We start from the raw sequence: 144,179 nt of genomic DNA, 5'->3' as shown, positions 1-144,179 counted from the left end.
AAATAATTTTAACTTAAAATACCTTTGGTTATTATTGGAAAGAAACGAAAATTAATTTTGATTTTGCTTATAAATTTGCTCTCATATATATCAACTGTTGTACTTGCTATATTTATGAATATTTATATGTATTTATACCATTCCTCAGTATGGACTAAGATCCAGTTGTGATTGGTATTTTTAAAGGGAGAACTGACTTCTCGGTCTCTCATAGTAATCATATTCATCAACATAGTTTCTACTTTGTTTAAGATTAATGAGGAATATAGGCTGTATGTACAAACCGGTTCAACTTGATATCAAGTACAGCGGACTTTCTGATTAAAGATATTGACAGTTCTACTTCAAGTTTGTAGCCCATTCCAACCCGGCCTTACCATGATTTAGATCATTTTTATCTTAAGTTACCCCTTGTTCTCTTAGGGTTTATTGAGGATAGAGACATATATTTGAACATACTATCCGCCAGTATCGAGAATGTCAAGAACCATATGATTGTCTGAAAGTGTCTCTTGCCATCCCTCAGTAATAGGCCACATGCATAGTGAGAATGTTTATAGACTTATCTTTAACACCTGAAAAAGGTGTTAAAGATTTTTCCGTTGTTGGATGTAGCTTAGGTTGACGGCCTTAATGACCCTGGCAGTTGATAGGCTTCAAGCCCAAACATCCAACATAACACGTATGTACATATATACCTAAAACAGCGCGCTACCCTTTAGATGCGCAGGGGCTGCTCTGTGCCAGTAATGGCACCCCGAGCACGCACACTCGACCTGTGTCAGTAATAAGTCTACAAACATTCTCACTATGCATGTGGCCTATTACTGAGGGATGGCAAGAGACACTTTCAAACAATCATATGGTTCTTGACATTCTCGATACTGGCGGATAGTATGTTCAAATATATGTCTCTATCCTCAATAAACCCTAAGAGAACAAGGGGTAACTTAAGATAAAAATGATCTAAATCATGGTAAGGCCGGGTTGGAATGGGCTACAAACTTGAAGTAGAACTGTCAATATCTTTAATCAGAAAGTCCGCTGCACTTGATATCAAGTTGATCCGGTTCGTACATACATCCTGTATTCCTCATTACTCTTAAATACAGTAAACATTAAGTTCATGAATATGATTACTATGGGAGACTGAGAAGAGTCAGTTCTCCCTCAAAATATACCAATCAAAAATATTCTTAGTCCATAATAGGAAAAAAAATGGTGACTGTACTTATAGATTCTCCTAAATATAGAACGTACAACATTTAACATATATTACAGCAAACTTTTATACAAGATCAAATTTCCTTTTCTTTTCTCTCAATAAATAACAAAATTTATTTTAAATTAAGGTTGTTAAACAAAAATATTTGCTTGTTCTTGTAATGGCAGTGTTATGTAAACCTAATCATATAACATTGTGTTGTCATTCTAAAATAGTTGGGCATGATTTCTTCCGTTTTCTCCCTGAGACCTAAGGTCAACTCCGGGTGATGGTAAACTAAAATATATAAAAAGATTGGCTACTAAGATTATATTGCCGATGGATAGATTTAAGAACTTCATGCTTAAATTTACCTTTTCAGAAGCGCTTTTGATGCTTAAATTTACCTGTTTAGAAGAGCATACGAGGTTAATGATCAAGATATGGCTAGACAAAAAAAAAAAAAAAAAATGATAGGTACGTTCACCTGGAAACACAGTCGCTCTATGTGGCGCTAATTTAAAGGCTTTTGAACGCTGTTAACAGCCTTCACAATGATAGAAGTGAAAACCAAAGACTGAGCGGCGTATTAAGGAAGGCCTGATGGGGATAACCCGAAGCCTGCCCCTTGCCCTACACTCCTCCAAACCCAATGCTTTTATATACATTAGCTTAGGTTGTGCTCGGTGTTACAAACCTAACCCAACTCAACCATGGAAATATGTTGCGAATCTTCAGATGAAATTTTTATTATTATTTTATTATTATTGTTTCTCTCAGTATTTCCAAAGCACAACAGTCTAGGGGTCTTGAAATCCAGTCGGTCCGATATTATTTACGTAATCCCTGAACCTGCTAGGTGGGTGGGGCCTTAAAACTGAGAAGATCAGATTTCCTAATCACTGATTTCATCATTTCCAATCCTAGCTGGCCACTGAGTCGCCATCAAGCCTAATTGATCATGATAAACTTCATAATGGTCTCATCTTTCCCTCAATTTCTGCCTTTGCTTTAATTTCTTCAGAAAGAACATATATATAATCAATACCGATTATACATGTTCAAAGACGTCCTGTCGATTATGATTTCATAGGACAAAATATCCCGTTTCTACAGAACTAGGTTTATCACAACCTCATACCGACTGTCTCCATATTACTTGCGTTTTCGATCCATGTTCGAAATCCCCTAATGAGTCCCCACAATGTAATGATTACGGGAAGTGATAAATGCTGGATGGGAGCCAGAGGAAGGAGACTGTAATTGAATTTCAAGAAAGGAAGTAACGGTGTTGCTGACTGGTTAGTCTGGATTTTCAACGTATGTCTGGCTCGTGGCAAAGTGCCTGAGTACTAGGAGGATGCTTGTATATTACCACTGTATAAAGGCAACAGAGACATAGATAAGTTCAAATTACGAAGGCACAAGTTTGTCGAGTGTAGCTGCCAAGTTGAATGGAAGAGCGGTGATTGAGAGGGTGGTGGCATATACAGATCTTGAAGATGGGGAGTAACACTGTGTCTTAAGGACTGGTAAAGGATGGGTGGATCAAGTGCCTGCTTTGAAAAATGCATGTGAGAAATACTTAGGAAAAAAAAAAGGACTTTATGTACTAGAAGCAGAAGAGTTATTCTCCAGAGGATAAAGCATGTGCAAGTACGAAGAGAGGAGAGCGACTGGTTCTGAGAGAGAGAGTAGGTCTGCTTCAAGGGAGTTTGACGTCACCATGGCTGTTTTGATACGTTTACGGATAGAGTGATGTAGGTGAATGCAAGGGTCTTGGAGAGAAAGGAACAGGTATACCTTCTCTTGGAGGTGGAGGGGGTCTGAGAGGCAAGTCAACTGCTGTTTGTTTATGGCGCTGTGCTGGTGGAAGATGCGAACGAGAAAGAGCAAAGGTTGGTTTCTTAGCTTGGGAGTGTGTTTGGAAAAACGAAAGTCGAGAGTAAAGAAGAATAAAAGCAACATCATCATGTTTAGCAGTGAAAATAGACAGGTTATTTGGAGTGCGAGTTTGATTGCAGAGAATTTTGACAATTTGAAGTGCTTTATATAACTGGGAGTGGGTATGGTAGCGAAGAGTATGTGAAGTGGTTGGTTGGAGGAAACCAAGGAAAGGTATGTGGTGTCTGGATGCCAGGGGGATTTGGGTTTCAACGCACAGTACAATGACGGGGTGGATGTGAGCGAAAGAGACCATTTCTTCATCTGTTCCCGGCGCTACATCGCTAACGCGGAAAATGGCAAACACGTATGACGTAATATATACATATATTATTCTTTCATAGTTACTCACTTCTAACACCTAACTAGCATGACAAATCCTAAACAACCCCCTTTTCCCAGGGCAACAGGTGCTGATGATCAAAACCAGATGTTGACTATACGACCTGCTAGCCCTGAGCAGGTCAACACCCCATCATATTCATGCATTCCCTCAGTACCTCGCAAAGTTTCTTCACCTGTTCACCGGGTCGACCCTATCCATTCACTGATCATCTTGATCGTGAAGGTTCTGTGTGTGTGTGTGTGTGTGTGTGTGTGTGTGTGTGTGTGTGTGTGTGTGTGTAAACATTTGCCAAGACTAAGTTTGACAAGGTACCTTGTCAACAACAGCCTCTTCTCGGGTGTGCCATTACTGACACAAGTCGAGTGTGCGCGCTCGGGGTGCCATTACTGGCACGGAGCAGCCCCTGCGCATCTAAAGGGTAGCGAGCTGTTTTAGGTGTATATGTACATACGTGTTATGTTGGATGTTTGGGCTTGAAGCCTATCAACTGCCAGGGTCATTAAGGCCGTCAACCTAAGCTACATCCAACAACGGAAAAATCTTTAACACCTTTTTCAGGTGTTAAAGATAAGTCTACAAACATTCTCACTATGCATGTGGCCTATTACTGAGGGATGGCAAGAGACACTTTCAAACAATCATATGGTTCTTGACATTCTCGATACTGGCGGATAGTATGTTCAAATATATGTCTCTATCCTCAATAAACCCTAAGAGAACAAGGGGTAACTTAAGATAAAAATGATCTAAATCAAGGTAAGGCCGGGTTGGAATGGGCTACAAACTTGAAGTAGAACCGTCAATATCTTTAATTAGAAAGTCCGATGCACTTAGATATCAAGTTGATCCGGTTCGTACATACATCCTGTATTCCTCATTACTCTTAAATACAGTAAACATTAAGTTCATGTATATGATTACTATGGGAGACCGAGTAAAGTCTGTTCTCCCTCAAAATATACCAATCAAAATTACTCTTAGTCCATAATAGAGGAATGATGATTGTAAATATATATACTCATAAATATCACAAATATAAGATATAACATATATGAGAGCAAATTTTTATCAAAATCAAATTTCCTTTTCTTTTCTTTGAATTAGTAAGCAAACGTATTTTAAATTAATTTTATTGTTAAATAAAGATATTTTTGCTTGTTCTTGTAACGGTAGTGTTATGTAAACTTAATCATATAACATTGTGCTGTCATTCTAAAATAGTTGGGCACGATCTCTACCGTTTTCTCCCTGAGACCTAAAGCCAACTCCGGGTGATGGTAAACTATAATATATAAAAAAAAAATTGGCTACTAAGATAATATTGCCGATGGATAGATTTAAGAACTTGATGCTCAAATTTACCCGTTTAGAAGTGCATGCATGGTTGATGATCAAGACATGGCTAGACAAAAAAAAAAAAAAAAAAATGATAGGTACGTTCACCTGGAAACACAGTCGCTCTATGTGGCGTTAATTTAAAGGCTTTTGAACGCTGTTAACAGCCTTCACAATGATAGAAGTGAAAACCAAAGACTGAGCGGCGTATCAAGGAAGGCATAATGAGGATAACCCGAAGCCTGCCCCTTGCCCTACACTCCTCCAAACACAATGCTTTTATATACATTAGCTTAGGTTGTGCTCGGTGTTACAAACCTAACCCAACTCAACCATGGAAATATGTTGCGAATCTTCAGATGACCCCCGATGATTTCGTGAGGACCTGAAATTTTTATTATTAGAGTTTCTCTCAGTATTTCCAAAGCACAACAGTCTAGGGGTCTTGAAATCCAGTCGATCCGATATTATTTACGTTATCCCTGAACCTGCTAGGTGGGTGGGGCCTTAAAACTGAGAAGATCAGATTTCCTAATCACTGATTTCATCATTTCCAATCCTAGCAGGCCACTGAGTTGCCATCAAGCCTAATTGATCATGATAAACTTTATAATGTTCTCATCTTTCCCTCAATTTCTCCATTCGCTTTAATTTCTTTAGAAAGAATATATATATATTATCAATACCGATTATACATGTTGAAAGACGTGCTGTCGATTATGATTCCATAGGACAAAATATCCCGTTTCTACAGAACTAGGTTTATCACAACCTCATACCGACTGTCTCCATATTACTTGCGTTTTCGATCCATGTTCGAAATCCTCTAATAAGTCCCCACAATGTAATGATTACGGGAAGTGATAAATGCTGGATGGGAGACTGAGGAAGGAGACTGTAATTGAATTTCAAGAAAGGGAGTCGCGGTGTTGTTGACTGGTTAGGTTGGATTTTCAATGTATATCTGGGTCATGGCAAAGTGCCTGAATACTAGTGGGATGCTTGTATAGTGCCACTGTATAAAGACAACAAAGATAAGTTCAAATTATAGAGGTACAAGTTTGTCAAGTGTAGCTGCCAAGTTGAAAGGAAGAGCGGTGATTGAGAGGGTGGTGGCATATACAGATCTTGAAGACTGGGAGTAACAATGTCTTCAGGACTGGTAAAGGATGTGTGGATCAAGTGCTGGCTTTGGAAAATGTATGTGAGAAATACTTAGGAAAAAAAAAAAGGACTTTATGTACTAGAAGCACTGAAGAGTTTTTACCCAGAGGATAAAGCATGTGCAAGTCAGTTTGCGTCAGGGGTGTTTGACATCACCATGGCTGTTTTGATACGTTTACGGGAAGAGTGATGTAGGTGAATGCAAGGGTCTTGGAGAGAAAGGAACAGGTATACCTTCTGTTGGAGGTGGAGGGGGTCTGAGAGGCAAGTCAACTGCTGTTTGTTTATGGCGCTGTGCTGGTGGTAGATTCGAACGAGAAAGAGCAAAGGTTGGTTTCTTAGCTTGGGAGTGTGTTTGGAAAAACGAAAGTCGAGAGTAAAAAAGAATAAAAGCAACATCATCATGTTTAGCAGTGAAAATAGACAGGTTATTTGGAGTGCGAGTTTGATTGCAGAGAATTTTGACAATTTGAAGTGCTTTATATAACTGGGAATGGGTATGGTAGCGAAGAGTATGTGAAGTGGTTGGTTGGAGGAAACCAAGGAAAGGTATGTGGTGACTGGATGTCAGGGGGACTTGGGTTTCAACGCACAGTACAATGACGGGGTGGATGTGAGCGAAAGAGACCATTTCTTCATCTGTTCCCGGCGCTACAAACGCCGTATGACGTAACACGTATGACGTAATATATACATATATTATTCTTTCATAGTTACTCACTTCTAACACCTAACTAGCATGACAAGTCCTAAACAATCCACTTTTCCCAGGGCAACAGGTGCTGATGATCAAAACCAGATGTTGACTATACGACCTGCTAGCCCTGAGGAGGTCAACACCCATCATACTCATGCATTCCCTCAGTACCTCGTAAAGTTTCTTCACCTGTTCACCGGGTCGAACCTATCCATTCACTGATCATCTTGATCGTGAAGGTACTGTGTGTGTGTGTGTGTCTGTGTGTGTGTCTGTGTGTGTGTAAACATTTGCCAAGACTAAGTTTGACATGGTACCTTGTCAACGACAGCCTCTTCTTGGGTGTGCCATTACTGACAAAGGTGCAGTGTGCGCGCTCGGGGTGCCATTACTGGCACAGAGCAGCCCCTGCGCATCTAAAGGGTAGCGAGCTGTTTTAGGTGTATATGTACATACGTGTTATGTTGGATGTTTGGGCTTGAAGCCTATCAACTGCCAGGGTCATTAAGGCCGTCAACCTAAGCTACATCCAACAACGGAGAAATCTTTAACACCTTTTTCAGGTGTTAAAGATAAGTCTACAAACATTCTCACTATGCATGTGGCCTATTACTGAGGGATGGCAAGAGAGACACTTTCAAACAATCATATGGTTCTTGACATTCTCGATACTGGCGGATAGTATGTTCAAATATATGTCTCTATCCTCAATAAACCCTGAGAGAACAAGGGGTAACTTAAGATAAAAATGCTCTAAATCAAGGTAAGTCTGGGTTGGAATGGGCAACAAACTTGAAGTAGAACCGTCAATATCTTTAATCAGAAAGTCTGCTGCACTTGATATGAATTGATCCGGTTCGTACACACATCCTGTATTCCTCATTACTCTTAAATACAGTAAACATTAGGTTCATGGATATGATTACTATGGGAGACCGAGAAAAGTCTGTTCTCCCTCCAAAATATACCAATAAGAATTGCTTATATTTCATAGCAGGTGGAAAGATGACTGTAGGTATAAATATTAAAAATTATAGCAAGTAAAATATGTAATATTAACGAGAGGAAATTTTAATACAAAATCAGATTTTCTTTTCTTTTTTTCTCAATAAATAAACAAATCTTTTTTAATCTAAAATTATTGTGACACAAAAAATTCTTTTGCTTGTTCTGCTAACGTCAGTGTAATGTAAACCTAATCATACAACATTGTCCTGTCATTCTAAAATAGTTGGGCATGATTTTTTTCCGTTTTCTCCCTGAGACGTAATGTAAACTTCGCATGATGGTAAACTATAATATATATAAAAAAATTTGTTACTAAAAAAATACTGCCGATGGATAGATTTAAGAACTTGATGCTTAAATTTACCTTTTTAGAAGAGCATGCAAGGTTAATGATCCATATATAGCTAGACAAAAAGAAATAATAGGTACGTTCACCTGGAAACACAGTCGATCCATGTGGCGTTAATTTAAAGGCTTTTGAACGCTGTTAACAGCCTTCCCAATGATAGAAGTGAAAACCAAAGACTGAGCGGCGTATCAAGGAAGGCCTGTTGAGGATAACCCGAAGCCTGCCCCTTGCCCTCCACTCCTCCAAACACAATGCTTTTATATAAATTAGCTTAGGTTGTGCTCACTGTTACAAACCTAACCCAACTCAACCATGGAAATATGTTGCGAATCTTCAGATGACCCCCGATGATTTCGTGGGGAACTGAAATTTTTATTATTAGAGTTTCTCTCAGTATTTCTAAAGCACAACAGTCTAGGGGTCTTGAAATCCAGTCGGTCCGATATTATTTACGTTATCCCTGAACCTGCTAGGTGGGCGGGGCCTTAAAACTGAGAAGATCAGATTTCCTAATCACTGATTTCATCATTTCCAATCCTAGCAGGCCACTGAGTTGCCATCAAGCCTAATTGATCATGATAAACTTCATAATGGTCTCATGTTTCCCTCAATTTCTCCCTTCGCTTTAATTTCTTTAGAAAGAATGTATATATAATCAATACCGATTATACATGTTCAAAGACGTGCTGTCGATTATGATTTCATAGGACAAAATATCCTATTCCTACAGAACTAGGTTTATCACAACCTCATACCGACTGTCTCCATATTACTTACGTTTTCGATCCATGTTCGAAATCCCCTAATAAGTCCCCACAATGCAATGATTACGGGAAATGATAAATGCTGGATGGGAGCCAGAGGAAGGAGACTGTATTTGAATTCCAAGAAATGGAGTAACGGTGTTGCTGACTGGTTAGTTTGGATTTTCAACGTATGTCTGGCTCATAGCAAAGTGCCTGATTACTAGAAGGATACTTGTATATTACCACTGTATAAAGGCAACAGAGACAAAGATAAGTTCAAATTACGAAGGCACAAGTTTGTCGAGTGTAGCTGCCAAGTTGAATTGAAGAGCGGTGATTGAGAGGGTAGTGGCATATACAGATCTTGAAGATGGGGAGTAACAATGTGTCTTCTGGACTGGTAAAGGATGGGTGGATCAAGTGCTTGTTTGGAAAATGTATGTGAGAAATACTTATGAAAAAAAAGGAATTTATGTTCTAGAAGCAGAAGAGTTATTCTCCAGAGGATAAAGCATGTGCAAGTACGAAGAGAGGAGAGCGACTGGTTCTGAGAGAGAGTCGGTCTGCTTCAAGGGAGTTTGACGTCACCATGGCTGTTTTGATACGTTTACGGATAGAGTGATGTAGGTGAATGCAAGGGTCTTGGAGAGAAAGGAACAGGTATACCTTCTGTTAGAGGTGGAGGGGGTCTGAGAGGCGAGTCAACTGCTGTTTGTTTCTGGCGCTGTGCTGGCGGTAGATGCGAACGAGAAAGAGCAAAGGTTGGTTTCTTAGCTTGGGAGTGTGTTGGAAAAACGAAAGTCGAGAGTAAAAAATAATAAAAGCAATATCATCATGTTTAGCAGTGAAAATAGACAGGTTATTTGGATTGCGAGTTTGATTGGAGAGAATTTTCACAATTTGAAGTACTTTATATAACTGGGAGTGGGTATGGTAGCGAAGAGTATATGAAGTGGTTGGTTGGAGGAAACCAAGGAAAGGTATGTGGTCTCTGGATGTCAGGGGGATTTGGGTTTCAACGCACAGTACAATGACGGGGTGGATGTGAGCGAATTAGACCATTTCTTCATCTGTTCCCGGCGCTACATCGCTAACGCGGAAAATGGCAAACACGTATGACGTAATATATGCATATATTATTCTTTCATAGTTACTCACTTTTAACACCTAACTAGCATGACAAGTCCTAAGGAACCCACTTTTCCCAGGGCAACAGGTGCTGATGATCAAAACCAGATGTCGACTATATGACCTGCTAGCCCTGAGGTCAACACCCATCATATTCATGCATTCCCTCAGTACCTCGTAAAGTTTCTTCACCTGTTCACCGGGTCGACCCAATCCATTCACTGATCATCTTGATCGTGAAGGTACTGTGTGTGTGTGTGTGTTTGTGTGTGTAAACATTTGCCAAGACTGAGTTTGACATGGTACCTTGTCAACGACAGCCTCTTCTCGGGTGTGCCATTACTGCCACAGGTCGAGTGTGCGCGCTCGGGGTGCCATTACTGGCACAGAGCAGCCCCTGCGCATCTAAAGGGTAGCGGGCTGTTTTAGGTGTATATGTACATACGTGTTATGTTGGATGTTTGGGCTTGAAGCCTATCAACTGCCAGGGTCATTAAGGCCGTCAACCTAAGCTACATCCAACAACGGAAAAATCTTTAACACCTTTTTCAGGTGTTAAAGATAAGTCTATAAACATTCTCACTATGCATGTGGCCTATTACTGAGGGATGGCAAGAGACACTTTCAAACAATCATATGGTTCTTGACATTCTCGCTACTGGCGGATAGTATGTTCAAATATATGTCTCTATCCTCAATAAACCCTATGAGAACAAGGGGTAACTTAAGATATAATGATCTAAATCACGGTAAGGCCGGGTTGGAATGGGCTGCAAACTTGAAGTAGAACTGTCATATATCTTTAATCAGAAAGTCCGCTGCACTTGATATCACGTTGATCCGGTTCGTACATACAGCCTATATTATTCATTAATCTTAGATACAGTTAACACTATGTTCATGAATATGATTACTATGGGAGACCGAGAAAAGTCAGTTCTATATTATTCATTCATCTTAAATACAGTAAATATTAAGTTAATGAATCTGATTACTATGGGAGACCGAGAAAAGTCTGTTCTCCCTCCAAAATATACCAATAAGAATTTCTTATATTTCATAGCAAGGGTAAAGATGACTGTAGGTATAAATATCAAAAATTATAGAAAGTAAAATATGTAATATTTACTAGAGCAAATTTTTATACAAAATTAAATTTCCTTTTCTTTTTTCTCATAAATAAACAAAGCTATTTTAATTTAAAATTATTGTCAAACAAAAAATATTTTTGTTTGTTCTTCTAACGGCAGTGTTATGTAAACCTAATCATATAACACTGGCCTGTCATTCTAAAATAGTTGGGCACGGTTTTTTCCGTTTTCTCCCTGAGACGTAAGGTAAACTCCGAGTGATGATAAACTATAATATATATAAAAAAATTTCTTACTAAAAGAAATACTGCCGATGGATAGATTTAAGAACTTGATGCTTAAATTTACCTGTTTAAAAGTGCATGCAAGGTTAATGATTAAGATATGGCTCGACGAAAAAAAAAAAATGATAGGTACGTTCACCTGGAAACACAGTCGCTCCATGTGGCGTTAATTTAAAGGCTTTTGAACGCTGTTAACAGCCATCACAATGATAGAGGTGAAAACCAAAGACTGAGCGGCGTTTCAAGGAAGGCCTGATGGGGATAACCCGAAGCCTGCCCCTTGCCCTACACTCCTCCAAACCCAATGCTTTTATATACATTAGCTTAGGTTGTGCTCACTGTTACAAACCTAACCCAACTCAACCATGGAAATATGTTGCGAATCTTCAGATGACCCCCGATGATTTCGTGGGGAACTGAAATTTTTATTATTAGAGTTTCTCTCAGTATTTCCAAAGCACAACAGTCTAGGGGTCTTGAAATCCAGTCGATCCGATATTATTTACGTTATCCCTGAACCTGCTAGGTGGGTGGGGCCTTAAAACTGAGAAGATCAGATTTCCTAATCACTGATTTCATCATTTCCAATCCTAGCAGGCCACTGAGTTGCCATCAAACCTAATTGATCATGATAAACTTCATAATGGTCTCATGTTTCCCTCAATTTCTCCCTTCGCTTTAATTTCTTTAGAAAGAATATATATATAATCAATACCGATTATACATGTTCAAAGACGTGCTGTCGATTATGATTTCATAGGACAAAATATCCTATTCCTACAGAACTAGGTTTATCACAACCTCATACCGACTGTCTCCATATTACTTGCGTTTTCGATCCATGTTCGAAATCCCCTAATAAGTCCCCACAATGCAATGATTACGGGAAGTGATAAATGCTGGATGGGAGCCAGAGGAAGGAGACTGTAATTGAATTTCAAGAAAGGGAGTAACGGTGTTGTTGACTGGTTAGTATGGATTTTCAACGTATGTCTGGCTCGTGGCAAAGTGCCTGAGTTCTAGAGGGATGCTTGTATATTACCACTGTATAAAGGCAACAGAGACAAAGATAAGTTCAAATTATAGAGGTACAAGTTTGTCGAGTGTAGCTGCCAAGTTGAAAGGAAGAGCGGTGATTGAGAGGGTGGTGGCATATACAGATCTTGAAGATGGGGAGTAACAATGTGTCTTCAGGACTGGTAAAGGATGGGTGGATCAAGTGTTTGCTTTGGAAAATGTATGTGAGAAATACTTAGGAAAAAAAAAAAGGACTCTGTGTACAAGAAGCAGAAAAGTTTTTACCCATAGGATAAGGCATGTGTGAGTAAGAAGAGAGGAGAGTGAGTGGTTCTGAGAGAGAGTTGGTTTGATTGGAGAGGATATTGACAATTTGGTGTGTTTTATATAACTGGGAGTGGGTATGGCAGTGAAGAGTATGTGAAGTGGTTGGTTGGAGGAAACCAAGGAAAGGTATGTGGTGACTGGATGTCAGGGGGACTTGGGTTTCAACGCACAGTAAAATTACGGGGTGGATGTGAGCGAATGAGACCATTTCTTCATCTGTTCCCGGCGCTACATCGCTAACGCGGAAAATGGCAAACACGTATTACGTAATATATACATATATTATTCTTTCATAGTTACTCACTTCTAACACCTAACTAGCATGACCAGTCCTAAACAACCCACTTTTCCCAGGGCAACAGGTGCTGATGATCAAAACCAGATGTTGACTATACGACCTGCTAGCCCTGAGGAGGTCAACACCCATCATATTCATGCATTACCTCAGTACCTCGTAAAGTTTCTTCACCTGTTCACCGGGTCGACCCTATCCATTCACTGATCATCTTGATCGTGAAGGTACTGTGTGTGTGTGTGTGTGTGTGTGTGTGTGTGTGTGTGTAAACATTTGCCAAGACTAAGTTTGACATGGTACCTTGTCAACGACAGCCTCTTCTCGGGTGTGCCATCATTGATACAGGTCGAGTGTGCGCGCTCGGGGTGCCATTACTGGCACAGAGCGGCCCCTGCGCATCTAAAGGGTAGCGCGCTGTTTTAGGTGTATATGTACATACATGTTATGTTGGATGTTTGGGCTTGAAGCCTATCAACTGCCAGGGTCATTAAGGCCGTCACCCTAAGCTACATCCAACAACGGAAAAATCTTTAACACCTTTTTCAGGTGTTAAAGATAAGTCTATAAACATTCTCACTATGTATGTGGCCTATTACTGAGGGATGGCAAGAGACACTTTCAAACAATCATATGGTTCTTGACATTCTCGATACTGGCGGATAGTATGTTCAAATATATGTCTCTATCCTCAATAAACCCTAAGAGAACAAGGGGTAACTTAAGATATAATGATCTAAATCACGGTAAGGCCGGGTTGGAATGGGCTGCAAACTTGAAGTAGAACTGTCATATATCTTTAATCAGAAAGTCCGCTGTACTTGATATCACGTTGATCCGGTTCGTAAATACAGCCTATATTATTCATTAATCTTAGATACAGTTAACACTATGTTCATGAATATGATTACTATGGGAGACCGAGAAAAGTCAGTTCTATATTATTCATTCATCTTAAATACAGTAAACATTAAGTTAATGAAATGTGATTACTATGGGAGACCGAGAAAAGTCTGTTCTCCCTCCAAAATATACCAATAAGAATTTCTTATATTTCATAGCAAGGGTAAAGATGACTGTAGGTATAAATATCAAAAATTATAGAAAGTAAAATATGTAATATTTACTAGAGCAAATTTTTATACAAAATTAAATTTCCATTTCTTTTTTCTCAATAAATAAACAAAGCTATTTTAATTTAAAATTATTGTCAAACAAAAAATATTTTTGTTCTTCTAACGGCAGTGTTATGTAAACCTAATCATATAACACTGGCCTGTCATTCTAAAATAGTTGGGCACGATTTTTTCCGTTTTCTCCCTGAGACGTAAGGTAAACTCCGAGTGATGATAAACTATAATATATATAAAAAAATTTCTTACTAAAAGAAATACTGCCGATGGATAGATTTAAGAACTTGATGCTTAAATTTACCTGTTTAAAAGTGCATGCAAGGTTAATGATTAAGATATGGCTCGACGAAAAAAAAAAAAATGATAGGTACGTTCACCTGGAAACACAGTCGCTCCATGTGGCGTTAATTTAAAGGCTTTTGAACGCAGTTAACAGCCTTCCCAATGATAGAAGTGAAAACCAAAGACTGAGCGGCGTATCAAGGAAGGCCTGATGGGGATAACCCGAAGCCTGCCCCTTGCCCTACACTCCTCCAAACCCAATGCTTTTATATACATTAGCTTAGGTTGTGCTCACTGTTACAAACCTAACCCAACTCAACCATGGAAATATGTTGCGAATCTTCAGATGACCCCGATGATTTCGTGGGGAACTGAAATTTTTATTATTAGAGTTTCTCTCAGTATTTCCAAAGCACAACAGTCTAGGGGTCTTGAAATCCAGTCGATCCGATATTATTTACGTTATCCCTGAACCTGCTAGGTGGGTGGGGCCTTAAAACTGAGATCAGATTTCCTAATCACTGATTTCATCATTTCCAATCCTAGCAGGCCACTGAGTTGCCATCAAACCTAATTGATCATGATAAACTTCATAATGGTCTCATGTTTCCCTCAATTTCTCCCTTCGCTTTAATTTCTTTAGAAAGAATATATATATAATCAATACCGATTATACATGTTCAAAGACGTGCTGTCGATTATGATTTCATAGGACAAAATATCCTATTCCTACAGAACTAGGTTTATCACAACCTCATACCGACTGTCTCCATATTACTTGCGTTTTCGATCCATGTTCGAAATCCCCTAATAAGTCCCCACAATGCAATGATTACGGGAAGTGATAAATGCTGGATGGGAGCCAGAGGAAGGAGACTGTAATTGAATTTCAAGAAAGGGAGTCACGGTGTTGTTGACTGGTTAGTATGGATTTTCAACGTATGTCTGGCTCGTGGCAAAGTGCCTGAGTTCTAGAGGGATGCTTGTATATTACCACTGTATAAAGGCAACAGAGACAAAGATAAGTTCAAATTATAGAGGTACAAGTTTGTCGAGTGTAGCTGCCAAGTTGAAAGGAAGAGCGGTGATTGAGAGGGTGGTGGCATATACAGATCTTGAAGATGGGGAGTAACAATGTGTCTTCAGGACTGGTAAAGGATGGGTGGATCAAGTGTTTGCTTTGGAAAATGTATGTGAGAAATACTTAGGAAAAAAAAAAAGGACTCTGTGTACAAGAAGCAGAAAAGTTTTTACCCATAGGATAAGGCATGTGTGAGTAAGAAGAGAGGAGAGTGAGTGGTTCTAAGAGAGAGTTGGTTTGATTGGAGAGGATATTGACAATTTGGTGTGTTTTATATAACTGGGAGTGGGTATGGCAGTGAAGAGTATGTGAAGTGGTTGGTTGGAGGAAACCAAGGAAAGGTATGTGGTGACTGGATGTCAGGGGGACTTGGGTTTCAACGCACAGTAAAATTACGGGGTGGATGTGAGCGAATGAGACCATTTCTTCATCTGTTCCCGGCGCTACATCGCTAACGCGGAAAATGGCAAACACGTATGACGTAATATATACATATATTATTCTTTCATAGTTACTCACTTCTAACACCTAACTAGCATGACCAGTCCTAAACAACCCACTTTTCCCAGGGCAACAGGTGCTGATGATCAAAACCAGATGTTGACTATACGACCTGCTAGCCCTGAGGAGGTCAACACCCATCATATTCATGCATTCCCTCAGTACCTCGTAAAGTTTCTTCACCTGTTCACCGGGTCGACCCTATCCATTCACTGATCATCTTGATCGTGAAGGTACTGTGTGTGTGTGTGTGTGTGTGTGTGTGTAAACATTTGCCAAGACTAAGTTTGACATGGTACCTTGTCAACGACAGCCTCTTTTCGGGTGTGCCATCATTGATACAGGTCGAGTGTGCGCGCTCGGGGTGCCATTACTGGCACAGAGCGGCCCCTGCGCATCTAAAGGGTAGCGCGCTGTTTTAGGTGTATATGTACATACATGTTATGTTGGATGTTTGGGCTTGAAGCCTATCAACTGCCAGGGTCATTAAGGCCGTCACCCTAAGCTACATCCAACAACGGAAAAATCTTTAACACCTTTTTCAGGTGTTAAAGATAAGTCTACAAACATTCTCACTATGCATGTGGCCTATTACTGAGGGATGGCAAGAGACACTTTCAAACAATCATATGGTTCTTGACATTCTCGATACTGGCGGATAGTATGTTCAAATATATGTCTCTATCCTCAATAAACCCTAAGAGATCAAGGGGTAACTTAGATAAAAATGATCTAAATCATGGTAAGGCCGGGTTGGAATGGGCAACAAACTTGAAGTAGAACTGTCAATATCTTTAATCAGAAAATCCGCTGCACTTGATATCAAGTTGATCCGGTTTGTACATACAGCCTATATTTTTCATTAATCTTAGATACAGTAAACACTATGTTCATGAATATGATTACTATGGGAGACCGAGAAAAGTCTGTTCTCCCTATAAAAATACCAATCACCACCGGATCTTAATCCATATTAAAGAAAGAAGACTGCACCGATAAATGTTCCTATACATAGCAAGCACAACATTTAATATATATGAGAGCAAATTTATATACAAAATGAAATGTGCTTTTCTGTTCTTTCCAATGATAACCAAACGTATTTTAAGATGAAATTATTGTTAAAGCAACAATACGTTTGCTTGTTCTTGTAACGCCAGTGTTATGTAAACCTAATCATATAACATTGTGCTGTCATTCTAAAATAGTTGGGCACGATTTTTTCCGTTTTCTCCCTGAGACCTAAGGCCAACTCCGGGTGATGGTAAACTATAATATATATAAAAAATTTCTTACTAAAAGAAATACTGCCGATGGATAGATTTAAGAACTTGATGCTTAAACTTACCCGTTTAAAGGTGCATGCAAGGTTAATGATTAAGATATGGCTCGACAAAAAAAAAAAAAAATGATAGGTACGTTCACCTGGAAACACAGTCGCTCCATGTGGCGTTAATTTAAAGGCTTTTGAAACGCTGTTAACAGCCTTCACAATGATAGAAGTGAAAACCAAAGACTGAGCGGCGTATCAAGGAAGGCCTGATGGGGATAACCCGAAGCCTGCCCCTTGCCCTACACTCCTCCAAACCCAATGCTTTTATATACATTAGCTTAGGTTGTGCTCGTGTTACAAACCTAACCCAACTCAACCATGGAAATATGTTGCGAATCTTCAGATGACCCCGATGTTCGTGGAATTTAAAAATTTTATTATTAGGTTTCTCTCGTTTTTCTAAGAACAAGCCCTAGGGGTTTAAAATCCAGTCGGTCCGATTTTTTATTTACGTTATCCTGAACCTGCTGGGTGGGGGGGGCCCTTAAAACTGAGAAGATAGTTTTCCTTTATCACTGATTTCATCATTTCCAACCCTTTAGCAGGCCACTGAGTTGCCTTAAGCCTAATTGATCATGTTTAACTTTTAATGGTCTCATTTTTCCTAAATTTTCCCCTTCGTTTAATTTCTTAAAAAAGAATGTATATATAATCAATACCGATTATACATGTTCAAAGACGGCTGTGATTATAAATTTCATAGGACAAAAAATCTATTCCTCAGAACTAGGTTTATCACAACCTCATACCGACTGCCTCCATTTTAAACTTCGTTTCGATCCATGTTCGAAATCCCCTAATAAGTCCCCACAAGCAATGATTCGGGAAATATAAATGCGGGAGGGGAGCCGGGGAAAGGGAGATGTATTTGATTCAAGAAATGGGTAAGGGTTTTGTTTGCGACTGGGTTTGTTTGGATTTTCAACGTGTCTGGGTCATAGCAAAGTGCCTGATTACTAGAAGGATACTTGTATATTTTTTACGTATAAAAAGGGAAAAAGGGGCAAAAAATAAGTTCAAATTACGAAGGCACAAGTTTGGCGAGTGTAGCTGCCAAGTTGAATTGAAAAGCGGTGATTGAGAGGGTAGGGAATACAGATTGAAGAGGGGGGGTAACAATGGGCTTCTGGACTGGTAAAAGGGTGGGTGGGTCAAGTGCTTGTTTGGAAATTTTATGTGAGAATTTTTTGAAAAAGGATTTTGTTCTAGAAGCGGGAAAAGTTATTCTCCAAGGTAAAGCATGTGCAAGGGACGAAGAGAGGAGAGCGACTGGTTTTGAGAGAGACGGTCGGGTTCAAGGGGTTTGACGTCACCTGCTGTTTTGTTTCGTTTACGGATAAGGATTAGGTGGAATGCAGGGTTTTGGGGGAGAAAGGAACAGGGATACCTTCTGTTAGATGGGGGAGGGGGTCTGAGAGGGGAGTCAAAAAAGGTGTTTGTTTTTGGCGCTGTTTCTGTGGTAGATGCGAAAAGGAAAGAGCAAAGGTTGGTTTCTTACTTGGGGGGGTGTTGAAAAAAGAAAGTCGAGAGTAAAAAATATTTTAAAAACAATATCATCATGTTTAGCAGGTGAAAAATAGGGCCCGGTTATTTGGTGCGAGTTTGAAATTTGGGGAGAATTTTCACCCAAATTTTAAGTACCCTTTTTATAAACGGGGGTGGGGATGGTAGCGAAGAGTATAGAATGGTTGGTTTGGAGGAACAAGGAAAGGAAGGGGGTGGCTGGATGTCAGGGGGATTTTTGGGGTTCAACGCACAGTACAATGAAGGGGTGGAGTGAGCGAATTAGCCATTTCTTCATTATTCCCCCGCTACATCGCTAACGCCCAAAATGGCAAACACGTATGAGTAATAATGCATTTATTTTTCTTTTTTAGTTACTACTTTTAACACTAACTAGCTGACAAGTCTAAGGAACCCCCTTTTCCCAGGGGGGAACAGGTGCTGATGAAACAAAACCCGATTTTTGACTAACGGGCTGCTAGCCTGAGGGCAACACCATCATATTCATTTATTCCCTCATACCCGTAAAGTTTCTTCACCTGTTCACCCGGGGCACCCAAACCTTCACTGATCATCTTGATCGTGAAGGGACTTTTTTTGTGTTTTTGTGTGTAAACATTTGCCAAGATAAGTTTTACTGGGACCTTGTCAAAGCAGCCTCTTTTCGGGTGTGCCCTTATGACAGGTCGAGTGTGCGCGCTCGGGGTGCCATTATGGGACCGCCCCTGCGATCTAAAAGGGTAGCGGGCTGTTTTTGGTGTAATGTACATACGTGTTATGTTGGGTGTTTGGGCTTGAAGCCCATCAACTGCCAGGGTCATTTAAAGGGCCCTCAACCTAACCCACAAACCAACAACGGGAAAAAACTTTAAACCCTTTTTTAGGGGTTAAAAATAAGTCTACAAACATTCTCCTATCCTGTGGCCTTTAGAGGGATGGCAAGAGGGCACTTTCAACAACATTGGTTCTTGACATTCCGATACTGGCGATAGTATGTTCAAATAAATTTTTCTCTATCCTCAATAAACCCTAGAGAACAAGGGGGGTAACTTAAGATAAATATCAAACCCCGGTAAGGCCGGGTTGGAATGGGCTCAAACTTGAATAAACTGTCAATATCTTTAATCAAAAGTCCGCAAAAATTGTATCATTGACCGGTTCGTAATCAGCCATATTTTTCATTAATCTTAGAACATTTAACACTATGTTCATGAATATGATTATATGGGAGCCGAGAAAAGTCGTTTTTTTTCCCTTTTTCCAAAATTATACAATAAAAGAAAATTTTTTAAAAATATTTTTCATAAAAGGGGAAAGATGACTGGGTAAAAATATCAAAAATTATAGAAGCACAACATTTAATATATATGAGAGCAAATTTATATACAAAATGAAATGTGCTTTTCTGTTCTTTCCAATGATAACCAAACGTATTTTAAGATGAAATTATTGTTAAAGCAACAATACGTTTGCTTGTTCTTGTAACGCCAGTGTTATGTAAACCTAATCATATAACATTGTGCTGTCATTCTAAAATAGTTGGGCACGATTTTTTGTTTTCTCCCTGAGACCTAAGGTCAACTCCGGGTGATGGTAAACTATAATATATAAACAAGACTGACTACTAAAATGATATTGCAGATGGATAGATTTAAGAACTTGATGTAGAAACTTACCCGTTTAGAGGTGCATGCAAGGTTAATGATCAAGATATAGCTAGACAAAAAAAAAAAAAAAATGATAGGTACCTTCACCTGGAAACAGAGTTGCTCCATGTGGCGTTAATTTAAAGGCTTTTAAACGCTGTTAACAGCCTTAACAATGATAGAAGTGAAAACCAAAGACTGAGCGGCGTATCAAGGAAGGCCTGATGGGGATAACCCGAAGCCTGCCCCTTGCCCTCCACTCCTCCAAACCCAATGCTTTTATATACATTAGCTTAAGTTGTGCTCGGTGTTACAAACCTAACCCAACTCAACCATGGAAATATGTTGCGAATCTTCAGATGACCCCGATGATTTTGTGGGGACCTTAAACTTTTATTATTAGAGTTTCTCTCAGTATTTCCAAAGCACAACAGTCTAGGGGTCTTGAAGTATAGTCGATCCGATACCATTTATGTTATCCCTGAGCCTGCTAGGTGGGTGGGGCCTTAAAACTGAGAAGATGAGATTTCCTAATCACTGATTTCATCATTTCCAATCCTAGCAGGCCACTGAGTTGCCATCAAGCCTAATTGATCATGATAAACTTTATAATGGTCTCATCTTTCCCTCAATTTCTCCCTTCGCTTTAATTTCTTTAGAAAGAATATATATATATAATCAATACCGATTATACATGTTCAAGGACGTGCTGTCGATTATGATTTCATAGGACAAAATATCCCATTTCTACAGAACTAGGTTTATCATAACCTCATACCGACTGTCTCCATATTACTTGCGTTTTCGATCCATGTTCGAAATCCCCTAATAAGTCCCCACAATGTAATGATTACGGGAAGTGATAAATGCTGGATGGGAGCCTGAGGAAGGAGACTGTAATTGAATTTCAAGAAAGCGAGTAACGGTGTTGTTGACTGGTTAGTTTGGATTTTCAGCGTATGTCTGGCTCGTGGCAAAGTGCCTGAGTTCTAGTGGGATGCTTGTATAGTGCCACTGTATAAAGGCAACAGAGACAAAGATAAGTTCAACTTACAGAGGTACAAGTTTGTCGAGTGTAGCTGCCAAGTTGAATGGAAGAGCGGTGATTGAGAAGGGTGGTGGCATATACAGATCTTGAAGATGGGGAGTAACACTGTGTCTTCAGGACTGGTAAAGGATGCGTGGATCAAGTGCTTGCTTTGGAAAATGTATGCGAGAAATACTTAGGAAAAAAAAGACTTTATGTACTAGAAGCACTGAAGAGTTATTACCCAGTTATATAAAACACACCAAATTGTCAATATTCTCTCCAATCAAACTCGAACTCCAAATAACCTGTCTATTTTCACTGCTAAACATGATGATGTTGCTTTTATTCTTTTTTACTTTCGACTTTCATTTTTCCAAACACACTCCCAAGGTAAGAAACCAGCCTTCGCTGTTTCTCGTTCGCATCTTCCACCAGCACAGCGCCATAAACAAACAGCAGTTGACTCGCCTCTCAGACCCCCTCCACCTCCAACAGAAGGTATACCTGTTCCTTTCTCTCCAAGACCCTTGCATTCACCTACATCACTCTACCCGTAAACGTATCAAAACAGCCATGGTGACGTCAAACACCCCTGACGCAGACCGACTCTCTCTTAAAACCACTCACTCTCCTCTCTTCTACTTGCAGACGCTGTATCCTCTAGGTAATAACTCTTCAGTGCTTCTAGTATATAAAGTCCTTTTTTTTTCCTAAGTATTTCTCACATACATTTTCCAAAGCAAGCACTTGATCCACCCATCCTTTACCAGTCCTGAAGACACGTTGTTACTCTCCATCTTCAAGATCTGTATATGCCACCACCCTCTCAATCACCGCTCTTCCATTCAACTTGGCAGCTACACTCGACAAACTTGTGCCTCCGTAATTTGAACTTATCTTCGTCTCTATTGCCTTTATACAGTGGCACAATACAAGCATCCCTCTAGAACTCAGGCACTTTGCCATGAACCAGACATACGTTGAAAATCCAAACTAACCAGTCAACAACACCGTTACTCCCTTTCTTGAAATTCAGGTACAGTCTTCTTCCTCTGGCTCCCATCCAGCATTTATCACTTCACGTAATCATTGCATTGTGGGGACTTATTAGGGGATTTCGAACATGGATCGAAAAGGCAAAAGTAATATGGAGACAGTCGGTATGAGGTTGTGATAAACCTAGTTCTGTAGAAACGGGATATTTTGTCCTATGAAATCATAATCGACAGGACGTCTTTGAACATGTATAATCGGTATTGATTATATATATATTCTTTCTAAAGAAATTAAAGCGAAGGGAGAAATTGAGGGAAAGATGAGACCATTATGAAGTTTATCATGATCAATTAGGCTTGATGGCAACTCAGTGGCCTGCTAGGATTGGAAATGATGAAATCAGTGATTAGGAAATCTGATCTTCTCAGTTTTAAGGCCCCACCCAAATAGCATGTTCAGGGATAACGTAAATAATATCGGATCGACTGGATTTGAAGACCACTATACTGTTGTGCTTTGAAATAATGAAACTCTAATAGTAAAAATTTCAGGTCCTCACGAAATCATCGGGGGTCATCTGAAGATTCGCAACATATTTCCATGGTTGAGTTGGGTTAGGTTTGTAACAGTGAGCACAACCTAAGCTAATTTATATAAAAGCATTGGGTTTGGAGGAGTGGAGGGCAAGGGGCAGGCTTCGGGTTATCCCCATCAGGCCTTCCTTGATACGCCGCTCAGTCTTTGGTTTTCACTTCTGTCATTGTGATGGCTGTTAACAGCGTTCAAAAGCCTTTAAATTAACGCCACATGGAGCGACTGTTTCCAGGTGAACGTACCTATCATTTTTTTTTTTTTTTTGTCTAGCCATATCTTGATCATTAACTTTGCAAGCACTTGTAAACGGGTAAGTTTCAGCATCAAGTTCTTAAATCTATCCATCGTCAATATTATTTTAGTAATTTTTTTTATATATTATAGTTTACCATCACCCGAAGTTGGCCTTAGGTCTCAGGGAGAAAACGGAAAAAATCATGCCCAACTATTTTAGAATGACAGCACATTGTTATATAATTAGGTTTACATAACACTGCCGTTAAAGGAAAAAGAAAAAATATTGTTGGTTTAACAATAATTTTAGTTTAAAATAACTATAGTTGTCTATAGAAAGAAAAGAAAAGCAAATTTGATTTATATATAAATTTGCTCTCATATTTATTAAATGTTGTACTTGCTATATTTAGAAATACTTATATGTTCAGTCGTTTTCATTCGAAATGATTTACTTGAAACTTTTATTGAAATTTTTATAGGGAGAACTGACTTTACTCGGTCTCCCATAGTAATCATATCCATGAACCTAATGTTTACTGTATTTAAGAGTAATGAGGAATACAGGATGTATGTGCGAACCGGATCAAGTGCAGCGGACTTTCTGATTAAAGATATTGACAGTTCTACTTAAAGTTTGTAGCCCATTCCAACCCGGCCTTACCATGATTTAGATCATTTTTATCTTAAGTTACCCCTTGTTCTCATAGGGTTTATTGAGGATAGAGACATATATTTGAACATACTATCCGCCAGTATCGAGAATATCAAGAACCATATGATTGTTTGAAAGTGTCTCTTGCCATCCCTCAGTAATAGGCCACATACATAGTGAGAATGTTTGTAGACTTATCTTTAACACCTGAAAAAGGTGTTAAAGATTTTTCCGTTGTTGGATGTAGGTTAGGTTGACGGCCTTAATGACCCTGGCAGTTGATAGACTTCAAGTCCAAACATCCAACATAACACGTATGTACATATACACCTAAAACAGCTCGCTACCCTTTAGATGCGCAGGGGCCTGCTCTGTGCCAGTAATGGCACCCCGAGCGCGCACACTCGACCTGTGGTAGTAATGGCACACCCGAGAAGAGGCTGTCGTTGACAAGGTACCATGTCAAACTTAGTCTGGGCAAATGTTTACACACAATTACACACACACACACACACGCACACACACACGCACACACACACACACACACACACACACACACACACACACACACACACACAGTACCTTCACGATCAAGATGATCAGTGAATGGATAGGGTCGACCCGGTGAACAGGTGAAGAAACTTTACGAGGTACTGAGGGAATGCATGAGTATGATGGGTGTTGACCTCCTCAGGGCTAGCAGGTCGTATAGTCAACATCTGGTTTTGATTATCAGCACCTGTTGCCCTGGGAAAAGTGGGTTGTTTAGGACTTGTCATGCTAGTTAGGTGTTAGAAGTGAATAACTATGAAAAAATGATATATATATATATATATATATATATATATATATATATATATATATATATATATATATATATATATATATATATATAAGTCCACGGGGAAAATGAAACACGGTAAGCTCCCAAGTTCACTTTCGTGTATTAATCACATCATCAGGGGAGACACAAGAGAGAAATATAAGTCAGTTGATATACATCGAAGAGACGAGGCTAGGACGCCGTTTGGTAAACATGCGATTGTCCGAGACATACAACGAGCGTTCATAAACTTATCATTTTACAAATTTTATCAACAGTAGTTATCTAATTTGTATAGACCATCACTAATATCAAGATTATGATTCTTTGAGTATTTAATTATAGAAGATTCAGTGATATTTCTCGTGGTTATAGAGTTAGAGTTAATAACTGAGATGGCATTACTCCAGTCAGTACAATGATCATAGCTTTTAACGTGATGAAACAAGGCATTTGATTCTTGTCCCGTTCTTATACTATATTTATGTTGCTTAAGTCTAACAGAAATACTCTTACCAGTCTGCCCAACATAAAATATATCACAATTTCCACATGGCACTTTATAGATGCATCCAAGAGGATTTTCTGTTGAATTCCTGATTAAGATATTCGTCACAGTATTATTGTTGCTGAAAGCAACATTTACATTAAAGGGTTTAAGCAACATGAAATATATATATATATATATATATATATATATATATATATATATATATATATATATATATATATATATACTGAAAAGGATCACAATTTTGAGCGGGATCAAGATATTCCTATAAGTTCACGGGGAAAATGAATCACGATAAGTCCCCAAGTGCACTCTTCGTGTAATAATCACATCATCAGGGGAGACACAAGAGCGAAATATTTGTCAGTTGATATACATCGAAGAGACGAAGTTAGCTTCTTTTTCCTTTTTGTTAACGCTCTTTACTTTACTTTACTTCTTTTTTTTTTTTTTTTTTCAAACTATTCGCCATTTCCCGCATTAGCGAGGTAGCGTTAAGAACAGAGGACTGGGCCTTGAGGGAATACCCTCACCAGGCCCAATTCTCTGTTCCTTCGATGTGGACTTTTGTCCATGATTAGAACTTGCAACGTAAAAAGAAGGAAAGAAATCCCAACCATTACAACAATTTTGTCACGTTTCATCTTAGGCCACGCCTTCACCACCACCTTTTCTTTTCACAAACTATTTTCCGTGACTCGCTCACTTCGCGTAACTCTACATCCAAAACCCTTAACCGTGTCATAGGATGGATTGGGTATGTAAAGCCTCTGAATTTCTGTACTCGGCAGAACTGGCATGTTGTATTAAATAAATGATGGAATCCTGTAGGATTCCTTGAAAAAATTACATAAAATCATAAAGTAATGCGGGTTTCTCTTGGAGTTACTGTGAAACAGTAATTTTGTTACAGTACTATAAGTATAATTTGCAAGAAACTATGGTAATACATATTTGAGTAATGTCAAAATGATATATTTTTCCATGATATATGTTACTATTTTAACTGGTGATAATTAGAATACAAGAAAAAATAAATCTTAATGTTGCTAGGAAATAAACCATATTGACTTACCTGTATGCGATATTTCACAGTGACTCCAAAATTGCAAGGCTGATAAAATATCCGTTTTCTTTGAGACAGAGTCCCAGTCATTAGAGAAATTATAATAACGAAATGTTATTTCGTGATAATTGACAATGTAAATCATAACTGGTTACCATGAGAACCTCTTTTTAATATATATATATATATATATATATATATATATATATATATATATATATTATTTTTTTTTTATTATACTTTGTCGCTGTCTCCCGATGACTAGTGTTAATGGTTAGCTGGCATTTTTGGATTATGTACTCATAGCGAGGTGAATGGGCGATATAAATTATAGTAATTAGATTCTTTGTGGTCACCAAATTATCCTTGATATCTAAAGGTTATCATTTTTCAGTTATTGTTTGATAGCCCTCCTACTGGTAGCTATGGAAAACCTCTTGGTCGTAAATGTGCTTGAGAAGGAAAGTTTGTCGCGGGTTTAGGGATGAAGGAAAGACATTGGTGGGAAGGTGTTGGGGAAAGTGGGAGAGCTTGGAAAAGAGGCTTGTGTTAGGAGATACCAAAAAGAAGAAAATGGACGAAGAATGGGAAGAGTGGAGAATAAACCGAACAACTTAGGGGAGCCTGCGAGCAATGGAAGGTGTTTTAGTTAAGCAGTGCTTTACATATGTGTGTGTGTGGGGGGGGGGGGGGGGGCGTAAGGCATGTAGAAGATGGGATTCAGGCATGTTACAAATGCTAACGAGTGCTGGGACAAGGAAATTAAGCCGTTTGTGACAGAGCAAAAAAAAAAAAAAATAAGTTTAGTGGCGCTTCTTACAGGGAAGGAGTGCAAATGACTTGAAGATATACAAGAGGAAGCAGCAGGGACTGAAAAAGAGGGCATAGTAGAGTTGGGGTGAGTGATTATCTGCAAACTTCAGGGAGAATAAGAAAATTTTTCAGAAGATGAGTAATGTGAGAACAAGAGGAAAATGGGAGCATTAGTGTTGGAAACAGAGGGGGTAATAGGCAAGGAAGAGACGAATAGGAGATGGAATGAGCATTGTGAAGGACTGTTGAATGTGTTCGATGAAAAGGTGGTTGAGGAGGGATAACTGGGACGTGGACTTCCGCCGAGCGAATTTTTTGTTGAGAGGAGCAGAGGTGGTGAACGTCATACGTATGATGAAATGTGGCAAGATAGCTGGAGTGGTTGAGATTACAGTTGAAATTTTCAAGAAAGGGGGGTGACAATGTTTTTGGCTGGCTAGTTTGGTGACGTGCCGGGGGCACTATAGCGAAATTCATGTACACTACAGTTGTATGAAGGCAAGGCGGACAGACATTATTATTGTACACCTTGTTAGTTGTATGGTAGAGTGGTGGCTGAGATGGTGGTGATCAGTAAAGAAGCAACACTGTAGTTCAGGAATGGTAAAGGATATGTAGATTAAGTGTTTGCTTTGAAGAATCTGTGTGAGACATACTTAGAGAGGAAGAAGGATTTGGATGTGGCACTTATGGATATGGAAAAAAGGATATGATAAGGTTGATAGAGATGCTTTGCGAAAGGTGTTACGAATATGCTATGTTGTGGGAGGAGGGCATATAGAACCAGTGAGGAATTCTAATGTGTGTGTGTGTGTGTGTGTGTGTGTGTGTGTGTGTGTGAGTGTGTGTGAGCAGGAAGAGAAGAAGATGAGGTGTTCCAGGTGGAGGTTAAGGCTATGTTAAGGGTGTGTAATGTCACCATTGCTCTTTATGGATGGGGTGGTGAGGAAGGTAAATGCTAGGGGGTTGTCTAGGAGAGAGGAGCCGGTTTGCAGTCACTTCGAGGTTGATGGTGGGGGCCTTGAAGGTGAGCCAGCTGCTGTCTGCATAGACACGGCCTCGGTGACAGACTTGGTTGAATATCTTCAGAAGTTGGTGTCTGAGTTTGGGAGATTGTGTAAGTGTTTTTTTTTTTATGTGTGTGTGTGAAAAAGTAAAGTTATGAGGTTTAGGAGGTGAGAGGGACATGGCTTGAATAGAGGGAATCTCGAGAAAGTGGAGCGTTTTGCATACCTGCCAATGGTCATATCGGCAAATGTAACTTTAGGAGCAGAAATGAACCATGGGTTGGGAGAGGACTGGTGGGTTAAATGTCACTATCTGTGAGGAAAAAGCTGACTAATGTTTGATGGTATAGTAGTCCCGACGCTGCTTTATGGATGCGAGGCATAGGCCCTAAGTGGAAAGTTAATAAAGGGAATAAATGTGTGGGGAATGAAATGCTTGAGGACATTATTTGGTACTGGGAAGGATGATAGGGTAAATAATGATAAGGTCGGAGAGAGGTGTGGCAGTAAGAATAGTCTGGTGAGATGGGCTAATTAGGATGTACTGTAATGGTTTGAACATATAAAGAATAGAGTTAAGTGGCTGATTAAGATGATAAACATGTCAGAAGTGGAGGGAACAAGGAGGAAAGGGGATGCAGATAACGCGATGGAAGAAAGTGGAAAAATATTTTTTTTTTTTGAGATAGTGGCCTGAACATGCAGGAGGATGCGAGGCGTGCGTGGGATCGAGTGAACAGGAGCGATGTGGTATACAGGGAGCGTCGTGACGTCGGTGGGCTGAACCAAGGCAAATGAAGCGGTCAGGGGGAACCGCGGAGGTGGTCTGTGTTACTGGCTGTGGACAGAGGACCATGGCTTCGATGCATTGTACATGGCAACTAGAGAGTGGGTGTAGGGAACCACGGCCGTACTTCGTCTGTTCGTGGCGCTACCTCGATAACGCGGGAAAAGACGTGGAATTATGATAAGAAAAATAATGATGATGTTGGCCCAGTTTAAGATAATGGTTGTGAGCTCAGCACTAGCAAATTTCGTAGGAAACTTTCGTACAATGGCGTAGAAAAAACGTAATTAGCTCGTGTGAGTTTAGGGAGATCAAATGCGTCTGGAGCTGAATCTCTTTGGGATGAAGCAATTCATCACGTTTTACGCCACACACACACACACACACACACACACACACACACACACACACACATGCATACACACACACACAGACACATACACACACACACACACACACACACACACACTACTTAAAGACTCCTGACTATACAGATGCACACGATCACGGTGATCACACCCGCCATCTGTACATATCTCATATTCCTCCCCGACTCGTTCCCTTGTCCCACACACACTCCTCTGTTCATCATCCACTCGGTTTCTCCTGCCACTGGCCTCGCTGTAACAAGCCTTGGTAAATCCCAAGGGCCGCACCACTTCTGGAGGGCTTCTGTGGTCTTCAAAGCTATCTCGTACGGCTGCAGGGTTCGCGTGGTGTCGATACGTGGTTCGAAACGATATGGTCGGCCTTGGTGGTTAGCGTTCCTGACCATGACGCATTCACGGGCCGACCCCAGTCGAGCGCCTAGGCTCGAATCCTGGTCTCGGCTGTCGGCCCAGAGTCAACCCAGCTTTTCATCCATTCATATATCAGTCAATCTCTCACCTGATCTACTTACCAAACCTTATATATATATATATATATATATATATATATATATATATATATATATATATATATATATATATATATTTTTTTTTTTTTTTTTTTTATACTTTGCCGCTGTCTCCCGCGTTTGCGAGGTAGCGCAAGGAAACAGACGAAAGAAATGGCCCAACCCCCCCCATACACATGTACATACACACGTCCACACACACAAATATACATACCTACACAGCTTTCCATGGTTTACCCCGGACGCTTCACATGCCTTGATTCAATCCACTGACAGCACGTCAACCCCTGTATACCACATCGCTCCAATTCACTCTATTCCTTGCCCTCCTTTCACCCTCCTGCATGTTCAGGCCCCGATCACACAAAATCTTTTTCACTCCATCTTTCCACCTCCAATTTGGTCTCCCTCTTCTCCTCGTTCCCTCCACCTCCGACACATATATCCTCTTGGTCAATCTTTCCTCACTCATTCTCTCCATGTGCCCAAACCATTTTAAAACACCCTCTTCTGCTCTCTCAACCACGCTCTTTTTATTTCCACACATCTCTCTTACCCTTACGTTACTTACTCGATCAAACCACCTCACACCACACATTATCCTCAAACATCTCATTTCCAGCACATCCATCCTCCTGCGCACAACTCTATCCATAGCCCACGCCTCGCAACCATACAACATTGTTGGAACTACTATTCCTTCAAACATACCCATTTTTGCTTTCCGGGATAATGTTCTCGACTTCCACACATTTTTCAAGGCTCCCAAAATTTTCGCCCCCTCCCCCACCCTATGATCCACTTCCGCTTCCATGGTTCCATCCGCTGACAGATCCACTCCCAGATATCTAAAACACTTCACTTCCTCCAGTTTTTCACCATTCAAACTCACCTCCCAATTGACTTGACCCTCAACCCTACTGTACCTAATAACCTTGCTCTTATTCACATTTACTCTTAACTTTCTTCTTCCACACACTTTACCAAACTCAGTCACCAGCTTCTGCAGTTTCTCACATGAATCCGCCACCAGCGCTGTATCATCAGCGAACAACAACTGACTCACTTCCCAAGCTCTCTCATCCCCAACAGACTTCATACTTGCCCCTCTTTCCAAGACTCTTGCATTTACCTCCCTAACAACCCCATCCATAAACAAATTAAACAACCATGGAGACATCACACACCCCTGCCGCAAACCTACATTCACTGAGAACCAATCACTTTCCTCTCTTCCTACACGTACACATGCCTTACATCCTCGATAAAAACTTTTCACTGCTTCTAACAACTTGCCTCCCACACCATATATTCTTAATACCTTCCACAGAGCATCTCTATCAACTCTATCATATGCCTTCTCCAGATCCATAAATGCTACATACAAATCCATTTGCTTTTCTAAGTATTTCTCACATACATTCTTCAAAGCAAACACCTGATCCACACATCCTCTACCACTTCTGAAACCACACTGCTCTTCCCCAATCTGATGCTCTGTACATGCCTTCACCCTCTCAATCAATACCCTCCCATATAATTTACCAGGAATACTCAACAAACTTATACCTCTGTAATTTGAGCACTCACTCTTATCCCCTTTGCCTTTGTACAATGGCACTATGCACGCATTCCGCCAATCCTCAGGCACCTCACCATGAGTCATACATACATTAAATAACCTTACCAACCAGTCAACAATACAGTCACCCCCTTTTTTAATAAATTCCACAGCAATACCATCCAAACCTGCTGCCTTGCCGGCTTTCATCTTCCGCAAAGCTTTTACTACCTCTTCTCTGTTTACCAAATCATTTTCCCTAACCCTCTCACTTTGCACACCACCTCGACCCAAACACCCTATATCTGCCACTCTGTCATCAGACACATTCAACAAACCTTCAAAATACTCATTCCATCTCCTTCTCACATCACCACTACTTGTTATCACCTCCCCATTTACGCCCTTCACTGAAGTTCCCATTTGCTCCCTTGTCTTACGCACCCTATTTACCTCCTTCCAGAACATCTTTTTATTCTCCCTAAAATTTAATGATAGTCTCTCACCCCAACTCTCATTTGCCCTTTTTTTCACCTCTTGCACCTTTCTCTTGACCTCCTGTCTCTTTCTTTTATACTTCTCCCACTCAATTGCATTTTTTCCCTGCAAAAATCGTCCAAATGCCTCTCTCTTCTCTTTCACTAATACTCTTACTTCTTCATCCCACCACTCACTACCCTTTCTAAACAGCCCACTTCCCACTCTTCTCATGCCACAAGCATCTTTTGCGCAATCCATCACTGATTCCCTAAATACATCCCATTCCTCCCCCACTCCCCTTACTTCCATTGTTCTCACCTTTTTCCATTCTGTACACAATCTCTCCTGATACTTCTTCACACAGGTCTCCTTCCCAAGCTCACTTACTCTCACCACCTTCTTCACCCCAACATTCACTCTTCTTTTCTGAAAACCCATACTAATCTTCACCTTAGCCTCCACAAGATAATGATCAGACATCCCTCCAGTTGCACCTCTCAGCACATTGACATCCAAAAGTCTCTCTTTCGCACGCCTGTCAATTAACACGTAATCCAATAATGCTCTCTGGCCATCTCTCCTACTTACATAAGTATACTTATGTATATCTCGCTTTTTAAACCAGGTATTCCCAATCATCAGTCCTTTTTCAGCACATAAATCTACAAGCTCTTCACCATTTCCATTTACAACACTGAACACCCCATGCATACCAATTATTCCCTCAACTGCCACATTACTCACCTTTGCATTCAAATCACCCATCACTATAACCCGGTCTCGTGCATCAAAACCGCTAACACACTCATTTAGCTGCTCCCAAAACACTTGCCTCTCATGATCTTTCTTCTCATGCCCAGGTGCATATGCACCAATAATCACCCACCTCTCTCCATCAACTTTCAATTTTACCCATATTAATCGAGAATTTACTTTCTTACATTCTATCACATACTCCCACAACTCCTGTTTCAGGAGTATTGCTACTCCTTCCCTTGCTCTTGTCCTCTCACTAACCCCTGACTTCACTCCCCAGACATTTCCAAACCACTCTTCCCCTTTACCCTTGAGCTTCGTTTCACTCAGAGCCAAAACATCCAGGTTCCTTTCCTCAAACATACTACCTATCTCTCCTTTTTTCACATCTTGGTTACATCCACACACATTTAGGCACCCCACTCTGAGCCTTCGAGGAGGATGAGCACTCCCCGCGTGACTCCTTCTTCTGTTTCCCATTTTAGAAAGTTAATACAAGGAGGGGAGGATTTCCGGCCCCCCGCTCCCGTCCCCTCTAGTCGCTTTCTACGACACGCGAGGAATACGTGGGAAGTATTCTTTCACCCCTATCCCCAGGGATAATATACATATATATATACACACACACACACACACACATACATATATATACATATGAAAAATGTAAGAAACAATTTAGAAAACAAACTTTTAGCTTGAAATGAATGAAAAAATGAACGTCACATAATGGTTCAACCTCTGGCTATGGAAAACTAGTATATACATATAGTATACAGTATATATATATATATAAATTAGTATATATATATATATATATATATATATATATATATATATATCATGTTTCATTTCCCCTTGGACTCTTAGGAATATACTTGATCACGCGCAAAATTATGATCCTTTCCAATATATATATATATATATATATATATATATATATATATATATATATATATATATATTATATATTTATATTTATTATACTTTGTCGCTGTCTCCCGCGTTTGCGAGGTAGCGCAAGGAAACAGACGAAAGAAATGGCCCAACCCCCCCCCCCCATACACATATATATATATACATACGTCCACACACGCAAATATACATACCTACACAGCTTTCCATGGTTTACCCCAGACGCTTCACATGCCTTGATTCAATCCACTGACAGCACGTCAACCTCGGTATACCACATCGCTCCAATTCACTCTATTCCTTGCCCTCCTTTCACCCTCCTGCATGTTCAGGCCCCGATCACACAAAATCTTTTTCACTCCATCTTTCCACCTCCAATTTGGTCTCCCTCTTCTCCTCGTTCCCTCCACCTCCGACACATATATCCTCTTGGTCAATCTTTCCTCACTCATTCTCTCCATGTGCCCAAACCACTTCAAAACACCCTCTTCTGCTCTCTCAACCACGCTCTTTTTATTTCCACACATCTCTCTTACCCTTACGTTACTCACTCGATCAAACCACCTCACACCACACATTGTCCTCAAACATCTCATTTCCAGCACATCCATCCTCCTGCGCACAACTCTATCCATAGCCCACGTCCTCGCAACCATACAACATTGTTGGAACCACTATTCCTTCAAACATACCCATTTTTGCTTTCCGAGATAATGTTCTCGACTTCCACACATTCTTCAAGGCTCCCAGAATTTTCGCCCCCTCCCCCACCCTATGATCCACTTCCGCTTCCATGGTTCCATCCGCTGCCAGATCCACTCCCAGACATCTAAAACACTTCACTTCCTCCAGTTTTTCTCCATTCAAACTCACCTCCCAATTGACTTGACCCTCAACCCTACTGTACCTAATAACCTTGCTCTTATTCACATTTACTCTTAACTTTCTTCTTCCACACACTTTACCAAACTCAGTCACCAGCTTCTGCAGTTTCTCACATGAATCAGCCACCAGCGCTGTATCATCAGCGAACAACAACTGACTCACTTCCCAAGCTCTCTCATCCCCAACAGACTTCATACTTGCCCCTCTTTCCAAAACTCTTGCATTTACCTCCCTAACAACCCCATCCATAAACAAATTAAACAACCATGGAGACATCACACACCCCTGCCGCAAAACTACATTCACTGAGAACCAATCACTTTCCTCTCTTCCTACACGTACACATGCCTTACATCCTCGATAAAAACTTTTCACTGCTTCTAATAACTTTCCTCCCACACCATATATTCTTAATACCTTCCACAGAGCATCTCTATCAACTCTATCATATGCCTTCTCCAGATCCATAAATGCTACATACAAATCCATTTGCTTTTCTAAGTATTTCTCACATACATTCTTCAAAGCAAACACCTGATCCACACATCCTCTACCACTTCTGAAACCACACTGCTCTTCCCCAATCTGATGCTCTGTACATGCCTTCACCCTCTCAATCAATACCCTCCCATATAATTTACCAGGAATACTCAACAAACTTATAACTCTGTAATTTGAGCACTCACTCTTATCCCCTTTGCCTTTGTACAATGGCACTATGCACGCATTCCACCAATCCTCAGGCACCTCACCATGAGTCATACATACATTAAATAACCTTACCAACCAGTCAACAATACAGTCACCCCCTTTTTTAATAAATTCCACTGCAATACCATCCAAACCTGCTGCCTTGCCGGCTTTCATCTTCCGCAAAGCTTTCACTACCTCTTCTCTGTTTACCAAATCATTTTCCCTAACCCTCTCACTTTGCACACCACCTCGACCAAAACACCCTATATCTGCCACTCTATCATCAAACACATTCAACAAACCTTCAAAATACTCACTCCATCTCCTTCTCACATCACCACTACTTGTTTTCACCTCCCCATTTGCGCCCTTCACTGTAGTTCCCATTTGCTCCCTTGTCTTACGCACTTTATTTACCTCCTTCCAGAACATCTTTTTATTCTCCCTAAAATTTAATGATACTCTCTCACCCTAACTCTCATTTGCCCTTTTTTTTCACCTCTTGCACCTTTCTCTTGACCTCTTGTCTCTTTTATACATCTCTCACTCAATTTAATTTTTTCCCTGCAAAAATCGTCCAAATGCCTCTCTCTTCTCTTTCACTAATACTCTTACTTCTTCATCCCACCACTCACTACCCTTTCTAATCAACCCACCTCCCACTCTTCTCATGCTCAAGCATCTTTTGCGCAATCCATCACTGATTCCCTAAATACATCCCATTCCTCCCCCACTCCCCTTACTTCCATTGTTCTCACCTTTTTCCATTCTGTACTCAGTCTCTCCTGGTACTTCCTCACACAAGTCTCCTTCCCAAGCTCACTTACTCTCACCACCCTCTTCACCCCAACATTCACTCTTCTTTTCTGAAAACCCATACAAATCTTCACCTTAGCCTCCACAATATAATGATCAGACATCCCTCCAGTTGCACCTCTCAGCACATTAACATCCAAAAGTCTCTCTTTCGCACGCCTGTCAATTAACACGTAATCCAATAACGCTCTCTGGCCATCTCTCCTACTTACATAAGTATACTTATGTATATCTCGCTTTTTAAACCATATATGTATGTATGACTCATGCTGAGGTGCCTGAGGACTGGCGGAATGCCTGCATAGTGCTATTGTACAAAGGCGAAGGGGATAAAAGTTAATGCTCAAATTACAGAGGTATAAGTTTGTTGAGTATTCCTGGTAAATCATATGGGAGGGTATTGATTGAGATGGTGAAGGCAAGTACAGAGCATCAGATTGGGGAAGAGCAGTGTGGTTTCAGAAGTGGTAGATGATGTGTCGATCAGGTGTTTGCTTTGAAGAATGTATGTGAGAAATACTTAGAAAAGCAAATGGATTTGTGTGTAGCATTTATGGATCTGGAGAAGGCATATGATAGAGTTGATAGAGATGCTATGTGGAAGGTATTAAGAATATATGGTGTGGAAGGCAAGTTGTTAGAAGCAGTGAAAAGTTTTTTATCGAGGATGTAAGGCATGTGTACGTGTAGGAAGAGAGGAAGGTGATTGGTTCTCGGTAAATGTTGGTTTGCGGCAGGGGTGTGTGATGTCTCCGTAGCTGTTTGATTTGTTTATGGATTGGGTTGTTAGGGAGGTGAATGCAAGAGTTTTGGAAAGAGGGGCAAGTATGCAGTCTGTTGTGGATAAGAGAGCTTGGGAAGTGAGTCAGTTGTTGTTCGCTGATGATACAGCGCTGGTGGCTGATTCGTGTGTGAAACTGCAGAAGCTGGTTACTGAGTTCGGTAAAGTATGTGAAAGAAGAAAGCTGAGAGTAAATGTGAATAAGAGCAAGGTTATTAGGTACAGTGGATTGAGGGACAAGTCAATTGGGAGGTAAGTTTGAATGGAGAAAAACTGGAGGAAGTGAAGTGTTTTAGATTTCTGGGCGTGGATTTGGCAGCGGGTGGAACCATAGAAGCGGAAGTGAATCATAGGGTGGGGGAGACGGCGAAAGTTCTGGGAGCATTGAAGAATGTGTGGAAGTCGAGAACATTATCTCGGAAAGCAAAAATGGGTATGTTTGAAGGCATAGTGGTTCCAACAATGTTATATGGTTGCGAGGTGTGGGCTATAGATAGAGTTGTGCGGAGGAGGGTGGATGTGCTGGAAATGAGATGTTTGAGGACGATATGTGGTGTGGGGCGGTTTGATGGAGTAAGTAATAATAGGATAAGAGAGATGTGTGGTAATAAAAAAGAGTGTGGTTGAGAGAGCAGAAGAGGGTGTTTTGAAATGGTTTGGTCACTTGGAGATGAATGTGGAAAGATTGACGGAGAGGATATATGTGTCAGAGGTGGAAGGAACGAGGAGAAATGGGAGACCAAATTGGAGGTGGAAAGATGGAGTGAAAAGGATTGTGAGTGATCGGGGCCTGAACATGCAGGAGGGTGAAAGGCGTACAAGGAATAGAGTGAATTGGAACGATGTGGTATACCGGGGTCGACGTGCTGTCAATGGATTGAACCAGGGCATGTGAAGCGTCTGGGGTAAACCATGGAAAGTTCTGTGGGGCCTGGATGTGGAAAGGGAGTTGTGGTTTCAGTGCATTATACATGACAGCTAGAGACTGAGTGTGAACCAATGTGGCCTTTGTTGTCTTTTCCTAGCGCTACCTCGCGCACATGCGGGGGGAGGGGGTTGTTACTTCATGTGTGGTGGGGTGGCGATGGGAATAAATAGAGGCAGACAGTATGAATTATGCACATGTGTATATATGTATATGTCTGTGTGTGTATATATATGTATGCGTTGAGATGTATAGGTATGTATATTTGCGTGTGTGGACGTGTATGTATATACATGTGTATGTGGGTGGGTTGGGCCATTCTTTCGTCTGTTTCCTTGCGCTACCTCGCTAACGCGGGAGACAGCGACAAAGATATATATATATATATATATATATATATATATATATATATATATATATATATATATATATATATATATGAACCACGTTGTATCTGCCCATTATTCTGATGAGTCTTTTTCGATTATCTCCCTATATAGACGGGGTATCACCGCACAAGTGGGCGAATGCACAGAAGAGCTCCCTATGCTTTCTGTACTCTTCTCCACTGAATGTGAATAGGTTCGAAACCAACACAACAGCGGGTTTGAGTACAGTGGATATATGTCGCCTTCTAAGACGACGATGCTTACAGAAGCCAGAGATGGATTCACACAGCGAACACCTGCCATGCCAAGTTGTCTTGGGGTTGGAATATGTGAAGGACGACGCTCAACAGATAATTGGCAAAAAGAAAAAAGAGAGGGAAAAACAGAAGAGTCAGTGATGTTCTTCAAGAAAAGAGCATTTAGGTTGCCACTTCTCCTTCTTAAGTCAGAGATGTTCTTCAAGAAAAGAACATTTAGGTTGCCACTTCTTCTTAAGTCAGTGATGTTCTTCAAGAAAAGAGCATTTAGGTTGCCACTTCTTCTTAAGTTAGTGATGTTATTCAAGAAAGGAGCATTTAGGTTGCCACTTCTTAAGTCAGTGATGTTATTTAAGAAAAGAGCGTTTAGGTTGCCACTTCTCCTTCTTACGTTAGTGATGTTATTCAAGAAAAGAGCATTTAGGTTGCCACTTCTCCTTCTTAAGTTAGTGATGTTATTCAAGAAAAGAGCATTTACTTTGCCACTTCTCCTTCTTAAGTCAGTGATGTTATTCAAGAAAAGAGCATTTAGGTTGCCACTTCTCCTTCTTAAGTCAGTGATGTTATTCAAGAATGGAGCATTTACGTTGCCACTTCTTCTTAAGTCAGTGATGTTATTCAAGAAAAGAGCATTTAGGTTGCCACTTCTCCTTCTTAAGTCAGTGATGTTATTCAAGAAAAGAGCATTTAGGTTGCCACTTCTTCTTAAGTCAGTGATGTTATTCAAGAATGGAGCATTTACGTTGCCACTTCTTAAGTCAGTGTTGTTGTTCAAGAAAAGTGCATTTAGATTGCCACTTCTCCTCCTTATATCAGTGATGTTCTTCAAGAAATGAGCATTTAGGTTGCCACTTCTCCTCCTTAAGTCAGTGATGTTATTCAAGAATGGAGCATTTAGGTTGCCACTTCTCCTTCTTAAGTCAGTGATGTTATTCAAGAAAAGAGCATTTAAGTTGCCACTTCTCCTCCTTTGAACGGTTGGGCAACCACAGCAGACTCCCCACCCCACAAGCTTCCTCCGAAGCCATTATAAGCTCAACCCTCACCAAAATGGAATGATCTTCGGGAACCCATGGAATAGTGGAGTCTCCTCATAGATAAAGGAACTGCTTGTCGTGCTGAGCGAACAGGTTGTGAATGACATTGATCTAGAAAATAATGAAAAATTATCAAAATACGAGTATGAGAGATCCAAAAGGAGAATGAAAATATGTGTAGCTATAGAAAATGAACATACATCGTTTGTAGTTAGTTAAAATATGTAGTTTCTCAGCTGGAATGTTGTTAACAAAAGCATATAATGCTCCGAGTGAGAGAAGATATGAAATTGCATCACAGTTGGGAAGTGTAGCAAAGTGTGGTGTTTCACAGGGTGATAATGATAGGGAAAATTAATGACACTAAAGTTGAAATTTTGTTAAAGAAAACAGTCGCTATGTGTTAGCCGAGCTGCCAATTTCTTTTTTTATTTTTAGTTTTACTCTAATTACGATCTATCGTTTCCTTAAGTCGTAGACAGATGTAATTTAAATAAATTTCTAAATTTTATCTAACCTTTTATTATTAGATAAAATGAAAACGACAAACTGTTTTGCAAATATATATTAACAATTGATTGCAGAATGATAACATAATGGCATAAACCTATTGACATAAAGTAAAAAATGTCGAATAAGAGTAAGGCATTGCCATCCATCACCACCTCAAACAGGATTATTTTGGACACTATTAAGCGTGATGTCGATACTGTATATTCAGTCATGGTGCTGATTGTGCTTTCGCCTTGGAGGTTTTCCTTGCGACACTATAATGGTGTTTAGTATTAATGATTCGAGCCATTGGCAGCAGTTTCCCTAAATGTATTTTCCCCGTGTTCATCCTTTGAATGATACCTTAAGGTTACATTGCTTATTTGCCACATTGGTGCGTAAGGTGTTGACCGAAGTTGGTTCATAACGTAAACGGACAGGCTTCATAGGGTAGATTTGTCGACTAGATTCAAAAGTGAATAACGTTTCAGGATCCCATATCTTAGCAGGACGTGAAGCCTAGCTTACAATGTAGCTGTGGCAACATCTTGTAATCTACTGATCTTATTTAACTCTCTGCCGTTGCTTGTGTTACAAGCATCTCGACTAAGGTGGAAGATAGTGAGTGTGGGATTTAGGGGAGAGCGGGGTGTCGGAGGTACTCCCTCCCTCCTGTGAAAACTGTGGGAAAGAAAGCAAAGAAATGTGTCTCGGGTAAACTGTCCATGAGCGCACGATCGAAATGCACTTCCCTTTGAACGGAATTACCTTGATGGACTTTGTTTTTGTTCTCTTGCATAAATAATCTTAACGACAGCCGTCTTGAACATAGCCCATAGCAAGACTCCAACTTGGCACGACAGGGAGTTCGTTGTGTCTGAACCCATCTCAAGCCTGGCCGTCTCCGAGGGCGACAATTATCCACAGTGTAAACATTAGATTTAGGTGTGTGTTCTCAGTGACGGTTCGCTGCTCCCATTAGGAGTCCTTTTGCTGGTAACTTCAGAGTATATCGATTCATAATTATATATATATATATATATATATATATATATATATATATATATATATATATATATATATATATATATATATATATATACTATTCGCCATTCCCCGCGTTAAGAACAGAGGACTGAGCCTTTGAGGGAATATCCTCACTTGGCCCCCTTCTCTGTTCCTCTTTTGGAAAATTAAAAAACGAAAGGGGAGGATTTTTAACTCCCAGCTCCCTCCCCTTTTAGTCTCCTTCTACGACACTTAGGGAATACGTGGGAAGTATTCTTTCTCCCCTATCCCCAGGAATATATATATATATATATATATATATATATATATATATATATATATATATATATATATATATATATATATATATATATTCCCATGACTTTTCGATTGGTGTTAAAGTATATTTTATTGAGTTTCAAAGATTGGGTAGAGTTACCTGAATATGGTTTCAAAAGGAGGATGTGGTTTCCTTATCTAAGTAACAAGGGGATGATCTGGTTCTGAGTTAACAAGGGGAATACCATTATTTTGTATATTTCATTGTGATGGAAAATGTTTCTACTCTTGCTTGCTTCTTTCGGATAGGTCTGTCTGTTCCTTCCTAATTAGTTTTCAATCTTTGACAACCCAATTTCGGTTTTCAACTGACTGCTTTTGTCATGTGAAAGGTCGGCATGAATTTCTAAATGATCCAAAATCCTCTTGTGAAGGTAAATCCATAACGATTTCATTTGAATCCCTTGATACACAATGCTGGCATATCAGACTTGCGGTTTTGGGGACAAATAGTGATTTCTCCAAGCTCGGAAACTAGGCTTTTGGCGAACAATCTACTTTGTAGGGTGTATGACCAATTGTTTACATTCTATTTTTATTATCAGTATTGGAGTGGACCACAGTGAGAGCACTGCCAACCCTCCCTGTGGCTGAGTAAAGAAAGTAGGCTTCGTTTTTTTTTTTTTATATATATATAGGGTCGAGCACTGGTTTTGGCAGCTTGATAAAAGGTTAAGATTGCAACTCACTGGTTCCCTAGATAGATAGTCTTAATGACCACACATTCTTTTATGAGTCTGCTTGCTAGAGAAGAGAGAGAGAGAGAGAGAGAGAGAGAGAGAGAGAGAGAGAGAGAGAGAGAGAGAGAGGAAGGGCTTAGGGTATTGGGCCCTCCCAACACCCTAGCAAACTCGAGGATCATCTCGTCGTCCTCTAACCTTGCAGCCACCCATTCGGTGGTATAGGTTGTTGACAGCATCCAACCCAGGGAGGTACTACCTACCGTCCTGACTGAGGAGTGTTAAAGTGGTGGCCGGAGCCATCTACACACGCCATGTCATGTCTTTCTCTCTCTCTCATCAACACGGGACGACCCGGGCGGGCTAGTCTTGCCATCTTCTTACAAGCACCATACACCTACTCAAACCTCGCTTATTTCTTTCACATAAGTTCTCTTGTCATCTCCTGGCTGCACAAACGTTATTAGATGTAATCATGATAAAGTCCAACTAACTTATGACCCCCCTAGTCCTCTGCATCATAGGGTTGCTAAGAATCCCCAGGTTCCTACCCGTCTTTAGTGCCAGTGAAAGTGAGAGTTCAGACAGTAATAGTAGTAGTAAGTAGTGGTAGCAGTAGAAGTAGTAGTAGTATTCCTCCCACCCACGACCTTTCTCTCTCTGTTAGACCTTCCTCTTTTTCTGTTCACTAGACCAACATTCACGGTCTCGCTAGTAACCTATCCTCATCGAACACCACCAGTGTAGTACCTCTCCTAATGTCTTGGCTCGTTCTCGCATCCAACTGTAAACTCCACTCACGATTCCGGTTCAGAGGTGGTGTTTGTGCTCAGTCCAACGGTTCATAGGTGGTGTTTGTGCTTAGTCCAACGGTTCAAAGGTAGTCTTTTTGCTCAGTCCAATATCAACACACTCGTTGCACGTCTCGAGGACCTTGAGTCCCCAAACCTTGATGTTATGTGGCTCAAGGTCTGTCTTCCAACTGCCATGCTCTTTTCCTACTGCTCTCCTGTGTCTCCAAATATTATATCCTTCTTCGACCATCTAAACTTCTGCTATGAGCCTGTAACATCCTCACACCCAAAAGTCGAGATCCTCTACCTTGTGGGTTTCAACGTTCACCATAGGGAATGGTTGAATTCCTCCCATACGGGTGGAGCATGATTTGGTTAAGCGGGAAGGGATTGAAACCCTCTCATTCTCAATGATCTAGAGCAAATTACCTCCCTTTCCATCCATACTCCTGACCTCTGTGTCCACTCTGATTTGCTTTAGCACGATTGGCTCATCTGACAACCCTCACAAAAGAATCAATTTTAAAGGCATTTCCATTCTCGCAGCCCTTTTATAAAATGTAGATATCGGCACCTCAGCAAAACTGCCTGGAATGACACGGGAAAATTCTTTTCTGACTTTACTGTCTCTTATGTGCTGATGCTTCCGTCTCCACCAAATGCATAGCAGAGGTTTTCTTGGCGGGAATGGAAGCATTTATCCCCTCTTCCTCCAAGACGACCTCTTCATCCAATCCAGGGTTCAACCGTTCCTGTTCTGGGGCCATTCAGGCAAGGGATCAGGTATTCTGGGCTTGGTAAAACTCTCCTGGCTCCCATTCATTTTATTTCCAATCACAGCAAACACTTGTCCCGTCAAGCAAAGCGTTCCTTTATTCAAATTAAGTGTGATAACTTCTCCTCGTCATCCACTGTTAGGTCTTTCTGGTGTTTAGTTCAGGGCATCTCGAAAAACAGCTGTTGTTCTGCCTTTCCTCCACTTTTCCATTCTGACGGCACTATAGCTGTCTCTCCCGTAGACAAAGCAACTCTGGTTCCCGTTTCTCCTCTAACTCCATCTTAGATGACTCTAACATTCCTTCACCCCCTGATGCTCCTCTTACTAATCCTATGCATCTTCCCGTATTCTCTTTTTGGACTGTCCGAAAAGCGCTTCTTTCTCTGGACACAAGCGACGCTTATGGTCCTGATGGTATCCATCCCCCTGTACTGAAAGTGTGTGCCTCTGAACTGGAACCTATGCTTGCTCGTCTGTTCCGTTTATGTCTAAAAACCAGAACTTTTCCTTCTTGGAAACGTGCATTCACACATCCCTTCCGTGAGAATGACCGTTCTGACCCTCTCTAACTATCGTTCTGTTGCTTTTGACATCTACCATTTCCAAATTCTTTAAATCCCTCCTCAACGTCCCATATCCTCAGACATCTTGAATCACAGTCTTCGTCCTAAGATAATAGATGATGTTTAGAGGCAGTGCTGATCTTCCCTTCCCTGTCATAGGACACCATTTCGTTGTGATCATAACACATCAATATCACGCACTAATGCGTCCAAAAAATCCTGCATGAGGTAACAATTGTTTGCATATCTTCATCTTATTCTGTAGCATTTGTCTTTACCAAATAGGTCTGTATAACTATGTAATTATCTTTGTAAAACATTAGTCATTCAGAAGATTTAGGTTAAAACTTGTAGGTACTTAATTATATGACAAAAGCTGTATTAAAAGTGTGGTCATTGCTAGATTGCATCTACGAACAATATTAGAAAATGGGTCCTCTTTAGTGCAACACATCCCACCAAATGCTCGGCCACACACCCTACAGAGAACAGTCTCTATCACATCAGAAGTTGCACAGCACACACAAGACCACGGGTGTGCTTCAAGTTGACCAACACACACACACAGTTTGTGACCGGTTTATTGGGTTACTGTACACCATGAGAGGGAGGGAGGGAGGTGGAAGCGACGGGTGGCGAATATACCAGCCTCGCTCTAAACTGCGGTACAGGAAGAAGAAAAACTTAATTTAAGATTACGTCTTAAGTAGTGTTCATTACAAGGCAGATGGACCAGCGGTACAGTTACATAAAAAAAAATAAACGTAACTTAAGATTACGTTTTGTGTTCATTACAAGATAGATGGAACAGAAGTAACGGTTATTTCGTCAACAACTTTACCCTCTGAGTGAGGAAGGAGTGTTGACAAGCGCTGAGAAGCTGCCAGACAGATCCAGCGTCCAAGGCGCTTCCCCCTCTGGTCTCTTAACAGTGCTTAACGTGAACTGTGGCATGGGTGAACACATCCAGCCCCATCTGCCAACCTCAAACTTTTTCCTCCACCCCTTCGCCCGCCAGTACACTTACCACTTAGACAACATTGAATGTGCATACAAGGTACTTCATAAATCTACAAAAGTTTACCTTACCGTGAACATTCAAACATACATAGGATTAACGAAGATACAAATCACATATCCTCAACATACATTCAGCCTGTTTACCATATGATTAAAGCTTAAAACATACGTATGATTAAAGAAGATACAAATCACATATCCTCAACATACATACATTCAGCCTATTACCCAAATGATTAACACTTACAACATACATATGATTAAGGAAGATACACATCACATATCCTCAACATACATACATTCAGCATATTACCCATATGATTAACACTTACAACATACATATGATTAAGGAAGATACACATCACATATCCTCAACATACATACATTCAGCCTATTACTCATATGATTAACACTTACAACATACATATGATTAACGAAGATACACATCACATATCCTCAACATACATACATTCAGCCTATCTACCATATAAGTAGCACTTAAAACATACATATGATTAACGAAGATACGCACCACATATCCCCCAACATACATACATTCAGCCTATTAGCCACATGATTAACACTTAAAACATACATATGATTAACGAAGATACAAATCACGTATCCCCAACATACATACACACAGCCTATCAGCCACATGAGGACCAGATAAAGCATAGTGACCATCGCATCAGATACAGAAGGACTTGATAGGAATCCAAATACCGAAAAAAAAGTAGAAAAATATGTAGGGGATGAAGACGACTTTAGCTCTCCCAAAGTGAACTACACACACACACACACACACACACACACGCGCGCGCGATTCTACGTAATCAGGCCTCACGAGTGGAGAAGTCTTTCCCCATACAGTAAAAAAAAAAAATTCTTGTTCCCAGGCGAGAACTCAGGCTGTAACCTCCCTAGAAAGGTACGAACCAGCCATCTTGAAGCACAGGGGGAAAGAAATGCAGCGCCCAGAGGCGAAATTTCCAAATTGAATTGGTAGCCAGGAGGAGCAAAGAAAGAACATCAAACTCTTAAGATAGCCCGAGGCACACTGAGGCGGGATTTTAGTGCTTACACCGTTAAAAACACAGGTCACAGCGACCAGATGTTTGATGATTTCACCTTGGGAGTGTCTTAGGCTTTAACCCATAATAAACCGTAGCCAGTTATCGCCTTTGAAAATATATGAGGCAGACATCTATAATTTTTTTTTCTATCGGACATTTTGCTGATCATGTGTATTGAGGATTGCATTTTGGGAGCGCCACGCCACGTCCTGGTGTTAGCGGCAAGGTAATCCACGGTCTCCATCTATTATATTTCTAAGTTTGAGATCTAGTAGGTCCTTCGGTGGCTGGTGGTGTGGTCCGTACCCATATTACTAGGTGGGGTGGTCCGTTCTCACATCACTAGGTGGCTGGTGGGGTGGTCCGTACTCATATCATTAGGTGGCTGGTGGTGTGCTCCGTACCCATATTACTGGGTGGCAGGTGGGGTGGTCTGTACTCACATTACTGGGTGGCTGGTGGGGTGGTCCGTACCCGTAATACAAGGTGGCTGATGGGGTGGTCCGTATCCATATTACAAGGTGGCTGATGGGGTGGTCCGTTCCCACATTACTGGGTGGCTGATGGGGTGGTCCGTACCCATATCACTAGGTGGCTGGTGGGGTGGTCTGTACTCACATTACTGGGTGGCTGGTGGGGTGGACCGTACCCATGTTACAAGGTGGCTGATGGGGTGGTCCGTACCCACATTACTGGATGGCTGATGGGGTGGTCCGTCCCACATTACTAGGTGGCTGATGGGGTGGTCCGTACCCACATTACTGGATGGCTCATGGGGTGATCCGAGCCCACTGTGTTTCGAAAGAAGAAACTGGCGAGCCAACTCGTTTCTTATGCAACTGGTCGGAAGGTCGAATTATGTCTTTTACCAGATTGTTAAAAGTGGGATATTATCACAGTGATGACGCGTGGCCAGAGAAATCAACTCTCATTTCTATAATGATTAATATTCAGTATTTGGATAGGTGAAATAGCTTCTCTATCCTTCAGTGTTCAGGCCACGGCCTGAGGGTGAACCTGAAATAGAATTTGCTCAACTAATTCAAAACGAATGGGAGATATCTCGCACCCCTATATTGATGTGATTAATTCATGGATTGATTCGATTAATTCATGGAGTGATTCGATTAATTCATGGAGTGATTAGATTAGCTCATGGATTGATTTGATTGATTCATGAATTGATTGATTCATGAATTGTCATTAATTCATTAATTGATTGATGACTGATTCATGAATTGATTGTGATTAATTCATGAATTGATTGTGATTAATTCATGAATTGATTGTGATTAATTCATGAATTGACTGATTAATTCATGAATTGATTGTGATTAATTCATGAATTGTGATTGATTCATGAATTGATTGTGATTAATTCATGAATTGATTGTGATTAATTTATGAATTTATTGTGATTAATTCATGAATTAATTCATGAATTGATTGTGATTGATTCATGAGTTTATTATGATTGATTCATGAATTTATTATGATTGATTCATGAATTGATTGTGATTAATTCATGAATTGATTGTGATCAAATCATGAATTGATTGTGATTAATTCATGAATTGATTGTGATTGATTCATGAATTGATTGTGATTGATTCATGAATTGATTGTGATTGATTCATAAATTGATTGTGATTAATTCATGAATTGATTGTGATTAATTCATGAATTGACTGTGATTAATTCATGAATGAAATCATGAATTGATTGTGATTAATTCATGAATTTATTATGATTGATTCGTGAATTTATTGTGATTGATTCATGAATTGATTGTGATTAATTCATGAATTTATTATGATTGATTCATGAATTTATTATGATTGATTCATGAATTGATTGTGATTAATTCATGAATTGATTGTGATTCATTCATGAATTGTGATTAATTCATGAATTGATTGTGATTAATTCATGAATTGATTGTGATTAATTCATGAATTGATTGTGATTAATTCATGAATTGATTGCGATTAATTCATGAATTGATTGCGATTAATTCATGAATTGATTGTGATTGATTCATGAATTGATTGTGATTGATTCATGAATTGATTGTGATTAATTCATGAATTGATTGTGATTAATTCATGAATTGATTGTGATTAATTCATGAATTGACTGTGATTAATTCATGAATTGACTGTGATTAATTCATGAATTGATTGTGATTAATTCATGAATTGATTGATTCATGAATTGATTGTGATTAATTCATGAATTGATTGTGATTAATTTATGAATTGACAGTGATTAATTCTTGAATTAATTCATGAATTGATTGTGATTGATTCATGAATTTATTATGATTGATTCATGAATTGATTATGATTGATTCATGAATTGATTGTGATTAATTCATGAATTGATTGTGATTAATTTATGAATTGATTGTGATTAATTCATGAATTGATTGTGATTGATTCATGAATTGATTGTGATTAATTCATGAATTGATTGTGATTAATTCATGAATTGACTGTGATTAATTCATGAATGAATTCATGATTTGATTGTGATTAATTCATGAATTTATTATGATTGATTCGTGAATTGATTGTGATTGATTCATGAATTTATTATGATTGATTGATTCATTAATTGATTGTGATTAATTCATGAATTGATTGTGATTAATTCATGAATTGATTGTGATTAATTCATGAATTGATTGTGATTGATTCATGAATTGATTGTGATTGATTCATGAATTTATTATGATTGATTGATTCATTAATTGATTGTGATTAATTCATGAATTGATTGTGATTAATTCATGAATTGATTGATTAATTCATGAATTGATTGTGATTAATTCATGAATTGATTGTGATTAACTCATGAATTGATTGTGATTGATTCATGAATTGATTGTGATTGATTCATGAATTGATTGTGATTAATTCATGAATTGATTGTGATTAATTCATGAATTGATTGTGATTAATTCATGAATTGATTGTGATTAATTCATGAATTGACTGTGATTAATTCATGAATTGACTGTGATTAATTCATGAATAAATTTATGAATTGATTGTGATTAATTCATGAATTTATTATGATTGATTCGTGAATTTATTGTGATTGATTCATGAATTGATTGTGATTAATTCATGAATTTATTATGACTGATTCATGAATTTATTATGATTGATTCATTAATTGATTGTGATTAAATCATGAATTGATTGTGATTAATTCATGAATTGATTGTGATTAATTCATGAATTGATTGTGATTAATTCATGAATTGATTGTGATTAATTCGTGAATTGATTGTGATTGATTCATGAATTGATTGTGATTGATTCATGAATTTATTATGATTGATTCATTAATTGATTGTGATTAATCAGTGAATTGATTGTGATTAATTCATGAATTGATTGTGATTGATTCATGAATTTATTATGATTGATTCATTAATTGATTGTGATTAATCAGTGAATTGATTGTGATTAATTCATGAATTGATTGTGATTAATTCATGAATTGAATGTGATTAATTCATGAATTGATTGTCATTAATTCATGAATTGATTGTGATTAATTCATGAATTGATTGTGATTAATTCATGAATTGATTGTGATTAATTCATGAATTGATTGTGATTAATTCGTGTATTGATTGTGATTGATTCATGAATTGATTGTGATTGATTCATGAATTGATTGTGATTAATCAATGAATTGATTGTGAGTAATTCATGAATTGAATGTGATTAATTCATGAATTGATTGTCATTAATTCATGAGAGAAATGCAAACGTTCGTACGTATAAACATTAAAGAATTTGGGCACAAATAATACATTGGAATTATGGTTGGTTGATTATGAATATAGTTCCATAGTTTCTTTTATGTTAGAAATCAAATCACTGTCGAAAATTTATCTCGTCCAGTGAAATTATCGAATAATTCGATTTACTTTATGATTTTATTGAAATATTTTGTGGGGATGCCTGATTTTTGTGGGGATGCCTGATTTTTGTGGGGATGCCTGATTTTTGTGGGGATGCCTGATTTTTGTGGGCATTCCTGATTTTTTTTTAGGGATTCCTGATTTTTGTAGGGATTCTTGATTTTTGTGGGGATGCCTGATTTTTGTGGGGATTCCTCATTTTTGTAGGGATTCCTGATTTTTGTGGGATTCTTGATATTTTGTGGGGATTCCTGATTTTTGTGTGGATTCCTGATTTTTTTGTGGGGATTCCTGATAATTTAGTGGGGATGCCTGATTTTTGTAGGGATTCCTGAATCTTATGGGGATTCCTGATATTTTTTGTGGGGATTTCTGATAATTTTGTGGGGATTTCTGATAATTTTGTGGCGATTCCTGATTTTTGTGGGGATTCCTGATTTCTGCTGGGCACAAGTACATGAGTTTAGATGCCATATGTACGACCTGATCTCCTCTCATGACACTTGGGAGTAGATTTAGTTATCTATATCTGATTTCCAATGTACGTGGAGGTGGCCCCTCATCTCTTGGTGTGTGTGTGTGTGTGTGTGTGTGTGTGTGTGTTACCGGACTCCATTTGCTTGAGGTCATACCGTGAGAGCGACATGTGTTGCTTTCTGTCATCATCATCATCATCATCATCAGTTGAGGAAACCGAGAGGGACAGCCTCGTCAAAGACCTCCTCGCTTTCACCTGCTACTGAGTGGAGTGCAGACGCAGGAGCTCCCTTTGTAGGTGGGTCCGTCTTGCTTAGCGACCACGAACCCCACAGGACGCTGACTGAAGTGGGTGGGTCCGTCCTGCTTCTTAGCGACCACGAACACCCGACCACTACACCATGGAGGGAATACCCTCTCTCTCTCTCTCTCTCTCTCTCTCTCTCTCTCTCTCTCTCTCTCTCTCTCTCTCTCTCTTCCACGAAGCTCGGCCACCCATGTTTGTGCTACAGTCACGTCGACCCCATCCCATTGCCACTCCCTCCCACCGACCCCCCTCAAATTTAGAAACAAAACTGGGTGTCCCTGCCTTCGCACTGTCGCATCTTATACTCACAGATCCCCCCACTTATACAAGATCAACACTGGCAAAACACACACACCCCTAAATTACCTGTCTAGCCCAAATGACCGACCTACCAACTCGAGTCTTAAACACCACCTTATTAGTAGTATGTCTGCCTGAAACTACATCCCCTCCCAGACATACACGAGTTATCCTTTCTCTTTGACGCCCCGGGCGTCATCCAACCTAGCAACAGTACAAACACCGATTTATCATAGCTCAAACCGCAATGAAAATACGGAGGGTTTGTGCATCAGTTGCCCCTGTGTTATCCCCACATCCATAGACTGACAACATCGCTGCACTTAATGACATGGTTCCGCCCAGTGGAAGTGGCCGACTTCCTGAGCGCTGCGGAGTCCCCATGGGAGAAGGATAGGGCTACTAGATCAAGAATGTCTTCTTCCACTGATACGTCTTTCTAGTCTTTAGCTAAGGGGCATCGCTAGCCACTAATATAACTCTTGTCTTTCCTTCACTCCTCTGTTCTGACGCCACTATATAGCTGTCTTTCCCGTAGACAAAGCGACTCTCCTTGGCTCTCTCTTTTCTTCTAGCAATCTTGTATGACTCTACCAATTTTCCCTCACCCCTTGATGCTCCTCTTCCTAGTCCTGTGTAGAGCGGCGTTGTCAGTTTAGAGAGGTACCGACATTCACAGTGCAGAGAAGCAGACACAAGAGGAAACGCACATGACATAATTTTGGAGAAGAATGAGTGTAATAAATCTATTATCGTGTTTTTCGTCCTAACCTAACTTAACCTACTGTAACCTACCTACGTAACCTAACTTAACCTACTGTAACCTATCTACGTAACCTAGCCTAACCTACTGTAACCTATCTACGTAACCTAGCCTAACCTACTCTTCTAGGCTAACCTAACGTAACCTAACTAACTTAGTATAATTTAGTGTAAGTTATCCAACCTATCCTGAAAAGAATGCACTACTTCTGTTTTGTTATTTACATTTGTGTATGACTATTATTTCATTTACTCCACATGTGCTTCGTGTGTAAATATTAGTCAGGTCAATTTTGTCACTGGTTCTCTGATGTGCCATTACTGGCACAGGTCTGGTGTGTGTGTGTGTGTGTGTGTGTGTGTGTGTGTGTGTGTGTGGTGTGTGCTGGATGTGCCATTAACTTGCACAGCTGGGTGTCAATATGACCATTTTTCTACCCCGTTGTACAAGATGCCTGCCTTAAAACCATAAATCCAAGCATAGTCTTTTGAAGGCAAATGTAGGAAAGGTTCATGTCTAAATTTCCATATCTCGACAGTATATCCTCTAATATGATCAATAGTTATAGTAGTCATTATTGCAATGGTAAAACAGCATTGTGTATATAAATGTATATAGTTTACCATACTGTAGCTTTGGGGGTAGTGGGGGGGGATCTTGAAAGAAAACGGCAAAATTTTATTGCCTGACTATTTTAAAGTTACTATGTGCTTTTCCTGGTAGACTTTTCAATGCAATTGTTTCATTTGACTGAAGAAGATGAATGATGTTCATGTCATTTTTCTTAAGAATTGACATTTAAAAGAGTATGAGTATAGCTTACAGGGGAAAGGTTATTTGATTTTCTTTATGTTTATGATATCATAGGAGTACTTGATAGTATTGGTCAAGAGAAAAACAGATAATATTATAGCCCCTGGGCGAAATGTTTACGTTATCCTTCAGTTTCTATACTGATTGATCTCTATTTTAGATAGACGAGGTTAGGACTTTTTGAAAGGGTTCTGACTTTCTCAGAACTTCTGATAAGACACAATTATGTGGCAGATGTAAGGTAACATCTTGTGCTTATGACGTGAATGTTATCCGAAGAGCAGTTTGTACGTAATTGTCTATTACAACTTTTGAGAAGGATTTAACGAGGGTTTGAGCATTAAAATGACTGATTTTCGGGTGTGTGACCCGTCACTTGCTTCACTTCATGATCAAGATGGCTGTTACTGTCTGGGGCTGGACATGTTCAGTAGGTAGGAAAGCTAACAAGTGATGATCTACATATTGGGGTTTGGTAAGTAGATCAGGTGAGAGATCTGCTGATATTGATTTATTATCATTATCATTTATTATCATTATCATTTATCATTATTATTATTATTATTATTAATTATTATCATTATAATCATTATTATCATTATCATTCATTATTATCATTATTACGTTGTGGCCCCGATCCTGCTACCATGACACCATGTACAGCTGGAATATCCTGGATATGGTAGTCATGTATTGCTGGAATATCCTAGACATGGTAGTCATGGACTGCTGGAATATCCTGGACATGGTAGTCATGTATCGTTGGAATATCCTGAACATGGTAGTCGTGGACTAGTGGAATATCCTGGACATGGTAGTGATACGATGATCAGGTCATGTCCGCTTGCTTAAACGGCTTGGTCAACTCGCTCCCCTATAACGGGCGATCAGATTTCGCGGCCGAGAATTGAACACGTTCCATCGTTTGAGTCCACCACCCTCCACCTGCCCCGCTGGCGAACCTACCTCACCCACCCACACATGCCAACCGATAGCGGGTAACAGACTTGCGAAGAAGGCGCGGTGATGGCTAGGCTTTAGTACACCGTGCGGGTATGTGGCTCTTCTCGCGAAAGGGTCGATTTAAGCTTTTTTCTTTAACCAGTAAGGCCAGTTGTTTCTTCGTTAATTTCTTGTCTATGAAGTGACCATAAACGCAGTCGTTTTTTGAATGTTGTAAGAAAATCGCATATGGGAAACGGGAGATAATTTTTTTTTAATATGTGTTTGCAATTTCCCGTATCCGCTAGGTAGCGCCAAGAACAGAAATCCGTTTTATCGGCCTACCCCTTAGGATGGATGAACAGCTGGGTTGACGGTGGGACGACTGCCGCGACCAGAATTCGAACCTATGCCATGCTCGACCCTGCGCGGCCCGTGAATGCGTCACGGTCAGCAACGCTAACCGCCAGACCACGAAAGTGTACAACTGTGACTAGAAATACATGTTCTATTTGTACTCTTCCTCATGATTTGTATTTTCCTAATGATTTGTATTCTTCCTCATGATTTGTATTCTTCCTCATAATTTGTATTCTTCCTCATAATTTGTATTCTTCCTCATAATTTGTATTCTTCCTCATGATTTGTACTCATAATTTGTACTCTTCCTCATGATTTGTACTCTTCGTCATGATTTGTATTCTTCCTCATAATTTGTATTCTTCCTCATAATTTGTATTCTTCCTCTTAATTTGTACTCATCATAATTTGTACTCTTCCTCATGATTTGTATTCTTCCTCATGATTTGTATTCTTCCTCATATTTTGTATTCTTCCTCATACTTTGTACTCTTCATAATTTGTATTCTTCCTCATAATTTGTATTCTTCCTCATACTTTGTACTCATCATAATTTGTATTCTTCCTCATACTTTGTATTCATCATAATTTGCATTCTTCCTCATAATTTGTATTCTTCCTCATACTTTGTACTCATCATAATTTGTATTCTTCCTCATACTTTGTATTCATCATAATTTGCATTCTTCCTCATAATTTGTATTCTTCCTCATACTTTGTACTCATCATGATTTGTATTCTTCCTTATACTTTGTACTCATAATAATTTGTATTTTTCCTCATACTTTGTACTCATCATAATTTGTATTTTTCCTCATACTTTGTACTCATCATAATTTGCATTTGCCTCATACTTTGTTTCCATCGTAATTTGTATTTTTCCTCATACTTTGTACTCATCATAATTTGTATTCTTCCTCATGATTTGTATTCTTCCTCATAATTTGCACTCATCATAATTTGTATTCTTCCTCATACTTTGTATTCATCATAATTTGCATTCTTCCTCATAATCTGCATTCTTCCTCATACTTTGTACTCATCATAATCTATATTCTTCCTGATAATTTGTATTCTTTCTCATAATTTTCATATTCCAAACTTGTTGGAGGAGGCTCAAGCCAATGTTAAAGTCAATGTGACCCTCACGTCACTCCCATGGGAACATTACCGAGTGTGTCCGCGTTTGTACAGAGAAGATAACATGTTTACGTCGATAACGAGTGTACGTCCTTCGATTTCTCGAGGCAAAGCGGGTTAGGAACCCTTCGCTTATCTGCTTGTGGGGTCATCCAAGGAAGGGAAGAGGGCCAGAATGTTCGTCCATTCAACATATACTAACATTTCAATCAGTGAATATCGCTGGTTTTACTTCACGAGAGACTGTAGTGTAATCGTACGAGAGATGTAGTGTAATCGTACGAGAGATGTAGTGTAATCGTACGAGAGACTGTAGTGTAATCGTACGAGAGACTGTAGTGTAATCGTACGAGAGACTGTAGTGTAATCGTACGAGAGACTGTGGTGTAATCGTACGAGAGACTGTAGTGTAATCGTACGAGAGACTGTAGTGTAATCGTACGAAAGACTGTGGTGTAATCGTACGAGAGACTGTGGTGTAATCGTACGAGAGACTAGTGTAATCGTACGAGAGACTGTAGTGTAATCGTACGAGAGACTGTAGTGTAATCGTACGAGAGACTGTAGTGTAATCGTACGAGAGACTGTAGTGTAATCGTACGAGAGACTGTAGTGTAATCGTACGAGAGACTGTGGTGTAATCGTACGAGAGACTGTAGTGTAATCATACGAGAGACTGTAGTGTAATCATACGAGAGACTGTAGTGTAATCGTACGAAAGACTGTGGTGTAATCATACGAGAGACTGTAGTGTAATCGTACGAGAGACTGTGGTGTAATCGTACGAGAGACTGTAGTGTAATCGTACGAGAGACTGTAGTGTAATCGTACGAGAGACTGTAGTGTAATCGTACGAGAGACTGTAGTGTAATCGTACGAGAGACTGTAGTGTAATCGTACGAGAGACTGTGGTGTAATCGTACGAGAGACTGTGGTGTAATCGTACGAGAGACTGTAGTGTAATCGTACGAGAGACTGTGGTGTAATCGTACGAGAGACTGTGGTGTAATCGTACGAGAGACTGTGGTGTAATCGTACGAGAGACTGTAGTGTAATCGTACGAGAGACTGTGGTGTAATCGTACGAGAGACTGTGGTGTAATCGTACGAGAGACTGTGGTGTAATCGTACGAGAGACTGTAGTGTAATCGTACGAGAGACTGTAGTGTAATCGTACGAGAGACTGTGGTGTAATCGTACGAGAGACTAGTGTAATCGTACGAGAGACTGTAGTGTAATCGTACGAGAGACTGTAGTGTAATCGTACGAGAGACTGTGTGTAATCGTACGAGAGACTGTAGTGTAATCGTACGAGAGACTGTAGTGTAATCGTACGAGAGACTGTAGTGTAATCGTACGAGAGACTGTAGTGTAATCGTACGAGAGACTGTAGTGTAATCGTACGAGAGACTGTAGTGTAATCGTACGAGAGACTGTAGTGTAATCGTACGAGAGACTGTGGTGTAATCGTACGAGAGACTGTAGTGTAATCGTACGAGAGACTGTAGTGTAATCGTACGAGAGACTGTAGTGTAATCGTACGAGAGACTGTAGTGTAATCGTACGAGAGACTGTAGTGTAATCGTACGAGAGACTGTAGTGTAATCGTACGAGAGACTGTAGTGTAATCGTACGAGAGACTGTAGTGTAATCGTACGAGAGACTGTAGTGTAATCGTACGAGAGACTGTGTGTAATCGTACGAGAGACTGTAGTGTAATCGTACGAGAGACTGTAGTGTAATCGTACGAGAGACTGTAGTGTAATCGTACGAGAGACTGTAGTGTAATCGTACGAGAGACTGTGGTGTAATCGTACGAGAGACTGTGGTGTAATCGTACGAGAGACTGTAGTGTAATCGTACGAGAGACTGTAGTGTAATCGTACGAGAGACTGTAGTGTAATCGTACGAGAGACTGTAGTGTAATCGTACGAGAGACTGTAGTGTAATCGTACGAGAGACTGTGGTGTAATCGTACGAGAGACTGTAGTGTAATCGTACGAGAGACTGTAGTGTAATCGTACGAGAGACTGTAGTGTAATCGTACGAGAGACTGTAGTGTAATCGTACGAGAGACTGTAGTGTAATCGTACGAGAGACTGTAGTGTAATCGTACGAGAGACTGTAGTGTAATCGTACGAGAGACTGTAGTGTAATCGTACGAGAGACTGTGGTGTAATCGTACGAGAGACTGTGGTATAATCGTACGAGAGACTGTGGTGTAATCGTACGAGAGACTGTGGTGTAATCGTACGAGAGACTGTGGTGTAATCGTACGAGAGACTGTAGTGTAATCGTACGAGAGACTGTGGTGTAATCGTACGAGAGACTGTAGTGTAATCGTACGAGAGACTGTGTGTAATCGTACGAGAGACTGTGAGTGTAATCGTACGAGAGACTGTAGTGTAATCGTACGAGAGACTGTGTGTAATCGTACGAGAGACTGTAGTGTAATCGTACGAGAGACTGTGGTGTAATCGTACGAGAGACTGTGGTATAATCGTACGAGAGACTGTGGTGTAATCGTACGAGAGACTGTAGTGTAATCGTACGAGAGACTGTAGTGTAATCGTACGAGAGACTGTAGTGTAATCGTACGAGAGACTGTGTGTAATCGTACGAGAGACTGTAGTGTAATCGTACGAGAGACTGTAGTGTAATCGTACGAGAGACTGTAGTGTAATCGTACGAGAGACTGTAGTGTAATCGTACGAGAGACTGTGTGTAATCGTACGAGAGACTGTGGTGTAATCGTACGAGAGACTGTAGTGTAATCGTACGAGAGACTGTAGGTGTAATCGTACGAGAGACTGTAGTGTAATCGTACGAGAGACTGTGGTATAATCGTACGAGAGACTGTGGTATATCGTACGAGAGACTGTGGTGTAATCGTACGAGAGACTGTGGTGTAATCGTACGAGAGACTGTGTGTAATCGTACGAGAGACTGTGGTAGTAATCGTACGAGAGACTGTGGTTTAATCGTACGAGCGACTGTGGTGTAATCCGTACGAGAGACTGTGGTGTAATCGTACGAGAGACTGTGGTGTAATCGTACGAAAGACTGTGGTGTAATGTACGAGAGACTGTTAGTGTAATCGTACGAGGAGACTGTGGTGTAATCGACGAGAGACTGTGGTGTAATCGTTACGAGAGACTGTGGTGTAATCGACGAGAGACTGTGGTGTATCGTACGAGAGATGTAGTGTAATGTACGAGAGACTGTGATATTATCGTACGCGAGACTGTGGTGTAATGTACGAGAGATGTAGTGTAATGTACGAGAGACTGTTGTGTAATCGTAAGAGAGACTGTGGTGTAATCATACGAGAGACTGTAGTGTTATCGTACGAGAGACTGTTGTGTAATCGTAAGAGAGACTGTAGTGTTATCGTACGAGAGACTAGTGTAATCGTACGGAGAGACTGTGGTGTCATCGTACGAGAGACTGTTGTGTAATCGTACGAGAGTCTGTAGTGTAATCGTACGAAGAGACTGTAGTGTAATCGTCGAGAGACTGTAGTGTATTCGTACGAGAGACTGTGATGTAATCGTACGAGAGACTTGTAGTGTAATCGTAAGAGAGACTGTGGTGTAATGTACGAGAGGACTGTGGTATAATCGCACGAGAGACTGTAGTGTTAATCGTACGAGAGAATGTAGTGTAATCGTTACGAGAGACTGTAGTGTAATTCGTACGAGAGACTGTGATATAATCGTACGAGAGACTGTGATATTATCGTACGCGAGACTGTAGTGTAATAGTACGAGAGACTGTGGTTGTAATGTTTTTTTTTTTTTTTTTTCAAACTATTCGCCATTTCCCGCGTTAGCGAGGTAGCGTTTAGAACAGAGGACTGGGCCTTTGAGGGAATATCCTCACCTGGCCCCCTTCTCTGTTCCTTCTTTTGGAAAATTAAAGAAAAAAAAACGAGAGGGGAAGATTTCCAGCCCCCCGCTCCCTCTCCTTTTAGTCGCCTTCTACGACACACAGGGAATACGTGGGAAGTATTCTTTCTCCCCTACCCCCAGGGATAATATATATATATATATATATATATATATATATATATATATATATATATATATATATATATATAATGTGTGTGTGTGTGTGTGTGTGTGTGTTCTTTTCATACATATTTGCCATTTCCCGCGTTAGAGAGGTAGGGTTAAGAACAGAGGACTGAACCTTCGAGAGAAAGTCCTCACTTGACCCCCTTCTCTATTCCTTTTGGAAAAGTAAAACAGGAGGGGAGGATTTCCAGCCCTTCGCTCCTGCCTCTTTCAGTCGCCTTCTACGACACGCAAGGAATACATGGGATGTATTCTTTTTTCCCTATCCCCAGGGATAATGTGTGTGTGTGTGTGTGTGTGTGTGTGTGTTATAGATGGTCTACATTTATTAGTTTAGATTGTGTTATTTTCGACCAGCGAGAAGCTAGTTAGCCATGCACACCACTGAAGTCTGTGTGTCTCAGTTGTAGGAGGGACGACACAGCATTCTGGTACCAGTCATCAGGTGAAGGATAGGGAAGGAGGGAGGGAGGGTAGCTTGGCCCTCTGTCCACAACCGGGTATATTAGGGCCACTGGAACGCCGCCTGGTCACTGCCGTCAACCCTCGGCTGCATTAATTACCTCCTCCTCCTCCTGGTCATGTGAGTTGCATCCTTCGTTCTATCCGTGTGGCTAAACTCTACATTCAACCTCAACCCTTATCAACGCGGATCTTGTAGATACTGTATATATTTGGTTTCAGGGGCCAAAAAAGAACAAAAAAAAAAAAGCCTATTCATCATTTTCATGTTGGTGTGTATCCCTTGCCAAATGCCAGACTGAAGTTGGAGTTCATGATGAGGATGGTCATGCAGGCTGCGTGTGGCAGTGCTAGCGGTGCTGGTGGCAGCAGCAGCCTCCCTCCCTCCCTCGCCCGTCGTGCCTGAAGCGGTGCAAACCCTCTACAACCTGGGAATGTTCGAGGGCGACATCAAGGACGTCGCTGGACAGAAACTTGGGGTAACATCTGCCATCTGTAGGGCCTCTTCACAGTTCCTTGAAACGGTTTCTAGTAACGTAATACTGCTGACAGTGAACAAGCTTCAGCTAAAGCCGAGAATAGGTGGACGTGATACATATATAAAACTAAACACGGGTGCTATGAAAATAAGACAGTAAACAGACAGTCTTCCCAGCGGTACAAGGTTTATCCCCCATTCATCATACCGATAATTAAGATCAGTAATATCTTAAGAAAACTTCCCTAACGGTGATATTCACCTCCGCAGCGATGACCCACAACTTCGACAAGGACACCAACTGGCAATACGTGGGCGAGAGTTACCACTACGACAGCATCATGCACTACGGCAAGTACGCCTTCTCCATCCAGTGGGGCGTCTTAGAGACCATTGTGCCACTGCAGGATGGCGTGGACCTCACTGACCCCTACGACAAGCCACACATGCTGCAGAAATGAGCCGTTTTCCCGTCATCTTGATATACCTTGTGAATCCTACGTATTGTCCGCTGTGACCGACCTTGGCACAGGTATACAAAAGCCATGTATATTTTCCATTATCCTTGTGTTTCAAGAACCTATGGAGGGAACGAACAGGGGTGGATCTTTAGAGTACCAGATGGTGTCAGTCCTTTACTCATACCGTCTGATTAATTTAACGAAGGTCACTAGGAAGTCCCGCCACAGTTTAAACATCAAATAACAGAATTGAGAATGATGAATCTGGTACAGCAATGTCAGAGTCAAAAGATAAAGTTAACGTGACGATTTTTGCGCCTCAAAGTAAGCAGGATGTGTACAATGTGTTTCTTAAATATCAGTGATGTGTCTTGGGGTGGAACTACTGAAAAAACCTGGGATCGTGGACATTGCTCCTTTTCATTTTCATCCACAAATGATACGACGCTCACCAGTGGAAGAGGAGAGGTGATTTCTTCATTATATGAAGAAACCTTTGCCTTTTATCATAAAGAAATGAAATTTGAAGCTTTACTTGAGTTATCATAAAGAAAAAAATAAATATTCAGACGTGGGTGCATCGCGAAAATGTTTTTGTAAGTTTAGACAAGGAATGGTGAGAGTAATGCTACAAACACGTGTGTGTGTGTATGAGTGGGAGGAGGACTTCGGCCGAAGTGACAACGCTTCGTTCCGACGACCATAGTCAAGTGGCCACACACCACCTGGTCTGTTTGTTGGTTTTGATGACCATCAACCCATGAGGAAATGTCACTGGACCTGTAATCCATTTGAATTTTGGACGATATAAAGTCCTCAGCACACTAAGCCTATCATAATTGGAAAGGAACATAGAGGGAAACAATGAATACAAAAGAGTAAGAAGTGAGTAAAGAGTAGAAATGATAACAGCTAACAGTACCAAGTGGATGTTTTGCCGAAGGAGGCACGTCTTCCGCGGCAGCTGCCGGTAGCGTCTGCCAAGCCATGATAGATCAGGTTTAGACAGAGGCCTTCAACCCCTGCGTGCATTACAAGTGCTTCATCTCATCCCCACAACAGGAGCGACTGCAGAGGAACATACCAAGCCCGCTTTGGACCAGGAGCATCGTAAGGGAACACCACATTATTAACCCAGAGCAAAAAGCAGTTGAATCGCCTTATATCATCTTGATAATTTGCGATTTCTTGGCGAATAGGGTAATGACGCCTTGGTCGACGAATTATTTATTCCAGCGGATGGGCGAAGCGACAGGTAGGAGTGCTCCTCCTCCTCCTCCTCCTCCTCCTCCTGGCCATCAGGATACCGCACTGTCAGTGTCTGTTCGTCTCGACGTAGCCGGAGAGGTGGCATATTTGCCTCAGTATCCAGTTGTATATGAGAGAACTCCTAGACGCATTCGCAAGCATTTATTCTGAACCTCCCCAAGAGTGCACTCGCTTGCTGAAGCGTACATCTGAAAGCCATAATTTTACTTTAGAGATAATCAAAGTATTGTTCACCACTTACAATGATTTCCTCTTGGCTCTCCATGACCAAATTGAAAAATACTGAAGACTGTCAAGTCTTACATTACAATTTGCCAGCAAATAAGTCATTTTTTTCCCTAATTCAGTTTATGAACGAAATCTAAACTAGGAAACTTATCAATTTCGATAGGGGGTTTAGGGTTCTTGTCTTATTGCAATTGCAGATTTCGGATTAATTTTTTTTTTCCAGGCCAAAAGAAAAGGTACAGGTTTAGCTGGTGAAACCTGAAAACCCCCACTGTAGTGATGAGCGGGTCTGAGAACACCTGGTGGCCGTCCAGGCCAAAAATGTTGTATTTAGCGAAGACGGCTACGCTGCCCCCCACACCACCAGCATGGAGCGAGTGTTCAAGAATTCAAGTGACGTTCTTAAGTAACGATGGGCTCAGAAAACTTGCCTTGCGGCCAAACCATTCTATTGGGAAGTAAATGTCCGAGATTACGTGAGATTCAGGACATTTGACAGCAAATATTCTGTCTTCTGATGAATTATTTTGAAAAATGGATAAATAACTTATGATACCAATAACATAAAGGTTACTCAAAACTGTATATAACCTCATGTCATAAGCTTTTTCAAAAATCTAATATAGCTCCAGCAAAACTTACTTTTTTTCAAATGAATCTGAAGTGTCATTTTGTAATCTTGTCAAATGATCCATTGTCTCGCTGTGTTTACAGAAGCCGCTTTGTCAATGGTTCAACATTGTGATTCTGATCAAGAATATAGCCTTTCGTTTACCATCTACTTCCATAGCCTTACAAATGCAGCTCGTCTGCGCACTAGGTCGAAACGAAACGATATTCCTAAAGCGTCCAGGACTCTTAAGGGATCGTGATAATGCGCGTGCACAAGTCATATGAATTTGGAAACGCTCGACGCGTCCAAAATCTCACGGCGCGCTACACCCATACGTCAGTCAAGTTACCCCGACCTTGATGGTGAATCGTCTCTTCTATTTTTTTATTCCCCGCTGGTATGTGTGATGATGGAACCTTTCGCTGGATTTCAGGGCAAGGGGCTACTCGCTGGTAGTAACTAGATCCTCATGATATTGAATTTCTTCTATGACGAAACCCCGTCGTTTCTTGCTCTACCGAACGTATTTTTGATGTACTTCGACACGATCTCCGTCAGTGTTGGCCGAGGTGGTTAGGGTTAGACATTATTTTTTTTCTTTTTCCTGGGCGATTGCATTGGACGTGTCTGCTGAGTCGTGGATGATTACGTCCCCTTTGTGTGGCGAGTTCCACTACGGGGTGGGAGGTTTGCTTCGGTCTCCTTAACTGTGGATGAGACCTGATTGAAGCGGGTGTCTATTGTGTGAGAGGTGACATATAGCCCACGCCAGAAGTCGCTGCTTGTCTTGCTGTTCTCCTGTGAAGCTGGTATGTGTGGTCTCTTTTGTCGAAAATCCTGCGTCCCCCATTGCGCTCCCGCGGTGCATTCCGGCATTCTGCTTTCCTGCCATCAATTTTACTTGGAGATGGACTGGTATTAATGGCCTATTTGTACTAAAGACAATTTAGGGGGTCATTTTAAGTCCTTCGGGTGATGTCTTTTCATATAGCTGGGGATGATAGAGATAAGCCATTGGCTCCACTACGATCATTCAATGGAAGAGGTTAGAAGTGGAAATACCGTTGACCGTATGTGTCAGCAAGGAGTCTCACTCGCATATATTCCCAAGTGATAATGATAAACAATAACAATTCCAAACACCGATTATCTCTTGGGATAATTGACTGCCGAGTAGACCCAGCTCATCAACTGTTAAATGCAGTGAAACGGAGGCAGTGAAATGAGGAAATGGTCAGGTCACACGATTTGAAAAGTTCTTTTCCATGCGACGGGTACCAGAGTCGAATCTTTCAAGTCACTCCTGTCTTGGGTAAGCTTTGATGCACTTCAATAGCTCTCCCATGATCTTCACTTGTTCTAGAATGGGTGATGGCTGTATAGAGTACACAAATCTTCTGCTGTCGTGTTTACTTCAAAATCTCGTAGAAAAAAAAAATGAGACGGACGTCCTCTACAAGTACATGCATCACACAACCAGTTGTGTTTCCCTATAATCAAACTCTCTACAGTTCCACTGAATTGCTCATGAATGCGTTAAGTTTTAGTTTGTTTAGTTTTAGTTTAAGCTTTATGAGGCCTCTTTTTTCTTTTTTTTTTTTTGGACTTAGACGAGTCCTCTGAGGGCGACGTTACTGGCCTGTACGAGTGGTAGCTGACGTCATTGTATACTGCAGGTGTTTCCAGTAATTTCACTCAGTTATGACTGCCACCACCTCTCCCTCGCCTGCCTGGCAGGGAGTCGCACAAGGGATTAGGGCACAGGTCACCCTCGACAACCTTACCGTTGCATAGGACACCCTCGACAACCTCGCCTTTGCACAGGTCACCCTCGACAACCTCGCCTTTGCACAGGTCACCCTCGACAACCTCACTTTTGCACAGGTCACCCTCGACAATCTCACCTTTGCACAGGTCACCCTCGACAACCTCGCCTTTGCACAGGTCACCCTCGACAACCTCACTTTTGCACAGGTCACCCTCGACAACCTCGCCTTTGCACAGGCCACCCTCGACAACCTCACATCTCTCAAGTTACCAACTCGGGTTAACCTGTGTTCTGGGAAACAAATATACATTTTTAAACATTCATATATACATTTTATACATTTATATGAATCAACATTTTGATCCATATCAACATATTTCCTGTGTTTGATAAAAGAGACGATTGAGTCTTTGAGGTGGACATATATTACATTAGGTTCTTGAACATATCGAGCACTACATCCGTGTTGTATAATGCTGATATCAAGAATCTTTTCAGAGGATATTGTGAGCTCAACCATTTTGAGAAGTTACACAATATCTGATAAGACTTTTCCTGTGTGTCTTATGTATTGATGAAGACAACAACATTGACACTGAAATTTATTTCTTTTTTTAACTAAAGAACATTAAACAGGTTCTTGCAATAGGGTAATAGGAACAAGCTTTTGTTTACAAATGTTTGGCCATTATGAAGATACTTTTTTGCAACATTACAACCTGAATGGAGGTTGTAATTGATAACTAATGTCGTTGATAAATGCAGATGTTCATCATCATTGAATTCTAGACTACGTAGACGAAATTGTTTAAGAAATACTGATGAAACCAGAACATTTCAGTTTTTTATGATAGATAGTAGTAAATGTATGAACAGACCTTTTTGGGTTCAAGGAATATGGCAAGTTTGAGGCCATTTATATCCCTGTAAATATCACCGTCTAAGAATGCCAGTGTATTGTCTGTCTCACTTTCAAGAGTAAACCACATTGAGTCTACCAAACGATTCAAATTAAGAAATTATTTTTTCCCATCTTCATCAATGTACCTCAACCAAGATTGTCATCAATGTACCTTAACCAAGAATATCATCAATGTACCTCAACCAAGAATATCATCAATGTACCTCAAAAAGAATATCATCAATGTACCTCAACCAAGAATATCATCAATGCACCTCAACCAAGAATATCATCAATGTACCTCAACCAAGAATATCATCAGTGTAGCTCAAAAAGAATATCATCAATTTGTACCTCAACCAAGAATATCATCAATGTACCTTAACCAAGAATATCATCAATGTACCTCAACCAAGAATATCATCAATGTACCTCAAAAAGAATATCATCAATGTACCTCAAACAAGAATATCATCAATGTACCTTAACCAAGAATATCATCAATGTACCTCAACCAAGAATATCATCAATGTACCTTAACCAAGAATATCATCAATGTACCTTAACCAAGAATATCATCAATGTACCTCAACCAAGAATATCATCAATGTACCTCAAAAAGAATATCATCAATGTACCTCAACCAAGAATATCATCAATGCACCTCAACCAAGAATATCATCAATGTACCTCAACTAAGAATATCATCAATGTACCTTAACCAAGAATATCATCAATGTACCTCAACCAAGAATATCATCAATGCACCTCAACCAAGAATATCATCAACGTACCTCAACAAAGTATATCATCAATGTACCTCAACCAAGAATATCATCAATGCACCTCAACCAAGAATATCATCAATGTACCTAAACCAAGAATATCATCAATGTACCTCAACCAAGAATATCATCAATGCACTTCAACCAAGAATATCATCAATGCACCTCAACCAAGAATATCATTAATGTACCTCAACCAAGAATATCATCAATGTACCTCAAACAAGAATATCATCAATGCACCTCAACCAAGAATATCATCAATGTACCTCAACCAAGAATATCATCAATGTACCTCAAACAAGAATATCATCAATGCACCTCAACCAAGAATATCATCAATGCACCTTAACCAAGAATATCATCAATGTACCTCAACCAAGAATATCATCAATGTACCTCAAACAAGAATATCATCAATGCACCTCAACCAAGAATATCATCAATGTACCTCAACCAAGAATATCATCAATGTACCTTAACCAAGAATATCATCAATGTACCTCAACCAAGAATATCATCAATGTACCTCAACCAAGAATATCATCAATGCACCTCAACCATGAATATCATCAATGTACCTCAACCAAGAATATCATCAATGTACATCAAAAAGAATATCATCAATGTACCTCAACCAAGAATATCATCAATGTACCTCAACCAAGAATATCATCAATGCACTTCAACCAAGAATATCATCAATGCACCTTAACCAAGAATATCATCAATGCACCTCAACCAAGAATATCATCAATGCACCTCAACCAAGAATATCATCAATGTAACTCAACCAAGAATATCATCAATGTACCTTAACCAAGAATATCATCAATGCACCTCTACCAAGAATATCACCAATGCACCTCAACCAAGAATATAATCAATGCACCTCAACCAAGAACATCATCAATGCACTTCAACTAAGAATATCATCAATGCACTTCAACCAAGAATATCATCAATTCACCTCAAAAAGAATATCATCAATGTACCTCCCTCAAGAATATCATCAATGCACCTCAACCAAGAATATCATCAATGCACCTCAACCTAGAATATCTTCAATGTACCTCAACCAAGAATATCATCAATGTACCTCAAACAAGAATATCATCAATGTACCTCAAAAAGAATATCATCAATGCACCTCAACCAAGAATATCATCAATGTACCTCAACCAAGAATATCATCAATGTACCTCAACCAAGAATATCATCAATGTACCTCAACCAAGAACATCATCAATGCACCTCAACCAAGAATATCATCAATGTACCACAACCAAGAATATCATCATTGTACCTCAACCAAGAATATCATCAATGTACCTTAACCAAGAATATCATCAATGCATTTCAACCAAGAATAACATCAATGTACCTGAACCAAGAATATCATCAATGTACCTCAACCAAGAATATCATCATTGTACCTCAACCAAGAATATCATCAATGTACCTTAACCAAGAATATCATCAATGTACCTCAAAAAGAATATCATCAATGCACCTCAACCAAGAATATCATCAATGTACCTGAACCAAGAATACCATCAATGTACCTCAGCCAAGAATATCATCAATGTACCTGAACCAAGAATATCATCAATGTACCTCAACCAAGAATATCATCAATTCACCTCAACCAAGAATATCATCAATGTGCCGTAACCAAGAATATCATCAATGCACCTCAACCAAGAATATCATCAATGTACCTCAACCAAGAATATCATCAATTCACCTCAACCAAGAATATCATCAATGTGCCGTAACCAAGAATATCATCAATGTACCTCAACCAAGAATATCATCAATGCGCCTCAACCAAGAATATCATCAATGTACCTCAACCAAGAATATCATCAATGTGCCGTAACCAAGAATATCATCAATGTACCTGAACCAAGAATATCATCAATGCACCTAAACCAAGAATATCATCAATGCAGCTCAAAAAAGAATATCAATACCCCTCAACCAAGAATATCATCAATGCACCTCACCCAAGATCATCAATGCACCTCAACCAAGAATATCATCAATGCACCTCAACCAAGAATATCACCAATGCACCTCAACCAAGAATATCATCAATGTATATTAACCAAGAATATCACCAGTGCACCTCAACCAAGAATATCATCAATGTACCTCAACCAAGAATATCATCAATTCACCTCAACCAAGAATATCATCAATGTATATTAACCAAGAATATCACCAATGCACCTCAACCAAGAATATCATCAATGTATATTAACCAAGAATATCACCAATGCACCTCAACCAATAATATCATCAATGCACTTCAACCAAGAATATCACCAATGCACCTCAACCAAGAATATCATCAATGTATATTAACCAAGAATATCACCAATGCACCTCAACCAAGAATATCATCAATGTACCTTAACCAGTTCATTTTACTAGGTTAAATGTCAAAAGCATCTTGCTCTAAAAAGCTTACATATCCAAATCGTATGTCTTCTTTTTTCAGGCACGGCAGCTGTCAACTTGTGAGAAGCGTTTTGGCCATCAGCCATGGTACCCAAGTGATATGTATTGACTGCAACAGGCATCACAAGGCCTTCTGTTATCAGTTATCAGCTGAAGGTTAGCCGCTAAAGCACTACTGACGTGGTGCTACAGTGGTGGGGGTGTGGGTGAGGGCCGAGGGTGGCTTGGCCCTCTGTCTACACCCGGGTATATTAGGACCACTGGAACGCCTTCTGGTCACTGCTGCTAACCCTCGGCTGCACTGATTACCTCCTCCACCTCCTCCTTCGACTGGCCATGTGAGTTGCATCTCTCGTTCTGTTGGTGTGGCTCAATGTAGATGTCTTCCGTACCCACCACATACATGTAACCCCAAAGACATGGCGTGGAAGTTAGGTTCCCATGGCGAAATTGCATCTAGTGTTCCTCTTTTGAGTTCCAACATACTGCTTTCGTATACTTGTTGACGAGGATGGTCATGATGCAGGTTGCGTGTGGTGGTGCTAGCGTTGCTGGTGGCAGCAGCCGCCTCCTCGCCCGTCGTGCCTGAAGCGGCGCGAGCCCTCTACAACCCGGGAATGTTCGAGGGCGACATCAAGGGCGTCGCTGGACAGAAACCTGGGGTAACTACGGCCACCTTTGCTTTTGTTGACATTAACTTGAGGTAGGTTCTTGTTCGCATGATGACAATCAACGGTTGATGGGACTGATAGCCGCCAAATCTTAAAAAGAAATATAGGGAGCTGTTGCACACATCAGGAAAATGCGGCACTGTGAAAAGAATGTAAACATTTCGTCTGCATGTAAACACAGTCACCGTCCGTGTGACTTAACACCTGGCACATCTCGAGGAATGAGATACTACAAAGTTTCCAGCATGAGACATTCTCTAGATCTTGTAACACCTCTTCTATTTTTCTTCCAGGAAGAACGCGCAGCCATCTTGGGTGACCAGTATCTCTGGACATACGGCATTGTTCCATACAGCTTCAATGGCGTCAGTAAGAATCAGTCACTTTTAAACCCTCGATTAACTTGAGAGAGATTTTATATCCAATATACTCCCAACAAACATTTGAAGTCGTGTTGGTGTGTTTATATTCACTCTATATTCTCGTCAATGCTGTCAGTCTTGATATTCAGACTTGACTGCCAAGTCACCATTTTCCTCGACCCACATAGAATTGTCAGTCCCGATCGACAGTCCCTCGAGGAGACTCATCTGTTTACTCCCCTTTCCAAAAATCCTCAGGTAGTTCAGAGATGGAAATGATCAGGGACGGCATGAGGGAGATTGAGGGGAAGACGTGCATCCGTTTTGTGGAGCGATACCTCGAGAGTAACTTCCTTGAGATCGTCACCGGGGACAGCGGGTGAGTGTTTCCTCACCGTTGAAATGGTTAAAGTATAGGTACTGGAGGAACTCCGGTGAGGGGGATCATGTAAGATAAAGAAGCGTCCAGTGTGAGTCGTAGCGTGAGCGCCACACACATGATATAACTAGAGAGATATGTCCTTCCCGTCGAAGGGAGTGTAGGTATACACACGTGTGTGTGTGTGTTTGTTTTGGACGTTGCAGATGTTGGTCGTATGTGGGTATGGTGGGCGGGATGCAGCGCGTGTCTGTGTCCAGGTTCGGCTGCCTCTACCATGGCACCATCATCCACGAACTGATGCATGCCATCGGCTTCTACCACGAGCACAACAGGAACGACCGGGACAACTACGTCGTCATCAATTACCAGAACATTGATCCCTGTGAGTAATTGACCCGTTCATTCATTTTACCCAATGGCGAGTGACAGACAGACAGACAGACAGAGCCAGGTAACTTTTGACAGACACACCTTTCACTTATCCCGTTCACACCTCCGCAGCGATGGCCTATAACTTCGACAAGGACACCAACTGGCAGTACGTGGGCGAGAGTTACCACTACGACAGCATCATGCACTACGGCAAGTTCGCCTTCTCCATCCAGTGGGGCGTCTTAGAGACCATTGTACCACTGCAGGATGGCGTGGACCTCACTGACCCTTACGACAAGCCGCACATGCTGCAGAGCGACGCCAACCAGATCAACAACCTCTACCAGGCCCAGTGTAGTCGCAGGAAGTAGAAAAGAGGCGCTTCTAACGTGTCCTTCAAGATGTGATAAATACAGAGCTACGTCCAAGAAATGTCGATTATTTTTTATTAGTATATCCCTTTGAACCTTCCAATAGACCACTACACGGGAAAGACGCAGCCAAGGACAAGAGGATAATGTTAGTTCTCTTTGTCGACACGATTTATAGTGATGATGGGGATGAGGTGAGACTTATAGTGATGATGGGGATAAGGTGAGACTTATAGTGGTGATGGGGATAAGGTGAGATTTATAGTGACTGGGATGAGGTGAGATTTATAGTGATGATGAGGATAAGGTGAGAAGATGGATGGATTCTTGCGATTTGCAGATGAATCCAGCGGTAGATATAAGTTTGAGAATCCATGCTGCTTGTCGGCGACTTCCATGTTAAGTTTGGTTTGATCTCGAGCCATCCGTGGAGTCCTTTATCCTGCCATCATTCCCCTCCCCCCCCCCAAAAAAAAAAATATTATTTCCTTAATGTATCGGTGAACAAGACATACCACCATAACATATATGGCAGTTACCCATATCATCATCATCATCAATGATCAGTATGTCGCAGGTAATCAAGAACAAAGGATGTAAAGCTGATACTAGACTATTGAAACTCCTCCTGCCATTTGGCGAAGACATTGTCTCGACTAACATTTTGTCACCGAACATGACAGCCCCATGAAAGCAAGGTGTCTGTGTTTTGAACTCCTCCTGCCATTTGGCGAAGACATTGTCTTTACTAACATTTTGTCACCGAACATGACAGCCCCATGAAAGCAAGGTGTCTGTGTTTTGAACTCCTTCTGCCACTTAGCGAAGACATTGTCTTTACTAACATTTTGTCACCGAGCATGACAGCCCCATGAAGGCAAGGTGTCTGTATTCTGAACTCCTCCTGCCATTTAGCGAAGACATTGTCTTGACTAACATTTTGTAACCGAACATGACAGCCTCATGAAGGCAAGGTGTCTTGTGTCCATGGTTCCATGCTCAGAGGCAAACAACACAAGCTGTCATAACTTCGTAAAAAAAAGTTCAGAGTACCACCATCACAGACCAGTCATAATGCGCAAGTGTGAGTAGCCATTCAGTGCGCAGTACGTCCGTGATAGTTGGATCACAAATGCTTTTTGACTGGTAGTCAAACGGTACGTATAAACATACGTGGTTTCGATGCTCTCAAGGTATACGTGCATGAGAAGGTTTCCAATGGTCGGATTGGAACTGATCGATATAATCTGAGATGGCAAGAGTGGCAAGTAAATCCACAGGTTCGAACCTGGTCGGTTAGAACAACTAGAAGCAATGGCTTAGTGCAAGCGTAAGCCTTAATCATTTTGGTGATGCCTACTGGGGCAAGTGGAAGGGACTCGTCGTGAGAGAGGTGTTGGGTTCCACACCTCCTCCTGAGCTTCCATGGGACCACCTTCACCAGGATGTATACACCAAGACCTGACGATGGACCTGGTCCGTCTGTTGCTCTCCGGCAGCAGGGAGACCCTGTTGCATCAAGTGGCACAAAACCTTAATGACAAAATACCGGGAAATCTAAGACTGTCGCCACTTTTTTGCATCTTGTCCGTAAAATTACTACATGAGAGGAAGACTGTTAGCTGATGTGATTAGCCAACTTTGTTACGGTTTACGTAATGAGTAAGTGCCCACTTGGGGTCTGACAGAGACCCTTTGTGACCTCTGTAATCCTCCTTTTTTTTTTTTTGCCTTACCGCTCACAGGATGAGCATGAGTGAGAGGGACCAATCATAGCGAAAGATCACCACCACAAGTGGAAGACGGCAGAGAAACTATCATCAACAAGACATGATAAATAGAAATCTAGAACATCAAAGAATCGCATTCAAGTGCTCAACATGACTGATGACCATGCTCTTTTCCATAGGATGACCAGAGACGGATGTCTGCTTTTTTACTATGGGAAAACTTTCGTCTTGTGACTAACGTCATAAGACTTGCTCATCTTTCGTCTGGACCCCTCATGCCAGAGGGTGTATATTCTAGATCAGCAAGAAGAACGCCGTCTCGCAAAACTGAAGTGCGGATGATATGGTTGCACGGGAAGCCAATGAGAACAGTTAAAGCAGCACCATAGACAACCTTTAAGAATAGGAGATAGATCTTTCGTTCTTCAAATCCACGACGGACATTATTTGCGCCTCTTTGACCATTGGCAATGTTGACAGGCTTTTCTCTTTGGAAAACATCTGTATGGCTGTCTACTCTTACTACGCTAAGCCATGAGCTTCTCTTCTCTTCCATAGCCTCAAACATCCTCGCTAGTAACCGGTGGACTTCTGCTGGTTGTGGTTTTGTATACCTTTATCGTTAGCGTGGTAACGCCGGAAAAAGACGAAGAAAGGCCTCATCTGCTCGTATCCATTCTCTATCCTTCGCGTGCAATTCAACGAAACCTCGGCAAACGTTTGGTCCACACATCCTTTAACACTTCTGAAACCACATGGTTCCTCCCTGCTCTCCTTTACATCGCACTAGGTACACTCGACAAACTTATTCCTCTCTGGTTTGAACACTTGGCATTTGTCCTCCTTGCCTTTACATAGCGGCACTATATTCATGCATTCCGCCAACCCTCAGGCCCCTAGCCAACCAATAAATAACACAGTAAACCCCTTTCTTGAGAAATTCAGTTGCAGTGCCATCCACTCGAGCCGCCTTGCCACATTTCATCATACTCTAAGCTTTCACCACCTCTTCTCAACAAAGCACTTTCCATGACTCTCTACTTTTCATGCTTCCCCGACCCAAACACCCTACATAGGCCACCCTTATCATCAAACATGTTCAATAATCGTTCAAATTACTCGCTCTATCTCCATCTCCACTTCACCATCACCTGTCACCACTTCCTCATCTGCCCCCTTTATCGATGTTCCCATTCGTTACGAAACATCTTTTTGTTCTCCCTAAAGTTTACTGATATTTACTCACCCCAACTCGCAGTGGGCAAACAAGGTCATATGAAGCAATTTAGATAAAACCATGAAGTATTCTGCTAGGTTTGGTTGTAGACAGTAGGCTACTCGAGCACACTGCACATTCCCTCTGAAACTTACTGGTACGTACGTCCCCAATTTTGGATATCGTCTTTAGTTTGGGTCACCCTACATGAGGAAAGACAGACAAGATGTAGATAGTACAGGGATGAGCTTCAACGAAGTTTCCCAGTATGAGAAACAAATCGTATGAGAGCCAACTAAACGAGTTGGATCCATCTAGCATACAAGAGAGAAGGTTCAGAGATGATCTAACACAGGTATTCAAGCTATGTTAGGCTTCCATCATCTCGAGCTACTTATGAATCGATTCGTCTGATTGCACCAGCAGTAAGATATCTATTAACCCGTAGGCAAACGTTTTACTTCGATTGGGACGTTTTTTCTTTTTTGATTAGGATTTTGCTAACATGTGGAGTGATTTGCCAATCAGAGTAGTAGAAGGCTGTACCAAAGACATGTTAAAGTATACGTGTGATGAAAATTTTTGCTTCAAATCCACGACTGACATTATACGAAAAATTTATAGGTTTTCTACTTTGAAAATCCTGCATATTTTTCCACTCCAACCACACTAAACCACGAGTTTTATATCCCTCTGTCACGAACAGCCGCGGTTGGACACAATGCATTTTCTGAGGCCTACAGTCATGAACAAAAGCCCACATCCGAGCAAATGGAGAGAAATGAAAAGGAAAAAGAAGAAAGAGACAGGGAAACGTATCTGCGGATTTTGGAGGAAGTGAAAAACCTGTCTTAAAGTGTGCCAGTTCATACTTATTGGGAAAGACATGAAAGGGTAAAGAGTTCCAAAGCATCGACGTGTAGGGAAAGAAACGGTTATCAAAACGGCCCACCCTTGGGTTGCCAACGTTATTCATGTGACACAGCAGCTTGTCGAGTATTGCGTATTTGTATTCATTTGTATTATACATGGTATGCTTGAGACTGGATGAGTTCAAATAAGGCTTTTATTCGTTTGTTCCTTTATACATCAGCATTTAAGCAGGAAAGGTAGTCAGGTATAGAAAATAGTAGTATGATTATAATTATTACTATCACTATTACTTCAATATTATTATTATAATTATTATTATCATTTCAAAGTCTTTAGTGAGACGCAATAACCTTTACTCTTACACTAAGACTAATGAGTTGAGGCCCTAAACACGGGTATCCAAGTTTACCTGATCAGCAAAAAATTATCTACAAGGCCAGGCCGAGAGAAAGGCCAGGTGTCATACACTGCTGATATTCCCACGTTCCTGGGGCTGGTAGTGCCCCATCCATGTCTTCTCTGTACCCTTCGCTCATAATTGTGTCATCATCATCGTTATCTTATGTTTGGCACTGCCCCTTTCCGATCATAATGTAAGTCATCATCATTTTCTTACGTCCGGCACCAAGGCGCCAGAGTCTAGCTGCTAACCCGTGGGATTTCAAAATGGGAACGTCATTCTATCGAATGTAAACATTACCTCACGAGAAGCCGAGGAACTCTCCTTCAGTTACCCAGGATTTATTCAACTTGGTTTCATATTCTGTTTTGCAGTGTTATAAAGACGGTTCTTATCAGTGTAGAACAGAAATAGTTCCACGGAAGTTTACCATGAGAACGATAAATGATAAACGGACTATTGTGGGTTTATCACCACCTGAAGACCTCTCGTGTGAAGTGCCGGGTCAACTCGAAGTGTCGGATTTCCATTTATTTTCAAGGCTAAGCTACGACTGTTGTATCCCCCAGGAGATCCGTCCACACCTGTAAATATCATATTGAAAACAGTTTTCTAAATATTAGATGGAAGAAAACTGTGATATCTTGAGTATAAGAGTACATATATAAAGTTGGTTATTGTGATATATTGAGTCTACGAGTACACATATAAAGATGGTTATAGTGATATCTTGAGTATATGAGTACATGTATATAAAGTTGGTTATGGTGACATTTTTTTTTTTTTTAATTTTCCAAAAGAAGGAACAGAGAATAGGGCCAGGTGAGGATATTCCCTCAAAGGTCCAGTCCTCTGTTCTTAATGCTACCTCGCTAACGCGGGAAATGGCGAATAGTTTGAAAGAAAAAGATATATATATATATATATATATATATATATATATATATATATATATATATATATATATATATATATAGTTTGAAATATATCACAGCAAAAGTAAATCATGAGTGCATGTCAGTACATTGAAAAAAGTATGATTACTACACTAATGGTTCATAATTAATAATGAATAATTAGAACATACTTTGCATCAAACGTAACATCTATGCACAGTCTATAACCAGGTTAGTCACATCTATACACAAACTATAACCAGGTTAGTCCCGTAAAATGTCACTCGTTCGTCTATCATTACTTCGAGTTACCGTCACGAGTGTGTCTCCTTGGTATTTCGATGTTTCTTTACTGCATTATCTAATTCACTCGCTGTAAATGACGATATGTATATTTCTTAGGCATTCTTGCTGATATTAACACTATCATCCATCTATATAACACATTTGCTATTCACTCACCGCCGTTGATCTCTCTTTCTCCTCAAATCACAGCAGTTGTGATCCCAGCAGTGTGTCTCATGGAGTCTGTCCCTGGTGGTCGTGTCTGGGGGTCGCTCGCTGCCTGCGGCAGTGGCGCGAAGCCGTCCTAAACCCATCCCACGGCAGCGAAGGCTATGTACGACGCACACCTCTTCCATCGCTGGTCAGGGAACCTAGGGGGTAATTAAGTCCATCTGGAACTTGGTTCTCCAAGACGTAGTTTACTTAATACTTTTGATTGCTCTTAAGCACTTACAAAAGTAGATTTAGATCCACTGTAAATTCTGAAGTAAGATGTTACCCTTGTTTTGTATGTAACAAGTGCTTCGCCGTGGATACGAAACTACCGTAAGAACACTACTAATCACCGTTTCTCTTCGCTACCTTTCATCCTGCCTGCTGTGTTGGCGACCTCACCTGACCTACATGACCTTGGTGACCCTGGCCTATAAAGACCAGAGGGAGCGCGTCGTCATCCTTGGCAACGAGAGAACCTCTGATCCAGCGCCAACGTTTCGTGTGTGTTCGGTTCCTCCGTCAGTAAGTGGCCTTGTGTTGCCTTAGCGCTATAGGGCTGTGTGTGTGTGTGTGTGTGTGTGTGTGTGTGTGATACAGAAGATAAGAAGAGCCACAGTGAGTTTAAATGAAGCGTTAGCTTTTATATTGCGGTGTATTTTGAGTCGCCGTAGCTGAAATGAACCAGGTTTCGAATCGAACAGAATCTTAATGATTCATTCGGTAACTTTCCAACTGTATTCAGCAAAGTGTATATATGATAACATATGTTATTCTGTTGAAATGATGATAGTTTTATTGTGGCAAAACTGTCTATATTTCGTATGAATAACACGTTGTCATGTATGAGTGAATAGATAAAATATACATGAACATTCTGTGATTCGAAATCTCTTTTTTTTTCATGTCAATGAAGGAGGTACACTGAAAATACGTTCGTTCGTCATAATAGAAAGTAAAAGACGTCAGAGTAGGATAGAACTGTGGACCTTCAAGATCACAACATGGCTGTAGGACGCGGAGTAAAGCAGCCGCTGATACCAGTCGTCCAGGTGGACTTGCTTATCTCCAACTGGCCATCTGGCCTGGGATCCTCACAATCACCCAGCTGGCCCGTCTGGCCTGGGATCCTCACAATCACCCACCTGGCCCATCTGGCCTGGGGTCCTCTCTATCACCCACCTGGCCCATCTGGCCTGGGGTCCTCAAAATCACCCACCTGGCCCATCTGGCCTGGGGTCCTCACAATCACCCACTTAGCCCATCTGGCTTGGGACCAACAATGGATATGTTGAAGAAACAATCAGAACTAGGACAGCCAAGTGTCCACAAAAATCGCCAAGAGAGGGTACGGTAGGACAGACATAACGGTGTTGCTACCAAGATGTTAAAAAAATAAAAGCAATATTTATGAGTGAAACGAAGCTAAAGGGTGATGGTGAAGAGTGGTTTGGGAATGTCTTGGGAGTAAAGTCAGGGGTTAGTGAGAGGACAAGAGCAAGGGAAGGAGTAGCACTACTCCTGAAACGGGAGTGGTGGGAGTATGTGATAGAGTGTAAGAAAGTAAACTCTAGATTGATATGGGTAAAACTGAAAGTTGATGGAGAGAGATGGGTGATTATTGGTGCATATGCACCTGGGCATGAGAAGAAAGATCATGAGAGGCAAGTGTTTTGGGAGCAGCTGAGTGTGTGTTAGTAGTTTTGATGAACGAGACCGGGTTATAGTGATGGGTGATTTGAATGCAAAGGTGAGTAATGTGGCAGTTGAGGGAATAATTGGTGTACGTGGGGTGTTCAGTGTTGTAAATGGAAATGGTGAAGAGCTTGTAGATTTATGTGCTGAAAAAGGACTGGTGATTGGGAATACCCGGTATAAAAAGCGAGATATACATAAGTATACGTATGTAAGTAGGAGAGATGGCCAGGGAGCGTTATTGGATTACGTGTTAATTGATAGACGCGCGAAAGAGAGACTTTTGGATGTTAATGTGCTGAGAGGTGCAACTGGAGGGATGTCTGATCATTATCTTGTGGAGGCTGAGGTGAAGATTTGTAGAAGTTTTCAGAAAGGAAGAGAGAATGTTGGATGAAGAGAGTGGTGAGAGTAAGTGAACTTGGGAAGGAGACTTGTGTGAGGAAGTACCAGGAGAGACTGAGTACAGAATGGAAAAAGGTGAGAACAAAGGACGTAAGGGAAGTGGGGGAGGAATGGGATATATTTAGGGAAGCAGTGATGGCTTGCGCAAAAGATGCTTGTGGTAAGAGAAGCGTGGGAGGTGGGCAGATTAGAAAGGGTAGTGAGTGGTGGGATGAAGAAGCAAGATTATCAGTGAAAGATAAGAGAGAGGCATTTGGACGATTTTCGCAGGGAAATAATGCAAATGAGTGGGAGATGTATAAAAGAAAGAGGCAGGAGGTCAAGGGAAAGGTGCAAGAGGTGAAAAAGAGGGCAAATGAGAGTTGGGGTGAGAGAGTATCATTAAATTTTAGGAAGAATAAAAAGATGTTCTGGAAGGAGGTAAATAAAGTGCGTAAGACAAGGGAACAAATGGGAATTTCAGTGAAGAGGCTAATGGGAAGGTGATAACAAGTAGTGGTGATGTGAGAAGGAGATGGAGTGAGTATTTTGAAGGTTTGTTGAATGTGTTTGATGATAGAGTGGCAGATAATGGGTGTTTTGGTCGAGGTGGTGTGCAAAGTGAGAGGGTTAGGGAAAATGATTTGGTAAACAGAGAAGAGGTAGTAAAAGCTTTTCGGAAGATGAAAGTCGGTAAGGCAGCGGGTTTCGAAGGTATTGCAGTGGAATTTGTTAAAAAAGGGGGTGACTGGTTGGTAAGGTTATTTAATGTATGTACGACTCATGGTGAGGTGCCTGAGGATTGGCGGAATACTTGCATAGTGCCATTGTACAAAGGCAAAGGGGATAAAAGTGAGTGCTCAAATTACAGAGGTATAAGTTTGTTGAGTATTCCTGGGAAATTATATGGGAGGGTATTGATTAAGTGAGTGAAGGCATGTACAGAGCATCAGACTGGGGAAGAGCAGTGTGGTTTCAGAAGTGGTAGAGGATATGTGGATCAGGTGTTTGCTTTGAAGAATGTATGTGAGAAATACTTAGAAAAGCAAATGGATTTGTATGTAGCATTTATGGATCTAGAGAAAGCATATGATAGAGTTGACAGAGATTCTCTCTGTGGAAGGTATTAAGAATATATGGCGTGGGAGGCAAGTTGTTAGAAGCAGTGAAAAGTTTTTATCGATGATGTAAGGCATGTGTACGTGTAGGAAGAGAGGAAAGTGATTGGTTCTCAGTAAATGTAGGTTTGCGGCAGGGTGTGTGATGTCTCCATGGTTGTTTAATTTGTTTATGAATGAGGTTGTTAGGTAGGTGAATGCAAGAGTTTTGGAAAGAGGGGCAAGTATGTAGTCTGTTGTGGATGAGAGAGCTTGGGAAGTGAGTGAGTTGTTGTTCGCTGATGATACAGCGCTGGTGACCGTTTCGTGTGAGAAACTGCAGAAGCTGGTGACTGAGTTTGGTAAAGTGTGTGAAAGAAGAAAGCTCAGAGTAAATGTGAATAAGAGCAAGGTTATTAGGTACAGTAGGGTTGAGGGACAAGTCAATTGGGAGGTAAGTTTGAATGGAGAAAAACTGGAGGAAGTGAAGTGTTTTAGATATCTGGGAGTGGATTTGGCAGCGGATGGTACCATGAAAGCGGAAGTGAATCATAGGGTGTGAGAAGGGGCGAAAGTTCTGGGAGCGTTGAAGAATGTATGGAAGTCGAGAACTTCATCTCGGAAAGCAAAAATGAATATGTTTGAAGGAATAGTGGTTCCGACAATGTTATATGGTTGCGAGGCGTGGGCTATGGATAGAGTTATGCGGAGGAGGGTGGATATGCTGGAAATGAGATGTTTGAGGACAACATGTGGTGTGAGGTGGTGTGATCGAGTAAGTAATAATAGGGTAAGAGAGATGTGTGGTAATATAAAGAGTGTGGTTGAGAGAGCAGAAGAGGGTGTGTTGAAAGTGTGGTTGAGAGAGCAGAAGAGGGTGTGTTGAAATGGTTTGGTCGCATGGAGAGAATGAGTGAGGAAAGATTAACCAAGAGGATATATGTGTCAGAGGTAGAGGGAACGAGGAGAAGTGGGAGACCAAATTGGAGGTGGAAAGATGGTGTGAAAAAGATTTTGAGTGACCGGGGCCTGAACATGCAGGAGGGTGAAAGGCGTGCAAGAAATAGAGTGAATTGGAACAATGTGGTATACCGGGGTCGACGTGCTGTCAATGGATTGAACCAGGGCATGTGAAGCGTCTGGGGTAAACCATGGAAAGTTCTGTGGGGCCTAGATGTGGAAAGGGAGCTGTGGTTTCGGTGCATTATTACATGACAGCTAGAGACTGAGTGTGAACGAATGTGGCTTTTGTTGTCTTTTCCTAGCGCTACCTCGCGCACATAAGGGGGAGGGGGTTATTATTTCATGTGTGGCGGGGTGGCGATGGAATGAATAAAGGCAGACAGTATGAATTTATGTACATGTGTATATATGTATATGTCTGTGTGTGTATATATATGTATGCGTTGAGATGTATAGGTATGTATATGTGCATGTGTGGACGTGTATGTATATACATGTGTATGAGGGTGGGTTGGGCCATTCTTTCGTCTGTTTCCTTGCGCTACCTCGCTAACGCGGGAGACAGCGATTAAGCAAAAGGAAAAAAAGAATTATGAAACAGAACCAGAATGGGAACAAGTCAACTTGAATCTTTGAGAAAGAGAGTTGAAGTAGCATAACTAAATGTAAAACAAATAATCAGGAATAGGAAAGCTGAGTGCAAGAATATGTCTATAAATAAATCTACGTCAAGTTAGCATTCGGTACATACATGCAAGATGAACAGGTTAGGATTCCAGAACAGAGAATTGTGTCATTAAATAAGATATGATAACCCAATATTTATAAGATAATTTAGCCATAACAATTAGGTAAGGATCGGTCAGGCAATCAAGTTGTGGCTAGGAATGGATTTCACGGTAAAGAGAAAACGAGAGTAATCATATCCCACTCTATACTAGAACTAGTTACCAGGAGACAGTCAAGGAAGGCATGGATGACGTTGAGAAGACGACTTGCATCAGGGTCGTCAAGAGGACTTGCCACCAGTAGAAGTACCTGGAGATCGTCGCCGACGACAGCGGATTGATAGCGTTTTGATCTGATGGTTTACCGTGTCGAAAAACGTAAGTATTAGGATTGCAAGGGATTATATATATATATATATATATATATGCTTCTACCATGTCTGCTTTCATGAAATTTAGGGATAAAGTTCATTTGTGTCATTTTCTTTATCGTGTTTGCCGCCAGCATATACTGGTGGGGTTCAGTATCCATTGGTTACATGGGTGAGTTTGTGTTCGTGTTCAGGGCAGGGCAGCCCTCGTACCTCAATCCAAGTCTTCAATCGCCTCTGTGGAGATATACATAAAAGCCAAACCCTTTGGTAGACACCAGCTCCCCTGGTTCTATTCGCTGCCATGTCTATATCCAAGTTACAAAGACACTTTCACATCCTCCGAAACACTTTTCCTCCACACCGCAGTGAACCAGCAGTGTGGTAAATTTTCGTGTTCCCAGCGTGTAATCTTATCTCTTTACTTCAATGACATATTGATTATCATTCCATAAACAAACACACACACTCTTACGTAGGGGATCTACGTAACACTTTCCCAACATGTGACTCGCACACCAATATCATGTTGTTGATTCAAGATTTACCTCCTTCCATACCATCAAAAAATCATGATTTAGTATTCATGGTCGAGGGTTCTCCAGCCGAGGAGTCGAGACGGCGCCACTGGCAGAGGAGTCCTGGACGGTTTCAGCGGCTGACGACTGGGAACCCACGCACCTCCTCCTCTCCCACAGAACACCCGCACCTCCTGCTATGATACCCTCAGGCAGGGTCTACCGAGTAGTGGCCCCAGTTCCACTGGACAGAGTTTGTATGGCTCAGGTTGGTATGCCTCCTTGATTCCTCAGGGAATGTGCCCTTAATCCTTGGTCCCTTTATCTCTCTTCTGTCTAACACTGAATAGGTTTTCCTTCTCATGAAAGCTTGCTTTGAGTGCAACCCACCTCCAAGAAAAAAAAGGAGAGGGGCTCTAATCCTCTCCAACGATCGCCTCACTGCTCGCACTTCTGTTGCCTCCAGAGTCCCTCCAACGATTGCCTCACTGCTCGCTCTTCTCTTGCCTCCAAAGCCCCTCCACCTATCGCCTCACTGCTCTCACTTCTATTGCCTCCAAAGCCTTTGAAACTCTGCTTAACCATCACTTTCTAAAAAAAAAAGAACTTAGAATTCACATCCTTTTTTTCTTGATCATCAATATGAACTTCACTGTGGAAGTTCGTTCCACTGATCTACTCGCTATATTCGTAGCTCTTGAGCTTATAAATAAATCAACCACACGTAATTTAATGATCTCAGATTCCTTATGCTCACCACTTGCTCTCCACACCATGGGATCTAAATGTGAAATGTTGGTCTCTGAAACCAAAGACAGATATTCAAATTTTATTTCTAAAAGGGATTCAAACCCTATTGTTCTGTGACTCAACGTTTCATTCTCCTGTCTCAGATTTCTGCGAGATCTCTTGCGTTGGCCTTCGACACCTCCACAGCATTCGACAGGTGTGGCATATTGTCTTTTTACACTTAGAGTTTATTTCCTTGCCTTTTCTGCTCCTCTCTGTTCCCTAATGCCTAACTTTTATCGCCCGTCGTTCCATCTCTCTCTCTCTCTCTCTCTCTCTCTCTCTCTCTCTCTCTCTCTCTCTCTCTCTCTCTCTCTCTCTCTCTCTTTGTTCTAATATTTATCTTCCCTTCCTCAGCAGCACGGAACTGGGAAGCGGGTGAGGGTCTGGTTGGAATTCACCAGCGTTAGGACACAGTTGCTACCGCTGGCCTCCTGCAGGTGTTGGTCCTTCGTCAGCGCACGATCGGTGGCAGGCAGGTGTTGGCCCAGGGCGTCACCAGCTGCAATCTACGACGGCACGGTCATTTATCCACACACACGAGAGCGGATGCACGCCATCATCGCCTTCTACTGCGAGCACGACCGTAATGATCGGGACGACTACGTCATCATTCATTATGAGGACGTCATACCTGGTGGGTACCACGTCTGTGTTGACGGTGGGGTGGTACGTCATATACCTGGTGGGTACCACGTCTGTGTTGACGGGGGGGTGGTACGTCATATACCTGGTGGGTACCACGTCTATGTTGCAGGGGGGACGTCATATGTATATATATATATATATATATATATATATATATATATATATATATATATATATATATATCCCTGGGGATAGGGGAGAAAGAATACTTCCCACGTATTCCCTGCGTGTCGTAGAAGGCGACTAAAAGGGGAGGGAGCGGGGGGCTGGAAATCCTCCCTTCTTGTTTATTTTTTTAATTTTCCAAAAGAAGGAACAGAGAAGGGGGCCAGGTGAGGATATTCCCTCAGAGGCCCAGTCCTCTGTTCTTAACGCTACCTCGCTAACGCGGGAAATGGCGAATAGTATGAATAGAATAATATATATATATATATATATATATATATATATATATATATATATATATATATATATATATATATATATATATGTGTGTGTGTGTGTGTGTGTGTGTGTGTGTGTGTGTGTGTGTGTGTATGTATATGGCTTAACAGAGGAGACAGAAGGTGTTCGCCCTCCTCAGGGAACCTCAGCGGGATGTGACCGTGAACTGTGAGGAGGTTCATATCTGTTGGTTCTCATGGTTTAACCCATGTCGCAAGTGACTTATCTTTCTCGTACTTGAAGGATCTGTTTCATCACAACATACATATTCGCCATTTCCCAAGTCAGCGAGGTAGCGTCAAAGACAGACGACGGAACCTGAGAGGAGGGGAAAAATCCTCACTTGCCCCTTCTTCTCTGTTCATTCTTTTAAAAAAGTAAAACAGGAGAGGAGTATTTTCAGGCCCCTGTTCCCACCCCTTTTAGTCGCCTTCTACGACACGCAGGGAATACGTGGGAAGTATTCTTTCTCCCCTATCCCCAGGGAATATATATATATATATATATATATATATATATATATATATATATATATATATATATATATATATATATATATATAAACACCAACACACGCACGTATACATACCTATACATTTCAGCGTGTACATACCCAGACATATACATATATACACATGTACATATTTATACTTGCTGCCTTCATCCATTCTCGGCGCCACCCCGTCACACATGAAATGGCACCCCGCTACCCCCGTGGGCGCGCAATGTAGCGCAAGGAAAAGACAACAAAGGCCACATTCGTTCACACTCAGTCTCTAGCTGCCATGTGAAATGCACCAAAACCACAGCTCCCTTTCCACATCCAGGCCTCACAAAATTTTCCATGGTTTACCCCAAGACGCTTCACATGCCCTGGTTCAATCCATTGACAGCACGTCGACCCAGGTATACCACGTCGTTCCAATTCACGCCTTTCACCTTCCTGTATGTTCAGGCCCCGATCACTCAAAATCTATTTTACTCCATCCTTCCACCTCCAATTTGGTCTCTCAATTCTCCTCGTTCCCTCCACCTCTGACACATATATCCTCTTTGTCAATCTTTCCTCACTCATTCTTTCCATGTAACCAAACCATTTCAATACACCCTCTTCTGATCTCTCAACCACACTCCTTTTTCATCAAACATCTCTCTTACCCTTTCTTTACTTACTCGATCAAACCACCTCACACCACATATTGTCCTCAGCCATCTCATTTCCAACACCTCCACCCTCCTCCACACAACCCTATCTATAGCCCATGCCTCGCAACCATACAACATTGTTGGAACCACTATTCCTTCAAACATATCCATTTTTGCTCTCCAAGATAACATTCTCGCCTTCCACACATTCTTCAACGCTCCCAGAATCTTCACCCACTCCCCCATCGTGTGACTCGCATCCACTTCTATGGTTCCATCCGCTGCTGAATCCACTCCCAGATATCTAAAACACTTCACTTCCTCCAGTTTTTCTCCATTCAAACTTACCTCCCTGTTAACTTGTCCCTCAACCCTACTGTACCTAATAACCTTGCTCTTATTCACATTTACTCTCAGCTTTCTTCTTTAACACGCTTTACCAAACTCAGTCACCAACTTTTGCAGTTTCTCACCCGAATCAGCCATCAGCGCTGTATCATCAGCGAACAACAACTGAACTCACTTTCCAATCCCTCTCATCCACAACAGACTGCATACTTGCTCCTCTCTCCAAAACTCTTGTATTCACCTCCCTAACAACCCCATCCATAAACAAATTAAGCAACCATGGAGACATCACGCACCCCTGCCGCAAACCGACATTCATTGGGAACCAATCACTTTCCTCTCTTCCTACCCGTACACATGCCTTACATCCTTGATAGAAACTTTTCACTGCTTGTAGCAACTTGCCTCTCACACCATATACTCTTAATACCTTTCACAAAGCATCTCTATCAACTCTTATCATATGCCTTCTCCAGATCCATAAATGCTATATACGAATCCATTTGCGTTTCTAAGTATTTCTCACATACATTTTTCAAAGCAAACACCTGATCCACACATCCTCTACCGCTTCTGAAATCACACTGCTCTTCCCCAATCTGATGCTCTGTACATGCCTTTACTCTCTGTCAATACCCTCCCATATAATTTCCCAGGAATACTCAACAAACTTACACCTCTGTAATTTGGACACTCACCTTTATCCCCTTTGCCTTTGTACAATGGCACAATGCATGCATTCCGCCAATCCTTAGGCACTTCACCATGAACCATACATACACTGACTATCCTAACCAACCAGTCAACAACACATTCACCCCCTTTTTTAGTAAATTCCCCTGCAACACCATCCAAAGCCACCGCCTTGTCGGCTTTCATCTTCCGCAAAGCTTTTACTACCTCTTCTCTGTTCACCAAACCATTCTCCCTGACCCTCTCTTCGCACACCACCTCGACCAAAACACCCTATATCAGCCACTATCATCAAACACATTCAACAAACCCTCAAAATACTCACTCCATCTCCTTCTCACTTCCCCACTGCTTGTTATTACCTCCCCATTAGCCCCCTTCACCGATGTTCCCATTTGTTCTCTTGTCTTACGCACTTTATTTACCTCCTTCCAAAACATCTCTTTCTTCTCCCTAAAGATTAATGATATTCTCTCACCCCAACTCTCATCTGCCCTGTTTTTCACCTCTTGCACACTTCTCTTGACCTCCTGCCTCTTTCTTTTATACATCACCCAGTCATTTGCAATACTTCCTTCCAAAAAATCTCTTCTTTCACTAACAATCTTACTTCTTCATCCCACCACTCACTACCCTTTCTAATCTCCCCACCTCCCACCTTTCTCATGCCACAGGCATCTTTTGCGCAAGCCATCACTGCTTCCTTGAATACATGCCATTCCTCCCCCACTCCCCTTACGTCATTTACTCTCACCTTTTTCCATTCTGCACTCAATCTCTCCTGGTACTTTCTCACATGTCTCCTTTCCAAGCTCACTTACTCTCACTACTCTCTTCACCAACATTCTCTCCCCTTTTTTGAAAACCTCTACAAATCTTCATCTTCGCCTCCACAAGATAATGATCAGACATCCCTCCAGTTGGCCCTCTCAGCACATTAACATCCAAAAGTCTCTCTTTCACACGCCTATCAATTAACACGTAATCCAATAACGCTCTCTGACAATCTCTCCTACTTACATACGTATACTTGTGTATATCTCTCTTTTTAGATTTAAATCTATTAGGAAAGGAGGTGATTGTGTTGTTGATTGGTTGGTAAGTATATTCATTGTAAGTATGGATCATGGTGAAGTGCCTAAGGATTGGCGGAATGCATGCATAGTGGCAATGTACAAAGGCAAAGGGGATAAAGGTGAGTGTTCAAATTACAGAGGTATAAGTTATGAGTATTCCTGGGAAATTATATGGGAGGGTATTGACAGAGAGTGAAGACATGTATAGAGCATCAGACTGGGGAAGAGCAGTGTGGTTTCAGAAGTGATAGAGGATGTGTGGATTAGATTTTTGCTTTGAAGAATGTATGTAAGAATGTATTTGAGAAATACTTAGAAAAACAGATGGATTTGTATGTAGCATTTATGGATCTGGAGAAGGCATATGATAGGGTTGATAGAGATGCTTTGTGGAAGTTATTAAGAATGTATGATGTGGGAGGTAAACTCCATGAAGTAGAGAAGTTTTCATATAGGATGTAAGGCATGTGAACGAGTAGGAAAAGAGGAGAGTGAATGGTTCTCGGTAAAGGTCGGTCTGTGGCAGGAGTGTGTGATGTCACCATGGTTGTTTGATTTGTCTTGGAGAGAGGGGCGAGTATTCTGTTGTAAATGAGAGGGCCTGGGACGTGCGTCAGTGATGGCTCGTTGATGGTATAGCACTGGTGGCTGATTCGAGTGAGAAACTGCAGAAGTTGGTGACTGAGTTTGGAAAAGTGTGTGAATGGAGAAAGTTGAGAGCAAATGTGAACAAAAGCAAGGTTGTTCGGTTCAGCAGGACTGAGGGACACGTTTGTTGGGAGGTACTTGAAAGGAGGAAAATTGGAGGAAATGAAGTGTTTCTGGAAGTGAAATTTGCAGCGAATGGAACCATAGAAGAGGAAGCTAGTCATAGGATGGGGGAGGTGGCGAAGGCTGTGGGAGCGATGAAGAATGTCTGCAAAGGGAGAACCTTATCTTTGTGATTGTTGATTGATCAGCCTCCACCCTTTCTTTCCATCAACAACGTTGTCCCTCAAGGTTTTGTCCTGTTACCCTTTTATTTTTTTTTTTTATTTTTTCAACGATTTCCTCTCCTTCACAAATAATCGAATTTACTCACACGCTGACGACTCAACACTACATTCACCGACATCCTTCAGATCTGGTCCCTCTTCTGTCACTTGATCTGCATCTCGTCTTGACACAGCTTCCTCAATAAACTCAGATTTGAGGCAGTATATCTCTGTGGGGTAGACAAAACCTTCTACCTATCGAAAACTCCTCACAACTCTCGTCTCTTCTTTGACATTTCTGTAATTCCACCTCTTGACTCGGTGAACAAACTTGGTATTAATATAACGTCCACTTTTTCTCAGAAGCCCCAAATTACAAGAACAGCTAAGTCTGCCTCTAAGAAACTGGGTGTCCTGTTTAGATTTCGAAATTTCTTCTCTTCTGAACACTTGCTCAGTTTATACAAGGGATTGATTCGTCCTTGTATGGAGTACTGCTCTCACATCTGGGGTGGTTGGTTCTAGCTCTGCATCCTTACTTGACATGGCTGAGTCGAAACCGGTCCTTCTTATAAACTGTCCCAGGCTAACTTCCAAACTGACCCCCTTGCTATACGCTGCAGTATTGGATTACATTCCCTCTTCTATAGGTATTACTTTGATTTTTGCTCCCGAGAATTGGCTGATTAAGTGCCCCCCACCAGTAGCTAGACCACGCAATACTCGGCAAGCTGCTGCGTCACATAACTGTGTGGCCATCAGTAACTCAAGGGCGGGCCGTTTTGACAACTGCTTCTTTCCCTACCAGTCGAAGGTTTGGAACTTTCCACTTTCTCATGTGTTTTCCAATAACTATGACCTGGCACATTTCAAAAGACAGTTTTTCACTTTCTCAAAAATTCATAAATACTTTCCCCATGTCTTTTCCCGTTTCATATTTCTCTATATTGTAATTAAGGCCCGGGCTTGCTTGATGTGGACTTTTGGCCGTGACTGGAGCCTTATATATATATATATATATATATATATATATATATATATATATATATATATATATATATTTATTTTATTTGTTTATTCATTTTGCTTTGTCGCTGTCTCCCGCGTTTGCGAGGTAGCGCAAGGAAACAGACGAAAGAATGGCCCAACCCACCCACATACACATGTATATACATACACGTCCACACACGCAAATATACATACCTATACATCTCAACGTATACATGTATATACACACACAGACATATACATATATACACGTGTACATAATTCATACTGTCTGCCTTTATTCATTCCCATCGCCACCCCGCCACACATGTAATAACAATCTCCTCCCCCCTCATGTGTGCGAGGTAGCGCTAGGAAAAGACAACAAAGGCCCCATTCGTTCACATTCAGTCTCTAGCTGTCATGTAATAATGCACCGAAACCACAGCTCCCTTTCCACATCCAGGCCCCACACAACTTTCCATGGTTTACCCCAGACGCTTCACATGCCCTGGTTCAATCCATTGACAGCACGTCGGCCCCGGTATACCACATCGTTCCAATTCACTCTATTCCTTGCACACCTTTCACACTCCTGCATGTTCAGGCCCCGATCACTCAAAATCTTTTTCACTCCATCTTTCCACCTCCAATTTGGTCTCCCACTTCTCCTCGTGCCCTCCACCTCTGACACATATATCCTCTTGGTCAATCTTTCCTCACTCATTCTCTCCATGTGACCGAACCATTTCAAAACACCCTCTTCTGCTCTCTCAACCACACTCTTTTTATTACCACACATCTCTCTTACCCTATTATTACTTACTCGATCAAACCACCTCACACTACATATTGTCCTCACACATCTCATTTCTAGCACATCCACCCTCCTCCGCACAACTCTATCCATAGCCCACGCCTCGCAACCATACAACATTGTTGGAACCACTATTCCTTCAAACATACCCATTTTTGCTTTCCGAGATAATGTTCTCGACTTCCACACATTCTTCAACGCTCCCAGAATTTTCGCCCCCTCCCCCACCCTATGATTCACTTCCGCTTCCATGGTTCCATCCGCTGCCAAATCTACTCCCAAATATCTAAAACACTTCACTTCCTCCAGATTTTCTCCATTCAAACTTACCTCCAAGTTGACTTGGCCCTCAACCCTACTGTACCTAATAACCTTGCTCTTATTCACATTTACTCTCAACTTTCTTCTCTCACACTTTTTACCAAACTCAGTCACCAGCTTCTGCAGTTTCTCACATGAATCAGCCACCAGCGCTGTATCATCAGCGAACAACAACTGACTCACTTCCCACGCTCTTTGATCCACAACAGACTGCATACTTGCCCCTCTTTCCAAAACTCTTGCAATCAACTTCCTAACAACCCCATCCATAAACAAATCAAACAACCATGGAGACATCACACACCCCTGCCGCAAACCTACCTTCACTGAGAACCAATCACTTTCTTCTCTTCCTACACGTACACATGCCTTACATCCTCGATAAAAACTTTTCACTGCTTCTAACATCTTGCCTCCCACACCATATATTCTTAATACCTTCCACAGAGCATCTCTATCAACTCTATCATATGCCTTCTCCAGATCCATAAATGCTACATACAAATCCATTTGCTTTTCTAAGTATTTCTCACATACATTCTTCAAAGCAAACACCTGATCCACACATCCTCTACCACTTCTGAAACCACACTGCTCTTCCCCAATCTGATGCTCTGTACATGCCTTCACCCTCTCAATCAATACCCTCCCATATAATTTACCAGGAATACTCAACAAACGTATACCTCTGTAATTTGAGCACTCGCCTTTGTCCCCTTTGCCTTTGTACAATGGCACTATGCAGGCATTCCGCCAATCCTCAGGCACCTCACCATGAGTCATACATACATTAAATAACCTTACCAACCAGTCAACAATACAATCACCCCCTTTTTTTTTTTTTTATAAATTCCACAGCAATACCATCCAACCCCGCTGCCTTGCCGGCTTTCATCTTCCGCAAAGCTTTCACTACCTCTTTGTTTACCAAATCATTCTCCCTAGCCCTCTCACTTTGCACACCACCTCGACCAAAACATGCCACTCTATCATCAAACACATTCAACAAACCTTCAAAATACTCACTCCATCTCCTCGCATCACCACTACTTGTTATCACCTCCCCATTAGCCCCCTTCACTGAAGTTCTCATCTGTTCCCTTGTCTTCCGCACTTTATTTACCTCCTTCCAAAACATCTTTTTATTCTCCCTAAAATTTAATGATACTCTCTCACCCCAACTCTCATTTGCCATCTTTTTCACCTCTAGCACCTTTCTCTTGACCTCCTGCCTCTTTCTTTTATACATCTCCCACTCATTTGCATTATTTCCCTGTAAAAATCGTCCAAATGCCTCTCTCTTCTCTTTCGCTAATAATCTTACTTCTTCATCCCACCACTCACTACCATTTCTAATCTGCCCACCTCCCACGCTTCTCATGCCACAAGCATCTTTTGCACAAGCCATCACTGATTCCCTAAATACATCCCATTCCTCCCCCACTCCCCTTATCTCCTTTGTTCTCACCTTTTTCCATTTTGTACTCAGTCTCTCCTGGTACTTCCTCACACAAGTCTCCTTCCCAAGTTCACTTACTCTCACCACTCTCTTAACCCCAACATTCTCCCTTCTTTTCTGAAAACCTCTACAAATCTTCACCTTTGCCTCCAAAAGATAATGATCAGGCATCCCTCCAGTTGCACCTCTCAGCACATTAACATCCAAAAGTCTCTCTTTCGCACGCCTATCAATTAACACGTAATCCAATAACGCACTCTGGCCATCTCTCCTACTTACATACGAATACTTATGTATATCTCTCTTTTTAGATTTAAATCTATTAGGAAAGGAGGTGATTGTGTTGTTGATTGGTTGGTAAGTATATTCATTGTAAGTATGGATCATGGTGAAGTGCCTGAGGATTGGCGGAATGCATGCATAGTGGCAATGTACAAAGGCAAAGGGGATAAGGGGAGTGTTCAAATTACAGAGGTATAAAGTTATGATATTCCTGGGAAATTATATGGGAGGGTATTGACAGAGAGTGAAGACATGTATCGAGCATCAGACTGGGGAAGAGCAGTGTGGTTTCAGAAGTGATAGAGGATGCGTGGATTAGATTTTTGCTTTGAAGAATGTATGTAAGAATGTATTAGAGAAATACTTAGAAAAACAGATGGATTTGTATGTAGCATTAATGGATCATGGAGAAGGCATATGATAGGGTCTAGAAATGCTTTGTGGAAGTTATTAAGAATGTATGGTGTGGGAGGTAAGCTGCTAGAAGTAGAGAAGTTTTCATCAAGGATGTAAGGCATGTGAACGAGTAGGAAAAGAGGAGAGTGAATGGTTCTCGGTAAAGGTCGGTCTGTGGCAGGAGTGTGTGATGTCACCATGGTTGTTTGATTTGTCTTGGAGAGAGGGACGATATTCTGTTGTAAATGAGAGGGCCTGGGACGTGCGTCAGTGATGGCTCGTTGATGGTACAGCACTGGTGGCTGATTCGAGTGAGAAACTGCAGAAGTTGGTGACTGAGTTTGGAAAAAGTGTGTGAATGGAGAAAGTTGAGAGCAAATGTGAACAAAAGCAAGGTTGTTCGGTTCGCAGGACCTGAGGACACGTTATGGTTGGAGATTAACTGAAAGGAGGAAAATTGGAGGAAATGAAGTGTTTTTTCTGGGGGGGTGTGAACATTGCAGCGAAGGAACCATAGAAGAGGAAGCTAGTCATAGGATGGGGAGGTGGCGAAGGCTGTGGGAGGCGATGAAGAAATATTGCAAAGGGAACCTATCTTTGGGGGGGGGGGTAATTGTTTTTGATTGATGCAGCCTCCACCCGTTTTTTTCATCAACAACGTGTCCCTCAAGGTTTTGTCCTGTTTCCCTTTTTTTTTTTTTTTTCCTTTTTTCAACGATTTCTCTCCTCCCAAATAATCGTATTCTCACACGCTGACGACTCAACACTACATTCACCACACGACTCCTTCAGATCTCGTCCCTCTTCTGTCACTGATCTGCCATCTCTCTTGACACAACAAAGCCTTCCTCATAAACTCCAGATTTGAGCAGTATATCTCTGTGGGGTAGACAAAACCTTCTACCTATCGAAAACTCCTCACAACTCTCGTTCTCTCCTTTGACATTTCTGTAATTCACGTCTTGACCTCGGAGAACAAACTTGGTATTAATATAACGTCCACTTTTTCTCAGAAGCCCCAAATTACAAGAAAGCTAAGTCTGCCTCTAAGAAACTGGGTGTCCTGTTTAGATTTCGAAATTTCTTCTCTTCTGACTACTTGCTTCAGTTTATACAAGGGATTGATTCGTCCTTGTATGGAGTTACTGCTCTCCACATCTGGGGTGGTTGGTTCTAGCTCTGCATCCTTACTTGACATGGCTGAGTCGAAACCGGTCCTCCTTATAAACTGTCCCAGGCTAACTTCCAAACTGACCCCCTTGCTATACGCTGCAGTATTGGTTTACATTCCCTCTTCTATAGGTATTACTTTGATTTTTGCTCCCGAGAATTGGCTGCTTAAGTGCCCCCCACCAGTAGCTAGACCACGCAATACTCGGCAAGCTGCTGCGTCACATAACTGTGTGGCCATCAGTAACTCAAGGGCGGGCCGTTTTGAAACAATCTGCTTCGTTCCCTACCAGTCGAAGGTTTGGAACTTTCCACTTTCTCATGTGTTTTCCAATAACAATGACCTGGCACATTTCAAAAGACAGTTTTTCACTTTCTCAAAAATTCATAAATACTTTCCCCATGTCTTTTCCCGTTTCATATTTCTCTATATTGTAATTAAGGCCCGGGCTGCTTGAATTGACTTTTGGCCGTGACTGGAGCCTTATATATATATATATATATATATATATATATATATATATAAATAATAATATATATATATATTTATTTATTTATTTTATTTTTTTATTCATTTTGCTTTGTCGCTGTCTCCCGCGTTTGCGAGGTAGCGCAAGGAAACAGACGAAAGAATGGCCCAACCCACCCACATACACATGTATATACATACACGTCCACACACGTAAATATACATACCTATACATCTCAACGTATACATGTATTACACACACAGACATATACATATATACACGTGTACATAATTCATACTGTCTGCCTTTATTCATTTCCATCGCCACCCCGCCACACATGTAATAACAATCTCCTCCCCCCTCATGTGTGCGAGGTAGCACTAGGAAAAGACAACAAAGGCCCCATTCGTTCACACTCAGTCTCTAGCTGTCATGTAATAATGCACCGATAACCACAGCTCCCTTTCCACATCCAGGCCTCACAAAATTTTCCATGGTTTACCCCAGACGCTTCACATGCCCTGGTTCAATCCATTGACAGCACGTCGGCCCCGGTATACCACATCGTTCCAATTTACTCTATTCCTTGCACGCCTTTCACCCTCCTGCATGTTCAGGCCCCGATCACTCGAAATCTTTTTCACTCCATCTTTCCACCTCCAATTTGGTCTCCCACTTCTCCTCGTTCCCTCCACCTCTGACACATATATCCTCTTGGTCAATCTTTCCTCACTCATTCTCTCCATGTGACCGAACCATTCAAAACACCCTCTTCTGCTCTCTCAACCACACTCTTTTTATTACCACACATCTCTCTTACCCTATTATTACTTACTCGATCAAACCACCTCACACCACATATTGTCCTCAGCCATCTCATTTCCAACACCTCCACCCTCCTCCACACAACCCTATCTATAGCCCATGCCTCGCAACCATACAACATTGTTGGAACCACTATTCCTTCAAAACATACCCATTTATTTTTTTGCTTTCCGAGATAATGTTCCACACATTCTTCAACGCTCCCAGAATTTTCGCCCCCTCCCCCACCCTATGATTCACTTCCGCTTCCATGGTTCCATCCGCTGCCAAATCTACTCCCAAATATCTAAAACACTTCACTTCCTCCAGTTTTTCTCCATTCAAACTTACCTCCAAGTTGACTTGGCCCTCAACCCTACTGTACCTAATAACCTTGCTCTTATTCACATTACTCTTAACATTCTTCTCCACACACTTTCCGACACTCAGCATCAACCAGCTTTCGCAGTTTTCTCACATTAATCACCACCAGCGCTGTATCATCAGCGAACAACAACTGAACTCACTTTCCAATCCCTCTCATCCACAACAGACTGCATACTTGCCCCTCTTCCCAAAACTCTTGCATTCACCTCCCTAACAACCCCATCCATAAACAAATCAAACAACCATGGAGACATCACACACCCCTGCCGCAAACCTACATTCACTGAGAACCAATCACTTTCCTCTCTTCCTACACGTACACATGCCTTACATCCTCGATAAAAACTTTTCACTGCTTCTAACAACTTGCCTCCCACGCCATATATTCTTAATACCTTCCACAGAGCATCTCTATCAACTCTATCATATGCCTTCTCCAGATCCATAAATGCTATATACGAATCCATTTGCGTTTCTAAGTATTTCTCACATACATTCTTCAAAGCAAACACCTGATCCACACATCCTCTACCACTTCTGAAACCACACTGCTCTTCCCCAATCTGATGCTCTGTACATGCCTTTACTCTCTATCAATACCCTCCCATATAATTTCCCAGGAATACTCAACAAACTTATACCTCTGTAATTTGAGCACTCACCTTTATCCCTTTTGCCTTTGTACAATGGCACTATGCAGGCATTCCGCCAATCTTCAGGCACCTCACCATGAGTCATACATACATTAAATAACCTTACCAACCAGTCAACAATACAGTCACCCCCCTTTATTTTTTATAATTCCAAGAGCAAATACCATCCAAACCTGCTGCCTGCCGGTTTCATCTTCCGCAAAGCTTTCACTACCTCTTTGTTACCAAATCATTCTCCCTAGCCCTCTCACTTTGCACACCACCTCGACCAAAACACCCTATATCAGCCACTATCATCAAACACATTCAACAAACCTTCAAAATACTCACTCCATCTCCTCGCATCACCACTACTTGTTATCACCTCCCCATTAGCCCCCTTCACTGAAGTTCCCATCTGTTCCCTTGTCTTCCGCACTTTATTTACCTCTTTCCAAAACATCTTTTTATTCTACCTAAGATTTAATGATACTCTCTCACCCCAACTCTCATTTGCCATCTTTTTCACCTCTAGCACCTTTCTCTTGACCTCCTGCCTCTTTCTTTTATACATCTCCCACTCATTTGCATTATTTCCTGTAAAAATCGTCCAAATGCCTCTCTCTTCTCTTTCGCTAATAATCTTACTTCTTCATCCCACCACTCACTACCCTTTCTAATCTGCCCACCTCCCACGCTTCTCATGCCACAAGCATCTTTTGCGCAAGCCATCACTGTTTCCCTAAATACATCCCATATCCTCCCCCACTCCCCTTACCTCCTTTGTTCTCACCTTTTTCCATTCTGTACTCAGTCTCTCCTGGTACTTTCTCACATGGTCTCCTTTCCAAGCTCACTTACTCTCACTACTCTCTTCACCCCAACATTCTCCCTTCTTTTCTGAAAACCTCTACAAATCTTCACCTTTGCCTCACAAGATAATGATCAGACATCCCTCCAGTTGCACCTCTCAGCACATTAACATCCAAAAGTCTCTCTTTCGCACGCCTATCAATTAACACGTAATCCAATAACGCTCTCTGGCCATCTCTCCTACTTACATACGATACTTGTGTATATCTCTCTTTTTAGATTTAAATCTATTAGGAAAGGAGGTGATTGTGTTGTTGATTGGTTGGTAAGTATATTCATTGTAAGTATGGATCATGGTGAAGTGCTGAGGATTGGCGGAATGCATGCATAGTGGCAATGTACAAAGGCAAAGGGGATAAAGGGGAGTGTTCAAATTACAGAGGTATAGTTAGAGTTATTCAGGAAATTATATGGGAGGGTATTGACAGAGAGTGAAGACATTTGGTTTTTTTTATCGAGCATCAGACTGGGGAAGAGCAGTGTGGTTTCAGAAGTGATAGAGGATGTGTGGATTAGATTTTTGTTTGAAGAATGTATGTAAGATGTTTAGAGATATACTTAGAAAAACAGATGGATTTGTATGTAGCATTTATGGATCTGGAGAAGGGCATATTATAGGGTTGATAGAAAGAAATGCTTTGTGGAAGTTATTAAGAATGTATGGTGTGGGAGGTAAGCTGCTAGAAGTAGAGAAGTTTTCATCAAGGATGTAGGCATGTGTACGAGTAGGAAAAGAGGAGAGTGAATGGTTCTCGGTAAAGGTCGGTCTGTGGCAGGAGTGTGTGATGTCACCATGGTTGTTTGATTTGTCTTGGAGAGAGGGACGATATTCTGTTGTAAATGAGAGGGCCTGGGACGTGCGTCAGTGATGGCTCGTTGATGGTACAGCACTGGTGGCTGATTCGAGTGAGAAACTGCAGAAGTTGGTGACTGAGTTTGGAAAAAGTGTGTGAATGGAGAAAGTTGAGAGCAAATGTGAACAAAAGCAAGGTTGTTCGGTTCAGCAGGATCTGAGGGATTACACGTTTGTTGGGTTGTACTTGAATTGAGAATATTGGAGGAAATGAAGTGTTTCTGGGATAGGTGAACTTTGCAGCGAATGGAACCATAGAAGAGGAAGCTAGTCATAGGATGGGGAGGTGGCGAAGGCTGTGGGAGCGATGAAGAATTTTTGATATTGGGTGATCCTTTTCTTTTGGTTTGGTGTTTGTTAAGCCTCAATAACCTGGGGTGTCAAGCATTATTCGGGGCAATTGGGTGGGGCAGGGGGGGGGGGGGGGGGGGGGGGGGGGGGGGGGGGGGGGAGGGGGGGGGGGGGGGGGGGGAGGGGGGGGGGGGGGGAGGGGGGGGGGGGGGGGGAGGGGGGGGGGGGGGGGGGGGGGAGGGGGGGGGGGGGGGGGGGGGGGGGGGGGGGAGGGGGGGGGGGGGGGGGGGGGGGGGGGGGGGGGGGGGGGGGGGGGGGGGGGGGGGGGGGGGGGGGGGGGGGGGGGGGGGGGGGGGGGGGGGGGGGGGGGGGGGGGGGGGGGGGGGGGGGGGGGGGGGGGGGGGGGGGGGGGGGGGGGGGGGGGGGGGGAGGGGGGGGGGGGGGGGGGGGGGGGGGGGGGGGGTGGGGGTCGTGGGTATGGGGGGGTGTTATTTGTGTTGTTGTTCTTTTGTTTTTTTTTTTTTTTTTTTTTCCTTTTTTTTTCTTGTTTTTTTTTTTTTTTTGTTTTTTTTTTTTTTTTTTTCTTTTTTTTTTTTTTTTCTTTTTTTTTTTTTTTTTTTTTCTTTTTTTTTTTTTTTTTCCTTTTTTCAACGATTTCCTCTCCTTCACAAATAATCGAATTTACTCACACGCTGACGACTCAACACTACATTCACCGACATCCTTCAGATCTCGTCCCTCTTCTGTCATTGATCTGAAATATCTCGTCTTGACACAGCTTCCTCAATAAACTCAGATTTGAGGCTGTATCTCTGTGAGGGTAGACAAAACCTTCTACCTATCGAAAACTCCTCACAACTCTCGTTCTCTCCTTTGACATTTCTGTAATTTCCACGTCTTGACTCGGTGAACAAACTTGGTATTAATATAACGTCCACTTTTTCTCAGAAGCCCCAAATTACAAGAAAGCTAAGTCTGCCTCTAAGAAACTGGGTGTCCTGTTTAGATTTCGAAATTTCTTCTCTTCTGAACACTTCTCAGTTTATACAAGGGATTGATTCGTCCTTGTATGGAGTTACTGCTCTCACATCTTGGGGTGGTTGGTTCTAGCTCTGCATCCTTACTTGACATGGCTGAGTCGAAAACGGGTCCTCCTTATAAACTGTCCCAGGCTAACTTCCAAAACTGACCCCCTTGCTATACGCTGCAGTATTGGTTTACATTCCCTCTTCTATAGGTATTACTTTGATTTTTGCTCCCGAGAATTGGCTGCTTAAGTGCCCCCCACCAGTAGCTAGACCACGCAATACTCGGCAAGCTGCTGCGTCACATAACTGTGTGGCCATCAGTAACTCAAGGGCGGGCCGGTTTTGACAACTGCTTTCTTTCCCTACCAGTCGAAGGTTTGGAACTTTCCACTTTCTCATGTGTTTTCCAATAACAATGACCTGGCACATTTCAAAAGACAGTTTTTCACTTTCTCAAAAATTCATAAATACTTTCCCCATGTCTTTTCCCGTTTCATATTTCTCTATATTGTAATTAAGGCCCGGGCTTGCTTGATGTGGACTTTTGGCCGTGACTGGAGCCTTATATATATATATATATATATTATATATATATTATATATATATAATATATATATATATATTTATTTATTTATTTTATTTTTATTTTTTTTTCTTTGTCCTGTCTCCCCGTTGCGGGGTGCGCAAAAAACAACAAAAATTTGGCCCAACCCACCCCAACACATGAATCATACCCCCAAAACCAAAAAAAAACCCTTTTAACATCTCAAAAAAATTTTAACACAACAGAAAAACCCAATATATCAGGACAAATTCAAGTCGCCTTTTTCTTTTCCATCGCCCCCCGCCACACGAATAACAACCCCCCCCCCTCAGTTGCGAGGTAGCCTAGGAAAAAGAAAAAAAGGCCCATTCGTTCCCTCGTTCTAGCTGTCTGAATAATGACCGAAACCACAGCTCCCTTTCCACTCCAGGCCCCACAAACTTTCCTGGTTTCCCCCAACGCTTCAAAACCCGGGTTCAATCCATTGACACACGTCCCCCGGGTATCCCAATCTTTCCCAATTTTACTCTTTTTCCGGGCCCCTTTCACCCCCCCTGCATGTTGGGCCCCCGATCACCAAATCTTTTTCCCCCTTTTTCCCACCCCCAATTTGGTCCCCCCTTTCTTTTTTCCCTCCACCCCGACACATATATCCTCGGGTAAATTTTTTCCTCACTCATTCTCTCCTGTGCCAAACCTTAAAAAAACCCCCTTTTCTGTCCCTCAACCCCTCTTTTTTTTCCCACACATCCCCTTTTACCCAAAATTACTTCCGATCAAACCACCTCCCCCCACAATTTCCCAAAATTCTTTCACATCCACCTCCCCCAAAACCTATCATAGCCCGCCTCGAAACCTAAACATTTTTGGGAACCCTTTTCCTTCAAACATCCCATTTTTGCTTTCCCGAGATAATTTTCCACCCCACTTTCTTCAAGCTCCCAAAATTTTCGCCCCCCCCCCCACCCTATATTCACTTCCGCTTCCATGGTTCCATCCCTGCCAAATCACCCCAATATCTAAACATTTACTTCCTCATTTTTTCCCTTTCAAATTACCCCCCAATTGACTTGCCCTAAACCCTCTGTACCTAATAACCTTCTCTTATTAAAATTTACCTAACTTTCTTTTTACAATTTTACCAAATCTCCCAGCTTCTGCGTTCCCATGAATCGCCACCAGGTGATCATCAGGAACAACAACTGACTCCCCCCCAAACCTTACCACAACAGATCTACTTCCCCCTTTCCCCAAAACTTTTGATTACCTCCCTAACAACCCCCCCATAAACTTTTTAAACAACCGGGAGACCACAACCCTCCCGCAAACCTACATTCCTGAAACCAATCACTTTCCTCTCTTCCTACAGAAATGCCTTACATCCTCGTAAAAAATTTTATGCTTCTAACAACTTTCCTCCCAAAACCCAAATTTTAATACCCTTTCCCCAAATCTTATAACCATATATGGTTCTCCAGATCCAAAATGCTAATACAAAACCCTTTGCTTTCAAGTATTTTCCATCATTCTTCAAAGCAAACCCTGATCCACACACCCCCACTTTGAAACCCCACTGCTCTTCCCCAATCTGACTCTTTCATGCCCTCTAAAAATACCCTAATAATTTACCAGGAATCTCAACAAACTTTTCCTCGTAATTTTAGCACTCACCTTTCCCTTTCCTTTGTCAATGGCACTATGCACATTCCGCCAATTTTAGGCACCTCACCCTGGCAAAATACTTAAAAAAACCTTACCAACAGTCACAAAACAGTCCCCTTTTTTATAAATTCCAACAATACCCTCCAAACCGCGCCCTTTCCGCTTTTTCCCCAAAGCTTTACCCCCTTTTTTACCAAAACATTTTCCCCCCCTTCACTTGCACACCACCTCACCAAAACACCCTTATTCCATTATCATCAAAACATTCAACAAACCTTTAAAATATCACTCCTCTCCTTTTCCCCAAACACCACTTTGTTTTCACCCCCCCATTGCCCCCTTCATGAAGTTTATTTGTTTCCCCCCTTTTCGCACTTTTTTTACCTCTTCCCAAACATCTTTTTTTTCTCCTAAGATTTAAGATACTTCTCACCCCCAAACCCCATTTCCTTTTTTCACCTCTGCACCTTTCTTTTACCTCCGCTCTTTCTTTTTACTCTCCCACTCTTTTCATTTTTTCCTGAAAAATCGCCAAACCTTCTCTTCTCTTTCCTAATAATCTTATTCTTCATCCCCCCACTCAACCCTTTCTAATCCCCACCTCCCCCCTTCCAGCCAAAGCACTTTTTCGAACATACTTTCCCAAATACTCCCTTCCCCCCACTCCCCTTTCCTCCTTTGTTCCACCTTTTTCCATTTTTACTCATTCTCCTGGACTTTTTCAACAAGTTCCTTTCCCAAACTCACTTTCTCTCACCACCTCTTACCCCAAAATTCCCCTTTTTTTTCTGAAAACCCTTTCAAATTTCACCTTTTTCCCCCAAAATAATATCAGAAACCCTCCAGTTGCACCTCTCAGCACATTTAAAATCCAAAAGTTTTCTTTCCCGTTCAATTAACACGTAATCCAATAACGCTTCTGGCCCTCTCTCCCACTTTCATACGGATACTTATGTTTATATCTCTTTTCAAACCAGGTATTCCCTATCACCAGTCCTTTTTGAGCACATAAATCTACAAGCTCTTCACCATTTCGATTTACAACACAACACCCCATGTATACCAATTATTCCCTCAACTGCACATTACTCACCTTTGCATTCAAATCACCCATCCCTATAAACCCGGTCTCGTGCATCAAAACTACTAACACATTCATTCAGCTGCTCCCAAAACACTTGCCTCTCATGATCTTTCTTCTCATGCCCAGGTGCAATATGCACCAATAATCACCCATCTCTCTCCATCAACTTTCAGTTTTTACCCATATCAATCTAGAGTTTACTTTCTTACAATTTATCACATACTCCCACCACTCCTATTTCAGGAGTAGTGCTACTCCTTCCCTTGCTCTTGTCCTCTCACTAACCCCTGACTTTACTCCCAAGACATCCCAAAACCACTCTTCCCCTTTATCCCTGAGCTTCGTTCACTCCAGAGCCAAAAACTCCGGGTTCCTTTCCACAAACATACTACCTATCTCTACTTTTAGTCTCATCTTGGTACATTCACTCTCATTTAGACACCCCAGCTGAGCTTCGAGGAGGATGAGCACTCCCCCGCGGTGACTCCTTCTTCTGTTTCCCCTTTTAGAAAGTTAAAATACAAGGAGGGGAGGGTTTCTGCCCCCCCCCCCCGCTCCGTCCCCTTAGACTCCTTCTACGACACGTGAGGAATGCGTGGGAAGTATTTCTCACGACCTTAATCAATACTCAATTCAGATTTGAGAGGGGCCTACGGCCTTCGCAAGTTCACCGACCAGCTGTCAACTTCCCAGACAGCCACAAAGTGCGTAACATTCCACCTTTATGGGCTGAGGGGGGGGGAGGGGGGAAGAGACATTCAGCTTTGAAGCCAACATTGCCATGATGTAAGATGATACTTTCTGTACACATTCTTTTTTTTTTTCTTCTTCTTCAATGTGAATGCAAGCAAGGATGCTCCTATGTTTGAAAGTGTGGATACCTGTGGAAGAAACACCCCCTGAATTTACTTCATCAACCGTAGTCATCATTATGGATCGACTTCCTGCAAGCTTTTCTTCACCTTCATCTGAGTGGTGGGTCGCTCCGGGGTGAGATCTTCATGGGGGGAGATGATACGGCAGATCTTGGGGGGCGGGACATAGGGAGGCTAAGGGTAAGGAAGGAGGGGGCTGGTTAACAGGGGGTGGCTATGGGTAGGCATTCCTAAGGGAGTCGGTAGGACGGGGTAAGGTGAGGTGGAGGGGAGGAGGTTCGTGTAGTATAAAGTAGGCCTTCGGTCACCAGACAAGTCATTCCTCTAGTAACTCTCATCATGTAAGTATTGACTCGACCACCTTAACAAGTCTTCACGACTTGTAGTTCTCCTCTTGTGTGTGTGTGTGTGTGTGTGTGTGTGTGTGTGTGTGTGTGTATGTATATGGCTTTACAGAGGAGACAGGTGTTCGCCCTCCTCAGGGAACCTCAGCAGGATGTGGCCGTGAACTGTGAGGAGGTTCATATCTGTTGGTTCTCATGGTTTAACCCATGTCGCAAGTGACTTATCTTTCTCGTACTTGAAGGATCTGTTTCATCACAACATACATATTCGCCATTTCCCAAGTCAGCGAGGTAGCGTCAAAGACAGACGACGGAACCTGAGAGGAGGGGAAAAATCCTCACTTGCCCCTTCTTCTCTGTTCATTCTTTTGAAAAAGTAAAACAGGAGAGGAGTATTTTCAGGCCCCTGTTCCCACCCCTTTTAGTCGCCTTCTACGACACGCAGGGAATACGTGGGAAGTATTCTTTCTCCCCTATCCCCAGGGAATATATATATATATATATATATATATATATATATATATATATATATATATATAAACACCAACACACGCACGTATACATACCTATACATTTCAGCGTATACATACCCAGACATATACATATATACACATGTACATATTTATACTTGCTGCCTTCATCCATTCTCGGCGCCACCCCGTCACACATGAAATGGCACCCCGCTACCCCCGTGAGCGCGCAATGTAGCGCAAGGAAAAGACAACAAAGGCCACATTCGTTCACACTCAGTCTCTAGCTGCCATGTGAAATGCACCAAAACCACAGCTCCCTTTCCACATCCAGGCCTCACAAAATTTTCCATGGTTTACCCCAAGACGCTTCACATGCCCTGGTTCAATCCATTGACAGCACGTCGACCCAGGTATACCACGTCGTTCCAATTCACGCCTTTCACCTTCCTGTATGTTCAGGCCCCGATCACTCAAAATCTATTTCACTCCATCCTTCCACCTCCAATTTGGTCTCTCAATTCTCCTCGTTCCCTCCACCTCTGACACATATATACTCTTTGTCAATCTTTCCTCACTCATTCTTTCCATGTAACCAAACCATTTCAATACACCTTCTTCTGATCTCTCAACCACACTCCTTTTTCATCAAACATCTCTCTTACCCTTTCTTTACTTACTCGATCAAACCACCTCACACCACATATTGTCCTCAGCCATCTCATTTCCAACACCTCCACCCTCCTCCACACAACCCTATCTATAGCCCATGCCTCGCAACCATACAACATTGTTGGAACCACTATTCCTTCAAACATATCCATTTTTGCTCTCCAAGATAACATTCTCGCCTTCCACACATTCTTCAACGCTCCCAGAATCTTCACCCACTCCCCCATCGTGTGACTCGCATCCACTTCTATGGTTCCATCCGCTGCTGAATCCACTCCCAGATATCTAAAACACTTCACTTCCTCCAGTTTTTCTCCATTCAAACTTACCTCCCTGTTAACTTGTCCCTCAACCCTACTGTACCTAATAACCTTGCTCTTATTCACATTTACTCTCAGCTTTCTTCTTTAACACGCTTTACCAAACTCAGTCACCAACTTTTGCAGTTTCTCACCCGAATCAGCCATCAGCGCTGTATCATCAGCGAACAACAACTGAACTCACTTTCCAATCCCTCTCATCCACAACAGACTGCATACTTGCTCCTCTCTCCAAAACTCTTGTATTCACCTCCCTAACAACCCCATCCATAAACAAATTTAGCAACCATGGAGACATCACGCACCCCTGCCGCAAACCGACATTCATTGGGAACCAATCACTTTCCTCTCTTCCTACCCGTACACATGCCTTACATCCTTGATAGAAACTTTTCACTGCTTGTAGCAACTTGCCTCTCACACCATATACTCTTAATACCTTTCACAAAGCATCTCTATCAACTCTATCATATGCCTTCTCCAAATCCATAAATGCTATATACGAATCCATTTGCGTTTCTAAGTATTTCTCACATACATTTTTCAAAGCAAACACCTGATCCACACATCCTCTACCGCTTCTGAAATCACACTGCTCTTCCCCAATCTGATGCTCTGTACATGCCTTTACTCTCTATCAATACCCTCCCATATAATTTCCCAGGAATACTCAACAAACTTACACCTCTGTAATTTGGACACTCACCTTTATCCCCTTTGCCTTTGTACAATGGCACAATGCATGCACTCCGCCAATCCTTAGGCACTTCACCATGAACCATACATACACTGACTATCCTAACCAACCAGTCAACAACACATTCACCCCCTTTTTTAGTAAATTCCCCTGCAACACCATCCAAAGCCACCGCCTTGTCGGCTTTCATCTTCCGCAAAGTTTTTACTACCTCTTCTCTGTTCACCAAACCATTCTCCCTGACCCTCTCTTCGCACACCACCTCGACCAAAACACCCTATATCAGCCACTATCATCAAACACATTCAACAAACCCTCAAAATACTCACTCCATCTCCTTCTCACTTCCCCACTGCTTGTTATTACCTCCCCATTAGCCCCCTTCACCGATGTTCCCATTTGTTCTCTTGTCTTACGCACTTTATTTACCTCCTTCCAAAACATCTCTTTCTTCTCCCTAAAGATTAATGATATTCTCTCACCCCAACTCTCATCTGCCCTGTTTTTCACCTCTTGCACACTTCTCTTGACCTCCTGCCTCTTTCTTTTATACATCACCGAGTCATTTGCAATACTTCCTTCCAAAAAATCTCTTCTTTCACTAACAATCTTACTTCTTCATCCCACCACTCACTACCCTTTCTAATCTGCCCACCTCCCACCTTTCTCATGCCACAGGCATCTTTTGCGCAAGCCATCACTGCTTCCTTGAATACATGCCATTCCTCCCCCACTCCCCTTACGTCATTTACTCTCACCTTTTTCCATTCTGCACTCAATCTCTCCTGGTACTTTCTCACATGTCTCCTTTCCAAGCTCACTTACTCTCACTACTCTCTTCACCAACATTCTCTCCCCTTTTTTGAAAACCTCTACAAATCTTCATCTTCGCCTCCACAAGATAATGATCAGACATCCCTCCAGTTAGCCCTCTCAGCACATTAACATCCAAAAGTCTCTCTTTCACACGCCTATCAATTAACACGTAATCCAATAACGCTCTCTGACAATCTCTCCTACTTACATACGTATACTTGTGTATATCTCTCTTTTTAGATTTAAATCTATTAGGAAAGGAGGTGATTGTGTTGTTGATTGGTTGGTAAGTATATTCATTGTAAGTATGGATCATGGTGAAGTGCCTGAGGATTGGCGGAATGCATGCATAGTGGCAATGTACAAAGGCAAAGGGGATAAAGGGGAGTGTTCAAATTACAGAGGTATAAGTTATGAGTATTCCTGGGAAATTATATGGGAGGGTATTGACAGAGAGTGAAGACATGTATCGAGCATCAGACTGGGGAAGAGCAGTGTGGTTTCAGAAGTGATAGAGGATGCGTGGATTAGATTTTTGCTTTGAAGAATGTATGTAAGAATGTATTAGAGAAATACTTAGAAAAACAGATGGATTTGTATGTAGCATTTATGGATCTGGAGAAGGCATATGATAGGGTTGATAGAAATGCTTTGTGGAAGTTATTAAGAATGTATGGTGTGGGAGGTAAGCTGCTAGAAGTAGAGAAGTTTTCATCAAGGATGTAAGGCATGTGAACGAGTAGGAAAAGAGGAGAGTGAATGGTTCTCGGTAAAGGTCGGTCTGTGGCAGGAGTGTGTGATGTCACCATGGTTGTTTGATTTGTCTTGGAGAGAGGGACGAGTATTCTGTTGTAAATGAGAGGGCCTGGGACGTGCGTCAGTGATGGCTCGTTGATGGTACAGCACTGGTGGCTGATTCGAGTGAGAAACTGCAGAAGTTGGTGACTGAGTTTGGAAAAGTGTGTGAATGGAGAAAGTTGAGAGCAAATGTGAACAAAAGCAAGGTTGTTCGGTTCAGCAGGACTGAGGGACACGTTTGTTGGGATGTACTTGAAAGGAGGAAAATTGGAGGAAATGAAGTGTTTCTGGGAGTGAACTTTGCAGCGAATGGAACCATAGAAGAGGAAGCTAGTCATAGGATGGGGGAGGTGGCGAAGGCTGTGGGAGCGATGAAGAATATTTGCAAAGGGAGAACCTTATCTTTGTAATTGTTGATTGATCAGCCTCCACCCTTTTTTTCCATCAACAACGTTGTCCCTCAAGGTTTTGTCCTGTTTCCCTTTTTTTTTTTTTTTTCCTTTTTTCAACGATTTCCTCTCCTCCACAAATAATCGGATTTACTCACACGCTGACGACTCAACACTACATTCACCGACATCCTTCAGATCTCGTCCCTCTTCTGTCACTTGATCTGCATCTCGTCTTGACACAGCTTCCTCAATAAACTCAGATTTGAGGCAGTATATCTCTGTGGGGTAGACAAAACCTTCTACCTATCGAAAACTCCTCACAACTCTCGTCTCTCCTTTGACATTTCTGTAATTCCACGTCTTGACTCGGTGAACAAACTTGGTATTAATATAACGTCCACTTTTTCTCAGAAGCCCCAAATTACAAGAACAGCTAAGTCTGCCGCTAAGTAACTGGGTGTCCTGTTTAGATTTCGAAATTTCTTCTCTTCTGAACACTTGCTCAGTTTATACAAGGGATTGATTCGTCCTTGTATGGAGTACTGCTCTCACATCTGGGGTGGTTGGTTCTAGCTCTGCATCCTTACTTGACATGGCTGAGTCGAAACCGGTCCTCCTTATAAACTGTCCCAGGCTAACTTCCAAACTGACCCCCTTGCTATACGCTGCAGTATTGGTTTACATTCCCTCTTCTATAGGTATTACTTTGATTTTTGCTCCCGAGAATTGGCTGCTTAAGTGCCCCCCACCAGTAGCTAGACCACGCAATACTCGGCAAGCTGCTGCGTCACATAACTGTGTGGCCATCAGTAACTCAAGGGCGGGCCGTTTTGACAACTGCTTCTTTCCCTACCAGTCGAAGGTTTGGAACTTTCCACTTTCTCATGTGTTTTCCAATAACTATGACCTGGCACATTTCAAAAGACAGTTTTTCACTTTCTCAAAAATTCATAAATACTTTCCCCATGTCTTTTCCCGTTTCATATTTCTCTATATTGTAATTAAGGCCCGGGCTTGCTTGATGTGGACTTTTGGCCGTGACTGGAGCCTTATATATATATATATATATATATATATATATATATATATATATATATATATTTATTTATTTATTTTATTTGTTTATTCATTTTGCTTTGTCGCTGTCTCCCGCGTTTGCGAGGTAGCGCAAGGAAACAGACGAAAGAATGGCCCAACCCACCCACATACACATGTATATACATACACGTCCACACACGCAAATATACATACCTATACATCTCAACGTATACATGTATATACACACACAGACATATACATATATACACGTGTACATAATTCATACTGTCTGCCTTTATTCATTCCATCGCCACCCCGCCACACATGTAATAACAATCTCCTCCCCCCTCATGTGTGCGAGGTAGCGCTAGGAAAAGACAACAAAGGCCCCATTCGTTCACACTCAGTCTCTAGCTGTCATGTAATAATGCACCGAAACCACAGCTCCCTTTCCACATCCAGGCCCCACACAACTTTCCATGGTTTACCCCAGACGCTTCACATGCCCTGGTTCAATCCATTGACAGCACGTCGGCCCCGGTATACCACATCGTTCCAATTCACTCTATTCCTTGCACACCTTTCACCCTCCTGCATGTTCAGGCCCCGATCACTCAAAATCTTTTTCACTCCATCTTTCCACCTCCAATTTGGTCTCCCACTTCTCCTCGTTCCCTCCACCTCTGACACATATATCCTCTTGGTCAATCTTTCCTCACTCATTCTCTCCATGTGACCGAACCATTCAAAACACCCTCTTCTGCTCTCTCAACCACACTCTTTTTATTACCACACATCTCTCTTACCCTATTATTACTTACTCGATCAAACCACCTCACACTACATATTGTCCTCAAACATCTCATTTCTAGCACATCCACCCTCCTCCGCACAACTCTATCCATAGCCCACGCCTCGCAACCATACAACATTGTTGGAACCACTATTCCTTCAAACATACCCATTTTTGCTTTCCGAGATAATGTTCTCGACTTCCACACATTCTTCAACGCTCCCAGAATTTTCGCCCCCTCCCCCACCCTATGATTCACTTCCGCTTCCATGGTTCCATCCGCTGCCAAATCTACTCCCAAATATCTAAAACACTTCACTTCCTCCAGTTTTTCTCCATTCAAACTTACCTCCAAGTTGACTTGGCCCTCAACCCTACTGTACCTAATAACCTTGCTCTTATTCACATTTACTCTCAACTTTCTTCTCTCACACTTTTTACCAAACTCAGTCACCAGCTTCTGCAGTTTCTCACATGAATCAGCCACCAGCGCTGTATCATCAGCGAACAACAACTGACTCACTTCCCACGCTCTTTGATCCACAACAGACTGCATACTTGCCCCTCTTTCCAAAACTCTTGCATTCACCTCCTAACAACCCCATCCATAAACAAATTAAACAACCATGGAGACATCACACACCCCTGCCGCAAACCTACATTCACTGAGAACCAATCACTTTCTCTCTTCCTACACGTACACATGCCTTACATCCTCGATAAAAACTTTTCACTGCTTCTAACATCTTGCCTCCCACACCATATATTCTTAATACCTTCCACAGAGCATCTCTATCAACTCTATCATATGCCTTCTCCAGATCCATAAATGCTACATACAAATCCATTTGCTTTTCTAAGTATTTCTCACATACATTCTTCAAAGCAAACACCTGATCCACACATCCTCTACCACTTCTGAAACCACACTGCTCTTCCCCAATCTGATGCTCTGTACATGCCTTCACCCTCTCAATCAATACCCTCCCATATAATTTACCAGGAATACTCAACAAACTTATACCTCTGTAATTTGAGCACTCACCTTTGTCCCCTTTGCCTTTGTACAATGGCACTATGCAGGCATTCCGCCAATCTTCAGGCACCTCACCATGAGTCATACATACATTAAATAACCTTACCAACCAGTCAACAATACAGTCACCCCCCTTTATTTTTATAAATTCCAGAGCAATACCATCCAAACCTGCTGCCTTGCCGGCTTTCATCTTCCGCAAAGCTTTCACTACCTCTTTGTTTACCAAATCATTCTCCCTAGCCCTCTCACTTTGCACACCACCTCGACCAAAACACCCTATATCTGCCACTCTATCATCAAACACATTCAACAAACCTTCAAAATACTCACTCAATCTCCTCACATCACCACTACTTGTTATCACCTCCCCATTAGCCCCCTTCACTGAAGTTCCCATCTGTTCCCTTGTCTTCCGCACTTTATTTACCTCTTTCCAAAACATCTTTTTATTCTACCTAAGATTTAATGATACTCTCTCACCCCAACTCTCATTTGCCATCTTTTTCACCTCTAGCACCTTTCTCTTGACCTCCTGCCTCTTTCTTTTATACATCTCCCACTCATTTGCATTATTTCCCTGTAAAAATCGTCCAAATGCCTCTCTCTTCTCTTTCGCTAATAATCTTACTTCTTCATCCCACCACTCACTACCATTTCTAATCTGCCCACCTCCCACGCTTCTCATGCCACAAGCATCTTTTGCACAAGCCATCACTGATTCCCTAAATACATCCCATTCCTCCCCCACTCCCCTTATCTCCTTTGTTCTCACCTTTTTCCATTCTGTACTCAGTCTCTCCTGGTACTTCCTCACACAAGTCTCCTTCCCAAGTTCACTTACTCTCACCACTCTCTTAACCCCAACATTCTCCCTTCTTTTCTGAAAACCTCTACAAATCTTCACCTTTGCCTCCACAAGATAATGATCAGGCATCCCTCCAGTTGCACCTCTCAGCACATTAACATCCAAAAGTCTCTCTTTCGCACGCCTATCAATTAACACGTAATCCAATAACGCTCTCTGGCCATCTCTCCTACTTACATACGTATACTTATGTATATCTCTCTTTTCAAACCAGGTATTCCCTATCACCAGTCCTTTTTCAGCACATAAATCTACAAGCTCTTCACCATTTCGATTTACAACACTGAACACCCCATGTATACCAATTATTCCCTCAACTGCCACATTACTCACCTTTGCATTCAAATCACCCATCACTATAACCCGGTCTCGTGCATCAAAACTACTAACACATTCATTCAGCTGCTCCCAAAACACTTGCCTCTCATGATCTTTCTTCTCATGCCCAGGTGCATATGCACCAATAATCACCCATCTCTCTCCATCAACTTTCAGTTTTACCCATATCAATCTAGAGTTTACTTTCTTACAATTTATCACATACTCCCACCACTCCTATTTCAGGAGTAGTGCTACTCCTTCCCTTGCTCTTGTCCTCTCACTAACCCCTGACTTTACTCCCAAGACATTCCCAAACCACTCTTCCCCTTTACCCTTGAGCTTCGTTTCACTCAGAGCCAAAACATCCAGGTTCCTTTCCACAAACATACTACCTATCTCTACTTTTTTCTCATCTTGGTTACATTCACACTCATTTAGACACCCCAGTCTGAGCCTTCGAGGAGGATGAGCACTCCCCGCGTGACTCCTTCTTCTGTTTCCCCTTTTAGAAAGTTAAAATACAAGGAGGGGAGGGTTTCCTGCCCCCCCCCCACCCGCTCCCGTCCCCTTTAGTCGCCTTCTACGACACGTGAGGAATGCGTGGGAAGTATTTCTCACGACCTTAATCAATTACTCAATCAGATTCTGAGAGGGGCCTACTGGCCTTCGCAAGTTCACCGACCAGCTGTCAACTCCCAGACAGCCACAAAGTGCGTAACATTTCCACCTTTATGGCTGAGAGAGACATCAGCTTGAAGCCAACATTGCCATGGATGTAAGATGATACTTTCTGTACACATTCTTTTTTTTTTTCTTCTTCTTCAATGTGAATGCAAGCAAGGATGCTCCTATGTTTGAAAGTGTGGATACCTGTGGAAGAAACACCACCTGATGTACTTCATCAACCGTAGGGCATCATTATGGATCGACTTCCTGCAAGCTTTTCTTCCCCTTCATCTGAGTGGTGGGTCGCTCCGGGGTGAGATCTTCATGGGGGGGAGATGATACGGCAGATCTTGGGGGGCGGACATAGGGAGGCTATGGTAAGGAAGGAGGGGGCTGGTTAACAGGGGGTGGCTATGGGTAGGCATTCCTAAGGGAGTCGGTAGGACGGGGTAAGGTGAGGTGGAGGGGAGGAGGGTTCGTGTAGTATAAAGTAGGCCTTCGGTCACCAGACAAGTCATTCTCTCTAGTAACTCTCATCATGTAAGTATTGACTCGACCACCTTAACAAGTCTTCACGACTTGTAGTTCTCCTCTTGTGTGTGTGTGTGTGTTTGAAACTGGCTTGATAGCGTGAGTCTTCCGCCCTCCTGCTTTGTGTCGGAAAATATGTTCAATGAGTAGGTAATGATGCCAGTATTACTGTATGTATTCCGTCTATCTCATGTGTCAATACAAATACAACGGTACTCTTAACACCCACTATGATTCCCTGTAACTGGTGCTTCCTGATATTGGTAGAATTAAGAATTATTTGATTGCGTTAAAGTACAGAAATAGAGTTAATTCTTATCAGATTTGATAAAGCATTCGGAGAATGATATACTAGTAGGCTGCCAAGTGCTTCACCTTTCTACCATTCACTTTCTTGAACAAGTTGGTTAGATTTTCACGCTGATGCGAGACGATTCAGTTTGCCCATTACGGAATAAAAGTTTAAAAAAGTGTACTACATGTAAGTCTTTTCCGGCTTTGGTCGACGAATGGAACTTGCGGCCAGAAAATCAAATGAGAATCAAAATAAGAGAGGTTGTTCCCTGCACATTACCTCTGCCATCACACAATCCACTTCTGTCATGTCACGTACGTTAAGCAATCTTCCCTTAAATCTCAGGCATCACCTTAACCTGCCTATCTACCTTCTCGCTCTTGTCCTGGTGTATTGAACTGTCCTGATGTATTGTCCTGTGTATTGACCATCAAGGTCACATCACTCCTAACCATATTACTGGATGGGAAGCACAGCCTCAAAATTATCACTAAAAAAAAAATACTGCTATTATTTTGAAGTGTAAGTAAAGACTACGTACATTTAAGCACTCGTTCATACACTAGTAAATGCTCGACTCCTGCGTTCGGCCTTTGTCAATAATTTTTAGGGAACTAATTGAACAACGCTGATTTACGTTTTCTTTTTCTAATACAGCTGCGTATTTCATTCTTTAGTACATGATGGAACCGCTGATATCTCTTTAATAAATAATATAAAATTCCAGGGTATATGCTATCTACCTGCAAACTAAAGCAACGTAAGGAAATGTGAAATTTCGCATGTTAAATCTAGACATGAACGACCATTCGGCATACAGTAATTTTAAACCGAGACTCTAACGAGAATGTAGAAAAAGATCACGGAACATACAGATGACCCAATGAGCGCTCTGTCGCTGCAGCAAGCGTCGCCAACTTCCCCTTAAGTACACCCATATTAATGACGTTCATGTCGCAGGAACAGACGGGTGGCTCCATCATACTGGAATCACTAGTTTATACAGGCTACATCATTAGTACCGAATTAATATTAACTTTCCAACCACCATAACTCTAACGCAATTCAGTTAAAGTCAGTGACCAGGAGACCCCTCCTCAGACTTTTGCGACTTCTGCCGTGTGAAACAGCCTGTACAACACATCTCTCAGTATCCTGGTTCATTATTCTGATAGCTTACACCTTCCATAACACCAGAAACGCTGATTAACTCCTCCCTACCCAGGTACGTTTACCATTTCTGTGCTGAACGTATGTCATTATCAATTATCCCACGTTAGGAAAGTCTTTACCAGACACAGTGAGGAAGCATAGTCTTAATATTTAGTATAAAGAGTTCATGATGGTGGTCATGATGCAGGTTGTGTGTGGTAGCGCTAGCGATCCTGGTGGCGGCAGCCGCCTCCTCGCCCGTCGTGCCTGAAGCGGCGCGAGCCCTCTACAACCCGGGAATGTTCGAGGGCGACATCAAGGGCGTCGCTGGACAGAAACCTGGGGTAACTACGGCCATCTGTAGGGCCTCTTTAACACCTACCTTGTATAGTTTCTTGTAACAATGCACTGATCCTGGAAATATAAACGTCTGAAGTAAATATTCATTTGGTTTACTACGTCTTGGAAAGTTAGCTCACACAGAACAATAATCACTCGCAATTTGTCCAGGAGGAGCGAGCAGCCATCTTGGGGGAGAACTATCTATGGACGGGAGGCGTCGTCCCTTACGTGTTCTCTGCAGTGGGTAAGTGTCTTCGTTACTCCTTTATTCAAGCCTAATGTGGTGAAAGTACTTTCCAGTAGCTACTGACAACTTTATGCCACTCTCACAGGTACTGTACGGGCACAAACATGGCCACAATGTACAGGTTAGGATCTCTGACAACCAAAAAGCACCTTCACTTTAATCCTTAAGAAATATAAAACAATTTATCAGTTTTGGGGGGCGAACTGATGTAAACATTCTTTTTGGAAACGATATCCAATATGTTATGTACAAAATAAAGTAATAACGCACTAGTGAACACTTGGGTAACATAAGGGGGGATATAAGACCATGCTCATGTTACTATACCATATGTGGTACCTCCTTGGGGTCTATAGAATTAGGGGCCCATCTGCACTGCACCCAAAATAACAAAATCATATAGTTTACAGTGTCAGTATCATGAGTAAAATAATGATTTCATGTCCACTTTTTAAATATATATAACTTATCATGGGAAAAAAATAGTGGACCGGTAAATGATAGAATGAATTTGAATATTGGCATGAGTTACCTTAGAATACCTGACACACATCTCCACAGAAATTAAACCCAAATGTTGACCTAAAGTTCTTTTGTCTCGTAAGGTTTTTCATCACGACCTCGCTAAACAGGTTTATGCAGAGGAATCAAAAGCTGTCACGATAATCATACGGAATACAATTTGTTTTGTAACTAGATAAAAAAATAAAAAAAATTGAATGGACCTAATAAGACGTTTGCCTCCAGGAGCGTAGCAGGAATAGGGTAACCCTTTCTTCAGGTAATGGCGAAAGACTTGACCTCACCGATACTTCGATTACAACAATTATAAACCACGATTTCTATGGAAATCTTGAGCTAACGATTAAGATATACTGCTGTTTCGCTTGAAGTAATTCATTCATAGAAATCCAGCTTTTTTTTTGTTGAGGTGATCAATATGCAAGGCGCATATCCTGATACAATAAGAAGAAAGAAGTACACAAGTGTGTACCATATTCCTCTACTGCACAGTAATCTCTCTCGACCTAAAACTCGTGTTCTCCTTTGCCGGGTAAACACATTTCAGTAATCATTTCTCTTTTCAGCCTCAGAGAACTACCTAACATACATAAGACAATAGTGAAGAGAAAAAGTCATTTTGCTCATTAAACTTGTGGGTCCTAAGATGTTATCCTTAATCAATTCCTGGGGAAATTATCAAAACAACGAATAAACATTCTTCAAGGAAATTTGTAGAGACAGTATTGAAAAAAAAAAATAATTTTCATGCTAACGTTTCCCACTTGAACAAAATATGCTAAAAAACTGAAATTTTGAATCTGAAATTGAGAATGTCAATGAGGTATTACCTCTTCAAATTAAAAATTTGGAAACATATTAATGGTACGGTGTTTAGTCTTTAGGATTGAAGTCAATAATTCATTGATCTTTTTGGATAATCTGATAATGAGATCATATCTTAAGTTTTAAGTGTATAGAAAACCTGCCCAAGTTGATGTATCCATTTACTATTTTTCGAAACGACTCAGAATTAGCGCTTCTAAATGCTTGTGAAGAAATTGAATATGTTTATAGCATTGCAAAAAAATCGTTTTCCAATGACATTCATTGATATATATATATATATATATATATATATATATATATATATATATATATATATATATATATATATTTTTTTTTTTTTTTTTCTTTTTTATACTTTGTCGCTGTCTCCCGCGTTTGCGAGGTAGCGCAAGGAAACAGACGAAAGAAATGGCCCAACCCTCCCCATACACATGTACATACACACGTCCACACACGCAAATATACATACCTACACAGCTTTCCATGGTTTACCCCGGACGCTTCACATGCCTTGATTCAATCCACTGACAGCACGTCAACCCCTGTATACCACATCGCTCCAATTCACTCTATTCCTTGCCCTCCTTTCACCCTCCTGCATGTTCAGGCCCCGATCACACAAAATCTTTTTCACTCCATCTTTCCACCTCCAATTTGGTCTCCCTCTTCTCCTCGTTCCCTCCACCTCCGACACATATATCCTCTTGGTCAATCTTTCCTCACTCATTCTCTCCATGTGCCCAAACCATTTCAAAACACCCTCTTCTGCTCTCTCAACCACGCTCTTTTTATTTCCACACATCTCTCTTACCCTTACGTTACTTACTCGATCAAACCACCTCACACCACACATTGTCCTCAAACATCTCATTTCCAGCACATCCATCCTCCTGCGCACAACTCTATCCATAGCCCACGCCTCGCAACCATACAACATTGTTGGAACTACTATTCCTTCAAACATACCCATTTTTGCTTTCCGGGATAATGTTCTCGACTTCCACACATTTTTCAAGGCTCCCAAAATTTTCGCCCCCTCCCCCACCCTATGATCCACTTCCGCTTCCATGGTTCCATCCGCTGACAGATCCACTCCCAGATATCTAAAACACTTCACTTCCTCCAGTTTTTCTCCATTCAAACTCACCTCCCAATTGACTTGACCCTCAACCCTACTGTACCTAATAACCTTGCTCTTATTCACATTTACTCTTAACTTTCTTCTTCCACACACTTTACCAAACTCCGTCACCAGCTTCTGCAGTTTCTCACATGAATCCGCCACCAGCGCTGTATCATCAGCGAACAACAACTGACTCACTTCCCAAGCTCTCTCATCCCCAACAGACTTCATACTTGCCCCTCTTTCCAAGACTCTTGCATTTACCTCCCTAACAACCCCATCCATAAACAAATTAAACAACCATGGAGACATCACACACCCCTGCCGCAAACCTACATTCACTGAGAACCAATCACTCTCCTCTCTTCCTACACGTACACATACCTTACATCCTCGATAAAAACTTTTCACTGCTTCTAACAACTTGCCTCCCACACCATATATTCTTAATACCTTCCACAGAGCATCTCTATCAACTCTATCATATGCCTTCTCCAGATCCATAAATGCTACATACAAATCCATTTGCTTTTCTAAGTATTTCTCACATACATTCTTCAAAGCAAACACCTGATCCACACATCCTCTACCACTTCTGAAACCACACTGCTCTTCCCCAATCTGAGCCATATATATATATATATATATATATATATATATATATATATATATATGTATATATGTTGTATGGTTGCGAGGCGTGGGCTATGGATAGAGTTGTGCGCAGGAGGATGGATGTGCTGGAAATGAGATGTTTGAGGACAATGTGTGGTGTGAGGTGGTTTGATCGAGTGAGTAACGTAAGGGTAAGAGAGATGTGTGGAAATAAAAAGAGCGTGGTTGAGAGAGCAGAAGAGGGTGTTTTGAAGTGGTTTGGGCACATGGAGAGAATGAGTGAGGAAAGATTGACCAAGAGGATATATGTGTCGGAGGTGGAGGGAACGAGGAGAAGAGGGAGACCAAATTGGAGGTGGAAAGATGGAGTGAAAAAGATTTTGTGTGATCGGGGCCTGAACATGCAGGAGGGTGAAAGGAGGGCAAGGAATAGAGTGAATTGGAGCGATGTGGTATACCGGGGTTGACGTGCTGTCAGTGGATTGAATCACGGCATGTGAAGCGTCTGGGGTAAACCATGGAAAGCTGTGTAGGTATGTATATTTGCGTGTGTGGACGTATGTATATACATGTGTATGGGGGGGGGGGGCATTTCTTTCGTCTGTTTCCTTGCGCTACCTCGCAAACACGGGAGACAGCGACAAAGTATAATAAAAAAAAATAAATATATATATATATATATATATATATATATATATATATATATATATATATATATATATTTTATTTTGCTTTGTCGCTGTCTCCTGCGTTTGCGAGGTAGCGCAAGGAAACAGACGAAAGAAATGGCACAACCCACCCCCATACACAATGTACACACACACATGCCCACACACGCAAATATACATACCTATACATCTCAATGTACACATATATATACACACACAGACACATACATATATACCCATGCACACAATTCACACTGTCTGCCCCTATTCATTCCCATCGCCACCTCGCGACACATGGAATACCATCCCCCTCCCCCCTCATGTGTGCGAGGTAGCACTAGGAAAAGACAACAAAGGCCCCATTCGTTCATACTCAGTCTCCAGCTGTCACGCAATAAATGCCCGAAACCACAGCTCCCTTTCCACATCCAGGCCCCACACAACTTTCCATGGTTTAACCCAGACGCTTCACATGCCCTGATTCAATCCACTGACAGCACGTCAACCCCGGTATACCCCATCGATCCAATTCACTCTATTCCTTGCCCGCCTTTCACCCTCCTGCATGTTCAGGCCCCGATCACACAAAATCTTTTTCAATCCATCTTTCCACCTCCAATTTGGTCTCCCACTTCTCCTCGTTCCCTCCACCTTCGACACATATATCCTCTTGGTCAATCTTTCCTCACTCATTCTCTCCATGTGTCCAAACCATTTCAAAACACCCTCTTCTGCTCTCTCAACCACGTTCTTTTTATTTCCACACATCTCTCTTACCCTTACATTACTCACTCGATCAAACCACCTCACACCACACATTGTCCTCAAACATCTCATTTCCAGCACATCCACCCTCCTCCGCACAACTCTATCCATAGCCCACGCCTCGCAACCATACAACATTGTTGGAACCACTATTCCTTCAAACATACCCATTTTTGCTTTCCGAGATAATGTTCTCGACTTCCACACATTCTTCAAGGCTCCCAGGATTTTCGCCCCCTCCCCCACCCTATGATTCACTTCCGCTTCCATGGTTCCATCTGCTGCCAGATCCACTCCCAGATATCTAAAACACTTTACTTCCTCCAGTTTTTCTCCGTTCAAACTTACCTCCCAATTGACTTGACCCTCAACCCTCAACCCTACTGTACCTAATAACCTTGCTCTTATTCACATTTACTCTTAACTTTCTTCTTTCACACACTTTACCAAACTCAGTCACCAGCTTCTGCAGTTTCTCACATGAATCAGCCACCAGTGCTGTATCATCAGCGAACAACAACTGACTCACTTCCCAAGCTCTCTCATCCCCAACAGACTTCATACTTGCCCCTCTTTCCAAAACTCTTGCAATATATATATATATATATATATATATATATATATATATATATATATATATATATATATATATATATATGTATGTGAGAAATACTTAGAAAAGCAAATGGATTTGTATGTAGCATTTATGGATCTGGAGAAGGCATATGATAGAGTTGATAGAGATGCTCTGTGGAAGGTATTAAGGATATATGGTGTGGGAGGAAAGTTGTTAGAAGCAGTGAAAAGTTTTTATCGAGGATGTAAGGCATGTGTACGTGTAGGAAGAGAGGAAAGTGATTGGTTCTCAGTGAATGTAGGTTTGTGGCAGGGGTGTGTGATGTCTCCATGGTTGTTTAATTTGTTTATGGATGGGGTTGTTAGGGAGGTAAATGCAAGAGTTTTGGAAAGAGGGGCAAGTATGAAGTCTGTTGGGGATGAGAGAGCTTGGGAAGTGAGTCAGTTGTTCTTCGCTGATGATACAGCGCTGGTGGCTGATTCATGTGAGAAACTACAGAAGCTGGTGACTGAGTTTGGTAAAGTGTGTGGAAGAAGAAAGTTAAGAGTAAATGTGAATAAGAGCAAGGTTATTAGGTACAGTAGGGTTGAGGGTCAAGTCAATTGGGAGGTGAGTTTGAATGGAGAAAAACTGGAGGAAGTGAAGTGTTTTAGATATCTGGGAGTGGATCTGGCAGCGGATGGAACCATGGAAGCGGAAGTGGATCATAGGGTGGGGGAGGGGGCGAAAATTCTGGGGGCCTTGAAGAATGTGTGGAAGTTGAGAACATTATCTCGGAAAGCAAAAATGGGTATGTTTGAAGGAATAGTGGTTCCAACAATGTTGTATGGTTGCGAGGCGTGGGCTATGGATAGAGTTATGCGGAGGAGGATGGATGTGCTGGAAATGAGATGTTTGAGGACAATGTGTGGTGTGAGGTGGTTTGATCGAGTGAGTAACGTAAGGGTAAGAGAGATGTGTGGAAATAAAAAGAGCGTGGTTGAGAGAGCAGAAGAGGGTGTTTTGAAGTGGTTTGGGCACATGGAGAGAATGAGTGAGGAAAGATTGACCAAGAGGATATATGTGTCAGAGGTGGAGGGAACGAGGAGAAGAGGGAGACCAAATTGGAGGTGGAAAGATGGATTGAAAAAGATTTTGTGTGATCGGGGCCTGAACATGCAGGAGGGTGAAAGGAGGGCAAGGAATAGAGTGAATTGGAGCGATGTGGTATACCGGGGTTGATGTGCTGTCAGTGGATTGAATCAAGGCATGTGAAGCGTCTGGGGTAAACCATGGAAAGCTGTGTAGGTATGTATATTTGCGTGTGTGGACGTATGTATATACATGTGTATGGGGGGGGTTGGGCCATTTCTTTCGTCTGTTTCCTTGCGCTACCTCGCAAACGCGGGAGACAGCGACAAAGTATAATAATAATAATAAAATATATATATATATATATATTTTTATTATTATTATTATACTTTGTCGCTGCCTCCCGCGTTTGCGAGGTAGCGCAAGGAAACAGACGAAAGAAAGAAATGGCCCCCCCCCCCCCCCATACACATGTATATACATACGTCCACACATGCAAATATACATACTTACACTGCTTTCCATGGTTTACCCCAGACGCTTCACATGCCTTGATTCAATCCACTGACAACACGTCAACCCCGGTATACCACATCGCTCCAATTCACTCTATTCCTTGCCCTCCTTTCACCCTCCTGCATGTTCAGGCCCCGATCACACAAAATCTTTTTCACTCCATCTTTCCACCTCCAATTTGGTCTCCCTCTTCTCCTCGTTCCCTCCACCTCCGACACATATATCCTCTTGGTCAATCTTTCCTCACTCATTCTCTCCATGTGCCCAAACCACTTCAAAACACCCTCTTCTGCTCTCTCAACCACGCTCTTTTTATTTCCACACATCTCTCTTACCCTTACGTTACTCACTCGATCAAACCACCTCACACCACACATTGTCCTCAAACATCTCATTTCCAGCACATCCATCCTCCTGCGCACAACTCTATCCATAGCCCACGCCTCACAACCATACAACATTGTTGGAACCACTATTCCTTCAAACATACCCATTTTTGCTTTCCGAGATAATGTTCTCGACTTCCACACATTCTTCAAGGCCCCCAGAATTTTCGCCCCCTCCCCCACCCTATGATCCACTTCCGCTTCCATGGTTCCATCCGCTGCCAGATCTACTCCCAGATATCTAAAACACTTCACTTCCTCCAGTTTTTCTCCATTCAAACTCACCTCCCAATTGACTTGACCCTCAACCCTACTGTACCTAATAACCTTGCTCTTATTCACATTTACTCTTAACTTTCTTCTTCCACACACTTTACCAAACTCAGTCACCAGCTTCTGCAGTTTCTCACATGAATCAGCCACCAGCGCTGTATCATCAGCGAACAACAACTGACTCACTTCCCAAGCTCTCTCATCCCCAACAGACTTCATACTTGCCCCTCTTTCCAAAACTCTTGCATTCACCTCCCTAACAACCCCATCCATAAACAAATTAAACAACCATGGAGACATCACACACCCCTGCCGCAAACCTACATTCACTGAGAACTAATCACTTTCCTCTCTTCCTACACGTACACATGCCTTACATCCTCGATAAAAACTCTTCACTGCTTCTAACAACTTTCCTCCCACACCATATATTCTTAATACCTTCCACAGAGCATCTCTATCAACTCTATCATATGCCTTCTCCAGATCCATAAATGCTACATACAAATCCATTTGCTTTTCTAAGTATTTCTCACATACATTCTTCAAAGCAAACACCTGATCCACACATCCTCTACCACTTCTGAAACCACACTGCTCTTCCCCAATCTGATGCTCTGTACATGCCCTCACCCTCTCAATCAATACCCTCCCATATAATTTACCAGGAATACTCAACAAACTTATACCTCTGTAATTTGAGCACTCACTCTTATCCCCTTTGCCTTTGTACAATGGCACTATGCATGCATTCCGCCAATCCTCAGGCACCTCACCATGAGTCATACATACATTAAATAACCTTACCAACCAGTCAACAATACAGTCACCCCCTTTTTTAATAAATTCCACTGCATCACCATCCAAACCTGCTGCCTTGCCGGCTTTCATCTTCCGCAAAGCTTTCACTACCTCTTCTCTGTTTACCAAATCATTTTCCCTAACCCTCTCACTTTGCACACCACCTCGACCAAAACACCCTATATCTGCCACTCTATCATCAAACACATACAACTCCTTCCAGAACATCTTTTTATTCTCCCTAAAATTTAATGATACTCTCTCACCCCAACTCTCATTTGCCCTTTTTTTCACCTCTTGCACCTTTCTCTTGACCTCCTGTCTCTTTCTTTTATACATCTCCCACTCAACTGCATTTTTTCCCTGCAAAAATCGTCCAAATGCCTCTCTCTTCTCTTTCACTAATACTCTTACTTCTTCATCCCACCACTCACTACCCTTTCTAATCAACCCACCTCCCACTCTTCTCATGCCACAAGCATCTTTTGCGCAATCCATCACTGATTCCCTAAATACATCCCATTCCTCCCCCACTCCCCTTGCTTCCATTGTTCTCACCTTTTTCCATTCTGTACTCAGTCTCTCCTGGTACTTCCTCACACAGGTCTCCTTCTCAAGCTCACTTACTCTCACCACCCTCTTCACCCCAACATATATATATATATATATATATATATATATATATATATATATATATATATATATTCTTTCTTTCTTTCATACTATTCGCCATTTCCCACATTAGCGAGGTAGCGTTAAGAACAGAGGACTGGGCCTTTGAGGGAATATCCTCATCTGGCCCCCCTCTCTGTTCCTTCTTTGAGGAAAAAAAAAAAAATTTAAATCATCCGATGAATTGGGAAGCATCAAGTCTTGAATACTGCTGTCACAGAAAGGCACATTATATAATCCTCTCTTATCAAAGCTACCAATACTATGTATAGATTAGATATCTTAATTTCATTAACTTCTAATGGACATTTGATTAAGATACGCTAAAAGGTCTGCAGTGGCAAACTTGCTGAGGTACTTGGTAGACAGGTCACTTACACCTGACCTTACCCTTTGCGTCGACGTTCCTTAGTTGGGGCGACTTATTTTATTCACCTTGCCTTTGTATCCTGGACAGTGACATGACCAACAGGCAAAAGCATGGAGATTGGAAGTTTTTTTTTCCAGAGAATGTTCTATTTTTCATATAACCAAAGGCACTTCACTTGCTGTACATCATTCCAGTAACCTTCACTCAACTGTCTTCCACTTAAATGCCTAAGGCCATAACGTATTTCCAGTCATCATCCCTCCAGTTCTAACCATCTGAAAGTTCTCTCCACTCAAGCACAAGCATCGTTCTCCCCCACCACCAGGCGCTGACATACAGGCAGAGATCTTGAGAGGTATGCAAGAAATTGAGGAGAAAACTTGTATCCGTTTTGTGCCAAGAACCAGCGAGGCTAACTACATCCAGATCTTCATCACTGGCAGCGGGTGAATGTTGTGAGGAATACAATAGCCTATTGAAATATTGTTGTAGTTGAGTTATTGGAAAATAACACAGCCATTTCCAATGGTTTGAAAGGAGGATCACGAAATAAAGTACTATTCATTGTGATGAGTGCATTTATAAAGGGTTAATATATTACAGGTGTTGGTCCTATGTGGGCATGCTGGGTGGGATGCAGCAAGTGTCTCTCTCAACTTATGGTTGCATCTACCATGGCACCATCATCCACGAACTGATGCATGCCATCGGCTTCTACCATGAGCACAACAGGAATGATCGGGACAACTACGTCGTCATCAATTATCAGAACATTGATCCCTGTGAGTATATCACCCATTCATCATAACGATAATTAAGATCAGTAATATCTTATATTTCATCTATTTTGCTTTGTCGCAGTCTCCCGCGTTAGCAAGGTAGCGCAAGGAAACAGACGAAAGAATGGCCCAACCCAACCACATACACATGTATATACATACACATCCACACACGCAATATATACCTAACTATACATCTCAACGTATACATATATATACACACACAGACATATACATATATAAACATGCACATAATTCTTAGTCTGCCTTTATTCATTCCCATCACCACTCTGCCACACATGAAAATAACCACCCCCTAACCCCAAATGTGCGCGAGGTAGCGCTAGGAAAAGACAACAAAGGCCACTTTCGTTCACATTCAGTCTCTAGCTGTCATGTAATAATGCACCGAAACCACAGCTCCCTTTCCACAACCAGGCCCCACAGAACTTTCCATGGTGTACCCCAGACGCTTCACATGCCCTGGTTCAATCCATTGACAGCACGTCGACCCCGGTATACCACATTGTTCCAATTCACTCTATTCCTTGCACGCCTTTCACCCTCCTGCATGTTCAGGCCCCAATCACTCAAAATCTTTTTCACTCCAACTTTCCGCCTCCAGTTTGGTCTCCCACTTCTCCTCGTTCCCTCCACCTCTCACACATATATCCTCTTGGTCAATCTTTCCTCACCCATTCTCTCCATGTGACCAAACCTTTCCAACACACCCTTTTCTGCTCTCTCAACCACACTCTATTTATTACCACACATCTTTCTTACCCTATTATTACTTACTCGATCAAACAACCTCACACCACATATTGTCCTCAAACATCTCATTTCCAGCACATCCAACCTCCTCTGCACAACTCTATCCATAGCCCACGCCTCGCAACCATATAACATTGTTGAAACCACTATTCCTTCAAACATACCCATTTTTGCTTTCCGAAGTAATGTTCTCGACTTCCACACATTCTTCAATGCTCACAGAACTTTCGCCCCCTCCCCCACCCTATGATTCACTTCCGCTTCCATGGTTCTATCCGCTGCCAAATCCACTCCCAGACATATAAAACACTTCACTTCCTCCAGTTTTTTTCCATTAAAACTTACCTCCAAATTGACTTGTCCCTCAACCCTGCTGTACCTAATAACCTTGCTCTTATTCACATTTACTCTCAGCTTTCTTCTTTCACACACTTTACCAAACTCAGTCACCAGCTTCTGCAGTTTCTCACATGAATCAGCCACCAACGCTGTATCATCAGCGAACAACAACTGACTGCGTACTTGCCCCTTTCCAAAACTCTTCCTTTCACCTCTCTAACAACCCCATCCATAAACAAATTAAACAACCATAGAGACATCACACACCCCTGCCGCAAACCTACATTCACTGAGAACCAATCACTTTCCTCTCTTCCTACACGTACACATGCCTTACATCCTCGATAAAAACTTTTCACTACTTCTAACAACTTGCCTCCCACACCATATATTCTTAATACCTTCCACAGAGCATCTCTGTCAACTCTATCATATGCCTTCTCTACATCTATAATTGCTACATACAAATCCATTTACTTCTCTAAGTATTTCTCACATACATTCTTCATACATACATACATTTCCTTTTCCATAGCCAGAGGGTGAACCATTATGTGACATTCATTTTTTCATTTCATTTCAAGCTAGAAGTTTCAGTTTTCTAAATTGTTTCTTACATTTTTCATATGTATATATATGTATGTGTGTGTGTGTGTATATGTGCATATGTATGTGTATGTGTGTATATATATATATATATATATATATATATATATATATATATATATATATATATATATATATTATCCCTGGGGATAGGGGTGAAAGAATACTTCCCACGCATTCCTCGCGTGTCGTAGAAAGCGACTAGAGGGGACGGGAGCGGGGGGCCAAAAATCCTCCCCTCCTTGTATTTTTTTAACTTTCTAAAATGGGAAACAGAAGAAGGAGTCACGTGGGGAGTGCTCATCCTCCTCGAAGGCTCAGATTGGGGTGCCTAAATGTGTGTGGATGTAACAAAGATGTGAAAAAAGGAGAGATAGGTAGTATGTTTGAGGAAAGGAACCTGGATGTTTTGGCTCTGAGTGAAACGAAGCTCAAGGTTAAAGGGGAAGAGTGGTTTGGGAATGTCTTGGGAGTAAAGTCAGGGGTTAGTGAGAGGACAAGAGCAAGGGAAGGAGTAGCAGTACTCCTGAAACAGGAGTTGTGGGAGTATGTGATAGAATGTAAGAAAGTAAATTCTCGATTAATATGGGTAAAACTGAAAGTTGATGGAGAGAGATGGGTGATTATTGGTGCATATGCACCTGGGCATGAGAAGAAAGATCATGAGGCAAGTGTTTTGGGAGTAGCTGAATGAGTGTGTTAGTGGTTTTGATGCACAAGACCGGGTTATAGTGATGGGTGATTTGAATGCAAAGGTGAGTAATGTGGCAGTTGAGAGAATAATTGGTATACATGGGGTGTTCAGTGTTGTAAATGGAAATGGTGAAGAGCTTGTAGATTTATGTGCTGAAAAAGGACTGATGATTGGGAATACCTGGTTTAAAAAGCGAGATATACATAAGTATGCTTATGTAAGTAGGAGAGATGGCCAGAGAGCGTTATTGGATTACGTGTTAATTGACAGGCGCGCGAAAGAGAGACTTTTGGATGTTAATGTGCTGAGAGGTGCAACTGGAGGGATGTCTGATCATTATCTTGTGGAGGCTAAGGTGAAGATTTGTATGGGTTTTCAGAAAAGAAGAGTGAATGTTGGGGTGAAGAGGGTGGTGAGAGTAAGTGAGCTTGGGAAGGAGACTTGTGTGAGGAAGTACCAGGAGAGACTGAGTACAGAATGGAAAAAGGTGAGAACAATGGAAGTAAGGGGAGTGGGGGAGGAATGGGATGTATTTAGGGAATCAGTGATGGATTGCGCAAAAGATGCTTGTGGCATGAGAAGAGTGGGAGGTGGGTTGATTAGAAAGGGTAGTGAGTGGTGGGATGAAGAAGTAAGAGTATTAGTGAAAGAGAAGAGAGAGGCATTTGGACGATTTTTGCAGGGAAAAAATGCAATTGAGTGGGAGATGTATAAAAGAAAGAGAAGGGAGGTCAAGAGAAAGGTGCAAGAGGTGAAAAAAAGAGCAAATGAGAGTTGGGGTGAGAGAGTATCATTAAATTTTAGGGAGAATAAAAAGATGTTCTGGAAGGAGGTAAATAAAGTGCGTAAGACAAGGGAGCAAATGGGAACTTCAGTGAAGGGCGCAAATGGGGAGGTGATAACAAGTAGTGGTGATGTGAGAAGGAGATGGAGTGAGTATTTTGAAGGTTTGTTGAATGTGTTTGATGATAGAGTAGCAGATATAGGGTGTTTTGGTCGAGGTGGTGTGCAAAGTCAGAGGGTTAGGGAAAATGATTTGGTAAACAGAGAAGAGGTAGTAAAAGCTTTGCGGAAGATGAAAGCCGGCAAGGCAGCAGGTTTGGATGGTATTGCAGTGGAATTTATTAAAAAAGGGGGTGACTATATTGTTGACTGGTTGGTAAGGTTATTTAATGTATGTATGACTCATGGTGAGGTGCCTGAGGATTGGCGGAATGCGTGCATAGTGCCATTTTAGAAAGACAAAGGGGATAAGAGTGAGTGCTCAAATTACAGAGGTATAAGTTTGTTGAGTATTCCTGGTAAATTATATGGGAGGGTATTGATTGAGAGGGTGAAGGCATGTACAGAGCATCAGATTGGGGAAGAGCAGTGTGGTTTCAGAAGTGGTAGAGGATGTGTGGATCAGGTGTTTGCTTTGAAGAATGTATGTGAGAAATACTTAGAAAAGCAAATGGATTTGTATGTAGCATTTATGGATCTGAAGAAGGCATATGATAGAGTTGATAGAGATGCTCTGTGGAAGGTATTAAGAATATATGGTGTGGGAGGCAAGTTGTTAGAAGCAGTGAAAAGTTTTTATCGAGGATGTAAGGCATGTGTACGTGTAGGAAGAGAGGAAGGTGATTGGTTCTCAGTGAATGTAGGTTTGCGGCAGGGGTGTGTGATGTCTCCATGGTTGTTTAATTTGTTTATGGATGGGGTTGTTAGGGAGGTGAATGCAAGAGTTTTGGAAAGAGGGGCAAGTATGAAGTCTGTTGGGGATGAGAGAGCTTGGGAAGTGAGTCAGTTGTTGTTCGCTGATGATACAGCGCTGGTGGCTGATTCATGTGAGAAACTGCAGAAGCTGGTGACTGAGTTTGGTAAAGTGTGTGAAAGAAGAAAGTTAAGAGTAAATGTGAATAAGAGCAAGGTTATTAGGTACAGTAGGGTTGAGGGTCAAGTCAATTGGGAGGTGAGTTTGAATGGAGAAAAACTGGAGGAAGTGAAGTGTTTTAGATATCTGGGAGTGGATCTGGCAGCAGATGGAACCATGGAAGCGGAAGTGTATCATAGGGTGGGGGAGGGGGCAAAAATTCTGGGAGCCTTGAAGAATGTGTGGAAGTCGAGAACATTATCTCGGAAAGCTAAAATGGGTTTGTTTGAAGGAATAGTGGTTCCCACAATGTTGTATGGTTGTGAGGCATGGGCTATGGATAGAGTTGTGTGCAGGAGGATGGATGTGCTGGAAATGAGATGTTTGAGGACAATGTGTGGTGTGAGGTGGTTTGATTGAGTAAGTAACGTAAGGGTAAGAGAGATGTGTGGAAATAAAAAGAGCGTGGTTGAGAGAGCAGAAGAGGGTGTTTTGAAATGGTTTGGGCACATGGAGAGAATGAGTGAGGAAAGATTGACCAAGAGGATATATGTGTCGGAGGTGGAGGGAACGAGGAGAAGAGGGAGACCAAATTGGAGGTGGAAAGATGGAGTGAAAAAGATTTTGTGTGATCGGGGCCTGAACATGCAGGAGGGTGAAAGGAGGGCAAGGAATAGAGTGAATTGGAGCGATGTGGTATACCAGGGTTGACGTGCTGTCAGTGGATTGAATCAAGGCATGTGAAGCGTCTGGGGTAAACCATGGAAAGCTGTGTAGGTATGTATATTTGCGTGTGTGGACGTATGTATATACATGTGTATGGGGGTGGGTTGGGCCATTTCTTTCATCTGTTTCCTTACGCTACCTCGCAAACGCGGGAGACAGCGACAAAGCAAAAAAAAAAAAAAAATTCTTCAAAGCAAACACCTGATCCACACATCCTCTACCATTTCTGAAACCACACTGCACTTCCCCAATCTGATGCTCTGTACATGCCTTCACCCTCTCAATCAATACCCTCCCATATAATTTCCCAGGAATACTCGACAAACTTTTTTTTTTTTCTTTTTTGCTTTGTTGCTGTCTCCCGCGTTTGCAAGGTAGCGCAAGGAAACAGACGAAAGAAATGGCCCAACCCACCCCATACACATGTATATACATACGTCCACACATGCAAATATACATACCTACACAGCTTTCCATGGTTTACCCCAGACGCTTCACATGCCCTGATTCAATCCATTGACAGCACGTCAACCCCGGTATACCACATCGATCCAATTCACTCTATTCCTTGCCCTCCTTTCCCCCTCCTGCATGTTCAGGCCCCGATCACACAAAATCTTTTTCACTCCATCTTTCCACCTCCAATTTGGTCTCCCACTTCTCCTCGTTCCCTCCACCTCCGACACATATATCCTCTTGGCCAATCTTTCCTCACTCATTCTCTCCATGTGCCCAAACCATTTCAAAACACCCTCTTCTGCTCTCTCAACCACGCTCTTTTTATTTCTACACATCTCTCTTACCCTTACGTTACTTACTCGATCAAACCACCTCACACCACACATTGCCCTCAAACATCTCATTTCCAGCACATCCATCCTCCTGCGCACAACTCTATCCATAGCCCACGCCTCGCAACCATACAACATTGTTGGAACCACTATTCCTTCAAACATACCCATTTTTGCTTTCCAAGATAATGTTCTCGACTTCCACACATTCTTCAAGGCTCCCAGAATTTTCGCCCCCTCCCCCACCCTATGATCCACTTCCGCTTCCATGGTTCCATCCACTGCCAGATCCACTCCCAGATATCTAAAACACTTTACTTCCTCCAGTTTTTCTCCATTCAAACTTACCTCCCAATTGACTTGACCCTCAACCCTACTATACCTAATAACCTTGCTCTTATTCACATTTACTCTTAACTTTCTTCTTTCACACACTTTACCAAACTCAGTCACCAGCTTCTGCAGTTTCTCACATGAATCAGCCACCAGCGCTGTATCATCAGCGAACAACAACTGACACTTCCCAAGCTCTCTCATCCCCAACAGACTTCATACTTGCCCCTCTTTCCAAAACTCTTGCATTCACCTCCCTAACAACCCCATCCATAAACAAATTAAACAACCATGGAGACATCACACACCCCTGCTGCAAACCTACATTCACTGAAAACCAATCACTTTCCTCTCTTCCTACACGTACACATGCCTTACATCCTCGATAAAAACTTTTCTTTGCTTCTAACAACTTGCCTCCCACACCATATATTCTTAATACCTTCCACAGAGCATCTCTATCAACTCTATCATATGCCTTCTCCAGATCCATAAATGCTACATACAAATCCATTTGCTTTTCTAAGTATTTCTCACATACATTCTTCAAAGCAAACACCTGATCCACACATCCTCTACCACTTCTGAAACCACACTGCTCTTCCCCAATCTGATGCTCTGTACATGCCTTCACCCTCTCAATCAATACCCTCCCATATAATTTACCAGGAATACTCAACAAACTTATACCTCTGTAATTTGAGCACTCACTCTTATCCCCTTTGCCTTTGTACAATGGCACTATGCACACATTCCGCCAATCCTCAGGCACCTCACCATGAGTCATACGTACATTAAATAACCTTACCAACCAGTCAATAATACAGTCACCCCCTTTTTTAGTAAATTCCACTGCAATACCATCCAAACCTGCTGCCTTGCCGGCTTTCATCTTACGCAAAGCTTTTACTACCTCTTCTCTGTTTACCGAATCATTTTCCCTAACCCTCTCACTTTGCACACCACCTCGACCAAAACACCCTATATCTGCCACTCTATCATCAAACACATTCAACAAACCTTCAAAATACTCACTCCATCTCCTTCTCACATCACCACTACTTGTTATCACCTCCCCATTTGCGCCCTTCACTGAAGTTCCCATTTGCTCCCTTGTCTTACGCACTTTATTTACCTCCTTCCAGAACATCTTTTTATTCTCCCTAAAATTTAATGATACTCTCTCACCCCAACTCTCATTTGCCCTCTTTTTCACCTCTTGCACCTTTCTCTTGACCTCCTGTCTCTTTCTTTTTATACATCTCCCACTCAATTGCATTTTTTCCCTGCAAAAATTGTCCAAATGCCTCTCTCTTCTCTTTCACTAATAATCTTACTTCTTCATCCCACCACTCACTACCCTTTCTAATTAACCCACCTCCCACTCTTCTCATGCCACAAGCATCTTTTGTGCAATCCCTCACTGATTCCCTAAATACATCCCATTCCTCCCCCACTCCCCTTACTTCCATTGTTCTCACTTTTTTCTATTCTGTACTCAGTCTCTCCTGGTACTTCCTCACACAAGTCTCCTTCCCAAGCTCACTTACTCTCACCACCCTCTTCACCCCAACATTCACTCTTCTTTTCTGAAAACCCATACAAATCTTCACCTTAGCCTCCACAAGATAATGATCAGACATCCCTCCAGTTGCACCTCTCAGCACATTAACATCCAAAAGTCTCTCTCTCGCGCGCCTGTCAATTAACACATAATCCAATAACGCTCTCTGGCCATCTCTCCTACTTACATACGTATACTTATGTATATCTCGCTTTTTAAACCAGGTATTCCCAATCACCAGTCCTTTTTCAGCACATAAATCTACAAGCTCTTCACCATTTCCATTTACAACACTGAACACCCCATGTATACCAATTATTCCCTCAACTGCCACATTACTCACCTTTGCATTCAAATCACCCGTCACTATAACCCGGTCTCGTGGATCAAAACCACTAACACACTCATTCAGCTGCTCCCAACACACTTGCCTCTCATGATCTTTCTTCTCATGCCCAGGTGCATATGCACCCATCTCTCTCCATCAACTTTCAGTTTTAACCATATTAATCGAGAATTTACTTTCTTACATTCTATCACATACTCCCACAACTCCTGTTTCAGGAGTACTACTACTCCTTCCCTTGCTCTTGTCCTCTCACTAACCCCTGACTTTACTCCCAAGACATTCCAAAACCACTCTTCCCCTTTACCCTCGAACTTCGTTTCACTCAGAGCCAAAACATCCAGGTTCCTTTCCTCAAACATACTACCTATCTCTCCTTTTTTCACATCTTTGTTACATCCACACACATTTAGACACCCCAATCTGAGCCTTCGAGGAGGATGAGCACTCCCCGCGTGACTCCTTCTTCTGTTTCCCATTTACAAAGTTAAAAAAATACAAATTTATACCTCTGTAATTTGAGCACTCACTTTTATCCCCTTTGCCTTTGTACAATGGCACTATGCAAGCATTCCGCCAATCCTCAGGCACCTCACCATGAGTCATACGTACATTGAATAACCTTACCAACTAGTCAACAATACAGTCACCCCCTTTTTAACAAATTCCTCTGCAATACCCCCCAAACCTGCTGCCTTGATGGCTTTCATCTTCTGCAAAGGTTTTACTACCTCTTCTCTGTTTACCAAATCATTTTCCTTAACCCTATCACTTTGCACACCTTCTCGACCAAAATACCCAATATCTGCCACCCTATCATCAAACACATTCAACAAACCTTCAAAATATTCACTCCATCTCCTTCTCACATCACCACTACTTGTTATCACCTTCCCACTTGCCCCCTTCACTGAAGTTCCCATTTGTTCCCTTGTTTTTACGCACTTTATTTACCTCCTTCCAAAACATCTTTTTACTCTCCCTAAAATTTGATGATACTCTCTCACCCCAACTCTCATTTGCCCTCTTTTTCACCTCTTGCACCTTTCTCTTGACCTCCTGCCTCTTTCTTATATACATCTCCCACTCATTTGCATTATTTCACTGCAAAAATCGTCCAAATGCCTCTCTCTTCTCTTTCACTAATAATCTTACTTCTTCATCCCACCACTCACTACCCTTTCTAATCTGCCCACCTCCCACGCTTCTCATGCTACAAGCATCTTTTGTGCAAGCCATCACTGCTTCCCTAAATATATCCCATTCTTCCCCCATTCCCCTTACCTCCTTTGTTCTCACCTTTTTCTATTCTGTACTCAGTCTCTCCTGGTACTTCCTCACACAAGTCTCCTTCCCAAGCTCACTTACTCTCACCACTCTTTTCACCCCAACATTCTCTTCTTTTCTGAAAACCTCTACAAATCTTCACCTTAGCCTCCACAAGATAAAGATCAGACATCCCTCCAGTTGCACCTCTCAGCACATTAACATCCAAAAGTCTCTCTTTCGCATGCCTATCAATTAACACATAATCCAATAACGCTCTCTGGCCATCTCTCCTACTTACATATGTATACTTATGCATATCTCTCTTTTTAAACCATGTATTCCCAATCACCAGTCCTTTTTCAGCACATAAATCTACAAGCTCTTCACTATTTCCATTTACAACACTGAACACCCCATGTACACCAATTATTCCCTCAACTGCCACATTACTCACCTTTGCATTCAAATCACCCATCACTATAACCCAGTCTTGTGCATCAAAACTACTAACACACTTACTCAGTTGCTCCCAAAACACTTGCCTCTCATGATCTTTCTTCTCATGCCCCTGTGCATGTGCACCAATAATCACCCATCTCTCTCCATCCACTTTCAGTTTTACCCATATCAATCTAGAGTTTACTTTCTTACACTCTATCACATACTCCCACCACTTCTGTTTCAGAAGCAGTGCTATTTCTTCCCTTGCTCTTGTCCTCTCGCTAACCCCTGACTTTACTCCCAAGACATTCCCAAACCACTCTTCCCCTTTACCCTTGAACTTTGTTTCACTCTGAGGAAAGGAACCTGGATGTTTTGGCTCTAACATACTACCTATCTCTCCTTTTTTCTCATCTTGGTTACATCCACACACATTTAGACACCCCAATCTGAGCCTTCGAGGAGGATGAGCACTCCCCGCGTGACTCCTTCTGTTCCCCCCCCCCCCTTTTTTTTTTTGTCGCTGTCTCCCGCGTTTGCGAGGTAGCGCAAGGAAACAGACGAAAGAAATGGCCCAACCCACCCCCATACACATGTATATACATACGTCCACACACGCAAATATACATACCTACACAGCTTTCCATGGTTTACCCCAGACGCTTCACATGCCCTGATTCAATCCACTGACAGCACGTCAACCCCGATATACCACATCGCTCCAATTCACTCTATTCCTTGCCCTCCTTTCATCCTCCTGCATGTTCAGGCCCCGATCACACAAAATCTTTTTCACTCCAATTTGGTCTCCCTCTTCTCCTCGTTCCCTCCACCTCCACTCATTCTCTCCATGTGCCCAAACCATTTCAAAACACCCTCTTCTGCTCTCTCAACCACGCTCTTTTTATTTCCACACATCTCTCTTACCCTTACGTTACTTACTTGATCAAACCACCTCACACCACACATTTCCTCAAACATCTCATTTCCAGCACATCCATCCTCCTGCGCACCACTCTATCCATAGCCCACGCCTCGCAACCATACAACATTGTTGGAACCACTATTCCTTCAAACATACTCATTTTTGCTTTCCGAGATAATGTTCTCGACTTTCACACATTCTTCAAGGCTCCCAGAATTTTCGCCCCCTCCACCATCCTATGATCCACTTCCGCTTCCATGGTTCCATCCGCTGCCAGATCCACTCCCAGATATCTAAAACAATTTACTTCCTCCAGTTTTTCTCCATTCAAACTCCCCTTTTAGAAAGTTAAAATACAAGAAGGGGAGGGTTTCCAACCCCCTGCTCCCATCCCCTTTATTCGCCTTCTACAACACATGAGGAATGTGTGGGAAGTATTCTTTCTCCCCTATTCCCAGGGATCAGTAATATCTCAAGAAAACTACCCTAACTGTAATATTCAACCCCACAGCAATGGCCTACAACTTCGACAAGGACACCTACTGGCAGTATGTGGGCGAGAGTTACAAGTATGACAGCATCATGCACTATGGCAAGTACGCCTTCTCTCTCCAGTGGGGCGTCTTAGAGACCATTGTGCCACTGCAGGATGGCGTTGACCTCACTGACCCCTACGAGAAGTCACACATGCTGCAAACCGACGCCAACCAGATCAATAACCTATACCAGGCACAGTGTAGCCGCAGGAAGTAGACGCATCACAGATATGCTCTGTCTGCACTTCAGATGTGACCAAGGATTGTACAATTGTTCCCTGATGTTGGCTTCATGAATGAATATAACATTAGCATTTAATTACTTTATTCTGCATGATACATCACTTATGTATTGTTGTCAAATATGAAAGGGAACTTCATCGATGTTTTAAGTGAAAATCATAATGTGTTTGAGGGTTATGCCAACGAAAGTACATTATCTTTACATCCTTGGCTTTAATTGAATTAGTTTAAAAATAGGAGTCAGTATGGCAAAGCTCTACTTTCAGTATCTACTGTTTTCATATGATTCTCTGGGAAAGTATCATGTTAGGCACTCTGTATAAACTAGTCTCAAAACCGATAAACTCCTGTCTTAGGAACAAAATGACTCAATTTTCGAACAGAAAACTGTAGATCCTGAGCATGGACATGGATGGATGGAAATGTTGACCTCATGAACTACAAACAGATGAGCGAAGTGGACACATTATGTATTAGCATTCCTTCTGTATGTAATTTAATAAACCTTCATGGTAATGGAACATCTTGATAGTATATCTGTTCTCTTCCTCCAAGTACTGATTGCTGTATGTTCTAATTCCCTTAAAGAGAACTTTAGGATTATGCCTGAGTTTCTTTCATGACATCGAAAAGGAACAAATAATATTTCTCTTGTTGGTAAGTTTACGCAACATCAAGAACTTTACACCCTGATCAGATCTCCATGTTATTGGGTAATATATCACCCCTTCCACTATAAACTCTATATTTTACCCACGCTCTTCAACACTCTTACTTTGTTGCTCGAGGCAGTTTCCATGGGAATTCCTCCTGGGCATCATAAGCATAATTTTTCCTACTTGGTTCTCCTGGCCATGATTTTGTTGTAGCTATGTTCTCCAAAGCCTTATTATACGAGCATGCTATGGCAGTAGAGAGACCTTGTGGACAGTTCCCTGTGCTGTCAATACTGCACCTTATTGAACGAGAATTCCCCAGGTCAGACGCACGACATTCTTCATACAAGTAGCTTCTCATCCTGAATGTTATCCACCGCCTTTCTAACGCCAAGTACGGCCCCATCCACTGGCATAACGATAAAGAAACCTGATGTATGTCAACTCTTTACTGTAAAATCAATGCTTTTCAGCCTTTCTGATAAATTCTTTGATTCATTAAGGTCTGTACCAGACGTGGATCCTAAAGCATTCCCTACAGTCAATGTAATTAGCTTGTGAACTTTCAAGGAGTCTCATTTTTGGTGGACAATTGGCCTCTTCAGGAAAGCTTATCAATCTTCATCCCCTCTCTGCCCTGCTTAGCACTGTTCTCACGTTCCTTTTTAACTTTATTGCTTCGGTCTTTGCATACCCTTTATGCTGTCCACCTATTACACAGATATGCTAATTTTCGTGATACTTTCTTCTGTGCATTGTCCTAACTTTTGGTCAATAAACAGGAGAAAGAGAACAAAGGTCTATTACATTCTTTGAACATTAATTCGTATACTTTGTTATATTTAACACATGCTTCCTCTAAAAATGTTCTAGCATTATCACAAAGTGGCTTCCCAGCATTTCTTATCTGAACTGACGCTGATATTGTTAACAATCATCCAAACAATCCTGTAAGAGCTTTGCGGTCCAATGTTTGCTTTTTTTCCTCTCTTGCATCGTATTCATACACTTTCAAACCTGGTTCTCCTTCACCACTTGACAAATGTGAATAATTCATTACGAAAAGATTATGGATTAGGATGGTAAGCAGATATAGGTTAGAGGTCTTGAGCTTTATTCCTTTCAAGTTTTGGAGAATCCTCCTTCAGAGAGGCTGAAGTAAGATAGAAAGGCACAAGACTACATACCCCTACATCTCATTGGAAGCATACCAATAAAAAGCTCAAAAGCTCATACCTATATTTACTCGCCATACCAATCAGTGTATATTGAACTATTCGCATTTTTTTGCTAATGAGAGGGGAACCAGGCTTGGAAAGGTATGAGTACAGAAGGAAAGGGGATGAAGCAAGCTACTTGAACCACAGGAAATTCTTACAAGACTGCTTGAACAGATGAGTGTGACCAATATCTGCATCAGTTCAACCATGAAACAGTGGGAAGCCATTAAGTGACAGTGCTAGAACATTTTCAGAGGAAGGATGAGTAAATCAAAGTGTACAATAGACAAAGCACATCATATATTGTTGTCCCAGCGTTTGGTCAATAAACTGGAAAGGGAAACTGTAATGGAAATCAGCATAATTATGTGATAACAGTGAGTGGGAAGGTTGGACATAGTGTTAAACCTTTCAACTAGACTGTTAACAGAAACAAAGGCAGAGACGTTATTGCTGGGTTTTAAGTCTGATACTGGGGAGGCCAGAGAGAGTTGTGTGGAATATATTACACAAAATTGCATGTGGCAGGATAGTGGCACTTAAAAAGTGGTTCACACAAGGATTATTTTGTTACAAGACACAAGCCAATGTCAAATCAAGAGAAAGCCCTAAGCAATTTGAGTAGAGACCAGAACATAGTGATAGAATAAAGACAAGCAATACTGTGGTTGTGAAGAATAGAGTAGACTGTTAGTAAAATGAGGAACTTGCTGAATGATGAGTCAACATATAAGGAACATAAGGTGTATGCGGAGAAAAGCTATCAGTTAAAAAAAAAATGTGCAAGAAGTACTAGATATATCAGAGAAGAAGAAGTTGACGAGCCTACTTGAGGAAAACCGCCAGTCATAGGAATGAGGGGCTTTCCAAAAGTTCTCAAGCTAGGTATACCCATGAGGCCAATAACATTGGGTACAATGAATGCTTTAGGATCCATCTGTTGTTCACTCCTGAAGACTTCAAAGGATTTGTTAGCGAAGCTGAAAAGCTTTGAGTTTGATACAAAAAATCTGGCAAACTTCAATGTTACGAAATTGTCTATCAATGTGCCACAGGAGGGGCCATGCAAAAAATTAGAAAGGCATGAATGACATTTAGGATAAGAAAGTACAGGTACCAAAGACAGGCTATGTGAAACTGGTGTCTTTGTGTGTCAGATATGAGGAATTTATGCTCAACAGAGAGGTGGTCAGACAGCACAGGGTCTGGCCGTGGTCTCCCCCCACAAATAATGGTGTCATGGCATGCCTGTACAAGGAAACTTTGGATAAAGACAGCTACAACAAAATCATTGGCAGGGGTACCACATATAAGAGATACAACAATGACATTAAGTTGTTTTCCCAGGAAAACTGACATAGAAAACAATAAAAAGTGTAGACCAGTGTAATTAGTAGAAGAGAAGCAGAATGGTACACTGCCCTTTTCAGATACAATGATATGTAATTCTGACTAGGTTGTAAGGCTCTAAGTGTACTGCATAGTTCAAGATGTTGTATTACCCTGAAGGTTTATTAAGTTTAACTCAAGAAGAAGACCAATAACAATACACAATGTGTCCATTTCACTTGCCTGTTTGTATGCTCAGCAGTTTCTTTCTTTTTTCATGTTGAAAGCTCCAGTCACAGAGAAAAGTCCATATCAAGGCCAGACCTTAACTGAAATATAGAGAATTATGAAACTGAAAAAGAAAAAAAAGGGAAAATATTTGTGAAATTTTTGAGAAAACAAATAACCTGTCTTTTGAAATGTGCCAGGTCATAGTTATTGGGAAAGAATGAAAAGGTAGAAAGAAACCAGTATCAAAACAGCCCACCCTTGAGTTGCTGATGGCCACACAAATCATGTGACACAGCAGCTTATCAAGTACTGCGTGGTCTAGCATGTGGAGTGAGCACACAAGCAGCCAGCTCTTGGGAGCAAAAACCAAAGTAATACCTATACAGTAATACCTAATACAGCATTTACCTTCAGAGCACTCGTCTGAACATTTATTTATTTTTTATTTTACTTTGTCGCTGTCTCCCGCGTTAGCGAGGTAGAGCAAGGAAACAGACGAAAGAATGGCCCAACCCACCCACATACACATGTACATATATATATATACATGTCCACACATGCAAATATACATACCTATACATCTCAACATATACATATATATACACACACAGACATATACATATATACAAATGTACATAATTCATAGTATGCCTTTATTCATTCCCATCGCCACCCCGCCACACATGAAATAACAACCCCCTCCCCCGCATGTGCGCGAGGTGACGCTAGGAAAAGACAACAAAGACTACATCCATTCACACTCAGTCTCTAGCTGTCATGTAATAATGCACTGAAACTACACCTCCCTTTCCACATCCAGGCCCCACAGAACTTTCCATGGTTTACCCCAGACGCTTAACATGCCCTGGTTCAATTCATTGACAGCACGTTGACCCCGGTATACCACATCATTGAAATTCACTCTATTCCTTGCACGCCTTTCACCCTCATGCATGTTCAGGCCCTGATCACTCAAAATCTTTTTCACTCCATCTTTCCACCTCCAATTTGGTCTCCCACTTCTCCTCATTCCCTCCACCTCTGACACATATGTCCTCTTGGTCAATCTTTCCTCACTCATTCTCTCCATGTGACCAAACCATTTCAAAACACCTTCTTCTGCTCTCTCAACCACACTTTTTATTACCACACATCTCTCTTACCCTATTATTACTTACTCAATCCAACCACCTCACACCACATATTGTCCTCAAACATCTCATTTCCAGCACATTCACCCTCCTCTGCTCAACTCTATCTATAGCCCATGCCTCACAACCATATAACATTGTTGGAACCACTATTCCTTCAAACATGCCCATTTTTGCTTTCCAAGATAATGTTCTCGACTTCCACACATTCTTCAACACTCCCAGAACTTTCGCCCCCTCCCCCACCCTATGATTCACTTCTGTATTGTTGTCAAATATGAAAGGGAACTTCATCGATGTTTTAAGTGAAAATCATAATGTGTTTGAGGGTTATGCCAACGAAAGTACATTATCTTTACATCCTTGGCTTTAATTGAATTAGTTTAAAAATAGGAGTCAGTATGGCAAAGCTCTACTTTCAGTATCTACTGTTTTTCATATGATTCTCTGGGAAAGTATCATGTTAGGCACTCTGTATAAACTAGTCTCAAAACCGATAAACTCCTGTCTTAGGAACAAAAATGACTCAATTTTCGAACAGAAAACTGTAGATCCTGAGCATGGACATGGATGGATGGAAATGTTGACCTCATGAACTACAAACAAGACGAAGTGGACACATTATGAAATAGCATTCCTTCTGTATGTAATTTAATAAACCTTCATGGTAATGGAACATCTTGATAGTAATCTGTTCTCTTCCTCCAAGTACTGATTGCTGTATGTTCTAATTCCCTTAAAGAGAACTTTAGGATTATGCCTGAGTTTCCTTTCATGACATCGAAAAGGAACAAATAATATTTCTCTTGTTGGTAAGTTTACGCAACAACAAGAACTTTACACCCTGATCAGATCTCCATGTTATTGGGTAATATATCACCCCTTCCACTATAAACTCTATATTTTACCCACGCTCTTCAACACTCTTACTTTGTTGCTCGAGGCAGTTTCCATGGGAATTCCTCCTGGGCATCATAAGCATAATTTTTCAACTTGGTTCCCCTGGCCATGATTTTGTTGTAGCTATGTTCTCCAAAGCCTTAATATACGAGCATGCTATGGCAGTAGAGAGACCTTGTGACCAGTTTCCCTGTGCTGTCAATACTGCACCTTATGAACGAGAATTCCCCAGGTCAGACGCACGACAATCTTTCATACAGTATCTTCTCATCCTGATGTTATCCACGGGCCTTTACTAAAGCCAATACGGCCCCATCCACTGGCATAACGATAAAGAAACCTGATGTATGTCAACTCTTTACTGTAAAATCAATGCTTTTCAGCCTTTCTGATAAATTCTTTGATTCATTAAGGTCTGTACCAGACGTGGATCCTAAAGCATTCCCTACAGTCAATGTAATTAGCTTGTGAACTTTCAAGGAGTCTCATTTTGGTGGACAATTGGCCTCTTCAGGAAAGCTTATCAATCTTCCATCCCCTCTCTGCCCTGCTTAGCACTGTTCTCACGTTCCTTTTTAACTTTATTGCTTCGGTCTTTGCATACCCTTTATGCTGTCCACCTATTACACAGATATGCTAATTTTCGTGATACTTTCTTCTGTGCATTGTCCTAACTTTTGGTCAATAAACAGGAGAAAGAGAACAAAGGTCTATTACATTCTTTGAACATTAATTCGTATACTTGTTATATTTAACACATGCTTCCTCTAAAAATGTTCTAGCATTATCACAAAGTGGCTTCCCAGCATTTCTTTATCTGAACTGACGCTGAATTGTTAACAATCATCCAAACAATCCTGTAAGAGCTTTGCGGTCCAATGTTTGCTTTTTTCCTCTCTTGCATCGTATTCATACACTTTCAAACCTGGTTCTCCTTCACCACTTGACAAATGTGAATAATTCATTACGAAAAGATTATGGATTAGGATGGTAAGCAGATATAGGTTAGAGGTCTTGAGCTTTATTCCTTTCAAGTTTTTGGAGAATCCTCCTTCAGAGAGGTGAAGTAAGAAAGAAAGGCACAAGACTACATACCCCTACATCTCATTGGAAGCATACCAATAAAAAGCTCAAAAGCTCATACCTATATTTACTCGCCATACCAATCAGTGTATATTGAACTATTCGCATTTTTTTGCTAATGAGAGGGGAACCAGGCTTGGAAAGGTATGAGTACAGAAGGAAAGGGATGAAGCAAGCTACTTGAACCACAGGAAATTCTTACAAGACTGCTTGAACAGATGAGTGTGACCAATATCTGCATCAGTTCAACCATGAAACAGTGGGAAGCCATTAAGTGACAGTGCTAGAACATTTTCAGAGGAAGGATGAGTAAATCAAAGTGTACAATAGACAAAGCACATCAATATTGTTGTCCCAGCGTTTGGTCAATAAACTGGAAAGGGAAACTGTAATGGAAATCAGCATAATTATGTGATAACAGTGAGTGGGAAGGTTGGACATAGTGTTAAACCTTTCAACTAGACTGTTAACAGAAACAAAGGCAGAGACTTTTGCTGGTTTTAAGTCCCTGATACTGGGGAGGCCAGAGAGAGTTGTGTGGAATATATTACACAAAATTGCACGTGGCAGGATATGGGCACTTAATAAGTGGAGAGCACACAAGGATTATTTTGTTACAAGACACAAGCCAATGTCAAATCAAGAGAAAGCCCTAAGCAATTTGAGTAGAGACCAGAACATAGTGATAGAATAAAGACAAGCAATACTGTGGTTGTGAAGAATAGAGTAGACTGTTAGTAAAATGAGGAACTTGCTGAATGATGAGTCAACATATAAGGAACATAAGGTGTATGCGGAGAAAAGCTATCAGTTAAAAAAAAAAGTTCAAGAAGTACTAAAATACAGAAAGAAGAATAAGTTGACGAGCCAACTTGTGGAAAACCACCAGTCATAGAATGAGGGGCTTTCCAAAAGTTCTCAAGCTAGTATACCCATAGGCCAATAACATTGGGTACAATGAATGCTTTAGGATCCATCTGTTGTTCACTCCTGAAGACTTCAAAGGATTTGTTAGCGAAGCTGAAAAGCTTTGAGTTTGATACAAAAAATCTGGCAAACTTCAATGTTACGAAATTGTCTATCAATGTGCCACAGGAGGGGCCATGCAAAAAATTAGAAAGGCATGAATGACATTTAGGATAAAAAGTACAGGTACCAAAGACAGGCTATGTGAAACTGGTGTCTTGTGTGTCAGATATGAGGAATTT

At 41.6% G+C, this 144,179-nt stretch overlaps 2 protein-coding genes across 3 annotated transcripts; both read left to right on the top strand.

The window, feature by feature from the left end:
• Positions 1 to 68,797: 68,797 nt before the first annotated feature.
• LOC139749407 (astacin-like) lies at positions 68,798 to 70,838 on the top strand. The gene is made up of 6 exons (XM_071663237.1): positions 68,798 to 68,953; positions 69,142 to 69,277; positions 69,580 to 69,655; positions 69,907 to 70,027; positions 70,234 to 70,412; positions 70,532 to 70,838. Coding segments are annotated over exons 1-6 (756 nt in total). The 5' UTR covers positions 68,798 to 68,951; the 3' UTR covers positions 70,774 to 70,838.
• A 5,575-nt stretch (positions 70,839 to 76,413) lies between these two features.
• Positions 76,414 to 136,922, top strand: LOC139749408 (astacin-like). 2 transcript variants are annotated; one of them, XM_071663239.1, is made up of 10 exons: positions 76,414 to 76,551; positions 76,826 to 76,911; positions 81,467 to 81,631; positions 82,230 to 82,410; positions 83,292 to 83,568; positions 114,613 to 114,748; positions 114,915 to 114,990; positions 124,506 to 124,626; positions 124,784 to 124,962; positions 136,134 to 136,922. In XM_071663239.1, the coding sequence occupies exons 6-10, from the start codon at positions 114,704 to 114,706 to the stop codon at positions 136,373 to 136,375; spliced, it is 663 nt and encodes a 220-aa protein (XP_071519340.1). In that variant the 5' UTR covers positions 76,414 to 76,551; positions 76,826 to 76,911; positions 81,467 to 81,631; positions 82,230 to 82,410; positions 83,292 to 83,568; positions 114,613 to 114,703; the 3' UTR covers positions 136,376 to 136,922. The 2 variants fall into 2 exon arrangements, with proteins under 2 accessions (XP_071519340.1, XP_071519339.1); XM_071663238.1 differs by lacking the exons at positions 76,414 to 76,551; positions 76,826 to 76,911; positions 81,467 to 81,631; positions 82,230 to 82,410; positions 83,292 to 83,568 and adding an exon at positions 112,883 to 112,966.
• Positions 136,923 to 144,179: the final 7,257 nt, after the last annotated feature.

The sequence above is a fragment of the Panulirus ornatus genome, chromosome 7 (genome assembly GCF_036320965.1).
Source record: "Panulirus ornatus isolate Po-2019 chromosome 7, ASM3632096v1, whole genome shotgun sequence".
In the NCBI taxonomy this organism is placed as follows: Eukaryota; Metazoa; Arthropoda; class Malacostraca; order Decapoda; family Palinuridae; genus Panulirus; species Panulirus ornatus.
This window is presented reverse-complemented; position numbering and strand designations above follow the sequence as displayed.

Bases quoted from the DNA above. Each gene is read 5' to 3' on its own strand.
- LOC139749408 (XM_071663238.1), top strand. The intron at 114,991-124,505 runs GTAAGTGTCTTC...CCCCACCACCAG, and splicing joins TTACGTGTTCTCTGCAGTGG to GCGCTGACATACAGGCAGAG. The intron at 124,963-136,133 runs GTGAGTATATCA...TCAACCCCACAG, and splicing joins TTATCAGAACATTGATCCCT to CAATGGCCTACAACTTCGAC.
- LOC139749407 (XM_071663237.1), top strand. The intron at 70,028-70,233 runs GTGAGTGTTTCC...TGGACGTTGCAG, and splicing joins ATCGTCACCGGGGACAGCGG to ATGTTGGTCGTATGTGGGTA. The intron at 70,413-70,531 runs GTGAGTAATTGA...ACACCTCCGCAG, and splicing joins TTACCAGAACATTGATCCCT to CGATGGCCTATAACTTCGAC.